The sequence below is a fragment of the Apium graveolens genome, chromosome 2, assembly GCF_009905375.1.
Source record: "Apium graveolens cultivar Ventura chromosome 2, ASM990537v1, whole genome shotgun sequence".
Lineage (NCBI taxonomy): Eukaryota > Viridiplantae > Streptophyta > Magnoliopsida > Apiales > Apiaceae > Apium > Apium graveolens.
This window is the reverse complement of record NC_133648.1, coordinates 177,638,275-177,782,453: the sequence shown is the minus strand read 5'-3', so window position 1 is coordinate 177,782,453 and position 144,179 is coordinate 177,638,275.

Below are 144,179 nucleotides of genomic sequence, written 5' to 3'. Positions count from 1 at the left end.
TTCTTTCATCACACAACAACAGATAGAAAAGATGAACAGGACCAAGCTCCCAATTCGCAAGCAGTTAGGAAACGTTCCGCAGTTTTCTGGAGGCGTTGATGCCGCAGTAGCTGAGGTAGGAATTACCAATAGGCTAGGCTTTCAATTTTTGGTGCTCCAGACTTATGTATCTATATGAATTGTAATAATGGCAAGAAAATGTAAATTTATTCAGAAACCCTTTCGAGGTATAACGATTTATAATTGTTGAATGAACTGACTTGTGTTATTTTTGGCATTTATCTCTGAGACTATAACTTGTGGTGTGTGTGTGTATATTGTGGGGTCACAGTACGCAGCAGTTAATTGTTTATTAAGATTAAGTGTTATTAAAGGAAATGGGACTCGTAACAACCCGGATCCCCAACCCCGGATTTGGGGGTGTTACAAATCCATAGAGCGCTTTATCCAGTAAGTAGACATGATCTCAATAATTTGGATCAATGAACCCTGGAGGTTGTTCAACATAAACTTCCTCTTCGAGTTCTCCATTTAAGAATGCACTCTTCACATCCATTTGGAACACCTTAAACTTCTTGTGAGTAACATAGGCAAGAAAGATCCTTATTGCTTCTAGCCTTGCAATTGGAGCAAATGTCTCATCATAATCAATGCCTTCTTGTTGTGAGTAACCCTTTGCAACCAGTCTTGCTTTGTTCCTTGTAACAATGCCTTCACTGTCAGTTTTGTTTTTGAACACCCACTTTGTGCCAACTACAGATCTGTTCTTTGGTCTTGGCACAAGTGTCCAGACTTTGTTCCTTTCAAATTCATTGAGCTCTTCTTGCATTGCTGTGACCCAGTCAGCATCTTGTAGAGCTTCTTAAACCTTTTCAGGTTCAGTTTGAGATAGAAAAGAATGGTAGAGACATTTATTTTGAGTGGATTTTCTTGTTCTTACACCACTGTCAGGGTTTCCAATGATTAAGTCAGGTGTGTGTGACTTAGAACATTTTCTAGTTGATGAAAGTTGACTCCTAGAAAAAGAACCTCCCCCTTGATCCATGAATTCTATGGTTTTCTTTGAGTAGTACCACTGTTGTTTCTTGATGCTCCCCCCTGAATCAGTGTCCCCATGGTTATCAATAGTTGAATCATCATAATTTGAGAAAGATGAGTCTGATGATCTTTCTTCTGATATTTCTTGAGTTGAATCACTTGCTGTAGTCTCTGGATTTGAGTCATGTTGCTCCCCCTCAACATATGCTTCAGTATCAAAAGAATTTCCATTATTCTGTGGAACCTCAGAGCTTTCAGTGATATCAGGACTTACTGTATCAGAGTCAGGTTTAAAAGTTCAGCGTAAGGTACTTCATTTTCAAATCTCAACTTGTCATGGTCATCTGCATCTTCTAGACCTGTTATCTTCTTGTCATCAAAAGATACATGAATAGATTCCATGACTATTCTTGTTCTCAGATTGTAAACTCTGAAGGCTTTTGTAGTCAACACATAACCAACAAATATTCCTTCATCAGTTTTCAGATCAAACTTGGTCAGCTACTCTGGATGAGTTTTGAGAACAAAATATTTACAACCAAATATATGAAAGTATTTCAAATTTATCTTCTTCCCTTTCACCATCTCAAACGGTGTCCTTCCATGCTTGTTGATCAACGTTGCATTTTATGTAAGGCAAGCAGTTTGCACATCCTCAGCCCAGAAGTAGGCCGGCAATCTTGCTTCTTCTAGCATGGTTATTGCAGCTTCCATCAGAGTTCTATTCTTCCTTTCAACAATTTCATTTTTTTGTGGAGTTCCAGGAGCAAAAAACTCTTGTTTTATCCCCTTGAGTTTGCAGAACTCTTCCATAGAGCTATTCTTGAATTTAGTTCCATTATAACTTCTGATGATCTTCACTTTGTATGTTGACCCTTTTTCCAGCCCCTCATATGATCAAGAAGAATGAATGGAGATTCATCATAGGTGTACAGAAAATATACCCATGTATATCTTGTATATTCATCAACAATCACAAGTGCATACCTCTTCTTGGCAATAGACATAACATTCATCGGACCAAATAGATCAACATGAAGTAGATGATATAGTTCAAGAATTGAGGATTCAGTTTTACTCTTAAAAGATGTCTTCCTTTGCTTGGATTTCTGGCATGAATCACATAAGCCATCAGGAGTAAACTCTGTATTGGGAAATCCTCTTACAATATCTTTCCTCACAAGTTCATTGATATTATTGAAGTTGAGGTGAGAAAGTCTTTTATGCCAGTTCCAGCTGTCTTCCACAGATGCTCTACTCAGTAGACAAACTTTCAAATTATCAAAACTTTTGGAGACCCTGGCTTCATATAAACTACCATGTCTCACACCAGTTAATTTGATCTTTCCATCAGACTTACTGAAAATTTCACAATGCTCCTTATAAAAACTGGCATGATAACCTCTGTCACAGATTTGACTCATACTGATCAGATAATGCTTGAGTCCTGCAACCAGAGCTTTATTTTCAATGATGACATTTCCAACTTTGATTTTTCCATATCCCAAGATTTTTCCTAAGTTTCCATCTCCAAAAGAAAGACTTGGGCCAGCCTTCTCTTCAAGTTCTGATAGCAGGGATTTATAACCAGTCATATGTCCTGAGCATCCACTGTCCAAGACTAGAGCATTCCTCTTATCACCCTGCAATCAGTAATTTGAATCAGTTAGTGTTTTTAAGGACCCAAACTTACTTGGATCCTTTGGCCTTTTTAATTTTGTTAACATATGCAGCAGAAGACTTCATATCAGAGTTTATGTTAACATTCTTAATATAAGTATTTATACATGCAGAAACATATTTTGCTTTAACTAAAGAGGGTTTCAGTTTATAAAAATCATAATACAAACCGTGACACTCTTTAAATGTATAAATTGAGTGCCAAACAATGCCACAATGAAAATTAGGATTCTATGGTTTATATCTAGTTATTCTAATCCTAAACTCTGATTTAGAAGGAACAACTTTTATCTCTTTATTCTTTCTGCAAGAATTAGCAAGATGATTAGTGCTACTATAATTTGAACAGGTCTTTCTAGGTTCATTAGGTGGGGTTACATAATTTCCATTCTTATTAACACCTACCTTGCCATTCCTATTTTTTCTAGACCTTTTCCTCTTGTCTTTCATGTGTAAATCCTTCAACTTTTGCTTAAGCTGCATCTGAGTCATTGAACCAATATTTACTGAGTTTGTGTGAACTTGTTTACTCTTTTCAATAATTAAGTTTGATCTTGGTGCTGAGGTAGTACCTTCCTCATAGATTGTTAGATATATTTGAGATGTCATGTCTAATATGTTTCATGTTTAGTTTTCAGATCTTAACAAATAGGAAATATCAGTACTTACTGGAATCAGTACTTACTGGAAGTCAGAACTTAAGGATATTAGGACTTAGATTATCAAAAGATAAATATCAGAAGATGAATATCAGAACTTAAGTACGGGAGGACTAACAGTAAAGGAAGGAAGCTGATTTACAGGAAAGAAGATCGAGACTAATACAAAAAAAAAGATATGCATGGAAAGAGTTAGAGGACTTAAAGACTTGTATAAGATATCTGATTGATATATTTTAGGAGACATAATTATATTCCATATCAATTAGAAGTTATCTTGTAACTGTGTACTATATAAACACAGACATAGGTTTACACTATATGTGTTATCATTATCGAGAAGATCATACATTATAACCTAGCAGCTCTCGTGAAATTTGTTCATCACTGAGAGAGAACAGTTCCATTGTAACAGAGTTTATTATATCGAATATATCTGTTTACTGTTACTTGTGTTCGAAATCAATTTGATTGTATTTTACACTGTATTCAACCCCCTTCTACAGTGTTGTGTGACCTAACAAGTGGTATCAGAACCTATCTGTTAATACACATACAGTAAAGATCCAAAACAATCATCTCTGAAGAAGCAGAAAATCCAACCAAGCCCGCCAAAACTGAAGAAACTTAAAAGACTCAAATCCACAGTCGATATGAGAATATTAGGGTTCCCATACTGAGACCTTCTGAGTACCCCATATGGAAAGTGAAGATGGCTATATTTCTGGAAGCTACAGATCCAGAATACCTTGACAGAATTAATGAAGGACCGCATAAGCCAACCAAGCTCTCTGTTGTAGTTGCAGATCAGCCAGCAAAGACCATACCAAAGGAGAAAAGTGAGTACACAGCTGAAGATATCTCATCCATTGCCAAGGATGCAAAGGTAAGGCATTTGTTGCATAGTTCCATTGATAATGTCATGTCAAACAGGGTAATTCATTGCAAGACTGCAAAGGAGATATGGGATACTTTGGAAACAAGATGCCAGGGAACTGATGCAATCAAGAGGAACAGGAGGACTATACTCACTCAAGAGTATAAGCACTTTGGCTCAAAAAGTGATGAGTCATTAACTGACTTATATGACAGGTTTGTCAAACTCTTGAATGATCTGTCACTAGTGGACAAGGAATACGATCTTGAAGATTCAAATCTAAAATTCCTTTTAGCTCTTCCTGAAAGTTGGGATTTAAAGGCTACTATTATAAGAGACAACTATGCGCTTGATGAAACTACTCTTGATGAAATTTTTGGTATGCTCAAGACTTATGAACTTGAGATGGATCAAAGAAGCAAGAGACAAGGGGGAAAGTCAAGGACAGTTGCTCTTAAGGCTGAGGAGGAATTCCCCAAAGTGGCTGTCTCAAAGAAAGGCAAAGGAAAAGCTCTCATCACGAAGTCTGATTCAGAATCATCAAGTTCTGATGATGATGATTCAGAAACTGAAAGTTTACCTGAAATAGATGCTGATGAAGAGATGATGAAATTGTGTGCTCTTATGGTGAAGGGTATCACAAAGATAGCCTACAGGAAATTCAGAAGGGAAAAGAAGTTTTTCAAGAAAGGTGGAAGTACTGATAAGAAAGTATGAAGGCAAAAGTGCAAAGTCTGACAGAGGAGACAACTCAAAAGTCAAATGCTACAATTATGGTGAAAGAGGCCACATATCTCCTGACTGCAAGAAAGGAAATGGTGACAAAGGAAAGGCACTTGTCACAAAGAAGAAAAGCTGGACAGACTCTTCAGATTCTGAAGATGAGGTGGATTATGCTTTAATGGCAAATGCTGATGGCATCCATGAAACTACTGAATTAAAGGTACCTCAAACAACTTATGCCTTTCATACTGATGATATTACTGAGTTGAGATTATATCTTAAAACCATGTTTATTAGCTACATAGATCAAACTTTAACATGTGAAAGATTAACTTCTGAAATCTTGCTTATAAGAAAATGAATGATTATTTAGAAAAAGAGCTAGTTATGTTCCATCAAACTCAGAAAGAGAGAGATGATGCTTTTTATGTTAGAGATGAATTGCTAAAATTGAATAAATCTCTCAAAACTGAGTTAGAAAAAGAAAAAGAGATTATCAGGACTTTGACTAACTCTGGAAGAACAACTCAGAATTTATTAAGTAGTGGAAACTAGAAAGAGGGCTTAGGTTATGGATATGATAAAAGTGAAAAAGGAACTGAACAAATTGAGCCAATTGTTGTTAAACAAACTGTTAAGCCAAAGTAAATCCTGTTAAATTTGTAGCTAAAACTGTAAAGTCTGATTCTGAAAATATGAAAGAGTCTAAGATAGAAGTTAAGGAGAAGTCAAATTCTGACAAATGAGAACAGGATAAACCAGCTGAAGTCAACATAGGCTTAATGACAAAGAAGCAGCTTAAGCATAAGCTGAAAGAAATAAGGAATGTCAACAAGGTTAAGGCACCTAGGAAAAATAGGAATGGAAAGGAAGGTGTGAATAAAAGCAATAATTATATGCCTGTTCATAATGCTCCTAGAAAGAAATGTTATAACTGTGAAAACTCTAACCATCTTGCTTCTTTTTGCAGGAAGAATAAGAATATAAACTCTTTACCTCCTAAGTCAGGAGTTAAGAGTCAGTCTGTTAGGTTTAAGCCACAAAATCCTTGTTTTCATTGTGGTATTTTATGGCATTCCATTTATACTTGTAAGGAATATCATAGTGGTATACTATGATTATTATCAAATAAAACCTTCTTTGAAGAAACTTGCTTTAATTCCTTCTTGTGTAAAGTCTGATATAAGTTCTGATAAACAGCATGTTAGCATAAAGTCTGATATTAAATCCGCTGCAAATGCTAACAAACTTAAAAAGGCCAAAGGATCCAAGCAAGTCTGGGTCCTTAAAACTAACCATTAGTGGTCTTTGTGATTGCAGGGCAACAGGAAAAACATCCTAGTACTGGATAATGGATGTTCAGGACATATGACAGGAAATAAAGCCCTGCTCTCAGACTTTGTGGATATGGCAACATGGGAAAAACTCTGGGATATGGAAATATTAATCTTGGGAATGTCATCATTGAATCAGTAGCTCTTGTCTCAGGAATTAAACACAATCTGCTGAGTGTGAGTCAAATCTCTGACAGAGGTTATCATATGGATTTCTTTGAAGAACACTATGAAGTTGCAAGTAATTCTACAGGCAAAGTGGTTATGAAAGGTTACAGGCATGGTAACATTTATGAAACCAGACTTTTAACAAGTTCTAATGGTTCTGCAATTTGTCTGATGAGTAGAGCATCAATTAAAGAAAGCTGGAATTGGCACAAAAGACTCTCTCATTTAAATTTCAACAACATAAATGAGCTTGTAAAGAAAGATCTTGTGAGAGGATTACCAAAATCAGTATTTGCTCCTGATGGCCTTTGTGATTCATGTCAAAAGGCAAAACAAAGAAAATCTTCTTTCAAGAGCAAAACTGAGTCATCAATTCTTGAGCCTTATCACCTACTGCATGTTGATCTATTTGGTCCAGTCAATGTCATGTCTATTGCAAAGAAGAAATATGCTATGGTTATAGTGGATAAGTTCACAAGGTACACCTGGGTGTACTTCTTGCACAAGAAGAATGAGACTGCATTTACTCTAACTGATCATGTCAGACAGCTAGATAAGTTGGTCAAAGATTCTGTTAAAATTATAAGAGGTGATAATGGCACTGAGTTCAAGAATTCAATCATGGAAGAGTTCTGCAAAGAGTATGGAATCAAACAGGAATTTTCTGCACCTGGAACTCCACAGCAAAATGGAGTTGTCGAAAGAAAGAACAGGACTCTCATTGAAGCTGCACGGACTATGCTTGATGAAGCAAAGCTGCCAACCTACTTTTGAGATAAAGCTGTGCAGACTGCTTGTTTTACACAGAATGCAACACTCATAAACAAGCATGGAAAAACACCATCTGAGATGGTGAAGAAAAAAAAGCCAAATATGAAATACTTTCATGTATTTGGATGTAAGTGTTTTGTTCTTAAGACTCATCCTGAGCAGCTGTCAAAATTTGATCTAAAAGTTGATGAAGAAATTTTTGTTGGATATCCACTTTCCACAAAAGCCTTCAGAGTCTACAATTTAAGAACAAGGGTTGTCATGGAATCTATCAATGTATCTTTTAATGATAAGAAGATTACTGGACTTGAAGATTTCAATGATCACAATCAGCTGAGATTTGAAAATGAAGACTTAAATTCTGATTCTGTAAATTCTGATGACTTAAACTCTGATCCTGTCAGTACTGATGTCATTGAATCTGTGGTAACAACTCCGAAGGAAAATGCACCTGTCCAGGGGGAGCAAGCGGAATATCCTACCACATCTCAAGACTCTAAAGAAGCATCAACACCTCATACGGGCTCTTCAAACTCTGATTCATCTAGTTCTGATGAGTTAAATTCTGATAATTCTGGAAGCTCTGATACTTCAAATCCTGAAGGATCCAAGTCAAATTCCGAAGTCTCAGAGAGCATAACTACAGGGGGAGCATCAAAAAATGCTGATGGAGACAGCATGGATCATGGGGGAGGATCCAGTTCTAGAAGTCAACATCAATATGCAAGGAAGTGGACCAAATCACATACACCTGACTTAATTATTGGAGATCCTGAAGCAGGTGTCAGAACTAGAACTGCAATATCAAATGAATGTCTCTATCATTCTTTTCTATCTCAGACTAAACCAAAAAAAGTGGAAGAAGCTCTTCAAGATGCTGATTGGGTGCAAGCAATGCAGGAAGAGTTAAATGAATTTGAAAGAAATAAAGTCTGGATCCTAGTGCCAAGACCAAAGAACAGATCAGTTGTTGGCACCAAATGGGTGCTAAGAAACAAAACTGACAGTGATGGCATAATTACAAGGAATAAAGCAAGGCTGGTTGCTAAAGGCTACTCTTAAGAGGAGGGTATTGATTATGATAAAACATTTGCACCAGTTGCTAGATTAGAATCCATAAGGATCTTTTTGGCTTATGCTGCTCACAAAAAGTTTAAAGTCTTTCAAATTGATGTGAAAAGTGCTTTTCTTAATGGAGGACTGGAAGAAGAGGTCTATGTTGAACAACCTCCAGGCTTTGCAGATTCAAAATTTCCAAATCATGTCTACAGGCTTGACAAAACACTTTATGGCCTTAAGCAAGCTCCTAGAGCATGGTATGAGACTTTAGCTCAAATCCTTCTAGAAAGTGGATTTCACAGAGGTACAATTGATAAAACACTGTTATACCTCAACCATGGAAAGGACTTACTTTTGGTACAGATATATGTTGATGATATCATATTTGGTTCTATGAATGCCAAACTCTGTGAGAGGTTTGCAAAGCTAATGCAGTCAAGATATCAAATAAGTATGATGGGAGAACTCAGCTATATTCTGGGCCTTTAAGTCAAGCAGAATGAAGAAGGTACTTTTATCTATCAATCCAAGTACACCAGAAATTTACTGAACAAATTTGGAATGCAAGATTGTTCAATAGCATTCACTCACATGGCCACTGCAACCAAGTTAGATAAAGATACTGGTTCGTCAGTAGATATTAATAACTATAGAGGTATGATTGGCTCTTTACTCTATTTAACTGCAAGTAGACCTGATATCATGTATGCTACCTGTCTTTGTGCAAGATTTCAGGTTGATCCAAGAGAACCTCACTTAATAGCTGTGAAAAGAATTTTCAAGTACCTTAAGGGTACAGCTGATCTGGGATTGTGGTATCTTAGAGAATCAGATTTTAAGCTAACAGGTTACTCAGATGCATATTTTGCAGGATGCAAAATAGACAGGAAAAGCACTAGTGGAAGCTGCCAATTTCTTGGAGGCAGATTGGTTTAACAAGAAATAGAAGTCAATTTCCACATCAACTGCAGAAGAAGAATATATTACTGCAGGAAGCTGTTGTGCACAGATTCTTTGGATGAAGAATCAGTTACTGGATTATGGGTTAGAATTTTCTAAGATCCCTATTTACTGTGATAATCAAAGTACTATTGCTATGACAGGTAATCCAGTTCAACACTCAATGACAAAGCACATCAGCATTAGGTACCATTTCATAAGGGAACATGTGATGGAAGGTACAGTGGAATTGCATTTTGTTCCAACAGATCAACAACTAGCAGATATCTTCACAAAACCACTATGTGAAGCTACTTTTACAAGACTAGTAAATGAACTTGGAATGGTTTCAGGTTCTTTCTCTAAATCTGCTTAGTTTTTGTTCTCATGCATCATACTTTATGAAAAGTGTTTACAGATTATTTTATTTTCATATAATCTGTGCTTAAATTGAAATTCATTAAATACTGATTATTATCTGATGTGGATCTTTAAACTCTGATAGTGTTTTGAATGTTCTGTGACTATTAAATCCAATGAGGATAACTGTGCTAGATGCTGACCTAGTAGTCTTTAACATACTAGATATCCCATGTTTGAATTAGTTGTTTATGTGGAAACTCATTAACACAAGCAAATTCTGATTTTGAGCTTAGTCAAGTTTACTTTGTGTATCTTATTACTAACTCACAAACTAGATTCTTGCTTCTTATCTGTCAGATTCTGATGTCAGTAAATCTTAAGAATGAACTAAATGCTGATAACCTCACTTAACCAAAAGAAAAGAGAAGAAAAGAAAATAAAAGTTAGGTACTCCTTTGAGATCTAGAGTAAATATGTGGAAGGGAGGACCCAAGTACATTGCTGGTATTAAGTAATATGTATTAGAAAAGCAAATAAATTTTCTTGGTGACTTTTCACATTCTCTGATTACTGGAGAAATACTATGACAACAGCATAAATTCTGATAAGCAGTCGTGACTCACTTACACTGAGAAGCCACTGTAAAAAGGAATTTCAAAAGATGCATAAAATGAGCACCAACAGTTGAGGTGGACTCTTGCATAAATTTGTTCTATAGTAGACTTCATGATTGATGACAGATTTTAAGCACTTTTCTGAGTTATGCCTTATTTCTAAGATGTCCTGAAGTTTATCAGACTTTAATCTTTATCTGATATTCTGATGAATGCATACACTTTCACTCCATATGAATGATGAAAATTACTGTGGTGATTAGTTTTTTTTGACAAACAGTTACGTGTCATTTGCATAAATTCTGAGGACAAGTTCTGATGGAAGTTATGATGATTAAACTCTGAAGAAAACAAGTCAGTATTTGTATGAAGAATCATAGAAAAAGATATTCACTTTTTGAGTTCAGAAGCCATATTCTGATGACTGTTAAAATCTGATATAAGTTAAGTTCTGATATTAAATCCTGATGGAATCCTTGATGCTTACGTGGTATTTTTCTTTACTTGACTTATTTGTGGTAAAAGCTGAAACAGTCATATTTAAATCAGAATATATTTGGGTAAGATAAAAATAGTCATAATTATTATGGTTTAGTGGTTAACGTGTTTGTCTTGACAAACTACATGTGCACAGTAATTGTTAATTATTTCCCGTGCCCATTAACTCCTGCTTTAACTTTTTATTGACTGTTATTATTACACATCGGTCTAGGGAGACGAGGCATCATTTTTTTTATTCTTAATCGTTAAACAGTCCTCGCATCCCTTGGTATTCCATTGGCTATTTAAACCGACTATTCATCCGAACTAAATCATCTTCCATTTTCTCACAAACTCACTCTCTCTTTTAATTCTCATCATTTTTCTTCTTCATAAACAATAATGGTTCATTTCAACTTGTTCATTAACTATGAAACTTTCAATATAGAGTTGAGTTGTGATGACTGGCATCAGGAGTGGCATGTCACCGCCATTCTTGAAGAGCTCTGGAACTCCGTTCCACAAGAGGTTCACACAAACCTCTTGTTCTTTTCGATGGACTACCACCTCCATCTTGATCAATTGGAAGAAGAAAGGAGAGAGACTCTCCGTCAGCAAGAACGGATCATTGTCTTGCAGTGCTCTTTGTCAGCAGCAGAAGGAACTAGTCGATAGGTTTTCTTAGACTAGGACTAAGGCTGTTGATGTTAAGCATCTTAGAATAGGACTATCTTGTAATTTTTACATGTAATCGATAAATTTCATGAAATGTACTCGTTTAATATATTAATGAAATTTCCTTTAATTGCAAGATTTAGTCTCTGTTTCTCAAATTATGTGACTGTGCATGTTTTAATTGCAATTTGTTAATCATTACTTCATCTATTTTGAACTATATCTTTTGATGAATGTTTTGATTACAATTATGGTCAATAATAAATTGTGATGTTTTGAGGAAAACATTTGAAGCACGGGTTCATGCATCAAAAACTGTGAAAGTTGGAGCTGAGAATGTTACTTCTCAGAAAGAAACTGCACCTCAAAGTTCTGATACTTTGAAGAAGAAATTTGTAAGTCCTGAAGCTGCTAAAGCAACTCCTTTATTAGCAAGGAGATTGAAGAAAATAAAGGCTAGGAGGTATTTGGCTAAGGCTCCATCAGAAGATACTGAAGAAGCTGAGGAAGGGGATCAGGAATCTCTGATCTCACAAGAACCAATTATCATTGAAGCCCTTCTAGCTCAAGCCAAAGACACTGCTACTGATACAGTTGTAACCCCTCCTGTCTCTCCTTTTAAAGCTACAGATGATGCTAAAGAACAAGCTAAAAATTCTGAAATAGATATTCATAATTTGAATATACCAAATATTCTTTATCTGGAAGCTCCATCTACAGAAGCTCATTAAACTCCAACTCATTTTCCAATTTTAAATGCTGAGATACCATCTACATCAATCACACCAGCTCTGGAGATAAATTCTGATATTCAGAATTTAAATGAAGCTGTTCCTGAATCTCCAGTTGCTTCAAACACTGTTGTGTTGTCAGAACATGATGAGTCTTCCTCAAGTTCTGAAGACAATGTTTCTGTTGAGACTCCACTTCCCATTCTGGGAAAGGAAGAATTGGTGAAGAAATTTGTTGAAAAAGAAGCACCTATTCCTTGGGAGGATACTCACAGAGGTGTGGAGTGGACCAAGAAGTGGAATGACACTGATTTCATTCCAAGTTCTAACATTCTGACAGAGCATATTGCTAAAGCTGATGAGTTGCTCACAAATGCTGATTTAAAGACACAACTCAAGATCACTGCTCTTTCTACCAAACATCTTCAAGGTCTACACTGTTCTACTCATGAGAAGGTTGATACACTCAAGGAACATGTTGATAAGCTAGATCTACAGCTTAAGCTTGACAAGAATAGATATATCAGACCTACTCTTGAGAAAATTAAAGCCATTGAGAAGATTCAAGAGAAGCAACATGCCCAAATTGATGAGGTCCTGGCTAACCAAGTTTCTCAGAAAGCTCAATTGGAAGAAATCCAATCTTCAGTTGAACTTCTTCTTTCTCTCTTACTTCCTGATGAAGCCAAAAAGGGGGAGAAGGTAGTTAAGTCCCAATGTTCACCTACTGAAATACTGAAGAAAAAGGATGATAAAAGTGATGACCAGGGAAACTCTGATAAGAGTAGAGGTCAAGGAAAAGTTCAAGGAAAATCTTCTACACAGAACAAGTCAAGTTATGATGCTATGAATGCTAAAAGTCTGAAGTCAAGTTCTGATAAACAAAGTTTGATGTCAAGTTCTGATATTCTGATTCAGTCAGGATCTAATGACTCTCAGAAGTTTTTACAAACTTTGAAGCTAAAGGGGAAGCAGACTACTGTTTATTACAAAAATCTTAAAATCCAGACACTTAATGAGGAGATAGCTAGAAGATTATTTCTGAAACAAAATCCAGGAATGGATTTGGAAACTCTCAAGGAGGAAGAAGCTAGATTTGCAGCTGAGAAGACAAATCTTAAGTCTAAAGCTTCTGATACAAAGAAACCTCCAAGGCCTAAGGAAAAAGGCATTGTGGTCAAGGAAAAGTCAAATTTCTGAGACTTCAAAGTCCAAGACTAGATCACAAACTGAGATTGATCCTAAGTCAAAAGGAAAAGAAAAGGTTTGTGAACCTTTAAAGATTAAGAAAAAGATAAGTTCTTCCATTCCATTCTATCAAACTACAGTGCATGGTGATGATTTGATAGAAGATGAAACTGTTCAAATTCTGAAGAGAAGAAAGATAATTGAAGAATCTAAAATAACCTCCGACACTGCTCAAGTTGTTCAGAATGAAGAACAACAAGCTACAGAAGAAACAACAAATTCTGATCAAGTTAATTTGGAAAAGATGACAATTGCTGACAAGAAGAAGCTGTTATGGAAGAAAGCTACTCCAGTTGAACCAAAATCCAATCTCTTGATGAATCAACTTGCAACATTTAGATTGAGATCCAAGCAACCTATAGATAAAGCTGGATTAGGTTCTGATGAATAGAAGATACAAACAGGAGTAGAAGTTATTCTAAGAGATCCTTTCATGTTGACAAACAAACCATATGAACAAATCAAACAAAAGCACCTTGACAAGGTGTTGTCTATTCAAATCGTGATAGATGCTCATGATAAGGAAAATCTAAAGGAGAAATTGATTTTATTTCTCTATGATGGATTAACTTACAGACTAGCTGATACTGATGTGCTAAAGAAGTCTGTTAGAGAACTTCAACATATTCACTATCTTCTGGAAGTAAAATCTAATGTTACAAGAAGATGGTCAGAATACATTTTGAAGGCTATAAGAGATCTATTTAGAATCTCTGGTACAAAGACTTCTCAGTATATACCAATATTTATTGAAGATGATGGAAGAGAAATTCCTATGCAGAAGAATTATGCTAAGGTGGAAGTTATTCTGAAAGGAAAATGCTTATGTTATAATGAAAACTCTTCACATCCTAGAGTTATCAGACTTGGTGATGGACTTGAAAGAACATCAATTCAAGCTCTCAGAATAGCCATTTATCAAATTGGTGATAGAAAAGATGAAGAACTGATGCAGGTCAAAGCACAGTTAGTTGAATTTCTGAGGAAAGCTGAAGACAAGCTGGTAAGAGATTTTGTTAAGAATCATTATGGATTCAGATTGTTCCAATAAAGTTGATAAAGCTAAAAGGACTATAAGTTATAGTTAATAGTCTTATTAAACTTTTATTGCATTTGAACTTAAATGTTTTTGACATCATCAAATCTATTAACATGTATATTTTGCACAATTTACAAGTTGGGGGAGATTGTTAAATATATTTGAGATGTCATGTCTAATATGTTTCATGTTTAGTTTTCAGATCTTAACAAACAGGAAATATCAGTACTTACTGGAATCAGTACTTACTGGAAGTCGGAACTTAAGGATATCAGGACTTAGATTATCAGAAGATAAATATCAGAAGATGGATATCAGAACTTAAGTACGGGAGGACTAACAGTAAAGGAAGGAAACTGATTTACAGGAAAGAAGATCGAGACTAATACAAAAAGAAGATATGCATGGAAAGAGTTAGAGGACTTAAATACTTGTATAAGATATCTGATTGATATATTTTAGGAGACAAAATTATATTCCATATAAATTAGAAGTTATCTTATAATTGTGTACTATATAAACACAGACATAGGTTTACACTATATGTGTTATCATTATCGAGAAGATCATACATTGTAACCTAGCAGCTCTCGTGAAATTTGTTCATCACTGAGAGAGAACAGTTCCATTGTAACAGAGTTTATTATATCGAATATATCTGTTTATTATTACTTGTGTTCGAAATTGATTTGATTGTATTATACACTGTATTCAACCCCCTTCTACAGTGTTGTGTGATCTAACATATATTGATTTAACATTATTAGCACTTGGATTAAATTTAATGGTCTTTATTTGAACCTTGTTCAATTTGACCCGACTATCAGTTTTTATTAGTTTTGTTTTCTCAATTTCTTCTCCATTTTTCTTATCAGAATTAGATCTAGCTGAATATCCTAATCCTGATCCCCAACAAACATTCTTTAAGATTTCCTGAGTTGTCTTTCCTGAGTAGTCCAAAGTTTAATGACTTCTCTCTCTTTAGCTAGCTCTTTTTCTAGATAAGCATGTTTTTCTAACAATTTTCTTTAACATAAACATCATTATCTCTTTCTTTTGAATTTCTAGCATGGAAAGCAATTCAGTTTCTAGGTAATCATTCATTTTCTTAAACACAGAGTTTTCACTCTTGATTCTATTATTCTCTAAGGTTTGATCCCTATAACTAACATGCAGAGTCTTAAGAAATAATCTTAATTCATAGATATCATCAGTATCAAATGCAAGAGTAGACCGAGGTACCTTTAATTCAGCATTATCGGTCTCATCATTAGCATTTTCCATGAGAGCATAATTGATCCCATCATCTGAGTCTGATGAATCATCCTAGTTTCTTTTCTTTGAGATCAAAGCTTGTTTCTTCTCAGCTCTGGTATTTGTGCAGTTAACTGCAAAGTGTCCAAGTCCATCACAGTTGTAACATCTCTCTTTTGACTTTTCAGGTTTTCCAGATTTAGCTTCCTTCCAATTAGTATCTCTTCTGTTGTTCCTCTTATCAGAGTTTGAGGAATTGGAACCTTCTTGAAAATCTTCTCCCTTTCTTGAAGTTTCTGTAGACCATCTTCTTGAAGCTTTTAACCAGTAGGGCAGCCATTTCATCCATATCTTCATTGTTGTTGTGATCACTATCAGTATATGATTCAGTATCAGGATTTAAGTCATCATCAGAATTTGACGATTCAGTATCTCACTTAGCAATTATGGCTTTCCCTTTGGAGTAGCTTTTCCTCCTAGCTTTCTCTTTTGGCTTCTCTTCAACTTTGAGTGCAACTGGTCTAGCTTTTGATCCTTTCCTCTTGCTCCTTTTCTCCATCTCTAGTTCATGAGTTTTCAGAACTCCATAGATCTCATCTAGAGGTGTGATGTCAAGTTGATGGTTATCCCTAATTGATGTGACTTTAAAGTCCCACTTTACAGGAAGAGCAAGTATGAACTTCAAGTTTGAGTCCTCCAAATCATATTCTTTATGGACAAGGGATAAGTCATTCAGCAACTTCTGAAATCTGTCATAGATCTCAGTTAGGGATTCATTGTCCCTCGAGTCAAAGTGCTCATATTCTTGAGTAAGTATTGTCCATATAATATCCGGGATGTATCGTGTAATTATTTTTGCTAATAAATAATTATTATATGTGTTCAGTATCTATTCTGTGAATTATTTGTTAAGTGTTAAATGTGTTTGGATGTTTAAAAATAATATTAATTGAGTATTTTAATTTTTATATGTCCAAAATAAAATATAGATAATTGTCATATCTTTCTATTTATTTTTATGATGATTTATGATTTTATAGGAATTATATGGATTTTATAAAATCTTTTTCCGAGTTTAAAAACTATTTTATACAATCGGGAACCAACCGACGTCATCCGTTTTTACGTTTTTATAAACCGAAACTCTTCCGAGAACTCCTTCCTAACCTAATTGTAATATTTCGAGCATTTTCCATGTTTTGACTTTTTCGATCCGGCGTACGGTTTGTCCTGCGCGGGTCCCGGCGCAACATTTTTGATATATTATTTGTTTCGGTAAATCGATAAAACTCGTATTTTTGATAAACGGGATCTTTTTACTAAACTATCATAATTATCACCTCGTAGTACGTGTAACCAGGCGCTGAGACCAAGACCGCAGTACAAATTGTACTGATTTGGATAATTATCCCGAAAACCGGTACCGTTTGGATCAGTTTTTATAAATAAACATACCATTTTATACCCGGAATGATTCAACGGGATACTAATTTTCCGTAATTATTAATAGCCTTTTACCGTATTTTATTCCATATCAAAATCATTTGTAGTCAGTTAAATATATAATTTTCTAGAGAAAAACCCTAAATTCATAAAACCTTCTGAGAATCAAACTACAATTTCAAGGTGTTATTGAAATCAGTTGGGAAAGTTGGAGTAACCAAATCGAAGGTCTCGAGGAGTACTATCAGATTCTGTGTTCCATATCACTGCAGAAATCAAGGTTTATTTTAGGAAAATTTATTTATTTTCGAATTATTTTTATTAAAAATATGATTTTTTGTTCGGATGATTGTTTGAATGATTTGATGATTGCATGTTGTAGAGCTTGTTTTCCTGATGATTTTCATATGTCATACGTCTGATTTGAAGTTCAATAACATGTTCAAAATTGAGTTTAATTTTCGAATTTTGAAATTAGGGTTTATAACCCTTATGAATTTTTTCAATTGAAATTTGGGGCTTTTTGATTTAGGGGTTATTAGCTGTTGATTTATAGTGGGTTGTGTTCCTTATGAAATTTGCAATCGATTGGTATATAGCTCGTTAACAAAGGATGTCTGAATCGAAGGGAGTTGTGTTTTGAAATTCCCGATGTTTCGCCGGAAACCGGCAAAGTTCTTGGCCATTTTCCGGTCAGGACAGGGGTTATTGTTGTGTTTTGATTGCATAAACATATTTCTGATATTGTGTAGAGTATATCTGGAGGTAATGGTGGTGGGAGGATGCCGGAGGCGAGTTCTCCGGCGAACCCCGACTGTTTTCCGGCGAGTGCTGGAAAATTATAGTTTAGTAGCTCAATTATTGGGGACGATGAAGTTTTGTCCCTGAAGTTTCCAGAGTTTGCAAATTTTGGATTCCTGTTTTAAAAATATTCAAAAATCATATTTCCTATTTATTTTTATTATAAAAATTCGTTTTTAATTTCTGAAAATTCCAAAAATTATTATTTTAATTCCAAAAATTATTTTTAATTCAAAAATAAATCTGAACTAATTAGTTAATTAATTTCAGTTAATTTTTAATTAATTAATTGGTCAATTAATTTGAAAATTAATTGATTAATTGATTTAATTAATTATTAATTGATTTTAATTAATTATTTAATTTGATTTGATTATTTAAAAATTCTGAAAAATAGTTTCGAGCTTTAAAATATTATTTTAAATTGTTTTCAAGGCTCGATAATTATTATTAACTTGTTTTGAAGCCAGATTGGGCCAACCGAACCCTGTTTATTACTCCGAAATTGATCCAACGACCCATTTTAATTCCGAAAAATGTTTTAAAAATCATTTTAAATACTCAAAAGCCTGTTTATGACCCGAGACTCCATTATAAATGATATATCATTGATTATTTGACGTGTTATGTGTTATATGTGACTTGTTGGTTAACCGTCGGTCTATATATTCGGTGTTTACTTGTTTATAATATAACTTTCGATCCGTTAATCGAATTTGGGTAAAACGAAGGGTAGATAGAAGTATATATCGAATAGAATCGTATGAGTTGAATATTGATAGATGCTTATGATATGTGAGCAGAAGAGGCAAGGCATAGGAAAGGGAAACAAATAGTCGAGGAGTAGAAAGTTGTGATTGAAAGCGAGTGCAGAATAATAAGCTAGTACCAGGCAAGTGTTCTGAACTTTCTCGAGATATATTGTAGTTGATTGATAGACCTGTTTTATATTGCAAGTGCTTTGATGCACTAAACCCAAAACCCTGATTCCAGTTATTGATCTTGAGCCGTAAACCTGATTCTTTCTAGATCATTGATTGTTGTACACCCAAATACGAACCTCAAATATACGACACTCCTCCACAAATACATACAAACTAAATATCAAACACTGAACCAGATTGCTTACACACTCAAACCATTTTATCTTATGCTTTGAAAGACCAAATCCTTGAAACCTTAAAACATTGATTCCTTTGTTATCCAATTCTTTCATTACCCAACAACCAAGCTTTGAAAATACCATATTGATCCTTATGAAGATTGAAACTATTTCATTATCGAACACCAAGTGTTGTTTATGATTCTGTTTATTGCTTTACATTATTTATTCTGTTATTATGTTAGAATTGGATTATTTTTTTAATAAAATTGTGGACCAGATTTGTGGTTAGACCATATAATGGTCAAGTTAGGCCAATGTGTGCCTTCGATCCAGTAGTTAGAGCAGTGATGTGTGCTTTGCTCGGGGTTAGTGCGTGACTGATCAGCAGCCTAACCTTGGTTTTTAAAATGAAAATATAATATCCAATTCTAAATCATAATCCATTGTTCACTTGACATCATAACCATTTTCACCTGATGATCATTATTCTCAGTTTTATCATTGTGACTTGCTGAGCTAGTTAGCTCATTTGTGCGATGTTGTTTATGTTCTTTTCCAGTTAAGAAGGAACCAGTTGGTACCGAGGATCCCCAGTCCAGCGCGAGAGCTAGGGGTTCAGGTTGATCGAGTTAAGCTAGTAGGCTTCTTTTGGGATAGTTTGAGTTTGTAAAAGATTGTAATAATGTTTAATACTCAGTTCTGAGTTTGAATAGTTGGGATTTGAACGATTTGTAATATAAGTGTGTTTGGCTTGTGTGCATACTTTAACCTGTTGCGGTCCGTGGTAGTTGGTAAGTAGGGTCACTGCATATTATTATTTTATTATTGTTATAAGCAGGTTATAAATAAGGTGTGTGTATGGACCCCAAACCTCTGACCCGGGTTTGGAGGGCGCCACAGGTTTGGTATCAGAGCTACAGGTTATAAGTCCCTGACACAAGCCTAGATTGACGGGAAAGAGTAGAGGGTTAGGATTAGAAGTAAGGAATAGAAAGATAGAACGTCGAGAGGTTGAGTGCTACGGTATAACGGCTACTAGTATGATTCACATCATGGTTCGAGATTCTTATATTGCGATATGATTTCAGATAGCAGCGATGGCCGACTCTTTCATCCCCATATCAGCTGATCACTCAGAGCCTTCAGTTGGAGGACCGTTTTCAGATCCACGTCCTGCTGTTCCACCAGTGTTGGCTATTCTACCTCCACCTGTGTTGCAGCCCGTACAATTGCATGCTATTCCACCCCAGGCATGAGACCACCTATCAGAGGACCCCCACCAGCTGATTCAGATTCCACTGGGCATTCAGTTGCGAGTGCCCCATTCCAGTCTACATTGCCCCCAGTTCCTTACTACCGGTATGAGTCTCTTCTATTGGAGCGTGATTCCTTGTTGGCCCAGATCCGAGAGTTACAGCATATCATTAGGACTACAGATGTTGATCGTGGTGTGAGGGAGCTTCGAGAGGAGATTCATGTGACACGGAGGGTTCTTGAGGCTAGGGTACATGGAGCTACACTACCTGGAAGAGGCCCTGATGCACTGATGGGATGGGCTACTGAGGTGATGGAGGACTTTGAGAGGCTAGGAGGACCAGAGTTTCCTTGGAGTTGATTCAGAGATTCAGAGATGGAGATGCTGAGCAGTGTTGTTATGGTTGTGTAGTATGTACAGTAGTGTGTAGTGTGTATCAGTAGACTTTTGGGTTGTATTTATAGACTAGCTATGCTGACTAGTGAGTAGGTTGTTGTACCCTTTTTTCTTTTACTTCTGAAGCATTTTTACGCTTGTACTACCCAAAACTTTTGATCTATATATACCGAAGATTTTACAGATAGCTCACATCGCTCCTTCTATAGATATTTGAAAGAAAAGAACTCTCCTTTCCACCCCAAGCTACCAGTACCTTTTCCTTTCCGGCATTATCATTTACTTTACTACACCTGTTTTACTTTACCTTATTTATTGCACCAGTTATACCCCTGTGATACCATGTACCCTATTCTCTTAACTGTTTATATTCTGTAAAGAAGCATGCAATTTACTTAGTTCAACTGTTAAAACTGTTTTCAAAAAGAGATAATTATGTTTTACAAAACTTTTCTTTTATGCAAAGAATTTGATTTAAAAGCTAAATAAGTTGTTTGATTCTTTACAGAAAATGCTTCCCAGAAGAAATACCCGCACCAATACCCAGAATGAAGAAACCAACAACAACAACAATAACAATAACAACCAAGATGATACAAACCAGAATGTAAACCCAGGACCCATAGACCCAGCAATAGCCCAGATTCTCCAAATCATGGCCCAACAAACAGTTCACCAGGCACAATAACAACAAAGACAGACCACTCCCCAAGTAACTTTTAAAACTTTTCAGGCAGTAAACCCACCAGAATTCAAGGGTTCCTGTGACGGCCTCAACCCCGGGGTCAGGAGTTGACGTCATCAACAATCACCATAACAAACATTATATTATCAATTTCGAGAAAGAATATAAATACGACCCCTTTTTCCAAGATCTTTTCCAGGTTTAAGTATGACTTAGGTTACAACTCAACTAATTACAAACAATCCTGACATTACTAACCTAACGCAGCAACTCAACAGACCACCCTTTGTCTAACACAACCATCTCAGTGGAGTCCGACACGAAAGGAACTGGAACTCTGCCCGACGATCATAGAAGAATCTCCTAGGCATCTGCAATACATATAAAATATTCTGCAAGGGTGAGCAATTGCTTGCTCAGCAGCACCACTATATGAATAACGAGTAAAACAGTTTAAAGTAAAGCAGTTTTAGGAACAAAATTCATAACTCGTTAGAAACATGTAAAATAGGTATAAAATGGATATCAAAACTAGCATGCTCTGTAAAAAAATAACATCAGTAATGTGCTGTGTATAAATACCAGAGTCAAATTTTAGCATGCTATCTTCATTTCCAAATCCACTAAATAAACCACTTGCTCCGTTATGGAGACCACAAAACCCAAATCAGATACGTAGTGGATATGTGAAGACAGCTGATCAGGCTATCAATATTGGACGGCTCCCACTGCCATCCTATATACCTGTTCCGGAACTCAGAGACTAGCTAGGTCTCTGACCTGCTGGACTAATCGGTTTTATAGTGCGCGCAACCGAATTAGCCTCTTACGCCACCTCAATAGGCCTACTCTGGCCTCAATATATCCCATATCTGACCGTTTTATCCAGTTTTCAAAACACTTGTACCTATCTCATTTTCAAAATCATTTATTTAACCAGCACACATATAAAATCCAGTTCGCAAATCATTCCCTTCGAGATAGGTACCTTTCGAAGTTACTTTTCCCCAAAACAATTTAAAAACAGTGATTTATAACTACGGGGGATACGTAACTTAAAACATTTCTGTTCCATTACGAGAATAAAACATTTAGTTATTTATATGCACTGAACCATAAAAGAATGGTCAGGGGTACTTGCCTTGCAGAGCGCTACAACTATCTCTGATTGACCTTGAACCGATTCAGGACACTCGGCTTTATCGCTTTACTATTTGACTATCCTGGATCCGACTTCAATGCTTAGCTCCTTCGATTGGGAAACTCGTTGCGCTCATCGACAGATAACTAGGTTATCTTAGTTCGATATCAATTCTTGAGTCCTTCGACTAGAATCTACAGAGCTGAAATAACCTACGTTAGACGACTAGGTATACTTGACATATCCTCGACACCAATTCTACCCAACGATATTCAAACCCGACTCGTAATTATATACATTATTACAATCCAATAACACATTCAACAGTCAGGGTTCACGTTCTCGATAAATCGGTTTGGTGTTCATTTTCAAAAAATACGTATACTCGTCATTTTTCGAAATTAGGGTTACTCGATTTTGACAGAACATTCATCACAACATATAATCAGGTTTCGCACAAGATATATGTATATACCTATTTATACTTGTTCGACGTTCCGATAATTACCGGGTACATCCCGTATTTTCGAATTTAATTTCCAAAAATTCGGGCAGCACCGCCTCTGTTTATCGGCCTACCCATCGAACAACTCGACGTCATATCACAACCAATCAATTCAGTCCAAACCAATCATAATCCAACAAATCACACAATCCAAATTTCACAATTTCTCAACCAATGATTTAAATTAATTAATTATTATTATTATTCGTATTTTATTTATTTATTTTAAAATATTAGGACTCAGATATCGATCATCACGGTCCATCGTCGACTCGCCTAGGCTCGTCATCGACGGCGGTAAAATTCACGTGTACCCGAACAATTTCGGGTTTCCAACATAAATTCTACCGATTAGTAAAAAATTTTGCACTAAAATAAGACGAATTTATTTCATTAAAATAATCAAATAGGTTCCTGCAAAAATTTAAGAAACCCGAATCAAAATTGCATAAAATCGAAACAGTAGGACAATGATCAAAAGAGTAATAGCAACACAACCACCATTCCAATTAAACTGTGCGTACATATATACACACGCCCCAACGCACAGGCCACCACGCCGGAATAAAGTCCGGCGGCGACCGGAAAGCAAATCAGAAAACACAGCCCATGATACAATCACAGACGCAGAAGCAACACACACAAGTACGCGTCACGCGCACGACACCAAACAACGCGCCACGACCCTCTGTACCTGAAAATAAGAAGGGCTGCGTCAGAAAAATAAAGGCGGTGACTACCAGGAAACAAAAGGCGGCAGAACCTCCGGAATCATTGAGAAGTAGAACAAGAGGATCGAGATGAGAGAATACCCCCCCTCCCTGAGACTCATTGTTTTTAATTAACAGGGGATAAGCTCATACATACTTATCTATTTTATATTTATTTTATTTATTTACTAATCCTTATCTCCCTCACTGCCACGTTGCTTTGTTTCCCCGAGATTAAACACGTGTCCCAAATTTCAGATAAAAGCCTTAATTTACTCGTGCTTCACAAAATAACGAACAAGTCTGCGGGTTAAAATTAACCCGAAAATTTAAGAAATCAGTTTTAAAATTTTTTAAAATCCCGAGACTAATGAAATAAAATTTTCATAATTTTTAAAGCATTTTTGAAACGCAACTCATACCCGCCTTTCACAATTAACGAACCGGGCTGCACTTAAAATAATTTCAGAAAATTACAAAAATAGTCTTAAAATGTTACGAATATCTTGTAGTTAATAAAAATATAAATTTCGTAATTTTAAACTAATTTCTGAAATGCAATTTATACCCGCTTTTATCAATTAAACGAATCGACGTGCGGGTGAAACTAACTCCGAAAATTCCCAAAATAATTTTAAAATTCTCAGAATATTCCAAACTTAAATAAATATGAGTTTCATAATTTTTGAAGAATTCGGGAATTAAATACAGATTTTACAACTAAATGCAATCAGAAAATCATACATGGCTAAATAATTGATGAAATATTGATTTATGAATTTTATAAAATCCCAAAAATAATTATTGTGATTATGAAATCATGAAAACAATTTTAGAGACAATCCACATAATTACACAAATAAACTTGTATTAAATCCACTTTTAAAAGTGAAAAGAATTCAATACAAGTCCGTAATTAATTACACGAACGACCCTAAGCCTCATAAATCACACATAAATAATAATCAAACAGCACATAGTGGTCAAAACCAATACGCATATTTTATTTATTTAATAATTTCTATAATTACACATTTAAATAATACAAAATGCATGAGTCCTTATATCCTTCCCCTCTTAAAAAGATTCTGTCCTCAGAATCTGACTTAACTAAATAAATGAGGATATTTGTCAAACTTATCTAACTCTAACTCTTAAATAGGCTCTTCTATTTAAGGATCTATTCAAACCATACTCATTATAGACATAAACCCATTACTAAGGACTCGCTCTTAACGATCTAGAATTCGGATTGATCGTTTCACGTAGAATAAATTTGGGTAAGAGCACATTGGCTTCTAATCAATGACTTGCTTTGCATCAGAAACATATCGCTCTAATATTGATATGCAAGACATATTATACATATATATTTATATATACAACTGCAGCAGCCACGTCAACTCATGGCAACTATACCTATATTTATCAATACCTCGAATGACTCACTGTATTGAGGATTCAACTTGTCCCTTCTGTTCAAACTTAACCAATCTCTTTTAGGGTAAAACTTTCATCTATACCCCGGTCCTCATTCTATCTATTCATATCGCTTCGATAAAAATCTGCTTTCTTTCTTTATCTATTCCGAGTTGTTTCAACTCTCTTCCGAACCAACTCTACTACACTCTTGAGGTACTGAGCTAATTCGGGATTTAGCAATATCTCTACTTCTACTTTTTCTCACTAGGGGGGAGGACTCACACTTATGTCCACACAACACTTCGCAAAGTAATACTCTCTTACTAACAGGGTAACTATTATCATAGAAAACTCAATCCATGGTAGGTGATTATCGCAGTTCATTTTTTTTTTAAACCCATCATATATACTCTCCACATATCTTTAAATTGTCTGAATCATCTTCTCACTTTGACCCTCTGTCTAAAGGTGATAAGTAATACTGATTTTCAATTTAATTTCCAACATCTGATCACTTCTTACCCATTTCCATCTGTTAAGGCTGGTTCATAATCTTATGTACTAACTTCTCATTACCTTCAGATACTCAACTTCAATTTCCACAGTTTACATTTCCTTTATTGATTTCTTGGCAATCTTAACCTCCTTTAATTATTTTTCTCTGCACGAGGCATAAACTACTACACTGACTTTACTTAGATGGTGGTTAGCGAAATACTCCAAATCTTTTGTTATCTTCAACCAAAAATTCATATTTTAAAACTTAACGTATAATGGTTTCCCTTCTAATCTTCGTAGGGAAATCCTTGGGCATTCTACACAGACATTCTTAATCCTTAGATAGCTGAGGATGTTATAAATAAATACAATTTACTTATCCAAGTACTCCGTATACACCTTGTTCCTTGATTACTTATAAATAACTACTGCACTTATTACTCCACATAATACCACCAGAGATTACAATGCTCATAACTCTTTCTGATCGCAACCTTTGACATGCCCTCAGGCTGTATCATAAGTCAATCCCATAGAAATCACATATTCCTTGAATTAGGTCACATAAGTAACCAATTCTTTATAGAGGTTACCTATTCTTATCTATCATTTTGTTAAACTCCCGATAATCAGTACACAATATCATAATTTCATTCCTCTTTCCAGCAACATCACTGGTGCACCCTCAGAGAACTATATCTGGTATGCTCACTTTCCTTGATAATAACCTTTTCCATTATCAAACTAATTATTTCATTCCACTGGCCTCCAGAGATAACAGGGCATTTATTTATTACCCAAAATTGCTCAAGCTTAAGTATTCTCTTCTTCGTATCTCTGCACATGGTTGATTTACCTTATATTCGCAGTTTATTGCCCCTTTTTCTTGCATGATTGGGAAGAACTTCTTATATTGCTTTTGCATCCAGAAACTTACCTTACTATTGGCTTCTATACACTTTACACTTCTCTTCTTCTCAAACCACTCATTACCATAATACAGGACAACCAACCCGATCCTAAAATTACACCGAACTCTTCTAGCTCGATGGGTGTCAGATCAGCTGCAATTACGTCCGAAATCTAAACGCTCGATCTATTGGTCCTTTTGAAAGTTTTATCTTTACCTGCGCTGAATGTTGGCCCTTGGGATGTAGTATCTTGAGTAATCGTTCTACAACTCCTTGCAATAAGCTCGACTTTTCCACACTTGTAACATTGCACACTCTTTTTACACGAACCACTATGTCTCATGTCATAGGACTTACAATCCACTCCTCACTCGACTGACTGGGCTGGAGTGGAAGCACTAAGGTAGCACTAGATCTAGCCTGAAATAAACTCTATCTCCGGAATTTCTTACTCATGTTCCGGCCAAGCCAATTCTCAAATCCTTAAATTGATTCTCCTTGGCTTGCTTTATCCTTAACACCTTTCGACTTACTTTTCCTATCACTTTCGTCCCTAACAATCAACTTCTGGTCACCTTCCATTACTAGGGCGACCTGAACCATAGAGGAGTATGTCTTTGGTTGCAATGCCACAACTCCTCTGCAAATTCCAGGCTTCAACCCTTGTTGGAACCTCCTTACTTTCTGAATCTCTATACTTACATACTTAGGAACTAATCATGCCAATTCTGTAAACTTGGCCTCAAATTCCAACACACTTCTTTTACCTTGTTCCAGTTCTAGAAACTCAATTTTCATTTGACTCCGCACACAATCTGGGAAATACCTTTCCAAAAACAACTCAGTAAACCTAGCCCATGGAACAGGGCCTTCTCCTTCTAACGCTCTGGTTGATTCCCACCAATAATTCACTTCATTTTTCAACAAATAACTTACATAATCGGTCTTATGGTTATCACTTACTTGCACGATGTTGAAAACTTCCTCCATTTATTTTAACCATGCTCCAGCAGTTACTGGATTAGGTTCACTTTTAAACTCAGGGAGGTTACATTCTGATAAGATTCGAAACAAACACTTGGGTTCACTCCTTGTTGTTGCTACTACAACAGTAGTTGCTGTTGCTGAACCTGTTGGATTAGCTGCAACTGTTGTTGCTGCTGCTTGCGCAACAAGTCTAGAATTTCATTTATAATTGGACCCTCTACAAAACTACTACTATTTTCTTTAGACTGGGTAACTTTCTTGGGTGGCATTTTCCTGGAATATATAAATGAATTTATTCAAAATATAGCAAAATGTTTAACAAAAGATATCACCGTTTAAACAGTGCACCTGTATCAGGAAAATGCTGCCCAATAAAATACCTAGGTCTTTAATACCGGGGCCCATTTACCAAAGAAATCTAGATTAATAGCACTAGCAATCACAGTAACAATGACAGTAGCAGAATCAACAACAGTTCAGGAAAACTAAAATACAAAGAAGCTAAATAACTTCGCATAATTCCACAACATAACAGCAACTGACTAACTTCCCGTCACTACTTAAATTCCACACCCCCCTTTGACATACTACAAGACTTGGCTGGCTATATCAACCATCAATTACACTGAACAAACTGATAGATCAAGTCAATTTAAGAAATGCTAAACTATTCCAGGCATCCCAGTCCAAATTTCAATCAACCTTTTCTCCAGGGATGGTCTCTTATCACCCCCAAGTGATTCATCAATCACTAAATTACTTTTCCTTCCCAAGGGACTTCTTATCTCCTACCACTAACCTATCTTCCACAGGGTTAACCTTTCTAGAACCACAACCTTCAATATCGAATCATGAATTCCCTATGTCATCTTTATTTGTAAAGTAACAACCAAACATAAAACTTCTATTTCCCCTGAGAGTCAACCTTTATTTCCATACAACAACCCAGACTGTCTAACTACAAAGGGCACTGGCACACTCATTTCCATGAAATATCAAATAAAATTTCAAAATTCAGGAGTCAATCATGGAAGAAATGTGAAGGAAAAAAAATGTGGATATGGTTGGGAGCAACCATACCAGTACATAAGATGGCCAGTCTTAGTACCACACAGTTCACAACACATAACTCGGTGGCGTCCCACCAGACCCTTTTGTCACATAGACAAATGGTCAATTCATATGCATTGTTTGCCCCAATCAACCGGAAAGTCATCGAGGAAAGAAACAACGTTTAAATAAGAAATTTACAAAAAGAAAGAAAAAAATTTGATTTGTAATGAGGTCAACAGAACCCTAAGTAGCTTACTTCGGGTTCACAACTTTCACAGGAAAAATAAGCACTTATGGAACAAGAAACAATTACTCTAGAAACAAATACATTTCAAGATTAAAATAGAAGGGTTCAAAGATACCAACTCCCGTTCTGATCCACATTCACTATAAACTTGGTCTTCATAACAACCACTGACTATTATCATATTCTCCGAACTCACCGGGGTCACACATTGGGGCCAATAACATTCCTTGACATAGAAAATGCGATATTTAGAAATAACATTGGCGTCTCTTCAGCTGTCACATCAAATGTCTGCTCAAAAGCTGAATTATCTCAATCAGACACTAACTCCCGAGAGGAAAACTAGAATTCTCTATCAAACGTTTCTAATAATACTTATGTGAAGGAATCGTACTCTAGGTTAGGGCAGTTCCAGTCAATCCTCAATAAACGTCAGGGTTACGCTTCTGAAACCCTTGACTAAACTCATAGACTCACTCCTCTGATTGAGTTGCTAACTTACATCTATATATAAACCTTCCTATACTCTTTTGACTCTACTTCTAACCTAAATCAGGGACTCAAACCTGTAGCTCTGATACCAACTGTGACGGCCTCAACCCCGGGGTCAGGAGTTGACGTCATCAACAATCACCATAACAAACATTATATTATCAATTCCGAGAAAGAATATAAATACGACCCCTTTTTCCAAGATCTTTTCCAGGTTTAAGTATGACTTAGGTCACAACTCAACTAATTACAAACAATCCTGACATTACTAACCTAACATAGCAACTCAACAGACCACCCTTGGTCTAACACAACCATCTCAGAGGAGTCCGACACGAAAGGAACTGGAACTCTGCCCGACGATCACAGAAGAATCTCCTAGGCATCTGTAATACATATAAAATATTCTGCAAGGGTGAGCAATTGCTTGCTCAGCAGCACCACTATATGAATAACGAGTAAAACAGTTTAAAGTAAAGCAGTTATAGAAACAGAATTCATAACTCGTTAGAAACATGTAAAATAGGTATAAACTGGATATCAAAACTAGCATGCTCTGTAAAACAATAACATCAGTAGTGTGCTGTGTATAAATACCATAGTCAAATTTTAGCATGTTATCTTCATTTCCAAATCCACTAGATAAACCACTTGCTCCGTTATAGAGACCACAAAACCCAAATCAGATACGTAGTGGATATGTGAAGACAGCTGATCAGGCTATCAACACTGGACGGCTCCCACTGCCATCCTATATACCTGTTCTGGAACTCAGAGACTAGCTAGGTCTCTGACCTGCTGGACTAATCGGTTTTATAGTGCGCGCAACCGAATTAGCCTCTTACGCCACCTCAATAGGCCTACTCTGGCCTCAATGTATCCCATATCTGACCTTTTTATCCAGTTTTTAAAACACTTGTACCTATCTCATTTTCAAAATCATTTATTTAACTAGCACACATATAAAATCCAGTTCGCAAATCATTCCCTTCGAGATAGGTACCTTTCGAAGTTACTTTTCCCCAAAACAATTTAAAAACAGTTATTTATAACTATAGGGGATACGTAACTTAAAATGTTTCTATTCCATTACGAGAATAAAACATTTAGTTATTTATATGCACTGAACCATAAAAGAATGGTCAGGGGTACTTGCCTTGTAGAGCGCTACAACTATCTCTGATTGACCTTGAACCGATTCGGGACACTCGGCTTTATCGCTTTACTATTTGACTATCCTGGATCCGACTTTAACGCTCAGGTCCTTCGATTGGGAACCTCGCTGCGCTCGTCGACAGATCACTAGGTTATCTTAGTTTGATATCAATTCTTGAGTCCTTCGACTGGAACCTACAGAGCCGAAATAACCTACGTTAGACGTCTAGGTATACTTGACATATCCTCGACACCAATTCTACCCAACGATATTCAAACCCGACTCGTAATTATATACATTATTACAATCCAATAACACATTCAACAGTCAGGGTTCACGTTCTCGATAAATCGGTTTGGTGTTCATTTTCAGAAAATACGTATACTCGTCATTTTTTGAAATTAGGGTTACTCGATTTTGACAGAACATTCATCACAACATACAATCAGGTTTCGCACAAGATATATGTATATACCTATTTATACTTGTTCGACGTTCTGATAATTACAGGGTACGTCCCATATTTTCAAATTTAATTTCAAAAAATTCGGGCAGCACCTCCTCTGTTTATCGACCTACCCGTCGAACAACTCGACGTCAAATCACAACCAATCAATTCAGTCCAAACCAATCATAATCCAACAAATCACACAATCCAAATTTCACAATTTCTCAACCACCGATTTAAATTAATTATTATTATTATTATTCATATTTTATTTATTTATTTTAAACTATCAGGACTCAGATATCGATCATCACGGTCCACCGTCGACTCGCCGAGGCTCATCGTCGACCGCGGTAAAATTCACGGGTACCCGAACAATTTCGGGTTTCCAACGTAAATTCTACCGATTAGTAAAAAAATTCTGCACTAAAATAAGACTAATTTATTTCATTAAAATAATCAAATAGGATCCTGCAAAAATTTAAGAAACCCGAATCAAAATTGCATAAAATTGAAACAGTAGGACAATGATCGAAAGAGTAATAGCAACATAACCACCATTCCAATTAAACTGTGCGTACATACATACACACGCCCCAACACACAGGCCACCACCCCGGAATAAAGTCCGGCGGCGACCGGGAAGCAAATCAGAAAACACAGCCCATGATACAATCACAGACGCAGAAGCAACACACACAAGTATGCGTCACGCGCACGACACCAAACAACGCGCCACGACCCTCTCTACCTGAAAATAAGAAGGGTGGCGTCGAAAAAATAAAGGCGGCGACTACCAGGCAAAAAAAGGCGGCAGAACCTCCGGAATCATTGAGAAGTAGAACAAGAGGATCGAGATGAAAAAAACCCCCCCTCCTTGAGACTCATTGTTTTTAATTAACAGGGGATAAGCTCATACATACTTATCGATTTTATATCTATTTAATTTATTTACTAATCCTTATCTCCCTCACTGCCACGTTGCTTTGTTTCCCCGAGATTAAACATGTGTCCCAAATTTCAGATAAAAGCCTTAATTTACCCGTGCTTCACAAAATAACGAACAAGTCTGCGGGTAAAAATTAACCCGAAAACTTAAGAAATCAGTTTTAAAATTTTTTAAAATCCCGAGACTAATGAAATAAAATTTTCATAATTTTTAAAGCATTTTTGAAACGCAACTCGTACCCGCCTTTCACAATTAACGAACCGGGCTGCACTTAAAATAATTTTAGAAAATTACAAAAATAGTCTTAAAATGTTACAAATATCCTGTAGTTAATAAAATATAAATTTTGTAATTTTAAACTAATTTCTGAAATGCAATTTATACCCGCTTTTATCAATTAAACGAATCGACGCGCGGGTGAAAATAACTCCGAAAATTCCCAAAATAATTTTAAAATTTTCAGAATATTCCAAACCTAAATAAATATGAGTTTCATAATTTTTGAAGAATTCGGGAACTAAATACAGATTTTACAACTAAATGCAATCAGAAAATCATACATGGCTAAATAATTGATGAAATAATGATTTATGAATTTTATAAAATCCCAAAAATAATTATTGTGATTATGAAATCCTGAAAACAATTTTAGAGACAATTCACATAATTACACAAATAAACTTGTATTAAATCCTCTTTTAAAAGTGAAAACAATTCAATACAAGTCCGTAATTAATTACACGAACGACCCTATGCCTCATAAATCACACATAAATAATAATCAAACAGCACATAGTGGTCAAAACCAATACACATATTTTATTTATTTAATAATTTCCATAATTAGACATTTAAATAATACAAAATGCACGAGTCATTATAGTTCCTTAGAGCCGATTGAAGCAAATGTTTGGTTAAAGGAGATAGAGAAGGCATTTGCCTTAGTGAAAGTAAAGGAAGAACAAAAGGTTGAGTTTGCAAGTTACTTTTTGAAGAATGAGGCCACATATTGGTGGGAGATGGTGAAGACGTTGGAAGGTACAAATGTTATTACTTGGGAGAGGTTTAAGGAATTGTTTTTAGAAAAGTATTTTCCTCAGTTTGTCCAGGATCAGATGGAGTTGATGTTTTTAGAGCTAAAACAAGGAAATATGTCGGTGGTAGATTATTAGAGTAAGTTAGAGGAATTATCAAGGTATGTGCCGTCGTATGTGGATACTGACAGGAAGAAGGCTAAGAGATTCCAACAAGGTTTGAAGCCATGGATCAGAGGGAAGGTAGCCATTTTTGAATTGGATACCTATGCAGGAGTTGTATAGAAGGCTATGATTGCAGAGACAGAGAGTGAGATGTCACAGAAGGAGAAAGAAAGCAAGAAAAGAAAATTTGAAGGGAATGAAGGTCAGTCACAACCAGGGAAGTTTCCAAATTTTAAGAAGGGCAAGTTTCAGCCAGGGAGAAATTTTAATTTCAAGAGACAAAATGCAGGCGACTGAGGTCAGGGCAACCGTCCAGTTAATGCGAATCAGCCAAATCAGTTGAGGTTAACTTTTCCAGATTGTCAGGTATGTGGAAAGAAGCATGGAGGAGTTTGTAACAAGTTGAATATGGTGTGTTTCAAGTGCAACCAGAAAGGGCACTATTCAAGGGAGTGCTTAAATCAGCCAGTAAAAGAACCAGCAAATAAGGATCAGCGTATCCGGTATCCAGCAGTGAAGGTTCCAACCATTGGATTTACGTGCTTTAAATATGGAAAGCCAGGACATATAGCAAGAGATTGCAAGACACCAGCCCCAGTCAGTAATACATTGAGGATTATGGGGTCTACCCCAGCAGTGAATGAGACTCCAAGGGCTAGAGTTTTTGATATGTCTGTGAAGGATGCTATCCAGGATACTGATCTCGTGGCAGGTACGCTTAATGTGAATTCTTTATATGCCAAAGTGTTAATAGATTCAGGAGCAACTCGATCATTTGTTTCACAAGATTTTGTTAGTAAGTTAAATTGTCCAGTTGAGTATTTAAATGAAATAATGATTGTGGACTTAGCAAATCAAGAACGTGTATCTGTTAATCAAGTTTGTGGGAATTATGAGATTGAGATTTATGGTAGTAAGTTTTGTGTAGATTTGATACCATTTAAGTTAAGAGAATTTGACATTATCTTAGGAATGGATTGGTTATCTAAGCACGATTCCCAGATAGATTGTCGAAATAAGAAGGTAATGGTGAAGACGCCAGACGAGAGGATAGTAACGTTCAAGGGCCAGAAGCAAGTAAAAAAGTTCTTAACGATGATTCAAGCCAAGAAGTTACTACGGCAAGGATGCGAGCATTTCGTGGCATATGTGATTGACAGAAGTCAAGAGCCAGCAAAACTTGAAGATATTCCAGTAGTGAATAAATTTCCAGATGTGTTTCCCGATGAGTTACCAGGACTTCCTCCAGACAGAGAAATTGAGTTTGCAATTGACTTAGCACCTGGAACAGAACCAGTATCCAAGGCCCCGTACAGAATAACGCCTGTTGAAATGAAAGAGCTAGCGAAGCAATTGCAAGAGTTATTAGAGAAAGGAGTAATCAGACGTAGTGTATCCCCGTGGGGTGCACCAGTTTTGTTCGTCAAAAAGAAGGACGGAAGCATGAGACTGTGCATCGACTATAGGGAGCTCAACAAGCTTACAATCAAGAACAAGTATCCGTTACCCAGAATTGACGATCTGTTTGACCAATTGAAAGGAGCCAAGTACTTCTCCAAGATTGATTTAAGATCGGGATATCATCAACTAAAGATCAAGCCAGAAGATATACCAAAGACATCTTTCAGAACAAGGTATGCACATTATGAATTTTTAGTGATGTCTTTTGGATTAACAAATGCCCCGACAGCGTTTATGGACCTGATGAATAGAATTTTCAAGGAATATTTGGATAAGTTCGTTATTGTGTTTATAGACGACGTTTTGATTTATTCACAAAAGGAAGAGGATCATGCGGAACATTTAAGAACAGCTTTGGAGATTTTAAGGAAAAAGAAGTTATATGCTAAATTCTCGAATTGTGAGTTTTGGCTACAGGAGGTTCAGTTCTTAGGACATATAGTCAGTAATGAAGGGATCAAAGTGGACCTAGCAAAGATTGAGGCCAATATAAATTGGGAAATACCGAGAACACCCACCGAAGTAAGAAGTTTCTTGGGATTAGCGGAATATTATTGTCAATTCGTTCAAAATTTTTCAAGGATTGTATAACCATTGACAAAGCTTACACGGAAAAATGAAAAGTTTATATGGAACGATAAATGCGAAGAAAGTTTTCAGGAATTGAAGCGAAGATTAATCACGGCACCTGTTTTGTCACTTCCAGACGATCAAGGGAATTTTGTAATTTATAGCGATGCTTCTCATAAATGACTGTGATGTTTTCTGATGCAGCACGATAAGGTGATTGCGTATGCGTCAAGGCAATTGAAACTACACGAACATAAATATCCTACTCATGATTTGGAGCTAGCAGCCATAGCTTTCGCTTTGAAAATTTGGAGACATTATCTGTATGGAGAAAAGTGCGAGATTTACACGGATCACAAAAGCTTGAAGTACATATTCACACAGAAAGAGCATAATATGAGGCAAAGGAGATGGTTATAATTGATCAAGGATTACGACTGCACGAATAATTATCATCCCGGTAAAGCAAACATTGTAGCAGATGCATTGAGTCGGAAGGAAAAGTTAAATGTGTTATCAGTACCCGAAGAGATATATAAAGAATTTCAGAAACTGGAATTGGAGATTAGAGTTTGCAAGCCTGATGAAGCAAAAGTGTATAGTATGACCTTCCAGCCGGAATTGTTAGAAAAGATAAAGAAGTGTCAGGAAGATGTAATGGATCAAGATATAAATCGTTTGGTAGGTGAAGAATTGTGCACGCAAAAGGACGATCAAGATATTCTTAGGTTTTCTTCTAGAATTTGGATTCCACCGGTGACGGAGCTGAAGAATGAAATTTTACAGGAAGCTCATAATTCAAGGTATTCAATCCATCCAGGGAGTACCAAGATGTACAGAGATTTAAAGGAGAATTATTGGTGTCCAGACATGAAGAGGGAAATTGCGGAATGGGTTAGCAGATATTATACAGGTCAGAGAGTTAAAGCAGAGCATCAGAGACCAAGTGGATTGCCACAACCATTGGAGATTCCAGAATGGAAGTGGGAACATATTGCCATGGATTTCATAGTTGGATTACCAAGGAAAAGGGCTAATCATGATGCCATTTGGGTTATAGTGGATAGACTTACCAAGTCAGCTCATTTTCTGCCTATAAATGAAAGATTTTTGCTCGACAAGTTAGTTCATATGTACCTGAAGGAAATTGTAGTTCGTCATGGAGTTCCTGTGTCTATTGTATCTGATCGAGATCCTAGATTTAATTCAAGATTTTGGAAGAGTTTTCAAGAATGTTTGGGAACGAGACTGAATATGAGTACGGCTTATCACCCACAGACGGACGGTCAGAGTGAAAGAACGATCCAAACAATTGAAGATATGTTACGTGTTTGTGCTATTGATTTCAAAGGGAGTTGGGACGAGCATTTACCTCTAGTAGAATTTGCTTACAACAACAGTTATCACGCCAGTATTGGGATGCCACCCTATGAAGCCCTTTATGGATGCAAATGCAGATCTCCAGTATATTGGGACGAAGTAGGAGAACGCAAAATACTTGGACCTGAATTAGTACAGCAGACAAAAGAAGTTGTTGGAGTTATCCAGAAGAGATTGATAGCTGCACAAGATCGTCAAAGGAAATATGCAGATCAATCAAGAAAAGACATGGAATTCGAAGAAGGGAATTTGGTATTACTGAAAGTATCACCGTGGAAGGGACTAACGAGGTTTGGAAAGAAAGGAAAGCTGAGCCCAAGATATGTCGGACCTTTTGAGATTCTAAGGCGCGTTGGCAAAGTAGCTTACGAGTTGGCGTTACCTCCACACATGGAGCATATTCACAATGTTTTTCACGTATCGATGCTTAAGAAATATAATCCAGACTCCAAGCATGTAATAGAATATGAGCCAATAGAGTTTCAGACAGATTTGTCACATGTAGAGAGTCCAATAGAGATTCTAGAGGAAAGAGAGAAAGTATTAAGAAATAAAGAGGTAAAGGTAGTAAGAGTATTGTGGAGAAACCCAAAGGTTGAAGCGTCAACCTGGGAGTTAGAAATTGATATGAGAGAAAAGTACCCTCATCTGTTTTCTTAGGAGATTTTGAGGATAGAATCCTTTTAAGGGGGGAAGGATGTAATATCCGGGATATATCGTGTAATTATTTTTGCTAATAAATAATTATTATATGTGTTCAGTCTCTATTCTATGAATTATTTGTTAAGTGTTAAATGTGTTTGGATGTTTAAAAATAATATTAATTGAGTATTTTTATTTTTATATGTCCAAAATAAAATATAGATAATTGTCATATCTTTCTATTTATTTTTATGTTGATTTATGATTTTATAGGAATTATATGAATTTTATAAAATCTTTTTCCGAGTATTTAAAAACTATTTTATACAATCGGGAACCTACCGACGTCATCCGTTTTTATATTTTTATAACCCGAAACTCTTCCCAGAACTCCTTCCTAACCTAATTGTAATATTCCGAGCATTTTCCATGTTTTGACTTTTTCGATCCGGCGTACGGTTTGTCCTGCGCGGGTCCCGGCGCAACATTTTTGATACATTATTTATTTCGGTAAATCGATAAAACTCGTATTTTCGATTAACGGGATCTTTTTATTAAACTATCATAATTATCACCTCGTAGTACGTGTAACCAGGCGCTGAGACCAAGACCGCAGTACAAATTGTACTGATTTGGACAATTATCCCGAAAACCGGTACCGTTTGGATCAGTTTTTATAAATAAACGTACCATTTTATACCCGGAATGATCCAACGGGATACTAATTTTCCGTAATTATAAATAACCTTTTACTGTATTTTATTCCGTATCAAAATCATTTGCAGTCAGTTAAATATATAGTTTTCCAGAGAAAAACCCTAAATTTATAAAACCTTCTGAGAATCAAACTACAATTTCAAGGTGTTATTGAAATCAGTTGGGAAAGTTGGAGTAACCAAATCGAAGGTCTCGAGGTGTACTATCATATTCTGTGTTCCATATCACTGCAGAAATCAAGGTTTATTTTCTGAAAATTTATTTATTTTCGAATTATTATTAAAAATATGAATGAATTTTTGTTCGGATGATTGTTTGAATGATTTGATGATTGCATGTTGTAGAGCTTGTTTTCCTGATGATTTTCATATGTCATACGTCTGATTTGGAGTTCAATAACATGTTCAAAATTTAGTTTAATTTTCGAATTTTGAAATTAGGGTTTATAACCCGTATGAATGTTTTCAATTGAAATTTGGGGCTTTTTGATTTAGGGGTTATTAGCTGTTGATTTATAGTGGGTTGTGTTCCTTATGAAATTTACAATCGATTGGTATATAGCTCGTTAACAGAGGATGTATAAATCGAAGGGAGTTGTGTTTTGAAATTCCCGATGTTTCGCCGGAAACCGACAAAGTTCTTGGCCATTTTCCGGCCAGGACAGGGGTTATTGTTGTGTTTTGATCGCATAAACAGATTTCTGATGTTGTGTAGAGCATATCTGGAGGTAATGGTGGTGGGAGGATGCCAGAGGCGAGTTCTCCGACGAACCCCGACTGTTTTCCGGCGAGGGCTGGAAAAATTACAGTTTAGTACCTCAATTATTGGGGACGATCAAGTTTAGTCCCTGAAGTTTCCGGAGTTTGCAAATTTTGGATTCCTGTTTTAAAAATATTCAAAAATCATATTTCCTATTTATTTTTATTATAAAAATTCATTTTTAATTTCTGAAAATTCCAAAAATTATTATTTTAATTCCAAAAATTATTTTTAATTCAAAAATAAATCTGAATTAATTAGTTAATTAATTTCAGTTAATTTTTAATTGATTAATTGGTCAATTAATTGATTAATTAATTTAATTAATTATTAATCGATTTCAATTAATTATTTAATTTGATTTAATTATTTACAAATGATTTAAAAATTCTGAAAAATAGTTTCGAGATTTAAAATATTATTTTAAATTGTTTTCAAGGCTCGATAATTATTATAAACTTGTTTTGAAGCCAGATTGGATCAAGCAAACCCTGTTTTTTACTCCGAAATTGATCCAACGACCCGTTTTAATTCCGAAAAATGTTTTAAAAATAATTTTAAATACCCGAAAGCCTGTTTATGACCCGAGACTCTATTATAAATGATATATCATTGATTATTTGACGTGTTATGTGCTATATGTGACTTGTTGGTTAACCGTCGGTCTATATATTCGGTGTTTACTTGTTTATAATATAACTTTCGATCCGTTAATCGGATTTGGGTAAAACGAAGGGTAGATAGAAGTATATGTCGAATAGAATCGTATGAGTTGAATATTGATAGATGCTTATGATATGTGAGCAGAAGAGGCAAGGTGTAGGAAAGGGAAACAGATAGTCGAGGAGTAGACATTTGTGATTGAAAGCGAGTGCAGAATAATAAGCTAGTACTAGGCAAGTGTTCTGAACTTTCTCGAGATATATTGTAGTTGATTGATAGACCTGTTTTATATTGCAAGTGCTTTGATGCACTGAACCCAAAACCCTGATTCCAGTTATTGATCTTGAGCCGTAAACCTGATTCTTTCTAGACCATTGATTGTTATACACCCAAATAAGAACCTCAAATATACGATACTCCTCCACAAATACATACAAACTAAATATCAAACACTGAACCAGATTGCTTACACACTCAAACCATTTTATCTTTTGCTTTGAAAGACCAAATCCTTGAAACCTTGAAACATTGATTCCTTTGTTATCAGATTCTTTCATTACCCAACACCCAAGCTTTGAAAATGCCATATTGATCCTTATGAAGATTGAAACCATTTCATTATCGAACACCCAATATTGTTTATGATTCTGTTTAGTGCTTTACATTATTTATTCTGTTATTATGTTAGAATTGGATTGTTTTTTTTATAAAATTGTGGAACAGATTCGTGGTCAGACCATATAATGGTCAAGTTAGGCCAATGTGTGCCTTGGATCCAGTAGTTAGAGCAGTGTTGTGTGCTTTGCTCGGGGTTAGTGCGTGACTGATCAGCAGCCTAACCTTGGTTTTTAAAATGAAAATATAATATCCAATTCTAAATCATAATCCATTGTTCACTTGACATCATAACCATTTTCACCTGATGATCATTATTCTCAGTTTTGTCATTGTGACTTGTCGATCTAGTTAGCTCATTTATGCGATGTTGTTTATGTTCTTTTCCAGTTAAAAAGGAACCAGTTGGTACCGAGGATCCCCAGTCCAGCACGAGAGCTAGGGGTTCAGGTTGATCGAGTTAAGCTAGTAGGCTTCTTTTGGATAGTTTGAGTTTGTAAAAGTTTGTAATAATGTTTAATACTCAGTTCTGAGTTTGAATAGTTGGGATTTGAATGATTTGTAATATAAGTGTGTTTGGCTTGTGTGCATACTTTAACCTGTTGCGGTCCGTGGTAGTTGGTAAGTAGGGTCACTGCATATTATTATTTTATTATTGTTATAAGCAGGTTATAAATAAGGTGTGTGTGTGGACCCCAAACTTCTGACCCGGGTTTGGAGGGTGCCACATTCATCCTGTTCTTCTTGATAGTAGTTGTACCTTGACACTTTACTTCTAAAACATCTATATCTTTTTTGTTGTTTTACATCCAATGACTCTATTGGACATAACACTATCAATACCGCCATGCAGGATATGTCTAACCTTAGCATCCTTCATGATAGATGAGATGTCTTCAGGAGTATAGTCTGTCCTGTCTTTTTTCTATCATCTTCTTTGGTTCTCCTGCAACTGAAACAACTACCTTCATTGGTGTGTGAAGACCATCATTGATCCTGTTCAGATATTCGGGATCTGTGGCTTCCAAACACATGGCCATCGTGACTTTCTATATTGGATATTCATGCACTTTCTGGATGGGCACCTTGATTGCTTCATACCTACTCATGTTGCTGCTTATCTGTGATGTGGCTGGGGGTTGTGGCTTCGGATACAGATTCTGTATTTCTTCTTCTCCTTTGTCCGACATGGTTAATTAATCTTCAGATCTTAAATTATTTGTACGTTAACAGCAAACTCCAATACCAATTGTTAGGCCCTTAATCAAATGTAGAGGGGATGAATATAGTTAATATAATCAGCTCGATAAAGCTTCAACAGAATCAACAATTTTTATATTAATCTTATCAAAACTTATTACACAAGTACTCTCTCGAAAGGATGAATAAATATACTTGAGAGCTGCTAAGTTATGTGAAAGATATAACAATATCGCAATGCATATAGCATGAACCTAATCTGTGCTTTATATAGAGCACAACTACCAATTTATAAGGATTCCTATTCTATTAACAACAAGGAAACCTATACTATTGCTTCTGAGATAAAGTCCTTCCCCGACTTGAAATTCATGTTTCCTTTTTCTCTTCAAAGATCAACTGATGTGATGAATACTGATTTCATTATCTGTTGACATCATCATCTGTCGATATCATTATCCGTCGAATATCAACATCCGTCGATGTCATCATCATTCATCGATGCTTGTAACCATCTGTCGATGCTTATCACCATCATCCTTCGATGCTAGTAATTACCATCTGTAGATTCTTCTGATAGTTTCTGTTTGATATCATCAATTGCTCCTAACAAGACATGTAACCAGACTTAACCTATGTGGAGCAACCAGTAAGAATTATGGATCAAAAGGAGCAAATACTTCGGAACAAGGTGATCAAGCTAGTCAGAGTTCTGTGGCAGAACCACAATGTGGAAGAATTGACTAGGGAACTAGAAATCGCAATGCTAAGGAAGGTATCCCCAATTGTTTTCTATCTGATTCTGGGACGGAATCTGGAGGGGAGACTGTAATAACCCCAATTTTCAGAATTTTTGTAATCCTAATGATAGTAACTTTTTTCTGATTATGCTGATTAACGAAAATTATCAGACCATACTATATAAGAGTTCTATTATGGAAGTTTTGAACTCATATTAGTATTCCGTGTTGTGCAAGACATGCCTGTACTATAACAAGACTAAGTCAAATTGATAACCCTAAATAAGTTGTATGATAATCTAAGTTTGCATTCTGTATTGTATCACTTTAGTCTGTAAAAGTGTAAATAGATTAGACTGGAATATTTTTCTGTAAACAGTCTCAAGCCTAAGAATAAAGTATGAAAGAAGATCATGAAGATCATGCCTCAGAGACAATGTGAAGAAGCTTGGAGTTGAATAAATCTATTTTTGGAAAAATATTCTAAGTCAAGAAATCTACAAGTCACATATTAAGTCTTAAAAAAAAGTCATTCGAGAACTCCAGAATGACTTATCGAGAAGTCAAGAAAATCTTATAGAGAAGTCTCAGAGATATCGACAAGCCAAATTGAAGACATGAATATTGGAGATATCGACAAGTCATTTCTTCACTAGAGAACTCTGAGATATCGATAAGTCAAAATATTACTAGAGATCTCTGAGATATCCATAAGTCAAAATATCACTAGAGATCTTTGAGATATCGACAAGTCATTTCTTCACTAGAGAACTTAGAGATATCGATAAGCCAAAATGAAGACATGAAGATTGGAGACCTCAACAAGCCTAATTCTCTTATAGAGAACTCAGAGACTTTGATAAGTCAAAACAACTATAGAGTAATAAGAGATCTCGATAAGCCATTATACTTATCGCGATATCGAGTTCTCTATATAACAAACTGGAGATCTCGATGTAAAACTCAAGTACAAAATGCAGATCAGTTAAATATCCAAGATTATCAATCAACAAACCAATCAATCACTGATTTGAAAAGTCTACAAAAAGCAGCTTGAAGAGTGCAAGATCAAAGGCCAAGATTAACTGACAAAGTAAAGTCACAGATATGCACGATTTGCAAAGATATACTAAGCCAGAAATAAAAAGTTTTAGTTAACTTAAAGTAGGGTTTAGTACATGTTATTGCGTGCTATGTAAAACTAGTGTTTACTGTTCAATAAAGTAAACATCGGATGCTTTGTTTTAGTTGTAACAAAAATAGATCTAGAAAAATCTTGTAACTCTCAAGAGAGAAGCTGAGTTCTTTATCAACAAAGAACACAGAAATTTATAGCAAGACATAATTGATTTTAATATAAAATTAAGTGAGTTTTGAAAGATAGTGTGTTCTTGTGCATGGTTTATTATTCCTGTTAAAACATATTATCTCTACAAGACAGATTACTTTGTTCACCATTCATAACATTTTAAAAAGATGAAAAATAACCTTAAACACATTCACTCCCCTGTGTTGTATTCATTACCCAACAAGGGCTATCAGAGAAAAATCTGAAAGCAAACAGATTAAAGAACTTGGAAGAATAAATATACAGAAGCTAAGCAGTATCAAAATTCCTACCTTTGACAGATCTAACTACACACTATGGAAAAAGAAAATGATGTTGTTCATCAGAATGGCCAATCCATTATACATTCAGATCATCAAGAATGGGCCTTTCACCCCCATGGTAAGGGTTGAGGAATCTACAGATGGAGACATGGTCATTTCAGTACATTATGCTCCTAAAGATCCTTCAGAATATACTGAACCTGAAAAAGAAAAAGTCTCTCTGGATAGTGGCTTGCAGCTGATCTTGATAGAGTCACTTGACAATATAATGTACAATAACATTGTCAACTGTGACATAGCCAAACAGATCTGGGAGAAAATAGAAATCTTATGTGAAGGAACAGAGGAAGTTAGGTCAAACCAAAGAAGGTTTCTGGTTTCTCAGTATGAGGGGTTTATGGCTAAATCAAAAGAAGGAATCACTGAAGTTTTTGAAAGGTTCAATAAATCGATAAATGACCTGCAACTACATGATAAATACTATGAAGGAGGTTAACCTAAAGTTCTTTCTAGCTCTTCCAGACCATCTTGAACAGAAAATATCAGCTATTAGAGAAGCAAGAGACCTAAGCAGAATGACTTTGGAAGTTCTATATGGAATCTTGAAAACTTATGAACTTGAAATGCTGCAAAGAAGGTCATTGAAGGTATACCATGGTCATGTTGTTGATGGTTCAAGTGCTTTGATTGTGAATGAAAGAGAAGAAAGTGAAGATGAGCAAGATGATCAAGTTCCAGTTGTTCAAGGTATGGAACAAAAGAACAAAGGACCTCATAAGCAAGTTGTGTTGGAGCTGGAGGAATATGAATATTACACCCTGGATGAGCTAGATGAATTGGATCAATCCATGGCTTACTTGGCTAGGAAATTTTCCAATATAAGAGTCAAGAAGCCAAGATTTTTCAAAAGAAAAGGACAATCTTCCAACAGCAACAATTGGAAACCAAAAGCTCAGTATAATTCAGCTAGCAAAGGTGGCTATAAAACAGGATATGTGGACAAATCAAAGATAAGGTGCTTCAATTATGATGAGTTGGGTCACTTTTCTACTGAATGCAGAAAGCCTAAAAAGGTGAAGAAGGATAAAGCTTACTTGGAACTGGAAGCAAAGTATGAAGCTCTCTTGAAGAAGCAGTCTGGAAAAGCTTATATTGTAGAAGGAAAGAGTTGGGATGACACTGATGTTGATGATGAGGATGAAAAAGTTTGAAACTATGCACTTATGGTTTTTGAGCATGGGGAAGCATCCACTTCAAAATGAAAGGTACCAACTCTAACCACTATTGATTTGAATACTAGTCAATATAAGGAGACCGTGGAAAAGATGAGTGTGGAAATGTTTCATATTCACACTAGCTTAGTAGCAGCTACTGAGGGAGTCAGTAGGCTAATAAAAGCTAATGAGAAGCTTGAGAGTGAAAAGCAAAAGATGGATCTACTGCTTGTGGAGCTTGAGTCAGTAAAGCAAGAAAATGAATATCTGAAAAATAAGCTGAAATGTGCAAGTGAGATTGAAGTTGTGTTAAGAGAAAAGATTGAGAAGAATGAGGTGAAATTAAAATCATTCAGGAATACATCTGAGTTAGTTGGTCAATACCATGAGATGAACAAACCATGTGCTAACATAGCTATTGGTCTTGATTATGATGCTTTGAATAGAAACAAGGAAGCTGTAGGTAATAAAGGAAAAGCAACAGAAAATGAAGATATCCCATCTATGCTGAGAAAGGTTGGTTCACCTATATTCAAAGAATGCGAAGTAGATTTCAGTGAAGAAGAGTTGGTCATAAAGTAAGAAATTGTTGATGAAGACAATAAGAAGAGAAATGTAGAAACAATTCCAACTCCCAAAGCTGATAAGAAGCCCATGGTCAACCAAGATTCCAAGACACCTTTCAAGGAAATAAAAACTGAAGATACAAGAAAGAAGAAGAATAGAAATAGAAAGATTGGGATAAACAAGAGCAATAATTTTTCTTATATTGCAGATGCTCCAAGAAAACAATGTAAAAAATGTGGCTATATTAATCATCTAAATCACCTTTGCAAAAAGGTTGTTAGTAAGCCAGGAGTGGGAGCATGCAAGTACAATGAAGCAAAAGCTGAAGATCCCTACTCATTCTGTGACAAGTTTGATTGCATACCTTGCAACATGAAAATAATGACAAGTTGCCACAAGCTGAGAGTTGATCTTAAGGAAATCAATATTAAATCTTCAGCTAAAAAGGACAATGCATGTCATTCAATAAACTCTAATCTTTTTGAATCATCAAACTCTACCTCTATCAAATCTGTTAACAAGAAGAAAGTGAAGGGTTTTTAGCACATAAACACAATGAAAACGTAAATTTAAATCTTAAAAAAAACGAAACTCTCCGCAGGATCCATGCGAAAAATAATATTTAATTCATAGTTCAGTATGTTTACCTTAAGAAGCTTTACGTTAATGGAAAGATGGAAGTCTTTATTAGCGATCCAAGAACGATGAACGGAAATCCCTAGCAGCTGCTCCTCAAATGTGAAGCACTCCACCGGTATCCACCAAGAGTACAATGTGACGGAGGAGGAAGAGGTTGAGAGAATTAGTTGCCTCCCTCTTGTTCTACTTCAGAATTAGGGTTAATTATTTGGGTTGAGGCAAATAGGGTTTATAATAGTATATTTATAGGCAAAATTTTCAGCTGAAATTTTCCATAAAATATTATTATTATTAACCCTTTAATTCATTATTCTTATTAACCAATTAACTAATAATTAAAACACCTTTTAATCATTAATCCCTTTTCTAAAAACTTTAGAAAAATAATTCTCTCACTTGATTTAATTTCCAAAATTAAATTCGTAATTAATAATATTAAGAATTAATTAAATATCATTTAATCAATTATTAAATCTGCTAATTAATTATTTATTTTACCAGCCATTATTAATTAATTCCTCCACCATTAAATCATTCTCTTTTATGGTGTGACCCTGTAGGTTCAATATTAAGCCAGTAGTATAAATAAATAATAATAAAACTATTTTATCATTATTTATATAAATTCTCTAATTCATTAAATATGATTAATTAATAAATTAATCATATTTATTCTACATCGTGAGGGATACTTCTCAGCATATCGCGACTATCCAGATAATATGAATTCACTGCTTAAAATACAAAAAACCTATTCAGTGAGTAGTTACCATACAATCAATTCCTTCTACCCTGCAATGTCACGATTATACCCTGCAATGTCATGATTAAATACAAGGCATGGAACTTGTGTCAAGCCTATCTTATTTAATCATTTGCTTTCACATTCACTATGCTTAGTTCTATTTAATGTAAATTAGAAACTCCTTTCTAATTTCATTCACTAGAAGGGGTGGATCCTTTATTGATCATACACTATCTTCGTGTACAAATTCCTATACCCAGTAGAGCCCTTATAATTATCCCTGGAGACTAAGAACTAAACCAAAGCATAGTTCAGTGTACACAAGATGACTATGATGACCTCAAGTCTAAGGATACTTGTACAACTATCACTATGTGAACAACTACTGACACGTGAGTGAACTCCATCAGTTGTTCAGCTGTGTGAGTCATGTTCAGTGAACTTATTCTATAATAAGCACCTACATACTAGCTATAGTGTCACCACACAAATGTCTATGAGAACAGATATCCTTCATAATGAAGCAAGCATAGTATGTACCGATCTTTGCGGATTACTAATTACCATTTAGTAATCCTATGACCAGGAAGTATTTAAGTTTAGAGTTATCATCTTTTAGGTCTCATTATTATGATCTCATCATAATCCATAAAAAGCTTTACTCTAAACTATGGTATATCTTATTTAAACATTTAAATAGATAAAGCCCGCAATAAAACCAAAACAAGTCTTTTATTAATATCAATGAAATCAAAACAGATTACATAAAAGTTATTCCTAAATCATCATACATGATGGGACTTAGGACACATCTCTTTCAATCTCCCACTTGTACTAAAGTCAATCACTCTGGTATCTAATACCCATCTTATCTTTATGACGATCAAAGTGACTTTGAGAAAGTGGCTTTGTGAGTAGGTCTGCTACGTTGTTATGTGTGTCAACTCTCTTGACATCTCCTCTTTCAATACAATACAAGAAATGTTACCGCGCTCCCACTAACCCTTTTGTAGACACATGGTTCATCTATGTTTTTGATAAAACCAAACTCTTTGATTGTCTCATCAAATTGGATGTTCCATCTACGAGAAGCTTGCTTTAAACCATATATGGTTCGCAGCAGCTTACACACTAGGTGTTCATTTCCCTTGGAAAGAAAACCCTCTGGTTGTGTCATATACACTTCCTCTTTAAGTTTCCCATTGAGGAAGGCCGTTTTCACGTCCATTTGCCAGATCTCATAGTCGTAGTAAGCAGCAATCGCAAGCAAAATCCGAATTGATTTTAACAGGGCTACAGGCAAAAAAGTTTCATCAAAGTCAATCCCTTGCCTTTGTCTGAATCCTTTTGCCACGAACCTGGCCTTATAGGTCTCCACCTACCCATCTGCTCCAATCTTTCTTTTGTATACCCACTTGCACCCAATAGGCTTAACACCCTCAGGCGCCTCAACCAGAGTCCATACTTGGTTGGTATACATAGATTCCATTTCGGATTTCATGGCACTATGCCATTTCTCTGAGTCAACACTACTCATAGCTTCATTATAGGTCACAGGGTCGTCATCATCAATGATTGACAACTCATTGTCATTCTCAATGACAAGGCCATAATACCTCTCAGGTTGGCGAGACACTCTCCCTGACCTACGAATGGGCTGTTCCACATAAGGTTGTTCAGTCTGAATAGGTGTTTCCACTTGATCCGTAGTAGTTTGTGCTTCTTGAACTTCATCAAGTTCAATTTTGCTCCCACTGTTTCCTTCAAGGAGAAACTGCTTTTCCAAGAAGGTAGCATGTCTGGAGACAAACACCCGATGATCGGTATAAAAGTAATACCCTAAAGTCTCTTTAGGATATCCCATAAAATTACATTTTACAGATCGAGATTCGAGCTTATCTGGGTCAACTTTCTTGACATAAGCTGGACATCCCCAAATCTTAACGTGTTTAAGACTCAGTTTCCTTTCTTTCCATATCTCATATGGAGTTTGAGGAACAGATTTGGAAGGCACCTTATTCAGTAAATATGCTGAGGTTTCCAATGCATAACCCTACAGGAATACTGGAAGATTCGCATAGCTCATCATGGACCGAACCATGTCTAACAAAGTTCGATTTCTCCTTTCAGATACCCCATTTAACTGTGGAGTATATGGAGGAGTCCACTGGGAGACTATACCATTTTCTTTGAGATAAGCTAGAAACTCTCCATTCAAGTATTCACCACCTCGATCTGATTGAAGAGTTATAATACTATGTTTGGTTTGTTTCTCCACTTCATACTTATATTCTTTGAACTTTTCAAAGGCTTCAGACTTGTGTTTCATCAAATACACATATATGAATCTAGATCGATCATCTATGAAAGCAATGAAGTGTGAAAATCCACCCATGGCTTGCGTAGACATTGGTCCACATACATCTGTGTGTACCAATCCTTGCAAATCTGCAGCCCTCTCTCCATGTCCACTAAATGGAGATTTGGTCATTTTACCCAATAGACAAGACTCGCATGTAGGATATGATTCAAAATCAAAGGGGTCAAGTAACCCTTCCTTATGCAATGTCCGCAGTCTATTTTCACTAATATGACCAAGTCCGCAGTGCCACGAGAAAGTGAGATTTTCATCATCCTTTTTTCTTTTATTAGTATGTTTAATTTGTAGTAAATTAGGCTCTACGTCACATACATACAGACCATTGTTTAAAATACCACTTCCATAAAGAACGTTATCTCTAAGAATTAAACATTTATTATTCTGAATAACAAACGAAAATCCAGCCAAGTCTAATATGGAATAGAAATAATATTCCTCACAATCGACGGAACAAAATAACAATTATTTAGAACAGTAGTCTTTCCCGCAGGCATATGTAAATGAAATTATCCTACAGCTTCAACAGCAACTCTTTCTCCATTTTCCATCTGTAGAATCACCTCCTCTTATTCAAGAGTCCTACTTCTCCTTAGTCCCTGCAACGAATTGCAAATATGAGAACAATAGGCGGTATCTAATACCCAAGTAGAAATTATACTTAGTGACATATTAACTTCGATCATGAACATACCTAAATCAGAAGCGGTAGTCTTACTACCCTTCTTCTTCTTCAATTCTGCAAGGTAAACCTTGCAGTTCCTCTTCCAGTGCCCCACCTTGTTACAGTGAAAGCAAACAGCTTTGCTCTTGGGGTCTTCAGCTTTTGGGGGAACCGGGTTTTTCTCACCTACTTTCTTCTTCTTGGAAGGGTTCTTCTTCCTTTTCTTAGGATTGGAACCTTCACCAATTAGAAGAATAGAACTCTTCTTGGGGGGAAATTTGATTCCGCAGTCTTCAACATGTTGTAGAGTTCAGGCAGGCTGACATCCAGCTTATTCATGTGAAAGTTCACAACAAACTATGAGAATGAACTCGGAAGTGATTGCAAGACCAAGTCTTGGCTCAGCTCCCCATCCATGGAAAAACCAAGTTGTCCAAGACGTTCAATCAAATTGATCATCTTAAGTACATGGTCATTCACAGATGATCCCTCAGACATCCTACAACCGAACAGTTACTTCGATATCTCATATCGAGCTGTCCTCCCTGCCACATCATACAACTCTTGTAGATGCATAAGGATAGTGTGAGCATCCATATGCTCATATTGCTTCTGTAGCTCAATGTTCATGGAAGCTAGCATGATGCATTGAGAAACATTTGCATCATTTATCCACTTACAATACACAACATGTTCATCATTATGTGCATCGCTAGCAGGTTCAGTAGGCTTAGGTGAGTCAAACACATATTCCAGCTTCTCAACCCTGAGAATAATTCTCAAGTTTCGAAGCCAGTCAGCAAAATTAGGACCAGTCAACTTGTGAGCATCTAGTATACTCCGGAGTGATAGTGCAGAAGACATAACGAATATGGTAAATCTGTAAATGATGAACACATAACAACACTTAGAAAATATTCAATTTCATTTCAAGACACTATATGAATCGGGTCTTTATTCATAAGTGGCTCCCAGTAGTTTATCTAATTTATACAACCCCTAAGTGAAAATTAAGCATTCATAATGCTAGTGGGAATAGGGATCCTACATTCCATCACACAACCTCGGCTATAGCACGAAACGCCATGTGATGTTCAATAGGCAGACAACTCTTGTCAATTACATCTTATGTTATTCCCTAATAAAATTTTAGCCTCTTGAATAATTGAGTCACGACTATAGCATGACAAACTCAAGTCTAACCCAAAATTTCATACAATTGAATCAGTCTCTAACGACCCACGGCTGTAGCACGTAACGACCTTTAGATTCTAATTCAATGTACACATCTCTATGTAATAGACAAGTATTTCTTATTTCGAAATCTAAGCCCTCGGCTGTAGCATGAAACGACAATGATTTAAAAATAAGAACCACTTTCTACCATGTTGGAAGGCTATGACCGACACAAGCCCGTTGTGTCATTGGCCAATTACTACTTGATATTATCTAATTTTAGAGGGATTATATTATGTTACAATCATAATCATATTATAAAGAGATTCTTCCTTTTAAATTAAATATTTCAAATCAATAATCGATAATCAGATGATTCCCAGATCGGGGGGAGCATTGTCAAGAGGCGTCACTTAATACCCCCTTCTTACAGATAGAAATCTGCTTTTGACAGAATCATCCTTTCTCACAATATTGAAAATTCATGTTTAATTATGTGTTTCATAAACACAAGAATCTCACGATTGTATTCATAATATTATTGTTAAGGCAAGAAACGATTCATATTCTAGATTTTCTAGAGCATGTCTTATATTGATTTAAGTTCACCTAAATCTATCATCGCATGGTAAACATAGGCATATATCTCATATATAAAATTAAATAAACAAGTAAATGTAAAGTGCAATAAAGTAAATGTGTTTGGTTATGGCCCCATCCTATGTGATCTTTACCAAGCTCATGATAAAGATCAAGGTCAATCTAATATGGTGATGGAAATAAATACAACTACTTATTACATAAGTCTTCTTCTTTGTTTAGACTTCTTGTATGCCTCGTCTTCTTCTTTGTATCACCTCCATTGGATAGCTTTCTTGAGTCTTCAATTACATTACATAGATTGAAAGTAAAACTAATCTAATGAACTTACAAGAATAACTCGAGTTACATTCGAGATTTATGATTACAAAGATTGATGACATGCAAGTCGTATTTAAAACCAAAACCAAAACCATTACACTAAGGTCGAAAGGCCATAACCATCCACCATGCTCATACAACACATAAAAGCATGTTAAAACACATAATCTGATATTAACATATCATATTATCCATGATCTAATCATAAAAAAAAATGACAAAAATCAGAAAAATCAGAATCAAATCAGAAAAACAAGAATCACTGTTTATGGGCAGTAAACGACGTCAAACGCCTTACAGACGAGTCGCTGATAGCTTTAGCTATCTATTTTGTTCAGACGCTCGTTTTCCTATGGAATAGGGTATTCGTTTGCGTAAATCGGACATCGGACCCAGATTTCAGCAAATCTGTAGCAGTCAATTCAGAATCCGTATCTAATATGATTCTCATAACTAGAACAAACATAAATCATGTATATATCAGTATATATACAGATTACATAATCATCTTATGATTACACAACTCACATGAATATCATATATTCAAAACCATACATATATAAGCATATTATATCAACATCAAATCATGGCGTATCACGTACATGCTCATATATCGAAAACAGTTAAACACATAAACGAATTAAAAACTTTTCGCAAGTAGATCTGATACCATTGAAGGGTTTTTAGCACATAAACGCAACGAAAACGTAAATTTAAATCTTAAAAAAAACGAAACCCTCCGCAGGATCCATGCGAAAAATAATATTTAATTCGTAGTTCAGTATGTTTACCTTAAGAAGCTTTACATTAATGGAAAGATGGAGGTCTTTAATAGCGATCCAAGAACGATGAATGGAAATCCCTAGCAGCTGTTCCTCAAGTGTGAAGCACTACACCGGTATCCACCAAGAGTACAATGTGATGGAGGAGGAAGAAGTTGAGAGAATTAGTTGCCTCCCTCTTGTTCTACTTTAGAATTAGGGTTAATTATTTGGGTTGAGGCAAATAGGGTTTATAATAGTATATTTATAGGCAAAATTTTCAGCTGAAATTTTCCATAAATTATTATTATTATTAACCCTTTAATTGATTATTCTTATTAACCAATTAACTAATAATTAAAACACCTTTTAATCATTAATCCCTTTTCTAAACACTTTAGAAAAATAATTCTCCCACTTGATTTAATTTCCAAAATTAAATTCTTAATTAATAATATTAAGAATTAATTAAATCTTATTTAATCAATTATTTAATTCTTGCTAATTAATTATTTATTTTACCAGCCATTATTAATTAATTCCTCCACCATTAAATTATTCTCTTTTATGGTGTGACCCTGTAGGTTCAATATTAAGCCGGTAGTAGAAATAAATAATAATAAAACTATTTTATCATTATTTATATAAATTCTCTAATTCATTAAATATGATTAATTAATAAATTAATCATATTTATTCTACATCGTGAGGGATACTTCTCAGCATATCGCGAATATCCGGACAATATGAATTCACTGCTTAGAATACCAAGAACCTATTCAGTGAGTAGTTACCGTACAATCAATTCCTTCTACCCTGCAATGTCATGATTAAATACAAGGCATGGAACTTGTGTCAAGCCTATCTTATTTAATCATTTGCTTTCCCATTCACTATGCTTAGTTTTATTTAATGTAAATTAGAAACTCCTTTCTAATTTCATTCATTCTGGCCAGAGATTCCTGAACTAGCATAGGTGGATCAGCATTGAACATTCTCTTCCTTCACTAGAAGGGGTAGATCCTTTATTGATCATACACTATCTTCGTGTACAAATTCCTATACCCAGTAGAGCCCTTATAATTGTCCCTGGAGACTAAGAACTAAACCAAAGCATAGTTCAGTGTACACAAGATGACTATGATGACCTCAAGTCTAAGGATACTTGTACAACTATCACTATGTGAACAACTGCTGACACGTGAGTGAACTCCATCAGTTGTTCAGCTGTGTGAGTCATGTTCAGTGAACTTATTCTATAATAAGCACCTACATACTAGCTATAGTGTCACCACACAAATGTCTATGAGAACAGACATCCTTCATAATGAAGCAAGCATAGTATGTACCGATCTTTGCGGATTACTAATTACCATTTAGTAATCCTAGGACCAGGAAGTATTTAAGTTTAGAGTTATCATCTTTTAGGTCTCATTATTATGATCTCATCATAATCCATAAAATGCTTTACTCTAAACTATGGTATATCTTATTTAAACATTTAAATAGATAAAGCCCGCAATAAAACCAAAACAAGTCTTTTATTAATATCAATGAAATCAAAACAGATTACATAAAAGTTATTCCTAAATCATCATACATGATGGGACTTAGGACACATCTCTTTCAATCTCCCACTTGTACTAAAGTCAATCACTCTGGTATCTAATACCCATCTTATCATCTTTTAGGTCTCATTATTATGATCTCATCATAATCCATAAAAAGCTTTACTCTAAACTATGGTATATCTTATTTAAACATTTAAATAGATAAAGCCTGTAATAAAACCAAAACAAGTCTTTTATTATCAATGAAATCCAAACAGATTACATAAAAGTTATTTCTAAATCATCATACATGATTGGACTTAGGACACATCTCTTTCAGAAAGTACCCAAAACTGCTTGGGTTTCAAAACACACTTAAACTCATTGTGTGCAGGGCAAAAAGAAGAAAGTCATATGAATCATAGACAATGGATGCTCAAGATATATGACAGGTGATATGGCCCTACTATCACAGTCTGAGGAGAAGGCTGGCCCATTAGTGACTTTCAGAGACAACAACAAAGGCTTCACAATGGGATATGGCAAATTGATTTCTGGAAATGTTGTCATTGATGATGTAGCACTGATAGCTGGTCTTGAAGTGAATCTACTCAGTGTCGGCCAATTTGCAGAAAAGGGTTTCAAGGTTTTATTTAACAAAGAAAAATGCACTTTTATTAGCAAGAAAACTGGTGAAGTTTCTCAGAAATAAGCAAGGAAAGGAAACTTATTTATTGCAGACTTGGACTCAGCAAATGAGGATGGAATTTCTTGCTTCTACACCAAGGCATCTGTAGAGCAAAGCAAGGTGTGGCAAAAGAAGCTATCTCACTTGAATTTTGAGGCAATCAATACTCTAGATAAAAAGGAGTTGGTGAGAGATATGCCTAATCCAGAATTTGCTCAAGATGAAGTATGTGATACTTGTCAAAAGGGAAAAATGAAGAGATCAAGTCACAAGAGTAAAATTATGAATTCTATAAGTGCACCTTTGTAACTTATTCATATAAATTTATTTGGACCAGTTAATGTCTAGTCAATTTCAATTAAAAGATATGCACTTGTGATGGTGGATGACTACTCAAGATATACATGGATAAAATTTATGCACACTAAAGATAAAACTCCACACATCATAATTGAGCACATCAAGAAGATTGAGAAGCAGGCTGAAGATCAGAATTGTGTGAAAAGATTGACGAGTGGTAATGGAACAGAATTCAGGAATATACCCTTAACTGAATTTTTCAAAGACAAGGGTATTGTTAAAGAATTATTAGCTCCTAGAACACTATTAGTTCACACAACACTATAGAAGGGGGTTGAATATAGTGTTTATACAATCAAATCGATTTTGAACACAAATATATAACAGTAATCAAGTATATTCAATAAACTCTGTTACAATAGAACAATTATTCTCTCTCAGTGATGAACAATATCACTAAGAGCTGCTAGGTTATAATGTATAATCTTTCTCGTGAATGATAACACATATAGTATAACCCTAAGCTGTGTTTATATAGTACACAGTTACAAGATATCTTCTAATTGACATGGAATATAATTTTGTCTCCTAAAATATATCAATCAGATATTATCTTCTACAAGTATTCTAGTCTTCTAACTCTTCATGCATATCTTCTATTGTTTTAGTCACGATCCTTTCCTGTTAATCAGCTGCTTTCCTTATCTAAAGTATCCGCACTTAAGTCCTGATATAAATCCTGACGGAATTAAGTTCTGATATAAGTCCTGACTTCAGTAAGTTCTGATTTCTGGTAAGTCCTGATATTAAGTTCTGAAAACTAAACACAACAGATTAGACATGACATCACAAATATATCTAACAATCTCCCCCAATTTGTAAATTAAGAAAAATATACAAGTTAATAGATTTGATGATGTCAAAAACATTTAAGTACAAATGCAATGAGAGTTTAATTAGACAACTAACTACAACTTACAGTCCTTTTAGCTTTTACCAAATTTACTGAGTCAATCTGAATCCAAAGTGATTCTTGACAAAGTTTGATATTAGCTTCTCTTCTGCATTCCTCAAGACTTGAGATAGTGTAGCTTTGACTTGCTTTAATTCTTCACCCTGACTTCCAATCTGGTAGATTGCAGTCCTAAGTACTGAGATATGATTTCTTTCCAAACCATCACCAAGTCTGATCACTCTCGGATGAGATGAGTCTTCATTATAGCATAGACATTTCTCTTTCAAAATGACTTCAAGTTTAGCATAATCCTTCTTCATTGGAATTTTACTTCCATCATCTTCAACTATATTTGGATTAAATTATGTAACCCTTGATCCAGAAATTCTTGCTTTATCCCTTATGGTCTTCATGATGAAATTTGACCATCTCCTAGTAATCTCAGACTTTATCTCCAAAAGATAATGAAAGAATTGAAGTTCTTTCAGAGATTTGTTCAGCATATCTGATTCTAACATTTGATATGTTCTTCCATCTTCAAGAAATGGAATCAGATTTTCTTTGACATTATACCTATCATGAGCATCCAGTACCACTTGAACAGATATAACCTTGTCAAGGTGTTTCTGTGTAACTTCTTCAAGAGGTTTGTCAGTAAATAATAATGGATCTCTAGTAAGTACTTCAACTCCTGTCTTGATTTTAACTTCTTCAGAACCTAATCCAGCTCTGTCTCTTGCTTCTCTGGCTTTCAATCCAACAGTCATGAAATCAGATAGCATCTGGCTTTTCTTAGGATCTGATGGATTAACATTCTTTCATAGGAGTTTTCTCTTATCAGTAATTGTCAATTTGTTCAAATCAACTTGAGCACTGTCAGAGGTTGATGTTTTAATGACTTGATCAGAATTTGCTATTTCTTCTGTAGCTTGTTGTTCTTCATTCTGAACAACTTGAGCTGTGTCAGAGGTTGTCTTAGATTCTTTAGTTATCTTCCTTCTTTTCTGAGTTTGAACAGTTTCATCTACTGCAGTAGCATCATCAAATACTTGAACCAGTTTGCATACAGGTTTCATCAAGATTTGAGGAATCTTCATCTCCTGTGGCTTTGTTGGTTCATCAATCTTTCCTTTCCCTTTATCCTTGGGATCAATTTCAATTTGTAATTTTGTCTTGTGCTTTAAAGCCCCAGAATTTGACCTTTCCTTGATCACAATCCCTTTTACCTTAGGCCTTGGAGGTTTCTTTGCATCAGAAGCTTTAGATTTTAGATTTGTCTTCTCAGCTGCAAATCTAGCTTCTTCCTCCTTTAAAGTCTCTAAATCCATTCCAGGATTATGCTTGAGAAATAGTCATCTAGAAATTTCTTCATCAAGTGTCTGAATTTTAGGATCTTTGTAGTAGATAGTAGTCTGCTTTCCCTTTAGCTTCAGAGTTTGTAAAAACTTCTGAGAGTATTTAGATCCTGACTGAATCAGGATATCAGAACTTGACATTAGAATTTTAGCATGCACAGACTTCTTATGTGTAAAAGATTTGCTAACATCAGAAATTACTTTCTGTGAAGATTTTCCTTGACCTTTTCCTTGACCTTGACTCTGACCTTTACTCTTATAAGAGTTTCCCTAGTCATCACCTTTATCATTCTTCTTCTTCAATATTTGACTAGTTGAGCATTTGGACTTAACTACCTTCTCCCCCTTTTTGGCATCATCTGGTAGTAGGAGAGAGAGAAGAATATCTACTGAAGATTAAATTTCATTCAGTTGAGCTTGTTGAGAGGCTTGATTCTGCAGGACCTCAGTCAGTTGGGCCTGTTGCTTTTCTTGAACCTTCTCAATAGCTTCAACTTTCTCATGAATAGGTCTGATAAACCTCTTTTTGTCTAGCTTGATCTCCATATCCGGCTTATCAGCTCTTTCCAGAAGTTTGTCAACTTTTTCATGAGTAATGGAGTGTTGACCTTGAAGGTTTTTAGTACTTAGAGCTGTGACTTTGAGTTGGTGCTTGAAATCAGAGTTTGTCAACAGTTCATCAGCTTTTGATATATGCTCTGTCAGAACTTTTGAGCTTGGAATGAAATCAGATTCATTCCACTTCTTGGTCCACTCAACTCCTCTGTGAGTTTCTTCCCAAGGAACAGGAGCATCTTTTTCATTAAATTTAAGCAATTCCTCCTTTCCAAGAATGGGAGCATGAACTGGAGCACTGTCTCCAGAACTTGCTAGAATCTCCTCATTTTTTGATAACACCAGAGTTTGTGTAACTGAAGGAGATTCTGTAGCAGCTTCATCTAAATTCTGATCTTCAGGTTCCAGATCCAGAATTGGTGTAGATGGTAACTCAGCCTGTAAGATTGGAGAAGTAACAGTAGATGGCTGAGCTGCAGTTGGAGCTTCCAGATAGAGAACAGTTGGAATGTTCATCCTGTGGATGTCAATTTCAGGACCTAATCCTGAATCTTCAACTGTTGTTTCTTTAATAGGAGAGACAGGAGGTGTGATCACTATGTCTGGAATAGTGTCTTTCGCTTGAGGAAGGGCTTCAATGACAATTGGTTCAGATGAGATCAGAGATTCCTGATCCCCTTCCTCAACTTCTTGAGTATTCTCAGAGTGAGGTTGTGCCAAATGCCAGCTTGCTCTCATTTTCTTTGATCTCCTGGATGGTGGAGAAACATGATCTGCATCAGAGTTTGCAGATCTTTTCCTTTTCTGAATTTCAGACCCTTCAGCTTCTATTTCCTTCCGAAAAATCACATTTTCAGCTTCAACTGTCACATGTTCCGATGCATGAACCTGGACTTGCTCCTCTTCTTCACCAGACTCATCCTTTAGTATCATCCTTCTTCTCCTTGGTGGAGATTTAGGAACATATTTTGCTTTTGAAGGTTTGGGTCTTGATGTTGTAGCAAATAGTTAGTGGTGAGAGGATTGTGCTGGTTTGAAATATGTTCTGATGGTAGGTTGTGGTTGTGAAATGGTTGGTTGTGTAGGTGCGGATGGAGGTTGAACTGGTGCTACATCAGGATATTATAGTATAGGTGTTTGGGTCAGAGTTTACTAAGACTTGTTTGACTGATTGAGGAATTTGGAGGGGTCTTAGTACAGTCTTCTTATTATCAGTAGATAATAAGTCAGTGAAAGCCCTTTTAGAAAGTTTAAATGGTGGAATTGACTCACTAAAAATATGAGGTGCATCAGAACAACAGAAACAGTATATAAGCTGACAGAATCTAGCAAAATAAACTGTGTTTCTATCTTCTGTCATCCTATCACCTATGAAACCTATCACAACACTGGCATAATCAAAATGAGTTTGATGAATTAGAGCATACCCAATTTATTGACTAAGGATTGGAATTGCATCAAAATTGGAGCATTTGTTGGCAAAAGCTCTGGTGATACAGTCAAAGAAGAAAATCCACTCCCTCCTGATGTGGGGTCTCTTCAAATGTCCCAGCTCTGCCAAAGGCTTTTCATAGCCTAGATTTGCCATCATTTGTTGGAGAGCTGGCTCCTCAACTGTTGAATTAAAAATACAATCTTCTGGCAGATGTAGAGCTTGGCGAACAGTAGACACAGTCACCACATGTTCATCCTCGCCTGTTGTAAAGATAATACTTGGGGACCCAGCTTGTCCACTATCATCATAAACACCTGACCTCCGAAATTCTAGTATTTGTGTTCCTGAAAGAGCCTGGGGTTGGGTCAGTGCATAGCCTATTTCACTTCGAGCAAGAAAGTCTTGGACGAAATAAAGTTCTGAAGGAGCCTCGTCCTTAGAAAGAATAGCCATGTAGTTATTAGGAACAAACTTGGCTCCATTAAAAATGATGTCCTTTGGTGCCATTACTGTAAAGAAATAATTGAGAAAATGGTGTGTATACAAGGTGTTTAATAAAATGCCTGTAAGAAAATAGCTTCAGAGAATGTTAGAGAGTGAGAGAGAATAAGAGAGATTAGAGAATAAGAAAAGTAGATAAAAGATTGTAGAATATTTTAACTCTCTTATATATACACCCATTAATTACAACGGTTATATTCTGAAGTAGAACTCACATTAGGCACCTGTCACGCAGTAAATAGTCAAAATAGTGGTTAGTGGGCACGGGAAATGTGCAGTAATTAATGCTCGCATGCTGTTTTTCAAAACAAACACGCAACCCATAAACCAAATGATTATCACTGTTTTATCTCACCTAATTGTTTTATGATAAATATGACCGTTACAGTAAATACCACAAATAAGTCAAGTAAATAAATAATGCCACGTAAGCATCAGAGTTTCCATCAGGATTTACATCAGAACTTGACTATTTCAGAATTTAACGGTCATCAGAACATGGCTTCTGTACTCAAAAAGTGAATGTATGTTTCTGTGATTCTTCATACAAATAGTGACTGGTTTCTTCAGAGTTTAATCGTCAGAACTTTCATCATAACTTTTCCTCAGAATTTATGCAAATAATACTTAACTAGTTGTTAAAAACAACTTAATCACCAGAGTAATTTTCATCATTCATATGGAGTGAGAGAGTGTGCATTTGCAAATGATCAGATAATGATTAAAGTCTGATAAACTTTAGTATATCTTAGAAATAAGGCATAACTAAGAAAAATGCTTAAAATCTGTCTTTAATTTTGAAGTCTACTATAGAATAAATTTATGGAAGAGTCCACATCAACTGTCTGTGCTCATTTTATGCATTTTCAACATTCTTTTTACAGTGGCTTCTCAGTGTAAATGAGTCACAACTGCTATTAGAATTTATGCTATTATCAGAGTATTTCTCCAGTAATCAGAGAATGTGAAAAGTCACCAAGAAAAAATTATTTGCTTTTCTAATGCATATAACTTAATACCAGCAATGCACTTGGGTCTTCCCTTTCACATATTTACTCTCGATCTCAAAAGAGTACCTGACTTCAATTTTCTTTTTTTTTCTTCAGATAAGTGAGGCTTATCAAGCATGTAGTTCATCCTTAAGATTTACTGACATCAGAATTTGACAGATAAGAAGCAAGAATCTAGTTTGTGACTTAGTAATTAGATACACAAAGTAAATTTGACTAAGCTCAAAATCAGAATTTGCTTGTGTTAATGAATTTCCATATAAACAACAAATTCAAACATGGGATAACAGTTTGTTAAAGACTACTAAGTCAGCATCTAACAATTAATCCTCATTGGAGTGAATAGTCATAGAACATTCAAAACACTATCAGAGTATATAGAATCACATCAGATAACAATCAGTATTTAATATATTACAGTTTAAGCACTTATTACATGGAGATAAGACAATCTATAAGCACTGATCATAAAGTCTGATGCATGAGAACAAAAACTAAGCAGATTTTGAGAAAGAACCTGAAACCATTCCAAGTTCATTTACCAGTCTTGTAAAAGTAGCTTCACATAGTGGTTTTGTGAAGATATCTGCTAGTTGTTGATCTGTTGGAACAAAATGCAATTCCACTATACCTTCCATCACATGTTCCCTTATGAAATGGTACCTAATGCTGATGTGCTTTGTCATTGAGTGTTGAACTGCATTACCTGTCATAGCAATAGTACTTTGATTGTCACCGTAAATAGGTATTTTAGAAAATTCTAACCCATAGTCCAGTAACTGATTCCTCATCCAAAGAATCTGTGCACAACAGCTTCCTGTAGCAATATATTCTGCTTCTGCAGTTGATATGGAGATTGATTTCTATTTCTTGCTAAACCAAGAAACCAATCTGCCTCCAAGAAATTGGCAGCTTCCACTAGTGCTTTTCCTGTCTATTTTGCATCCTGCAAAATCTGCATCTGAGTAACCTATTAGCTTAACATCTGATTCCCTAGGATACCACAATCCTAGATCATCTGTACCCTTGAGGTACTTGAAAATTCTTTTTACAGCTATTAGATGAGGTTCTCTTGGATCAGCCTAAAATCTTGTACAAAGACAGGTAGCATACATGATAACAGGTCTACTTGAAGTTAAATAGAGTAAAGAGCAAATCATACCTCTGTAGTTAGTAATATCTACTGATGCTCCAATATCTTTATCTAACTTGGTTGCAGTGGCCATGAGAGTGGATGCAGTTGAACAATCTTGCATTCCAAATTTCTTCAGTAAATTCCTGGTGTACTTGGATTGATTTATGAAAGTACCTTCTTTATTTTGCTTGACTTGAAGTCCGAGAAAATAGCTAAGTTCTCCCATCATACTCATTTGATATCTTGACTCTATTAGCTTTGCAAACCTTTAACAGAGTTTGGAATTTGTAGAACCAAAGATGATATCATCAACATATATATGTACCAAAAGTAAGTCCTTTCCATGGTTGAGGTAGAACAGAGTTTTATCAATTGTGAGCAGAATAAGCCAAGAAGATTCTTATGGCTTCAAATCTAGCAACTGGAGAAAATGTTTCATCATAGTCAATACCCTCCTGTTGAGAGTAACCTTTAGCAACCAGCCTTGCTTTATTTCTTGTAATTATGCCATCACTATCAGTTTTGTTTCTGAACACCCATTTTATGCCAACAATGGATCTGTTCTTTGGTCTTGGCACTAGGGTCCAGATCTTATTTCTTTCAAATTCATTTAACTCTTCCTACATTGCTTGCACCCAATCAGCATCTTGAAGAGCTTCATCCACTTTTTTTGGTTCAGTCTGAGATAGAAAGGAATGATAGAGACATTCATTTGATGTTGTTGTTCTAGTTCTGACACCTGCTTCAGGATCTCCAATTATTAAGTTAGGTGTGTGTGATTTAGTCCACTTCCTTGCAGACGGAAGTTGATCTCTGGAACTGGATTCTCCCCCATGATCCATTATGTCTCCATCAGCATTTTCTGATGCTCCCCCTGAAGTTATGTTTTATGAAATTTCAGAATTTGAGTTGGATCCTTCAGGAATTGAAGAATCAGAGTTTCCCGAATTATCAGAATTTGGCTCATCAGAACTTGATGAATCAGAACTTGAAGAACCAGTGACAGGTTCTGATGCTTCTTGAGAGTCTTGAGATGTGGTAGGATCATTAGCTTGCTCCCCCTGAACAGGTGCATTTTCTTTTGGAGTAGTTACCACAGTTTCAATGACATCAGGATTTAACCCGTCAGAACTTACAGGATCAGGATTTAGGTCATCAGAATTTACATAATCAAAATTTAAATCTTCATTTTCAAATCTCAGCTGATCATGATCATTGAAATCTTCAAGTCCAGTAATCTTTTTATCATCAAAAGATACATTGATAGATTCCATGACAACCCTTGTTGTAATAACTCGAATTTTTGAGACCTTGTAAAATGTTTAATGAATAGTAACCCCGACGGACGGGAAAAACTTTTGAGCCTACACTATGTAGTGCATGAGAAAATGAGTTTCGGATTTAATATTATGATTATGCGTACCAAATGAGTGTATGTAAACGCTATTAGTTTTCGAAGAACACGAACTTTGAAAAATGACCATATTTATGAATCATCGAGGATTACGGGAATCATAATATAATTACGAATATAAAACCCTACGTATTTATACCCAAGTATGATAATTCAAAACATAAGGAATAAATACAAAAGGAATTACATCACGGACCATTTATGAGGAAGTATTACGAAAACGTTTAAGCGACCGAGCGAACGCGTAAAAGATTAAATAAATGTAACGCACTAACTAACCATGGTAAAAAATTAACCATGGTTACGTTATCAAATAGTGAGCTAGAAATAGGATGATCAACCAAGGCTAATGAAATAGTAAGGTAAGGAAGCTAAGCAAGTGGCTTAGCTTGTAATCTACCACAAGCTAGTTAGATTTGTCCATGGATTTGGTAACAAGAATAAACCTAGGATTCTAAACTAGGAGAATATCAAATCAATATAAGATATCACCAACATAATTTCCTAGAAGCAACCAAGGAGCAAGCATAAAAACACTCCCTCTCTCTCTTTAAGCCCCATTCGGCCTTCTTCATCAAACCAAGGAATTCAAAATCAAAACCTCAAGTTCTAGCCATGGTTAAATCCTCCCATTAATTCTCAAGCTTCCTTACAACTAAACTAAGGTAAGATAAATCTTTGATCTCTTTTTATTAAGGTTTGATGGGTGAAATAAAATCAAGAATGTTGCTAATGAATAGTATGAATAGTAACTCTTCTCTGGTTTCTTGATTTCAATGGTGGTTTTAGGTTCCAAAAATCATACCAAGCGCTCCCAAGACTTTACCATCATCAAGAACATATCTCAAGCTTTCAAGAAAGGTAAAAATCTTTGACCCAACTTTATTTAAGATTCAATTTCAAGATCCTTTTAGTATGTAGTTGTAAACCTAGTTTTAGTGGTGATAGTGTTGAGATCTTGATGTTTAGTTAAGTAGATTAAAGATTGATTGTTGTTGCCTCAATAACATGATGTTCTTGAGAGGAGTTAGTGTGTTGATGATGATATGATGATTGTTGGTGGTAGTATAAAGATTTAAGGCATAAACGAAACTCCGATCGTAAACGTAATCTCGCTAAAACGAACAAAACGTAACTTTAAGTTTCTGCAGAATGTCCCGAAGATGTAAACTTTATTTTCTTGGAAATTAACCCTTTTTTATGATAGAAAATGTTATAAAGATTGATTAGGCGCTTGAATCGCTTGATTCCGATTTACGGATCAAAAGTTATGGTCGTTTTACTAAAAGTGATTTACGCGATAAAAACTGCTACGAATTACGAACTTTAAAAATATAAGGGATCAACTTAAGAAGGTTCATAAATCATGAAATTTTTACGTAGAGTAGAATATTGAGTTTCCTAACTTCCATATAAATTTTAAGTAAGAATAGTTATTTTTCAATTTTATAAAAATATCGGAGCCGAGACCGCGCGATTAGAAACCGTAGAATCCATAAGCGGAGCCGATGACGAAAATGAAAATGAACTTAATATACTTTGAAATAGGAATTGACCATGATGTAAATAAGGAATTAAAGGAATAATAAGGGTAATGTAAGTTGAGAGGGTGCATAATAATTAGCGCATGAGTGCGGGCAGCCGTAAATTAGAACGGGACCTACCAAAATGAATTTTGTTCATGATTATAGATTTCCGAGCGGAACCTAGAGCATCCTCCACCTCGAGATACCCAGCCAAGTTTACGAACCCAACTCCATTTACTGTTGTGTTATGAAAGGATTGTGTTAGGTCACACTTTCACTGTAGAGGGGGTGAATACAGTGTTTATTACAATCAAATCAAACTTCAAGAACTTATGTAACAAAAAACAAACTTTATTGAAACAATAAACTCTGTTACAATCTGGAACTGTTATCTCTCAGTGATGAACAAAATATCACGAGAGCTGCTAGAGTTACAGTAAATAATATTCTCGATAATGATAACACTTATAGTGTAAACCCTATGTCTGTGTTTATATATTACACAGTTACAAGATAATCGCTAATTGATATGGAATATAATTCTGCTTCCTAATATATATCAATCAGATATCTTTTCTTCCAAGTATTCCATTCTTTACGGAATTCCTTCTTCATGCATATCTCTTCTTATGTTTATCTTGATCTTCTTAACTTTAATCAGCTACTGTCCTTATCTGATCGTCCTTCAGCACTTAAGTTCTGATATCTATCTCCTGATGCTTATCTCCTGATAACATAAGTACCGATATCCCTTAAGTCCTGACGTCCAGTATAAGTACTGATCAGTTAAGTACTGATTTGTCCTGTTCAAATAAGATCTGAAATCTAAACATAAAACATATTAGCCATGACATTATCAAATATATCTAACAATCTCCCCCAACTTGTAAATTAGCAAAATATACAAGTTTAACAGATATTTGATGATGTCAAAAACATTAAGTACAAATGCATGAGAATTAGACAAGATAACTACAACTTACATTCCTTAAAGCTTTTACCAATTCAACTTCTGATAACAACTTTAGTCTGTATACACATCAGAATTTAAGCAGTTGTAGATCTTCGACTTGGCTTCATCATTTTCTGATCTCTCTGATGTCAGGAGTTGTTCTGAGATAATTCTTCAACAAACATTTCTCAACATATCTGAGTTCATCAATCATTCTCCGTTTGACATCTTTAAGCTCTGCAGTATCTTCACCAGTTTGAAATATTGCAGCTCTGAGATCATTAATCTTTGCTTTTCTCAACTCCTGATCTAGTCTTATGACATAAGCTTTGTCAGACTCTAGATTGAATTCAAGTCCCTTAATACCAAGATATGTTCTGATCTGTGCAGTATTAGGCTTCATATCAACAATATCACCATTGTGATTTATGTACTTTGGAACATATATGCTGTCAGACTTAACAGAATAAAGTCTTTTCTGTCTCTGAATCTGTTCTTTCAAATAGTTTGCAGCAGTCCCTGTCAATCTGTCATCCACTTGAAGTAAGAATAATACATGCTCCAATTCTTCAAAATACTTCAATGGAATGGCATTTTGTCTTATATGATATACCCTACCATCTGTCATGAAATACAACAAGATGTGTTCCTTCAAGTAGGTATGGTAAACCATTTGTACAGATTCCAGTTGATTCAATCTTTCAGGAGTTGCTCCAATACCTGGTTCACTCAAGGAAGTTGGATCATTGGTAGTGTTGTGTACTCTTCTTTCATCAGCACTTCCCAATCCAGTTTTATCTCTTGCTTCCTTTCCAGTAACTACTCTAGCTTCAAAACGACTTGCAGTAGTCTTCAAAGATTGAGTTTGTTTTGCCTTAGTGAATCCTGGTAGGAGTGTTTTTGATCTTCCTTCTGATATCAAGTTAACTTGAGCTGTGTCAGAGGTTACTTGCTTCTTTTGAATATCAGAACTTTTAATTTCTTGACTCTGAACAACTTGAGCCATGTCAGAGGTTATTTTAAGAACTTTTCTTGAAGTCAGAGCAAGATTATCTTTGTCATCAGTAATTTCTTCATCTTCAGGAGGTACATAAACTTTAACAGGTTCACCAACCTTTTTTTTACCCTTGGATCTTGGATCTATCTTTGGTTGTGATTTAGCAAATATTGCTTCAGTTTGTGCCTTTTCTTTAATCACAATACCTTTCAGTTTTGGAAGTGACTTTTTACCAGAAGCTTCAGATTTAGATGTGGCTTTCTTTGATTTAAGTCTAGCTTCTTCTTCCTTTAAACTTTCCAAGTCAATTCCTGGATTTTCTTGAAGAAATAACTGTCTTGACATTTCTTCATCAAGATCTAGAAGTTCATCAGAATTTATTCTTTTACCAGTATCAGAACTTATTCTCTTCTCAGTATCAGAACTTATCCTGTGACTTGCAATTTCAGCATTTCTTGATGAGAATCTTTTACCTTGACTATGACCTCCACCCATTCCAGAGTTTCCTTGGTCATCTTTTTCATCATCCTTTCCTTGCAGTGTCTTGTCATCCTTGCATTTGGACTTAATCACTTTCTCCCCCTTTTTGGCATCAGCAGGAAGTAGAAGAGAGATAAGCAATTCCACTGAAGATTGGATTTCAGTCAATTGTGATTGCTGAGAAGCTTGATTTTGCAGAATTTGATCAATCTGTGCTTGTTGACGATCTTGAGTCTTCTCAATAGAAGCAATCCTGTCAATAGAAGGTTGAAAGAACTTTTTCTTATCAAGTTTCCAAACTTGTTCCTGCTTGATAAAGTTCTCCTGAATCTTGTGTATTTCTGCATGAGTGGTTGAATGAAGACCTTGTAGATGTTTAGTACTCAATGCAGTGACATGAAGCTGAGTTTTGAAATCATCAGAATTTAACATTTCATCAGCTTTAGTCAAGTGCTCAGTAAGATGTAACGCAGATGGAATACATGAGACTGAGTTCCATTCCTTAGTCCACTCCTGTCCTGTAGGAGTTTCACTCCAAGGCACTGGTGGTTCCTCTATAACAAACTTCTTTACTAGTTCAGACTTAGAAAGAGGAATATGTCCTGAAGGACCTGCTACATCAGTATCTGCAGTTGGAGCAGCATCACCAGTATCTCCAGCATGTGCAGCATCAGAACTTATAGAATCAGTATCATCTGATATAATAGCAGTGTGAGTAGTAATGGAGGCGTCAGCATCCTCTAATTGCTGATCTGATGCTAAGTTCTGATCAACAGCCATATCCTGATGCTCACCTAAAGTCTGATCATCAGTGTCTAGATGCAGAGAAGGTGACTTAGATAATTTCGGAGTTTGAATAGCATCAGTAACAGGTGTTGGCAAAAGATTTGTTGTTGTTGGAGCTTCGAAGAAAATTACTCCAGGCACAACTAAGTGTTGATCAGCATTATCAGCACTTGTGCCTTGATTACCAAGAGACACAGATGGGAAATTAGCCTTGTCAGATACAGTTTCCTGAGATGGAGTGGATGGAGAAGAAGTAACTGGATCAAATTCTTTTTCTTGTGAGATCAGAGATTCCTGATCCCCTTCCTTAGCTGCTTCCTCCTCATCATCTGAAACTGGCCTTTGTGCCCTCTGTTTCTTGTATTTCTTATTTGATTTGGATTCTTTTGGAGTTTCAGGAACAGTCATTCGTCTAAGCCTTTTGAGAAGCTTAGAACCCCCAATATCAGAATCCTTCTGAGAAGTTGCTTTCTCAGCTTCATCTACCACATATTCTGAAGAAAGAATCTGTTCCTCAGAATCTGATTCATCTCTCAAAGTAATCCTCCTCTTCTTCTGAGGTGTTTGAGAAACAGTCTTTATTCTCTTTGGCTTAGAAGATGTAGGCTTCACATATGACTTGATATATGTTCTGAGAGATGGTTGAGAGGTTTGAGGTGGCTGAGTAGAGGTGGTAGGTGCTGATGAACCAGGTTCTGATGTTTAAACATCAGGATAAAGTGCAGTGTACTTCACAGGATCATAGGTGATTAAGGCTTGTTTGACAGATAAAGGTATTAAGAGGGGTCTTAACACAGCCTTTTTATTATCAGAAGATAATAAATCAGTAAAAGCTCTCTTAGCTATTCTGAAAGATGGAATTAGATCACCAAAATTTTGGGGCTGATTACAACAAAAACTATAAATAAGCTGACAAAATCTTGCAAAATATACAGTATTGCGATCTTCTGTCATCCTATCCCCAATAAAACCTAAGACTGCTCGTGCATAATCAAAATCAGTGTGATTTAGAAGTGCATACCCGATTTGTTGGCTGAATATGGGAATTGCATCAAAATTTGAACATTTGTTGGCGAAAGCTTTGGTAATGCAATCAAAGAAGAAACTCCATTCCCTCCTTATGAAAGATCTCTTCAACTGTCCAAGCTTGGTCAATGTTCCTTCATATCCCAGACTAACCATCATGTGTTGAAGAACTGAGTCATCAACAGTAGAATAAACACAGTCCTCAGGTAGCTGTAATGCCTGTCTAACCGTAGACAGAGTCACAACATACTCATTTTCCCCTGATGAAAATATTATACTTGGGGACCCTTGAGCACTACCATTGTCATATACTCCACTCCTCCAAATCTCCAGTACTTGAACTCGAGAAATGGATGTAGGCTCAGTTAGAGCAAACCCAATATCAGAACTAGTGAGAAGGTCCTGAATGAAATGAAGTTCAGAGGGTGCCTCTGTAGTGTTTAGTATCGCAGAGAAGTTATTAGGAACAAACTTTGCTCCATCAAAGAGAATGTCCTTGGGTGCCATTATGTTTGGAAAGAAATCGGTAACCTGTAATGTGTTTGAGAAAATGCCTCTTAAAAGAAAATCGTCAGTAGATGAGAGAGTTGAAAAGTAAAGAGAGAGATAAAATAGAAAGGTAAATAAAAGATTTGACAATCTTTGCTCTCTTTTACTTATACACAAAAAGTAACCGTTGAGGACACATGGCAGACATGCATTTAAAAGTAGTGGTAAATACCTTGACACCTGTTATACATAGAGAAGGCAAAAAGTAATGGGCACGGTAAATAAGGAATAATTACCACCCACTTGCAGTTTTTCAAGGAAAAACCGTTCCACTTACCTAGATTCCATTAATCAAGGTGAATCAGTTTTAATTTAAAATTGAAACTGTTCCCACTAATTCAAATATTTTACTCTGAAATATCAATATTCTGAAAAAAAAACTGTGTGTGAGAATGAGTAAAATCAATCAGTTAAGTAAGTACTGATAAAACATTATCAGAACTTAAAGTCAGACACAATTTATACGATCATCAGAATATTTATCAGGATTTATCAATGCGTATCAAAATTTCTCAGAGACAAGATCATAAGACAAAAAACAAATTCCATTAATATATCAAAATAATACATTGATGAAATTGAAATTACATCATAACTTTTACAATCTTGTCCTAAGCTTCTAAATCTAACATCAACAGCCTTAGTCCTAGCTAAGAAGCCTGACAAAGCTGAGGATGAAGAAGAACAGGAAGAAGACGAGATTAAGTCATCTTCCTCTTCCTATCTTCGACAAACAAGATAGCGAGTCGAATGATTCGCTCTTGCTGACGGATAGCTTCCCGCCTTTCCTCCTCCAATCGATCAAGATGAAGCTGGTAGTCCATCTCGAAGAACAGAAGTCGGTTCAGCACCGCCTGTGGGACAGAGCCCCATATCTCTTCAGGAATGGCAGTTACATGCCACTCCTGCTGCCAGTCGGCGCAGCTTAGCTCCATATGAAAATTTTGGTAATTCAAAAACATGTTGAATCGGACCATGATGTTTTTGAAAAAGAATATGAAGTTAAGATTGTGAGAAAAATTGATGGAAAGGCTAATGTGAAGTGGCTGTTTATATAGGCAAGAGAATGCCAGGAGACGCGAAGATATTTAATGCTGACAGATAGAGTTAAGTCTACCTCGTCTCCCTAGACTTGAAAAAGAATAACAGTCATTTGAAAAGGAATGTGCACATGTAACAAGAGTGAACTGTTCAAGGACGAGTGCCATTAGTCCTAACCATAGACTATTAATCTTCCACTTCAACATATTCTAAATTAATCTGAGACTGTTACCAAATTTTATTCACAGATAAGTCAAGTAAAGGGTTAGACTGAAAAATCAGAACTTAGACCTATACCAGAACTTAACAGTCATCAGAACATAATGTCTTAATTCGAACAAGGAATATCTATCTTAGTAAGTTTTCATACAAGTTCTGAGTTATAGTCTTCAGAACTTAATCATCAGAACATATAACTAGAACGTGTCCTCAGAATTTGTGCAAGGTGACACAGTAACTGTTTGTCTAAAAGAACATAGACCACCACAAAAATTTCATCATTCATATGGAGTGATTTGTGTGTGCATTAAGCTAAATAACTAATAAAGAGTAAAGTCTGATTTACTTCAGTACATCTTAGAAATAAGTCATAATTAAAATTTTGCTAAAGAGCTGTCATTATCCTGAAACCTACTGATAAATGAGTTCATGCAGGAGTCCACCTCAACTGTTTTGTGCTAATTTTATGCATCTTTTTAAATTCTATTTTACAGTGGCTTCTCAGTGTAAGTGAGTTACGACTGCTTATCAGAATTTATGCTATTATCAGAGTATTTCTCTAGTAATCATAGAGTGTGAAAAGTCACCAAGAAAATATTTTGCTTTTCTAATGCATATTTACTTAATACCAGCTATGCACTTGGGTCGTCCCATTCACATTTTTACTCTAGATCTCAAAGGAGTACCTGATATTATTCTTTGATTCTTTTTCTTCTTCTTTTGATAAGTGAGGTTTATCAGCACTTAGTACATTCAGCAGTTTTACTAGAATCAGAACTTAAACAGATGAGTAGCATTATTCTAATTTGGGACTTAGTAATAAGATGAATAAAGTAAACTAAACTAAGCTCAAGTATCAGAATTTGCTTGTGTCATAAGATTTCCACAGAAATAATTACTTCTTTCATGGGATCATTTGTTTATTGAAGACTAGTAGGTCAGTATCTAGCACAATTATCCTCATAGGTGTTATGGATAAAAAGCTAAGGTTATTACTTGCTGTATTTATTACTAAGATTCGGGAGCTCAAGGCCTTTAATGGCTGCTCTCGTGTTTCGTAGCTTAATTCTGCCTTTACGAGATGCCTACGTATCTCTGTGAGTTAGAGAATCAAGCCAAAAAACGTAGTTCTGATTTGTGGGGCGAGACCCCTTATATAGATGTTGGTGGTCCTTGAATTGGACTTGGTATAGGAGACTTGGTGGGCAAGTCTCATAATTAGAATGGACTTTGGAGTCCTAGATAGTAGGAAACTGATTCCTTATCCTTTTAGGTCCCCTTGAGGCTTATCTATAAGGATTTATATCCTTATCAGGACTCTTCTCAACAGCTGATTTTTCCCTTATTAATTAATTACGAAATTAATTAATAATCAGGGCTTTTGGGCCTTTTTTATTCGACCAGACCTGATCTGGTCCATCAGGCTTAACCTTTCTGGTCTGAATATCAAACACCTTCTTATTGGGTCCAGCAGCCCATTATCAGGATTTATTTATCCCTATCATTTGCCCCCCAACTTTTGGGAAACATTGATTATGTTTCGCAGAAGTTAAGTCTATTCATTCCCTTACAGGGTTTCGTTCTTGCGTAAAGTGTGGAGCGACCTACACGTTTACAACGAATTTTTCCTTTTAGGAATTATTTTGATTTCCAGGAATTTTTCCCTTATTTCCGGGATTTTTCCATAATTTCTGGATTTTTCCCTTAATTTCTGGGATTTATCTTTAATTTCTGGATTTTTCCCTTAATTTATGGATTTTTCCCTTAATTTCTGGGATTTATCCTTAATTTCTGGGATTTATCCTTAATTTCTGGATTTTTCCCTTAATTTCTGGGATTTATCCTTAATTTCTGGGATTTATCCTGGATTTATTCCTTATTTCTGAAAATATTAACATTTTTCAGAAACTATTTAAGGAATTTCCTTATTTTTTTGTAATTTTCCAGGATTTTTTCTTCCCTTTTTCTTCCTTTTTTCTCTCTCTCTTTTTTTTTTTTTTTAATACAATTTTCGACCAGGAATCCATTCGACCAGGATCCTGGTCGAATTAGCCCCTGCTGTGCCTTGGTCAAAGGATTTTCGAGGAGATTCCATTCGAGCAAGAATCCTGGTCGAATTTCGGCCAGGATTTCTCCCCCCTTTTTTTTTTTAAATATTTCGACCAGGAATTTTCGACCAGGAATTTTCGACCAGGAATTTTTTTTCAACTTCGGTTAAGATTTTCGGTCAGGATCTCCATTTTTTGACCGAATTAACCATCATCTCTTGCCTTGGTCGAAGCTATTTCGAGTTGGATCATTTCGACCAAGATTTTATCTTGTTCCCTGGTCGAAAGGATCAAGGAACAAGGTCGAACATTATTCTGGCATTTCGGTCAAAAAACAATCATTTTCGACCAAGATTTTTGGTCAGAATTAATTTCTTGACCGAATTAGCTTCTTTTATCAGCCCTGGTCGAGGGAAATTCGACCTCAGACCATTCGGCCAGGATTTCTCTGTGATTTCTATTGGAAAGGGTCAAGAATATATACATATTTTTTTTGTATATACTTGGATTTAAGCTCTTAATTCTGGGCTAAGACTTGGGCCCATTTTAACTGGGCCTATTTTCTTATTTGGCCTACCCTTTTTTCTGGGCTTCAATAGAAAAACCTTGGGCCCATTTTTCTTGATCCAACTAGGTTTTTGCAATTGGCCCATTGTTTTAACTGGGCTCCCTTTCCACTCTTTTTTCTTAAACATCATTTGGGCCTCAAACAGGGCTTTTTAAACACTTGGGCCCTTAACCGGGCTTGATTTTTTCTAAAATTAGGCCCTTTTCTGAGATGGGCTTTTATTTTCTAAGCCCAAATTCCAAATCCTTCTAGGGTTTTTCTGGATTCTTCCAGATTCTTCAAAAACTCAAGTTTTCTTCTGATTTTTGCTAGAATTCTCATGAATTTTCCAGGAACTTCCTGGATAATTCCAGAACCTTCTAAGTTTTGGGCCCAAATGGGCTTTTTTAAGGCCCATTATCCCCCTTCCTTGGCTATATAAAGGTGGGGTGAGAGTTTGATTTCTCCACACCTCTCATTTCACCTCTCTACTCATTCTACAACTTCTCCTCATCCTTCCTCCAACTTTCTAACCTTTCCTCTCTCAAATCCCCTCCTTTAGTTTTCCAACCTCTCCTTCAGGCTTTTTCTAGCTTACTAATGGCTGACAAGAATTCCGAGAGGGCGGCAAAGATAGCCTCGGCTTCAAAACGAGGTAAGGATATCGAGATCCGCTCTTCATATATGTCTTTAATTGATATGATTAACACTAGGGGGGATGAATATCCCTCCACTGCACATCTCGACTCTTTTAATCATTGTAATACTCTGCACAACATAGATTTCAATAAACTAAATGCTCGTTATAACGTCCTTCCTCCTCTTAGATTAGTTCCAGTCTCTGGTGGTGATCGTACTTGCCACTGGAGACCCGATACTCTTTTCATTTACACAGATGCCCTTAATGCTGGGCTTAGGTTTCCTTTTCACCCCTTTATTCCTCATCTTTTGGCTGATTTACAAATCAACCCGTGTCAGCTTCCTCCAAATGCCTGGAGGAACATTCTATGTTTTATGGTCTGCTGTCTTAGGGAGGGCTTTCCTCTCTCTGTAGCTGTTTTTAGGAAAGTCTTTCAGTGTTACAATAGTTCTTCCAGTATCTGCGGCTGGGTCTATGTCAAGCAAAGGCCCAAAAGCAAACATATCTTTAACAGTGCCTCTATTCCTGATAATAATCAAAATTGGAGGAATAGTTTCATCGGGTTACGTTGGGAGAATGGTGACTGGGGCACACTTTTTCGATCTTCCTTTGGGAAGGTCAGTGATGGTAGCCTCAAATCCATTCACTTAACTCCCGAAGAAACTATTATTTATAATGGGCTTACTCAGGATGACGGCACGACCACCAGCTGGACTCTCTTAGAGGAGTTTTCCCTGATTCATGTGGGACTATCCTCTGTTTCTCAACAGGGTATTTTTCTTCCCTTCTCAATTTTACTTCATTTCATGCATTATTAACTTCACTTATTTTGTCCTTTGCTTTGTTTCAGCTGCTAAGGAGATTAACGAGGACAATGTTCCTTTGGTTGAGGAAACAGCTAGGATGAAGAAAGCTCGGCTCGCAGGCCTAGACACCCGGGGAAAGGCCACGGAGCCTATCTTTTTGAAGAAGCAGAAAGAGCCTATAGGGGAGGCTTCAACTGAAGGAGCTGGGGGCCATAGTGCTCCTATTATTGCTGCTGCCCCTACTGCTGCTGCCACAGGAGCCTTCCAGCCTCTCTGGGGATTCCGCCGAGGGGACACCGTGGTTGGTTCCACGAAACATGCTTGGGATTGGTCCTACCATAGCGTGACTCCAAAGGACTTTACTGATGTGGTGGCCACCCCTGACCTTGAGAGGATTAAGCTCATGGGAGCCCAATCTCTGGCTTCGGTATGCCTTCTCTCTTTTAAATTTATCTTTCATTCTTGTAGCATTTTCTTGCCTTATACTTCGTTGGTTGCTTTGTTTCAGTCAAACGCCTATTTTCAAGGCGCCGTGAGGCAAGCCGAATCATGGAAGCGGGCTTCTGATAAGGCCGATAATGCCCTCAGGAGGCAACAAAAGAAGTATGCTACCCTGGAGAAGAAGCTCAAGCGCAAGGAGGAAGAACTCGGAGAGTCTAACGCCGAGCTGGTGGTACTTCGGGCGGAGAAGGATAAAGCTATAGACAACTATCTGGACTCGGAGGAGTTTGCCCAATCTAAGAGGATTAGGGATGATTCAGTCTTTCCCGAGTTTTTTAGGACTGGTTGGGACACGGCCCTTGGGACCGTGAACGAGGCTTGTCCTGATATTAACCCGGCGGACTATATCTGCCCTGATGATGAGGCTTTGCTACAGAGGTTTCGTACCCGAGTAGTTGTCTCAGACCATGTTCCTCAGGATCCACTCCTTCCTCCTCCCGAGTCTTCTTCCAGACCTGCTGAGGACGACAGCTCTTCCTCCTCCTCCGAGACGACAGAGACATCCAGCGAGAGTGGAGAGGACGAAGATATGGACGCCGAGGGTACTTCAGCTCCTTAGAGCTTTTTCAGCCCTGCGTGGCTTTTTTTATTTTCGAGACTTTATTTATCAAACTTTTGTAACATCTATCAGATCTATTTCATTTATCACCTTTTATGCTTGCATCCATGCATTTGATTTTTATTTGTTAGGCCACAAACATACTTTGAAGAACTTATGAATTTCATAAAATTGTCTGGGATTCGTCCCTTACACAAGTCTTAATAAATTTCGTAATAAAACTAAAACATATAAATCCTAAGCAAGCAAAGCTTCAAGGTGCTTTTCAACCTACTCGCCATCCTGACGAGTGAGAATCGTACTCCGACCATCTCACACGTAGTAAACCTTCAGGTTTTGTGCGTGCCAGGTTCTCGGGACTTCAAAACCATCCATAGTCTCCAGCTTGTAGGTTCCTCTACCCTGAACGCTCTTGACTCTATACGGCCCTTCCCAATTTGGGGCAAGCTTTCCTTTCTGTCCGACACCAGAAGCCTCTATTTTTCTCAAAACTAGGTCACCTTGTTTGAAAAACCTCTCTTTAACCCTTAGGTTGTAGTAGAATGAAGCCTTTTTCTGATATTCTACTATCTTTGCGTGTGCTTTATCTCGCACTTCATCGATTAAATCCAGGGCTAACTTCTGCCCTTCCTCATTTTCTTTTTCATCAAAAGCCTGAATCCTTGGAGAAGAATGTGATATCTCCACGGGAACTACTGCTTCCGCCCCATATGCCAACATGAAAGGAGTTGCATTTGTCGTGACTCTACAGGTAGTCCTATAGGCCCACAATATGGGAAGTATCTCATCCACCCAATTATTTCTTGACTTTCCGATCCTCTTCTTTAGTCCATCCAGGATTATCCGATTTGCTACCTCCGCTTGCCCATTGGCTTGCGGGTGAGCCACAGAGGTGAACCGTAACTCAATTTCATTTTCTTCGCAATACTTCTTGAATTCCTCGTTGTTGAATTGTGTTCCATTGTTAGTGACGAGGATACGGGGAATTCCATATCGGCACATAATGTTTTCCCACAGGAATTGTGCAACCTGCTTAGTTGTGATTTTGGCCAAAGGTTTGGCTTCGATCCACTTGGTGAAATAATCAATGGCTACAATCAGAAACTTCCTTTGTGATGTGGCCATAGGAAAAGGCCCTAGAATATCCATCCCCCACATAGCAAAGGGAATAGGTGAGTTGATAGAGGTCAGCATCTCGGGGGGTTGTCTGGCGACTGGTGCATGCTTCTGACAACGATCACACTTCTTTACATATTCTTTGGCATCAGCCATCATTTCTGGCCAATAGAAGCCTAAACGAGTTATCTTATGAGCCAAGGCCCTGCCCCCCAAGTGTTGCCCATAAATACCTCCATGCACTTCCTCAAGAGCTAAGCGTGCCTCATCGGGCCTGAGACATCTCAAGTAAGGAACCACGAAAGATCTTTTATATAGAATCCCATCTATCAAAGAGTACCTTAGTGCTCGAACAGTTAACTTCCGTGCCTCAATTGCATCGCTTGGCAACCAACCGGTCTGAATGTGAGTCTTGATGGGATCAATCCATGACGTCCCCAAGCCTACGGGAGCCACAAGCTTAACATCTATGCTTCGTGTCTTCAAAACACGGAAGTACACACTTCCTGAACTTTCTTCAATCTCAGATGAAGCAAACTTTGATAGCGCATCTGCTTTAGCATTTTCTTCCCTTGGAATGTGTTCAACATGGCATTCATTAAATTGGGTCATCACAGCCCTTACTAGGCGAACATACTTAGCCATCGTATCATCCCTTGCTTCAAATTCTCCCTTTACCTGGGATATGATCAACTTCGAGTCTCCACGGACCTTTAAGTTTTTGACTCTAAGTGTCCCAGCTAGACCAAGGCCAGCAATCAGGGCTTCATACTCTGCCTCATTGTTTGTGGTTGGGAAGTCTAGCTTCATGGCATACTCAATTAAGAATCCATCAGGGCTTTGCAAAACCAACCCTGCTCCACTGGAATTTGTTTTTGATGCTCCATCAAAATAGAGAACCCAATATTCTTTCTCCTTGTCCCCATTGTCGACTCCCTTGTCTTGAGGTGTGGTATCTTCCTGCCCCCGACTTCTTGGTTGGTTATGGTACATTCCACCACGAAGTCAGCTAGTGCCTGGGCTTTTATGGCCATACGTGGCTTATACTTGAGATCGAACTCTCCCAACTCTATTGCCCACTTAATCAGTCTCCCACTTGCCTTGGGACTGTGAATGATATTTCTCAGTGGCTGATTTGTTAGCACTTCAATTTAGTGAGCTTGAAAATAAGGACGCAGCTTTCTTGAAGCCATTACCAAGGCTAAAGTGAATTTCTCAATGGCTGAATAATTCAACTCAGCACCATGCAAAATTTTGCTGACATAGTATACGGGTTTCTGGACTTTCAGTTCCTCCTTAACCAACACCGCGCTCAAGGCGCTTTCTGAAACAGCCAAGTACAAGAATAAAACTTCACCCAGAACTGGCTTGGCCAACAACGGGGCCTGGCCCATATACTTCTTTAATTCTTCAAATGCCTTCTGATTTTCCTCACTCCATACAAAGTCTTTAATGTTCTTTAATGACTTGAAGAATGACAAGCACTTGTCTCTTGACTTGGAGATGAATCGTCCTAGCGCAGCAACCCTTCCTGTGAGTTTCTGAACATCCTTGACTGTTTTTGGGGGTTCCATGTCCAGGATTGCCTTTATTTTATCGGGGTTAGCCTCAATTCCCCTCTTTGAGACCATCAATCCCAAGAATTTTCCAGATCCTACTCCGAAAGCACACTTCGTGGGATTCAACATCATCTTGTGGTACCTCAGGACCTCAAAAGCTTCCCTCAAATGGGTTATATGATCAGTCTTTACTAGACTCTTGACTAGCATGTCATCAACATAGACTTCCATAGTCTTCCCAATAAGATCCTTAAAAATTTTATTCACCAACCTTTGATAGGTGGCTCCTGCATTCTTGAGACCAAACGCCATAACAAGATAACAATAAACACCAAAGTCAGTGATAAATGATACCTTTGGAATGTCATCCTTATGCATTTTGATCTGGTTGTATCCGCTAAACCCATCCATGAAACTCAGCATCTCATGTCCAGCGGTGGCATCAATCAAAGTATCAATTCTAGGCAGCGGAAAACAGTCTTTGGGGCATGCATCATTCAGATCGGTGAAGTCTATACACATCCTCCACTTTCCATTAGCCTTCTTCACCATTACAAGGTTTGCTAACCACTCCGGAAATTGAATCTCCTCAATGAAACCAGCCTCTAAGAGCTTTTCCACTTCCTGCTTTATAGCCTCTTGTCTTTCCGGGGCAAAATTTCTTTTCTTTTGTTTCACTGTCTTCCGGCTTGGATCCACGTTTAACTTGTGAGTAATTAACTCCGGGTCTATGCCTGGCATATCAGCTGCTGACCATGCAAACACATCACTATTTTCTTGCAAAAATTTCACTAACTTCCCTCTAAGGGGCTCCTCTAATGTAGCTCCAATGAAAGTCATCCTCTCAGGATTCTTGGGATCTAAAGGAACCGAAACCAATTCTTCTGCTGGCCTTCCTCTATTCTCATCATTTTCTCGAACATCCATATCTTCAATAGGAAGAACCTGCCCCCCGACTCCATCTGCCCTCAAAGAGGCCACATAACAGCTTCTAGCCATTTTTTGATCTCCTCTCTCTTCTCCAATCCCGTTTCGGGTGGGAAACTTCATGACTGAATGGTAGGAAGAGGGGACTGCCTTGAAGGCATGTATCCCTGTTCTCCCCATGATAGCATTATAAGTTGAACTAGCCTTTACCACCACAAAATCCAGCATCTGCGTTGCTTGCCTTGGCTCCGTACCTATGGTGGTTGGCAATTTAATTATCCCTTCCACAGGACATTCTACTCCAGCAAATCCATATATCGGCATGTCGGTTGGTGTCAACTGGGAGTCGTTATACCCCATCCTTAGAAAGGTGTCATGGAGCAAGATATCCACAGAAGCACCATTATCCACAAGGACCCTCTTAACCGGGCTATTTCCTATTATCGGCGTTATGACCAGCGGGTCGTCATGGGGAAACTTCACACCCTCTAGGTCGGAATCATCAAAAGCCAATGTTACTTCTGTCCTGGCCCTCTTCGGGGCTTCTCCAACAATATGCATAACCTCTCTAGTATATGCCTTTTTGGAATTTTTGGACAATCCAGCAGCAGTTGGACCTCCAAAGATCGTGTTTATCACAGGCCCTCGAGGTCTCGGCCCTCCATAAATGGTGTTTATAACTGGTCCTCTAGGTTGGGGATTCCGCCCCTGATCATCTTGGTCCCTCCTACGATCTTCAAAGTTCTTCCTTCCATTATTATTTCTATCTCCTCCATCTCCAGTATACTTGTTCAATCTTCCTTTTCGAATCAAAAACTCAATTTCATCTTTCAACTGCCTACACTCATCGGTGTCATGGCCAACATCTTTGTGAAACCTGCAATACTTGCCCTTATCTAGCTTGGCCGGATCCGCCTTCAAGGGCTTAGGCCAGCGAATATCTCTGTCTTTCTCAATCTCCATCAAAATCTGACTTCTGGGAGCATTCAGCTTAGCGTATTCAGTGAACTTTTGCCCAGGTCCTCCCTTCTTGGGGGTTGAATCAGGGTTTTGTTCAGTTCTAGGATATTTATCCTTAGCGATATACTCCAAATCAGTTTTTCGTTTCTTGCCTCCAGTGGGCTCATTACTTACTACGGTCTTCCTCATACTTTCTTCAACCTTGATATACTTCCCTGCCCTCTCTTGGAGCTGCAACATGCTCTCAGGGGGTCGTTTGGCCAAAGACATCTTGAAAAACTCATCCCTAGTTCCTTGTTGCAGTGCTATCATGGCTACCTTATCATCAAGGTCTGGGACTTTTAAAGCCTCCTTTGTAAAACGATTTAGGTAATCTCTTAAGGATTCTTTAGCTCCCTGCACAAGACTCATAAGAGATGCTAAACTTTTCTCATGGACTCTTCCACTGATGAATTGCTTAATAAAAGCCTGACTTAATTCTCTGAATGATCCAATAGAATTTGGGGGTAGGCGACTGTACCATCTTTGAGCCATACCCGACAGGGTTTGAGGGAAGGCCCGACATTTTATAGCATCATTCACGGGTTGCAGCAGCAGTGCATTAGAGAATGTCCTAACATGATTAGCGGGGTCTCCCGTGCCATCATAGGCTTTGATAGTGGGCATCTTGAATTTCCTTGAGATATGGGCATTCATTATCTCTTCTGTGAAGGGTGGAGTTGGATCATCAGGATCTCCAAGGGGAAGGAGATTGCTTGGATCAGTTCTTGGGACAGCAGCCCTTCTTCTTACCGGACCATCCAGGTCTATGATAGGAGGAGGATTTCTCCCCCTAGGAGGTATGTGGGGTCTGGTGGCTTGGTGAGCCTCCAAATCACGCCTCAACCTTTGGATTTCAGCCTCATGAGCCCTGATCTTTTCCTGCACTTCTTGGGGATTCGCCCCTGGGGTGCTTTGGGGGCGTTGCCTTCCATCGGCCATTGGCTCTTTTCCAGGACGCCTCCTTCTCGGGGCCACTTCATCATCCGAAGATTCGGAGTCTTTCTCAGTGTATGGACCAGAAAATTCCCGATCCTCAGGGATAGGATCCAAACCTCGTATATAGGGGGCGACCGCCCTCGTGCTTCGCTTCGCCCAGCATATCCGCTTCCTCCGACCTCAGGGTGAAGGGGCATCCCATAAGGGGGGTTAGTAGTAACAATAGTTGAATATTCATACCCGACGGGTCGAGAATTCACAGGTATATATATTTGTTGAACTTGAGGATTCGTACCTTGAATAATCGGGGGAGTTGTCCCTTGTGGCTGAGGATGAGTTGCCCCTGTCTGGGCTTCCCCCTGAGTAGATGCATAAGTTGAATGGGGAGGAACCTCCACGGTTGATGAAATCACCTGGGTCGTCCCTGATGGTGTTCCCTCCTCCAGAGTGCTGGTCGTTCTCCGTGTTCTCGCCATGGTTGTTGTTCCGTTTTTCCCACAGACGGCGCCAAATGTTATGGATAAAAAGCTAAGGTTATTACTTGCTGTATTTATTACTAAGATTCGGGAGCTCAAGGCCTTTAATGGCTGCTCTCGTGTTTCGTAGCTTAATTCTCCCTTTACGAGATGCCTACGTATCTCTGTGAGTTAGAGAATCAAGCCAAAAAACGTAGTTCTGATTTGTGGGGCGAGACCCCTTATATAGATGTTGGTGGTCCTTGAATTGGACTTGGTATAGGAGACTTAGTGGGCAAGTCTCATAATTAGAATGGACTTTGGAGTCCTAGATAGTAGGAAACTGATTCCTTATCCTTTTAGGTCCCCTTGAGGCTTATCTATAAGGATTTATATCCTTATCAGGACTCTTCTCAACAGCTGATTTTTCCCTTATTAATTAATTACGAAATTAATTAATAATCAGGGCTTTTGGGCCTTTTTTATTCGACCAGACCTGATCTGGTCCATCAGGCTTAACCTTTCTGGTCTGAATATCAAACACCTTCTTATTGGGTCCAGCAGCCCATTATCAGGATTTATTTATCCCTATCAATAGGATTGAATGATTACTTAAACAGATATATCACTTATTAGAGTTAAGAGATATATATCAGACAACAGTCAGTACTTAAAAACATTTATCAATTAAGCACATAATACACAAAGAGATTAATTCTGTAAATACTGATCATAAAGTCTGATAACATAGAACAAGTTTAAGCAGATTTAGAGAAAGAACCCGAAATCATTCCAAGTTCATTTACCAATCTTGTAAAGGTAGCTTCACACAGTGGTTTTGTGAAGATATCTGCTACTTGTTGATCTGTGGGAACAAAATGCAATTCCACTATACCTTCATCCACATGTTCCCTGATGAAGTGATACCTGATGCTGATGTGCTTTGTCATAGAGTGTTGAACTGGATTACCTGTCATAGCAATAGCACTTTGATTATCACAGTAAATAGGGACTTTGAAATATGTTAACCCATAATCCAGTAACTGATTCTTCATCCAAAGAATCTGTGCACAGCAGCTTCCTGCAGCAATATACTCTGCTTCTGCAGTTGATGTGGAAATTGACTTTTGTTTCTTGCTATACCAAGAAACCAATCTGCCTCCAAGAAATTGGCAGCTTCCACTTGTGCTTTTCCTGTCAATTTTGCAACCTGTAAAATCTGCATCTGAGTAACCTATTAATTTAAAATCTGATTCTCTAGGATACCATAATCCTAGATCAGCTGTTCCTTTAAGATACTTAAAGATTCTTTTTACAGCTGTTAAGTGAGGTTCTCTTGGATCTGCTTGAAATCTTGCACAAAGACAGGTAGCAAACATGATATCTGGTCTACTAGCAGTTAGATAGAGAAGTGAGCCAATCATACCTCTGTAATCAGTAATATCTACTGAATTACCAGTATCCTTATCCAGTTTTGTTGCAGTGGCCATGGGAGTGGATGCACTTGAACAGTCTTGCATTCCAAATTTCTTCAGCAAGTTTCTGGTGTACTTAGATTGACAAATAAAAGTGCCTTCTTCACTCTGCTTGACTTGAAGGCCCAGAAAATAACTAAGTTCTCCCATCATACTTATCTGATATCTTGAATGCATTAGTTTGGCAAACTTTTTGCAAAGTTTGTCATTTGGAGACCCAAAAATGATATCATCAACATAAATCTGGACCAAAAGTAAGTCCTTGCCATGGTTGAGATAGAACAGTGTTTTGTCAATAGTTCCTCTATTGAATCCACTTTCCAGAAGAAACTGAGCTAAAGTCTCATACCATGCTCTAGGAGCTTGCTTAAGTCCATAAAGTGCTTTATCAAGCCTGTAGACATAATCTGGATGTTTGGAATCTACAAAGCCTGGAGGTTGTTCAACATATACTTCCTCCTCCAATTCTCCATTGAGAAAAGCACTTTTCACATCCATTTGAAAGACAGTAAACTTTTTGTGAGCAGCATAAGCCATGAATATCCTTATGGCTTCTAACCTAGCAACTGGCGCAAATGTTTCATCATAGTCAATTCATTCCTGTTGAGAATATCCTTTTGCAACCAGCCTTGCCTTGTTCCTTATAATTATGCCATCACTATCAGTTTTATTTCTGAATACCCATTTTGTACCAACAACAGATCTATTCTTAGGTCTTGGCACTAAGGTCCAGACTTTGTTTCTTTCAAATTCATTCAACTCTTCCTGCATTGCTTGCACCCAATCAGCATCTTGAAGAGCTTCTTCCACTTTCTTTGGCTCAGACTGAGAGAGAAAAGAATTGTAAAGACATTCATTAGAAGTACCTGTTCTAGTTCTGACACCTGCATCAGGATTTCCAATTATCAAATCAGGTGTATGTGATTTTGTCCACTTCCTTGCAGATGGAAGGTTTTCTCTAGAACTGGATGCTCCCCCATGATTCATGCTGTCTTCGTTTTCATTTTCTGATGCTCCCCCTGAAACTATGCTCTCTGAGTTGGATTCTTCAGCATTTAGATTTTCAGCACTATCAGTACTTGGCTTATCAGAACGTGACGAATCAGAACTTGAAGAGCCAGATGTGTGTTCTGATGCTTCTTGAGATGTGATAATATCTTAAGTATGTTCCCCCTGCATTGGTGCATCTTCCTTTGACGTAGTCACCACAGTTTCAATAACATCAGAGTTTAATCCATCAGAGTTTACAGTATCAGGACTTAGACTGTCAGGACTTAAGGTATCAGAATATGAATCTTCATTTTCAAATCTCAGCTGATCATGATCAATGCAATCTTCAAGTCCAGTGATCTTCTTGTCATCAAAAGAGACATTGATAGATTCCATGACCACTTTTGTTCTCAAATTATAGACTCTGAAGGCTTTTGTGGAAAGTGGATATCCAACAAAGATTCCCTCATCAGCTTTTAGATCAAACTTGGATAGCTGTTCAGGATGAGTCTTGAGAACAAAACACTTACATCCAAATACATGAAAGTATTTCAGATTTGGCTTCTTGTTCTTCACCATCTCATATGGTGTTTTTCCATGCTTGTTAATGAGTGTTGCATTTTGAGTAAAACAAGCAGTCTGCACAGCTTCAGCCCAGAAATAGGTTGGAAGCTTTGCTTCTTCAAGCATTGTTCGTGCAACTTCAATGAGAGTTCTATTCTTCCTTTCAACAACTCCATTTTGCTGTGGAGTTCCAGGAGCAGAAAATTCCTGCTTTATTCCATGATTTTTGCAGAACTCTTCAATTATCAGATTCTTGAATTCAGTGCCATTATCACTCCTAAAAATTTTCACAGAATCTTTGATCAATTTATCCAGATGTTTGACATGATCAATCAGGATAGATGCAGTTTCACTTTTTGTGTGCAAGAAATACACCCATGTGTATCTGGTGAACTCATCTACTATGACAACGCATATTTCTTCTTTGCAATAGACATGACATTCACTGGACCAAATAGATCAACATGAAGTAGATAATAAGGCTCAAGAATTGATGATTCAGTCTTGCTCTTGAATGAAGCTTTTCTTTGTTTGGCCTTCTGACATGAGTCACAAAGACCATCAGGAGCAAACACTGATTTTGGCAGTCCTCTCACAAGATCTTTCTTGATCAGTTCATTTATCTTGTTGAAGTTTAAATGAGAGAGTTTCTTGTGCCAATTCCAGCTTTCTTCAATTGAGGCTCTACTCACTAAACAGATTGCAGAACCATCAGAACTTGTTGAAAGCTTAGCTTCATAAATGTTACCACGCCTGAATCCCTTCAGAACAACTTTTCCTTTAGATTTACTAACTATTTCACAATGTTCTGCAAAGAAATCAACATGATAACCTCTGTCACAGATTTGACTTATACTCAGTAAGTTGTGTTTAAGTCCTGAGACCAGAGCTACATCTTTAATGATGACATTCCCAAGATTGATATTGCCATATCCCAAAGTTTTTCCAATGTTGCCATCTCCATAAGAAACACTTGGGCCAGCTTTCTCCACAAAGTCTGATAGCAGGGCCTTATTTCCAGTCATATATCCTGAACATCCACTGTCCAGAACTAAAATATTTTTCCTGTTGCCCTACAATCAAAAAGACCACTAATTATTAGTTTTAAGGACCCAGACTTGCTTGGATCCTTTGGCCTTTTTAGGTTTGTTAACATTTGCAGCGGATTTAGCATCAGATTTTATGTTAACAGTTTTCTTATCAGAACTTATACTACCAGACTTTGAATCAGAACTTACACTAGAAGGAACAACAGAAACTTTCTTTAAAGAAGGTTTTATTTGATAATAATCATAGTACAAACTATGATATTCCTTACAAGTATAAATGGAATGCCATAAACTACCACAATGAAAACAAGGATTTTGTGGTTTGTATCTAACAGACTGACTCTTAACTCCTGATTTTGAAGATAAGGAGTTAATATTCTTATTCTTCCTGCAAAAAGAAGCCAGATGGTTAGAACTTCCACAGTTATGACATGCTTTCCTAGGAGCATCAGGAACAGATTTATAGTTATTGCTTTTATTCACACCTTCCTTTCCATTCCTGTTTTTCCTAGGTGATTTTACCTTGTTTGCATTCTTAACATCTTTCAGCTTATGCTTAAGCTGCTTCTTTGTCATTAAGCCTATGTTAACTTCAGCTGTCTTTTCCTGTTTTAGTTTGTCAGAAGCTAATTCCTTTTTAACTTCTGATTTCTAATTTTCAAATTTTTCAGTTACAAACTTAACAGGTTTTAACTTCGGCTTTTGCTTATCAACAGGCTTAATTTCTACAGTTCCTTTTTCATTTTTATTTTCTCCATAACCTAAGCCCTCTTTCCAGTTTCCACTGCTTAGCAAATTTTGAGTTGTTTTGCCAGAGTTAGTCCAAGTCCTAATAATCTCTCTCTCCTTTTCTAACTCAGTTTTTAGAGATTCATTCATTTTTAGCACTTCATCCCTAACATAAAAAGCATCATCTCTATCCTTCTGAGTTTGATTGAACATGACTAACTCTTTTTCTAAGAAATCATTTCTTTTCCTAAAAGCAAGATTTTCAGAAGTTAATCTTTCACATGTTAAAGTTTGATCTCTATAACTAACAAACATGGTTTTAAGATATCTTCTCAACTCATTAATATCATCAGTATGAAAAGCATAAGTAGTCTGAGGTACCTTTGTTTCAGCAGCTTCAGAACTGCTCTCAGAACTTGATTTATCAGCATTTGCCATCAATGCATAGTTCTCCTCACTTTCAGAGTCTGAGGTGTCTGTCCAGCTTTTCTGCTTTGTGACAAGAGCTTTGCCTTTGTCACTCTTGGTCTTCTTGCAATCAGGAGATATGTGGCCTTTCTCACCACAATTATAACATTTAACATTGGCGTAATCTCCTCTGTCAGACTTTCCTCCTCTTCCTTCAGATCTTCTGAAATTCTTCTTATCAGAACTTATGCCTTTCCTGGAAAACTTCTTTCCCTTCCTGAATTTCCTGTATACAATCTTTGTGATTCCTTTCACCATAAGAGCACACAGCTTCATCATCTCCTCATCAGCATCAGTTTCAGGCAAGCTTTCAGAATCTGAGTCATCATCACTCTCAGAACTTGATGACTCAGTATCAGACTTTATGAAAAGAGCTTTACCCTTGTCTCTCTTTGAGGAAGGTGCTTTGGAGGATTCCTCTTCAGCCTTGAGAGCAACTATCCTTGACTTTCCTCCTTTCCTCTTGCTTCTTTGTTCCATCTCAAGTTCATGAGTCTTGAGCATTCCATAGATTTCATCAAGAGTTGTTTCATCAAAATTGTAGTTGTCTCTTATTGTTGTTGCCTTCAAATCCCAGCATTCAGGAAGAGCTAACAGGAATTTTAGGTTGGTATCTTCAAGATCATACTCTTTATCAACCAATGACAAATCATTCAAAAGTTTGACAAATCTATCATATAAATCATTCAATGACTCATTAGATTTTGAGTCAAAATGTTCATACTCTTGAGTGAGTATTGTCTTCCTGTTCTTCTTAACTGTTTCAGTTCCTTGACACCTTGTCTCCAGTGCATCCCATATCTCCTTGGCAGTCTTGCAGTTGATTACCCTATTTGACATTACATTATCAATGGCACTATGCAGTAAGTGTCGTACCTTGGCATCCTTAGCAATAGATGCTATATCTTCGGCAGTGTAATCACTCTTTTCCTTTGGTACAGTCTTTGCTGCTTCACCTGCAACTACAACAGCGAGCTTGGTAGGTTTGTGAGGCCCTTCCTTGATTCTATCAAGATATTCTGGATCTGTTGCTTCCAGAAACATGGTCATCCTTACCTTCCATATGGGATATTCAGATGGTCTCAATATGGGAACTCTGATAGTCTCATATCGACTCTGAATTGATGTCTTTGATGATTCCTCAGTTTTGGTAGGCTTAGTTGGAGTTTCTGTGTCAGACATGATTGTGTTTGGATCTTTAACTGTATGTGTGTTAACAGAAGGCTCTGATACCACTTGTTAGGTCACACTTTCACTGTAGAGGGGGTGAATACAGTGTTTATTACAATCAAATCAAACTTCAAGAACTTATGTAACAGAAAACAAACTTTATTGAAACAATAAACTCTGTTACAATCTGGAACTGTTATCTCTCAGTGATGAACAAAATATCACGAGAGCTGCTAGAGTTACAGTAAATAATATTCTCGATAATGATAACACTTATAGTGTAAACCCTATGTCTGTGTTTATATATTACAAAGTTACAAGATAATCGCTAATTGATATGGAATATAATTCTGCTTCCTAATATATATATCAATCAGATATCTTTTCTTCCAAGTATTCTATTCTTTACGGAATTCCTTCTTCATGCATATCTCTTCTTATGTTTATCTTGATCTTCTTAACTTTAATCAGCTACTGTCCTTATCTGATCGTCCTTCAGCACTTAAGTTCTGATATCTATCTCCTGATGCTTATCTCCTGATAACATAAGTACCGATATCCCTTAAGTCCTGACGTCCAGTATAAGTACTGATCAGTTAAGTACTGATTTGTCCTGTTCAAATAAGATCTGAAATCTAAATATAAAACATATTAGCCATGACATTATCAAATATATCTAACAGATTGTTTTATTATCATTGCATAAATACCATGCTTGCCATGATACGTAGTAATTGAACTTTTCGCATAATGTAGTGATGTTGTACGATAAGTTTATATCGTAAAATATTTTAATTCTGCTTTAAGCATGACGCATGATTATAAGACCGAGAGTCGGTCGGGATTTTAATATGAAAACTCGGGAATCATTCTGGTGATATTATAGGACGATTACAAGTCCATAATAGTACGTTTTAAAGGGACTCAACGTCCACTTACGAAACATTAAAATACCTCGAATTTTTATTAAAACGATTTCCAAATGATCATATTCCCTCAACTATATTTTATTGTTCGAATAATAAATATTATATACCTATTCCTTTATTATGGGAGAAGTATACTCCAACGATTATTTATTTCAAACCCGATTAAATATTAAATATTATTAATTGCGTAGACATAAACTATGTTAGATATATTTGATATTGTCATGACTAATATGATTTATGTTTAGTTTTCAGATCTTACTTAAACAGGACAAATCAGTACTTACCTGAAATCAGCACTTATACTGAAGTCAGAACTTAAGTTATCAGTACTTAAGGTTCAGGAGATATTTATCAGAAAATAATATCAGGACTTAAAGGAAATATTCAGAAAAGGAAGGCAGCTGATTTACAGGAAGAGAAGATCTGGACAAACGTAAGAAGATATATGCATAAAGAAGGAATTCCGTGAAGAATTGAATACTTGGAAGAAAAGATATCTGATTGATATATTTTAGGATGCATAATTATATTCCATATCAATTAGCGATTATCTTGTAACTGTGTAGTATATAAACACAGACATAGGGTTTACACTATAAGTGTTATCATTATCGAGAAGATTATTCATTGTAACCCTAGCAGCTCTCGTGATATTTGTTCATCACTGAGAGAGGACAGTTCCATACTGTAATAGAGTTTATTGTTTTGAATAAAGTTTGTTTTCTGTTACTTGAGTTATTAGAGTTCGATTTGATTGTGCTATACACTGTATTCACCCCCCTCTACAGTGTGTGTAACCTAACAAGTGGTATCAGTGCCTATCTTTTAACACACAAACAGTTTAAGATCCAAAAACAATCATGTCTGAAGCAGAAACTCCAACCAAGCCCACCAAAACTGAAGAACCACCAAAGACACAAATCCATAGTCGATATGAGACTATTAGAGTTCCCATATTGAAACCGTCTGAATATCTCATATGGAAGGTGAGGATGAATATGTTTCTGGAAGCTATAGATCCAGGATATCTTGACAGAATCAAGGAAGGACCTCACAATCCAACAAAGCTCGTTGTTGCAGTTGCAGGTGAAGCATCAAAGTCTGTACTAAAGGAGAAGAGTGATTACACTGCTGAAGACATCGCTTTAATTGCTAAGGATGCGAAGGTACGACACTTACTGCATAGTGCCATTGATAATGTAATGTCAAACAGGTTAATAAACTGCAAGACTACAAAGGAGATATGGGATGCCTTGGAAACAAGATGTAAGGAAACTGATACGATTAAGAAGAACAGGAAGACAATACTCACTCAAGAGTATGAACACTTTGACTCAAAGGCTAATGAGTCATTGACTGATTTATATGATAGATTTGTCAAACTCTTGAATGATTTGTCACTGGTTGATAAGGAGTATGATCTTGAAGATTCAAACCTTAAATTCCTGTTGGCTCATCCTGAAAGCTGGGATTTGAAGGCAACAACAATAAGAGACAACTATAATCTTGATGAAACAACTCTTGATGAAATTTATGGGATGCTCGAGACTCATGAAGTTGAGATGGAACAAAGAAGCAAGAGGAAAGGAGGAAAGTCAAAGATAGTTGCTCTTAAGGCTGAAGAAGAATCCCCCAAGGCAGCCACCTCAAGGAAAGGCAAGGGTAAAGCGCTCTTCACAAAGTCTGTTACTGAGTCATCATGTTCTGATAGTGATGATGACTCAGAATCTGAAAACTTGCCTGAGACGGATGTTGATGAAGAGATGATGAAGCTGTGTGCTCTTATGGTGAAAGGAATCACGAAGATTACATACAGGAAGTTCGGGAAGGGAAAGAAGTTTTCCAAAAGGTGCAAGTTCTGATAAGAAGAATTTCAGAAAATCTGAGGGCAAAGGAGGAAAGTCTGACAGAGGAGATTATACAAATGTCAAATGCTACAACTGTGGTGAGAAAGGCCACATATCTCCTGATTGCAAGAAAGTGAAGAGTGACAAAGGCAAGGCTCTTGTCACAAAGAACAAAAGCTGGACAGACACCTCAGATTCTGAAAGTGAGGAGAATTATGCCTTGATGGAAAATGCTGATATGGCAAGTGCTGAAAGCAGTTCTGAAGCTGCTGAGTTAAAGGGCAACAGGAAAAATATCCTAGTTCTGGACAGTGGATGTTCAGGACATATGACTGGAAATAAAGCCTTGCTATCAGACTTTAAGGAGGAGGTTGTCCCAAGTGTTTCTTATGGAGATGGCAACATTGGAAAAACTTTGGGATATGGCAATATCAATCTTGGGAATGTCATCATTAAAGAAGTAGCTCTGGTCTCAGGACTTAAACATAATCTGCTGAGTGTTAGTAAAATCTGTGACATAGGTTATCATGAGGATTTCTTTGAAGAACACTGTGAAGTTATTAGTAAATCTACAGGCAAAGTTGTTCTGAAAGGATACAGGCATGGTAACATCTATGAAGCCAAGCTTTCAACAACACCTGATGGTTCTGCAATCTGTCTGATGAGTAGAGCATCAATTGAAGAAAGCTGGAATTGGCACAAGAAACTCTCTCATTTAAATTTCAACAATATAAATGAACTAGTCAAGAAAGATCTTGTGAGAGGACTGCCAAAGTCAGTATTTGCTCCTGATGGCCTTTGTGATTCTTGTCAGAAGGCTAAACAAAGGAAATCCTTATTCAAGAGCAAGACTGAATCATCAATTCTTGAGCCTTATCACCTACTACATGTTGATCTATTTGGTCCAGTAAATGTCATGTCTATTGCAAAGAAGAAATATGTTATGGTCATAGTGGACGAGTTCACCAGATACACATGGGTGTATTTCTTGCACACAAAAAGTGAAACTGCATCTCTCTTGATTGATCATGTCAAGTAACTGGATAAATTGGTCAAAGATTCAGTGAAGATAATAAGAAGTGATAATGGTACTGAGTTCAAGAATTTGATAATGGAAGAGTTCTTCAAAGACCATGGAATCAAGCATGAATTCTCTGCTCCTGGAACTCCACAGAAAAATGGAGTTGTTGAAAGAAAGAATAGAACTCTCATTGAAGTTGCACGTACAATGCTTGATGAAGCAAAGCTTCCAACCTATTTCTGGGCTGAATCTGTGCAGACTACTTGTTTTACTCAGAATGCAACACTCATTAACAAGCAAGGAAAGACACCATATGAGATGGTGAAGAAAAAGAAGCCAAATCTGAATTATTTTCATGTATTTGGATGCAAATGTTTTGTTCTTAAGACTCACCCTGAACAACTATCCAAATTTGATCTAAAAGCCGATGAAGGAATCTTTGTTGGATATCCACTTTCCACAAAAGCCTTCAGAGTCTATAACTTGAGAACAAGAGTGGTCATGGAATCTATCAATGTCTCTTTTGATGATAAGAACATTAATGGACTTGAAGATTTCAATGATCATGATCAGCTGAGATTTGAAAATGAAGACTTAAATTCTGATACTGAAAATCCTGACAGTCTAAATCCTGATACTGCAAACTCTGATGGATTAAACTTTGATGTTATTGAAACTGTGGTGACTACGCCAAAGGAAAACGCACCTATGCAGGGGGATCATACTCAAGATACAACCACATCTCAAGAAGCATCAGAACATACATCTGGCTCTTCAAGTTCTGATTCATCAAGTTCTGATAAGCCAAGTTCTGATAATTCTGAAAACTTAAATTTTGAAGAATCCAACTCAGAGAGCATAGTTTCAGGGGGAGCATCAGAAAATGTTGATGAAGATAGCATGGATCATGGGGGAGCATCCAGTTCTAGAGAAAACCTTCCATCTTCAAGGAAGTGGACTAAATCACATACACCTGACTTAATAATTGGAAATCCCGATGCAGGTGTCAGAACTAGAATAACTACTTCAAGTGAATGTCTTTACAATTCTTTTCTTTCTCAGACTGAACCAAAGAAAGTGGAAGAAGCTCTTCAAGATGCTGATTGGGTGCAAGCAATGCAGGAAGAGTTAAATGAATTTAAAAGAAACAAAGTCTGGACCCTAGTGCCAAGACCAAAGAACAGATCTGTTATTGGTACAAAGTGGGTATTCAGAAACAAAACTGATAGTGATGGCATAATTACAAGGAATAAGGCAAGGTTGGTTGCAAAAGGATATTCTCAACAGGAGGGAATTGATTATGATGAAACATTTGCACCAGTTGCTAGATTGGAAGCCATAAGGATATTTTTGGCTTATGCTGCTCACAAAAAGTTTACTGTCTTTCAAATGGATGTGAAGAGTGCTTTTCTCAATGGAGAATTGGAGGAGGAAGTATATGTTGAACAACATCCAGGCTTTGTAGATCCCAAATATCCTAATCATGTCTACAGGCTTGATAAAGCACTTTATGGCCTTAAGCAAGCTCCAAGAGCATTGTATGAGACTTTAGCTCAGTTTCTTCTGGAAAGTGGATTTAACAGAGGAACTATAGACAAAACACTGTTCTACCTCAACCATGGAAAAGACTTACTTTTGGTTCAGATATATGTTGATGATATCATCTTTGGTTCAGATATAGGATCTCCTAAAGGACAAGGTAGGGGTAGGATCCAAGTACTTCATGTATTGGATAGACTATTGGTACCGTAAGAGACGGTGCAACATATACCTAAGGACCTGCGAAGTGTGTGTATACCCGAAATGAGGACACATAGCCCGTATGCGGCAAAGGTGATAACCGGGATACGAAGGTGTCGTCCTTCTAATAGTAGAAAAGGTTACTTTTATCATAGTACGACTGATCATCGTATGCGGTGGCTCCAAAGAATGTCCTATTCTTCCAATTGGAATTGTGATACAATACCGTAACCCAAGCCTAGGTACTGGGTTTACTAATAAGGTATTCGTAGGTTAATAAATCCACTAAAGGATTGTTTTCGTAAAAGGTGTGTATCACCAAGGGCAACTATTTTCGAATAAAACGTAATTATCATATATGATGTTTTACGTAAGTTTATCATACAGTCAGTTTCATACTGTACATTATTATGCTGGGCATTATAGCTCACTCTTGCTTTCTTTTAAATGACACAACACAACAGTGAATCAAGATGCCTACCATTAGAACCACAGCCAGGAAACGGGTAGGAAATGGCCAGTTGTTCCGTAGATTGTTTGGTGTTGTACCGTAAGTAGTCCGAATAAGCTGGATTGGTTTTCAGTTGTTTTTAGTTCGGCTTATTTATAAGCATGACTTATGTAAGGTAATAAATAAGAAACGTATATTTGGCCGACGGACTAGCCTTACTTAAAGGTTATTCCCCGGTAAGACTTAATTACTTTTGGGTTGTAATAATTATCACTTTGCGGTTTAATCTACTCTAGTAATGAATGGTTCGTTTCCAAGACAATAACCTGTAAGTGTGTGTGTGATAAGTGTGGGGTCGTAAAGTGTGAGTATTTATATATTATGGTGTAAGGTATGTGGCCAGCTTTCTCCGTAAAGTCTGATAGCAGGGCTTTATTTCTAGTCATATATCCTGAACATCCACTGTCCAGAACTAGGATGTTTTTCCTGTTGCCCTGCAATCACAAAGACCATTATTGGTTAGTTTTAAGGACCCAGACTTGCTTGGATCCTTTGGCATTTTTAAGTTTGTTAGCATTTGCAGCGGATTTAGTTTCAGAGTTTATGCTAACATGCTGTTTATCAGATTTTATATCAGACTTTGCATCAGACTTTACACTAGATGGAATTATACTAACTTTCTTTAAAGAAGGTTTTATTTGATAAAAATCATAGTACAAACTATTATATTCTTTACAAGTATAAATGGAATGCCATAAACTACCACAATGAAAATAAGGATTTTATGGTTTAAACCTAACAGACAGACTCTTAACTCCTGATCTAGGAGGTAAAGAGTTTATATCTTTATTTTTCCTGCAAAAAGAAGCAAGATGGTTAGAGTTTCCACAGTTATAATATTGCTTTCTAGGAGCATTAGGAACAGGCATATAATTATTGCTTTTATTCACACCTTTCTTTCCATTCCTATTTTTCCTAGCTTCATTTCCCTTGTTCACATTTCTAATCTCTTTCAGCTTATGCTTAAGCTACTTCTTATTCATTAAACCTATGTTTACTGAAGCTGGTTTATCCCGTTTTAATTTGTCAGAAGTTGACTTTTCTTTGACTTTTGTTCTAGAATCTTTCATCTTTTCAGAATCAGACATTACAGTTTTTGCTACAAACTTAACAGGATTAACTTTAGGCTTTTCAGCTTTCTTGGTAAAGTTTGGTTTAGATGACACATTTTCCTTTTCTACTTTATCATCTTCATAACCTAAGCCCTCTTTCCAGTTTCCACTACTTAGTATATTCTGAGTTGTTCTGCCAGAGTTAGTCCAAGTTTTGATGATTTCTCTTTCCTTTTCTAATTCATATTTAAGTGATTTATTCAGTTTTAGCACTTCATCTCTAACATACAAAGCATCATCTCTTTCTTTCTGAGTTTGATGGAACATAACTAACTCTTTTTCTAAATAGTCATTTCTGTTTCTAATAGCAAGAATTTCATATGTTAATCTTTCATTTGTTAAAGTCTGATCTCTAAAACAAATGAAATGGTTTTAAGATATAATCTCAACTCAGTAATATCATAAGTATGAAAAGCAAAAGTTGTTTGAGGTACCTTCAATTCAGCAGTTTCTGCACTGCTATCAGCATTTACCATCAAGGCATAGTTCACCTCATCTTCAGAATCTGAAGTGTCTGTCCAACTTTTCTTCTTTGTGACAAGTGCCTTGCCTTTATCACTTTTTCCTTTCTTACAGTCAGGAGATATGTGGCTTCTTTTACCACAATTTTAGCATTTGACATTTGAGTTGTCTCCTCTATCAGACTTTCCTCCTTTTCCTTCAGACTTTCTGAATCCTTTCTTTTCAGAAATTCCACTTTTCCTGGAAACCTTCTTGTGCTTTCTGAATTTCCTGTAGGCTATCTTTGTGATACCATTCACCATAAGAGCACACAGTTGCATCATCTCTGCATCAACATCCACTTCAAATAAACTTTCAGTTCCTGAATCATCATCATCAGAATCTGATGATTCTGAATCAGACTTTATGATGAGAGTCTTTCTTTTGCCCTTCTATGAGACAACCACTTTAGGAGATTCCTCCTCAGCTTTAAGAGCAATTGTCCTTGACTTTATTCCATGCCTATTGTTCCTTTGATCCATCTCAAGTTCATGAGTCTTGAGCATACCATAAATTTCATCAAGAGTAGTTTCAGTAAGGTCATGGTTGTCTCTTATGGTAGTTGACTTCAAATCCCAATTTTCAGGATGAGCTAAAAGGAATTTTAGATTTGAATCTTCAAGATCATATTCCTTGTCCACCAGTGACAGATCATTCAAGAGTTTGGCAAACCTGTCATATAAATCAGTTAATGACTCATCAGCTTTTGAGTCAAAGTGCTCATACTCTTGAGTGATTATAGTCTTCATGTTTTTTTTGATTGCATCAGTTCCCTGGCAACTTGTTTCCAAAGCATCCCATATCTCCTTTGTAGTCTTGTATCCAATTACCCTGTTTGACATGACATTATCAATTGCACAATGCAGCAAATGCCTTACCCTTGCAACCTTGGCAATAGATGACATATCTTCAGGTGTGTATTCACCTTTCTCCTTTTGTATGGTCTTTGCTGGTTGATCAGAAACAGCAACAGAGAGCTTGGTAGGCTTATATGACCCTTCATTAATTCTATCATGGTATTCTGGATCTATAGCTTCCAGAAACATAGCCATCTTCACTTTCCATATGGGATACTCAAATGGTCTTAGTATGGGAACCCTAATAGTCTGATATCGACAGCGGGTTTGAGTGTTTTAAGTATCTTGAGTTTTGGTGGGCTTAGTTGGAGTTTGTGTTTCTTCAGACATGATTGATTGTTTGGATCTTACTGTATGTGTGTTAACAGAAAGGCTCTGATACCACTTGTTAGGTCACACAACACTATAGAAGGGGGTTGAATATAGTGTTTATACAATCAAATCGATTTCGAACACAAGTATGTAACAGTAATCAAGTATATTCAATAAACTCTGTTACAATAGAACATTTTTTTCAGTGATGAACAATATCACTAAGAGCTGCTAGGTTACAATGTATAATCTTTTTCATGAATGATAACACATATATTGTAAACCCTAAGTTGTGTTTATATAGTACACAGTTACAAGATATCTTCTAATTGACATGGAATATAATTTTGTCTCGTAAAATATATCAATCAGATATTATCTTCTACATGTCTTCTAGTCTTCTAACTTTTCATGCATATCTTCTATTGTTTTATTCACGATCCTTTCCTATTAATCAGCTGCTTTCCTTATCTGAAGTATCCGCACTTAAGTACTCATATAAATCCTGACGGCCTTAAGTTCTGATATAAGTCCTGACTTTAGTAAGTTCTAATTTCTAGTAACTCCTGATATTAAGTTCTGAAAACTAAATACAATAGACTAGACATGACATCATAAATATATCTAACAAACACCTCAGCAAAATGGGATAGTTGAGAGAAAGAATAGAACACTAGTAGAGGGTGCTAGAACAATACTGCAAGATGCAAAGTTGCCAACAAGTTTTGGGGAAGAAGCTTTGAACACTGCATGCTACACTCAAAATAGATATCTCATCAACAAGAATCTTGGCAAATCACCCTACTCAATCTTGTCTAAAAGAAAGCCTATGTGAAACATCTTCATGTGTTTGGAAGCAAGTGCTATGTGTTGAAGGACAACTCTGAATATGTGGGAAAATATGATTCCAAAGTTCTTGAGGTAATTTTTCTGGGATATTCATTGAAGAGAACTGTATACATAGACTATGTGATTGATCAAAAGAAAATCATGGAAAACACATATGTTACTTTTGATGATGACAAGTGCTCAGGCTTGGAATGCCTTGATGAAAATGAAGTTGAAGCCCTAAAGTTTGAAAATATCAATATTGATAGTGATTCTGATAATGAAGTTGAAGTCAACACAAATCACTGAATAGATGAAGAGTCAACTGAACAAGTGAATCATGTGAATGGAAGCTCATCTCATGGACCTGAATTTCATAGCACAAACTCAGGGGAGAAAGAGAGGAAGGTTCTACAAGTCGTGCAAATGATGAAGAAAATACAGAAAACTCAAGTCATCAAACTCACACCAGAAAGTGGGATAGAAGTCACACTAGAGAAGCAATTACTGGTGATTCAACTGCTGGAGTGAGGACTAGAAGTGCAACTGCTAATGAATGTCTTCATGCATATTTTCTATCACAAGTTAAGCCAAAGAAAACTGAGAAAGCCCTTCTTGATCCTGATTGGATATCTGCTATGCAAGAAGAGTTAAATCAGTTTGAAAGAAACAAAGTTTGGAAATTGGTTCCTGCACCAAAGAACAGAAGTATTATTAGAACAAAGTGGGTGTTCAGATACAAGATGGATGAAAATGGAATTGTCACCAGAAATAAAGCACGGTTGGTTGCAAAAGGCTACTCACAAGAGGATGGAATTGATTATGATGAAATTTTTGCTCCAGTTGCAAGACTTGAAGCAATAAGGATATTTCTTGCATTTGTTACACATTCAAACTTTAAGGTATATCAAATGGATGTGAAGAGTGCATTTCTTAATGGTGAGTTGAAAGAAGAGGTTTATATGCAACAGCTACTTGGCTTTGAAGATCCAGAATTTACAAATTTTGTATACAAGTTACTCAAGGCTCTCAATGGACTAAAACAAGCACCTAGAGCTTGGTATGACACACTGACAGAATTTTTAATTAAACATGGATTCACTAGAGGTACTATTGACAAGACTCCCTTCTACAAGAAGCATGGTGATGATATGATCATAGTTCAAATCTATGTGGATGATATTATCTTTGGTTCTACTAATGAAAAGTTTTGCCAAAGATTCTCTAAGCTTATGCAGAGTGAATATGAAATGAGTATGATGGGGGAATTAAGTTACTTTCTTGGACTTAAGTCAATCAAAGAAGTGAATGAATCTTCATCAGCCAAACTAAGTATGTCAAAGATTTATTGAAAAAGTTTGGTATGGTTGATTGTTCACCTTCATCTACACCTATGTCTACAGCTACAAAGTTGGATGAAGATAAAAGGGGCAAAAGTGTAGATATCTCAAGCTATAGAGGAATGATTGGATCTTTGTTGTACTTAACTGTAAGTAGACCAGACATCATATTTGCAACATGTCTGTGTGCAAGATTTCAAGCCAATCCAGAATAATCACATTTGACGGATGTGAAGAGAATTTTTGGATACTTGAAGGGTACTCCAAACTTGGGATTATGGTATCCTAAGGCAACTGGTTCTCAAGATGTTGGATACACAGATGCAGATTTTACTGGATGCAGGGTTGATAGGAAGAGCACTAGTGGAAGCTGTCAGTTTCTTGAACAAAGACTTGTATCTTGATATAGCAAAAACCAACAGTTTGTGTCAACTTCCACAGTTGAGGCTGAATACATAGCTGCTGGTAGTTGTGGTCAAGTACTTTGGATTAGAAATCAGCTAATGGACTATGGCCTAGTGTTACACAAAATTCTAATTATGTGTGATAATACTAGTGCTATATCAATTGTGGATAATCCAGTTAATCACTCTAGAAAAAAGCACATTGATGTACGGTACCATTTTATTAGTGAACATGCTACAAATGGTACCATTGAGCTCATTTTTTTCCAACAGAAAAATAATTAGCTGACATTTTCACTAAACCTTTGGATGAAGCAACTTTCACTAGACTTGTAGGTGAAATTGGTATGTTAAATACTTCATCCTAAGGCAAGAACTCAGCTAATATTTTACAGCAGATTAATTTCTAGTAAATCAAAATTAATTTGATTCAATTGGAAATTAACTAGAATATAAATTATAAATGTTTCAGAAGTCTCTGCATATTTATTTTTCAAAATTTAAATTTAGCTTGGAATATTTCAATTCTAAGAAAACTGTCTAAATGTTGATTTGCATTTTCAATATGCAAAAATTAGCACAAAGCAGAATCAAACTGATCAAGAGTATATAGAGAACTGAGTTCTTGATAAGTCTTATTAACTTATCGACAAGTCATTTTAAGACTTCTCGAGTGAATTCTCGACAAGTCAGTTTTCTGACTTCTCGAAGGACTTCTCGATAAGCTTCATTATGATTTATCGATAAGTCATTGTGGAGTTCTCTATAAGTGTTAACTCACAGAGTTATCTACACGTACAATTTTAGACTTATAAATAACTCAGAACTGAAATAATTTAATTCAATAAATTATTTTGGTAAATTATGTTTAGTAAATTTATTCTGATTTTATTTGGATTTATTCAAATAAAAATTGGAAACATTTCAGTTCATTTTGGACAAACTGAGTACTTGTTAGTCCCGAATTATCGTAGAAGGGGGGTTGAATACGATAATCACTAAATTAAAAATTCTTTCGAATCTTTAGCGGATTAAGATTTAGTGCTCGGTTAGTGGTTTCGTGTTCTTAAGAGGAATAATGTTTAGAACGATAAAAACAAGGAACACAAGATATTCAGGGAAATATATATTCGTATATAAATCCTCGAGGGTGTTGCTACACTCCGGTAAATAAATTAACCGGCTACAATCTAAGAATAATAATGTTCCTAGTTTCTACAAAGATTTACAAATCAAATCCTATATAATAATCTAGCTTTTGTTTGTCTAAGGATTTAATGACCGGGTAACGATTATAATGCCCCTATGAATATACAAGATTTAAATTGGGCATTATAACGTTACTCCGGTGAGAAGTTAAACGGATAAACAAAAAGCTTGAGCTTCTCTGTAAATCAATGCTGCCATTTTCACTTCTCTTTTTGGGAGAAAAGATGAACAGAAGAATGAATGGCTTCACATCTTCTTCTACAAAGTGTAGAATTTTATCCAATAAAATTGTGTGGCTGAGGAGAGACAACTCTGTGTGGTGACAACTTTATTTCTCTGTGGCGACCAGGAGTACAGGTTCTGTGGTGACAGGCTGATACAGCTCTTGATTTGTACCTTAGAATTATTTACTTCACTCCTCTGTGGTGACAAGAGGGTGAGGGAATTTCCTGTGGCGACAGCATGTGTGTTGCGACCATGTATAGCCACTACTCAAGTACATACATGTACTTAACAAAAACAAAGCAACACATTTGTTCAACTTTATTCCTTTCCTTCCTTTTTTGTTTTGCTTTTCATTTTTCCTTTTTCTTTTTATTTTGTTTTTCTTTTCTTTTTGTTTTTCCTTTTTCTATTTTCCCTTTTTTGTATTTCCTTTTTCTCCTTTTTTTATTTTTCTTTTTCTCTTTTTTTTTTCTTTTTTCTTTTTAAGTTTAAATTGTAACTAAATTTAATTTATAAAATAAACTTAAATATAACTTATATAAATAAACTAATTTAGATTTATAAAATAAACTTGTTTAAAGTTTATAAGATAAATCATTTTAAGTTTATTAAATAAATTATATTGAAGTCCACTAAATAAATTTATTTAATTTAACAATTAAACTTTAAGCTTCGCCAGTCCCCTGAGCTGTTTAGCTGTATACCCCGCGCACCTCTTCTCGTACTTTAACATATAAATGTTCAATCCAAGTACGTTCAACAACTTAAAAATTCCTCTATAAATAATACCCAGATTCCTTTCACGAGCTGTTGACGCATAGTGCAACTGGTCTGGTTCACAGACGACTAACCCCGATTCAGGTCTCCGTATTACAGCCTTGATTACATTGTTAAGCTTGCCTCAACTTTATTGCTTCAGACACTGACTGTCAATAAACAATTGTACTTTCATCGGAATCTTTTATGGTACTTTGGACAACGTCTTCATTAACCTCTATCTATACCTTCTCTTCAATTATTTAGATTCCTATGCTTCGAACACTGTTTATCTTCAATCAATGCCAATACACTGAAATCTTCTGGTAGCACTTGTATACTGAATCTTCAACATTTCTGAAACCCTGAAAGTCTTTAACCTTTGTTCTTCACTGAGGCATGATCATATTAATGAACTTCTTTCAGTGACATGTAAACAGACTTCAGGCCTTCTCTAATCTTCTGATTCTTTCTATTTGCCTTGTCTTCATTCTTTTTGATTTCTTGTGTAGACGTAGTATTATTAACCTGTCATGTTCTAGTGTTGTTATTGTGTTGAGTTATCATGTAACTGTTCATACAGTTACGCAGTCTCACCAACAGTACTTATTTGACATCTCAACAGGTCAGTTTTAGTTCTCTAAAAGAGTAAATTAAAATGACTTCTCGATATATAATTCTCTTTTCAAAATGACTTCTCGATAAGCAAATTCCAAATATTTATTTTTGAGTTCTCGATAAGTCATTTTCTTTTACTATAAATACTCAGACATCTCGACATACACATACTTACGCCTTCAAGAACTCTATGTGACCTAGAATTTTCAAATCAAAACCGATTTATCTCTCGTTTCGAACTCTTTCTCTTTAATTTTTCTTACCCACTAAACTTCATACTCTTCTCAATGGCAGCAAACATTATTGTACCCTTTATCCCAAAAGAAACTAACTTTCTTGCATTTTTGGATGCAAATCAAGCTCCTGAAGCTTTCAAAAGCTTTGTGAAATTTCTGTCTGATACATACGTTATGGGAGCTCTTACAGCTAATCTTGTACTCTACCTGGATGTATTAGGGGATTTCTGGAATATAGCAGTGACAAGAAAAGTGCGTGAGAATCAGGCAACACGAATAGTGATAAATTATACAATCAAGGGCCAACAGGTGGAGATCTCTGAGAATGATGTTAATATGGCTTTGGGCGTACCTACTGACAAGCTAGTGGAGGTTCCAACTCAGGATGAGCTTTATGAATTAATGGACTTCATCAATTACTCTGAAAAGATTAATCTGGCAAGCATGAACAAAAAGAACCTAAGGAGGGAATGGTCCTTTCTTTTTGATTCAGTGATAAGGGCTTTTGTGGCGCCCTCCAAACCCGGGTCAGAAGTTTGGGGTCCACACACACATCTTATTTATACCCTACTTATAACAATAATATAGATAATAATAATATGCAGTGACCCTATTTACCAACTACCATGGATCGCAACAGGTTAAAGTATGCACACAAGCCATACATCTACTTATATTACATACCGTTCAAATCCCAACTATTCCAAACTCAAAATTGAGTATTAAACATTATTACAAACTTTTACAGACTTAAATTATCCCAAAAGAAGCCTACTAGCTCAGCTCAATCAACCTGAACCCCTAGCTCTCGCGCTGGACTGGGGATCCGCGGTACCAACTGGTTCCTTCTTAACTGGAAAAAAACAGAAACAATATCGCACAAATGAGCTAACTAGCTCAGCAAGTCACAATGACAAAACTGAGAATAATGATCATCAAGTGAACATGATTATGATATCAAATGAACAATGGATTATGATTTAGAATTGGATACTATACTTTTATTTTAAAAACCAAGGTTAGGCTGCTGATCAGTCACGCACTAACCCCGAGCAAAGCACACAGCACTGCTCTAACTACTGGATCCAAGGCACACATTAGCCTAACTTGACCATTATATGGTCTGACCATGAATCTGGTCCACAATTTTATAAAAACAATCCAATTCTAACATAATAACAGAATAAGCAATAATAAACAATAACCAGAATCATTAACAACAATGGGTGTTTAACAATAAAGGGTTTCAACCCTTGTAAGGATCAGTAAGGTAATTTCAAAGCTTGGATGCTGGGCAATAAAAGAATTGGATAACAAAGGAATCAACGTTTCAGGGTTTCAAAGATTTAGGCTTTTAAAGCATAAAATACAATGGTTTGAAGGTGTAATCAATTTGGTTCAGTGCTTAATATTTATTTTGTATGTATTTGTGGAGAAGTATCGTATACTTGAGGTTCGTGTTTGGGGTATACAACAATCAATAGTCTAGAAAGAATAAGGTTACGGCTCAAGATCAATAACTGGAATCAAGGTTTAGGGTTCAGTGCTTCAAAGCACTTGCAATATAAAAAAGGAATATCAATCATGACAATATCTCGAGAAAGTTCAGAACACTTTCCTGGTATTAGTTTACTATCCTGCACTCGCTTCCAGTCACAATCGTCTTATTCCTCAACTACCTATTTCCCTTTCCTACTTCTTGCCTCTTCTGTTTACATATCATAAGCATCTATCAATAATCAACTTAAACAATTCTATTCAACACATACTTCTATCTACCCTTTGTTTCACCTAAATCCGATTAACGGATTGAAAGTTATGCAATACTCAAGTAAACGCCGGATATATAAACTGATAGTCAATCAACAAGTCACGTATAACACATAATATATCACGTAATCAATGACATATCATTTATAAAAAGTCTCGGGTCATAAATTGGCTTTCTGGTATTTAAAATGATTTTTAAAACATTTTTCGAATTAAAACGGGTCATTGGATCAATTTCGGGTTAATAAACAGGGTCCGATTGGCCAATTCTGGCTTCGAAACAAAATTATAATAATTATCGAGCCTTGGAAATAATTTGGAATAATATTTTAAAGCTCGAAACTATTTTTCAGAATTTTTAAATCATTTTTAAATAATTAAATAATTAATTAAAATCAATTAATAATTAATTAAATCAATTAATCAATTAATTTTTGAATTGATTGACCAATTAATCAATTAAAAATTAACTAAAATTAATTAATTGATTAATTCAGATTTATTTTTGAATTAAAAATAATTTTCGGAATTAAAATAATAATTTTTAGAATATTCAGAAATTAAAAATGAATTTTTATAAAAAAAAATAAATAGGAAATATGATTTTTAAATAATTTTAAAACAGGAATCCTAAATTTGCAAAGTCTGGAAATTTCAGGGACCTAACTGTATCGTTCCCAAAAGTGCAGGTACCAAATTGTAATTTTTACATCCCCGTCGCCGGAAAATATAGGGGTGGTCGGAGAACACGTTCCCGGCGTCCTCACCCCACCAACACCTCCAGATCACATCTATATTTCACCAGGAACTCAACCATACCAACAAATCATTCTAATCATCCCTGAGTTGGCCGGAATTTGGCCGTGAAGTTTGCCAGTTTCCGGCGAACTTCGGAAAATTTCAAAAGACAACTCCCTTCTCTACAGACCTCGGTGATTCATGAAACTTATACGACTAGAATGCAAATTTCACAGAGAATACAATCCACTATACCACAACATCAATCTATTCCAGAATAAGAAATCCCCAAATTTCAATTAAGAACATTCATACGGGTTATAAACCCTAATTTTGAAATTCGAAAATCAAACTCAAATTTGAACATGTTATTAAACTCCAAATCAAACGTATAATATATCAAAATCACCAGGAAAACAAGCTCAACAACATGCAATCATCAAATCATATAAACAATCATCCGAACAAAAATTCATATTTTTAATAAATTTAATTCAAAAATAAATAAAATTATAGAAAATAAACCTTGATTTCTGCAGTAAAACGAAGCTCAGAATCTGGTAGAACACTTCAAATCCTTCATTTTGGTTACTCAAGCTTTGAAAACAGAGATTGGTAACGCCTTCGTTTTGCTGTTTGATTCTTAGAACAGTTTATGTAATTAGGGTTTTTCTCTGAAAATTATAAAATTAACTATCTGCAAATGATTTTGATACGAAATAAAATACGGTAAAAGGCTATTTATATTTACAGAAAATTAGTATCCCGTTGGATCATTCCGGATATAAAACGGTACGTTTATTTATTAAAACTGATCCAAACGGTATCGGTTTTCGGGATAATTATCCAAACCAGTACAATTTGTAGTGCGGTCTTGGTCTCAGCGCCTGGTTACACGTATTACGAAGTGATAATTGGGATAGTTTAATAAAAAAACTCCCGTTTATCGAAAATGCGGGTGTTATTGATTTACCGAAACGAATATTGTATCGAAAATGTTGTGCAGGGACCCGCACAGAACAAACCGTACGCCGGATCGAAAAAGTCAAAACATGGAATATGCTCGGAATATTACAATTAGGTTAGGAAGGAGTTCTCGGACGAGTTTCGGGTTCTAAAAACGTAACAACGGGTGACGTCGGTTGGTTCCCGTTTTTATAAAATAGATTTTAATTACCCGGAAAAAAGATTTTAGAAATTTCATATGATTCTTATAAATCCATAAATCAACATAAAAATAATTAGGAAGGTATGACAATTATCTATATTTTATTTTGGATATATAAAAATTAAAATACTCAATTAATATTATTTTTGAATATCCAAGTACAGGTAACACTTAACAATTAATTCACAGAACAGATAATGAACACAGATAATAATTATTTAATTAGCAAAAATAATTACACGATATATCCCGGATATTACATCCTTCCCCCCTAAAAGGATTCTGTCATCAGAATCTCCTAAGAAAACAAATGAGGATACTTTTCTCTCATATCACTTTCTAACTCCCAAGTTGACTCTTCAACCTTTGGGTTTCTCCACAATAATCTTACTAACTTTTACACTTTATTTCTCAATACTTTCTCTCTCTCCTCTAGAATCTCTATCGGACTCTCTACATATGATAAATCTTCCTGAAGCTCTATTGGCTCATATTCTATTACATGCTTGGAGTCTGGATTATATTTCTTAAGCATTGATACGCGAAAAACATTATGAATGTGCTCCATGTGCGGTGGTAACGCTAACTCGTAAGCTACTTTGCCAACGCGCTTTAGGATCTCAAAAGGTCCGACATATCTTGGGCTTAGCTTCCCTTTCTTTCCAAACCTCGTTAGTCCTTTCCATGGTGATACTTTCAGTAATACCAAGCTTCCTTCTTCAAATTCCATGTCTTTTCTTGACCGATCTGCATATTTCCTCTGACGATCTTGTGCGGCTATCAATCTCTTCTGGATAATTTCAACAATTTCCTTTGTCTGCTATACCAGTTCAGGTCCAAGTAGTTTGCGTTCTCCTACTTCGTCCCAATATATTGGAGATCTACATTTGCATCCATAAAGGGCTTCATAGGGTGGCATCCCAATGCTGGCATGATAACTATTGTTGTAAGCAAATTCTACCAAAGGTAAATGTTCGTCCCAACTTCCTTTAAAATCAATAGCACAAATACGCAACATGTCCTCGATTGTCTGGATTGTTCTTTCACTTTGGCCATCCGTCTGGGGGTGATAGGCCGTACTCATATTCAGTCTTGTTCCCAAACATTCTTGAAAACTCTTCCAAAATCTTGAATTAAACCTTGGGTCTCGATCAGATACAATAGACACAGGAACTCCATGACAAACTACAATTTCCTTCAAGTACATATGGACCAACTTGTCGAGCGAAAATCTTTCATTTATAGGCAGAAAATGAGCTGACTTGGTAAGTCTCCCCTATAACCCAAATGGCATCATGATTAGCCCTTGTCCTTGGTAATCCAACTATGAAATCCATGGCAATATGTTCTCACTTCCATTTTGGAATCTCCAATGGCTGTAATAATCCACTTGGTCTCTGATGCTCTGCTTTAACTCTCTGACATGTATAACATTTGCTAATCCATTCCGTAATTTCCCTCTTCATGTCTGGTCACCAATAATTCTTCTTTAAATCTCTGTACATTTTGGTACTCCCTGGATGGATGGAATACCTCGAACTATGTGCCTCTTGTAAAATTTCATTCTTTAACTCCGTCACTGGTGGAATCCAAATTCTAGATGAAAACCTCAGAATACCTTGATCATCCTTTTGCGTACATAATTCTTCCCCTACTAAACGATTTAAATCTTGATCCATTACATCTTCCTAACATTTCTTTATTTTCTCCAATAACTCCGGTTGGAAAGTCATACTGTATACTTTCGCTTCCTCAGGCTTGCAAACTCTAATTTCCAATTCTAATTTTTGAAATTCCTTATATATATCTTCAGGTACTGATAACACATTTAACCTTTCCTTCCGACTCAATACGTCAGCTACAACGTTTGCTTTACCGGGATGATAATTAATCGAGAAGTCGTAATCCTTGATTAATTCTAACCATCTCCTTTGCCTCATATTAAGTTCCTTCTGTGTAAATATGTACTTTAAGCTTTTGTGATCCGTGAAAATCTCGCACTTTTCTCCATACAGATAATGTCTCCAAATCTTTAAAGCGAAAACTATGGATGCTAGCTCCAAATCATGAGTAGGATACTTCTGTTCGTGTGGTTTCAATTGCCTTGACGCATACGCAATCACCTTATCGTGCTGCATTAGAACACATCCTAATCCTTTGTGAGAAGCATCGCTATAAATTACAAAATTCCCTTGATCGTCTGGAAGTGACAAAACAGGTGTCATGATTAATCTTCGCTTCAACTCCTAAAAACTCTCTTCGCACTTGTCGTTCCATATAAACTTTTCATTCTTCCGTGTAAGCTTTGTCAATGGTGTTGCAATCCTTGAGAAATTCTGAACGATTCGTCAATAATATCCTGCCAATCCCAAGAAACTTCTTACCTCAGTGGGTGTTCTCGGTCTCTCCCAATTCGTAATTGCCTCGATCTTTGTCGGGTCCACTTTGATTCCTTCGTTACTGTAACACCCCCAAATCCGGGGTCGGGGATCCGGGTCGTCACGAGTTCCATTTCCCTTAATAACACCCAATCTTAATAAACAATCAACTACTCTGTACTGTGACCCCATATTAAACACACACACCACAAGTTATAGTCTCAGAGATGAATATCCGAAAATAACACGAGTCATTTTATTCCAAAATTCTATGCCATTACACCTTAAAAGGGTTTCTGAATAGATTTACATTTCTTTGCCATTATTACAATTAATAAAGATACAAAAGTCTGGTACATCAAAAGTTGAAATCCTAGCCTATTGGTAGTTCCTACCTCAGCTACAGCGACATCAACGCCTATAGGAAACTGCGGAACGTTTCATATCCGCTCGCGAATTGGGAGCTTGGTCCTGTTCATCTTTTTTATCTGTTGTTGTGTGATGAAAGAAAAAAGCAAGGGTGAGCAACAAGCCCACCAAAATAATATGTATAATGATTAACAATATATGAGCATTCTCATAGTACTCATGAAAGTCTTGGTCAAGAAGAAATGAACCAAGCTGATATCTTAACGCGACCAAGTCGTAAAATATTCAGTATATATACATATATACTTTTCACAATCTTTGAAATCCTCTGACATGTATAATATACACAGAGTTCCAGTTTATAACTGTATAAAAATATCGTTGCAAGGTGATCTCATATATCCAACCTTGTCTCAACATTTTTCTGAAAATCTTTGTCATGCATAAGATAATCATTAACTAGATATAAGTTTAAAAGATGAAGTTACAAGATACTCCAATATACTTATATCTTTTCCGAATACTACTTAAACTACCACCATTCAAGTTATAATTAGTTTCAAAAGTTCATCACACTGATGAGACTACAAGATAAGAGTTGAATAGATTCAATCTTTGAAATATCATTATAAATAATGAAGTTATGAGATACTTCATTAAGTCCTGATATATATATACACACCTATATATATATACATTTCATACACTCCTTGAAAACCTCTGTTATGAAAATTATAAACAGAGTTGCAATATCCAATGAATTTGGAAAGGAGAAAACCTTGGCATAAACCTGATATCTTGCTGATCAGGCAAAGATACCAAAAAGTAACCTTTTCTACTAGTAGATGGATGAATCCCCCACCGGTCATCACCCTGGCCTCATTAGGACCTTGTGCTGGACCGCCACCCGACCTCTTACGCGTTGATGGACTGCCACCCAGCCACTTACACTTTGATAGACCGTACCCCGGCCTGTCGCTTATGCCGACTCAATTAGATGGGCTTACTTCCCGAACGTTGGGTAAGTAATCAATTCATTTGTCAAAACAACAACCTCGTTGTGAATATAAAATACACCACAGAGCCGGATCCCTCAGGTTTTGAGCGAGTATTTAAATCCCCTTCGAAAGGAGGATCTTAAATATAAAAATGAGTTTTGGGATCCGCCCTAACTTTTAAAAATCATTTTGAAGACTCGAAAACATTTTTAAGAATGTTTGGAGTACTGCTGATTTATTAAAATAAATCAGTCCCGATATATTAGAAATCTGAATATTATTATTTAAATAATATTTTCATAAAGATAATCCTTATAAAAATAATCGAAGTAGAAGTTTTAAAACTTATACTTGAAATGAATAATAATTAACCAAAGATATACTGATACGAAAGTACGATCTTTATTTGAATAATCGAAAATAAGTTTAATTATCGAAACATTATTCTTTATTAAAATAAAGAATATTATTAAATAATAAGCGGAGTCATAATACCTCGAATGAATATTATAAATAATATTCATTAAATAAAATAAACGGAGTCATACATCCTCAAATGAATATCCAATTAATAATCATTAAATATAATAAACAGAGTCATAAGTCCTCGAATGAATATTCAAATAATATTCATTAAATAAAATAAAGTTATCGAATAAACCTTATTCGATCAATAGTTTTGAAAACTATATCCATATATATATAAATATATATATATAATATACTCGGGAGCATCGACTCCCGGTTTAGAAAATGTCCGCCCTTGGGTCCCCTATACTAAGGGTATACGCAACTACTGCTTATCTCTAGCATAGGTATTATGCAACTAATAAGCATTTGAACCAACAAATATATAAATCAAGAATACGAAACAGGCATGCATATATAACATATCACATGCTCCAATATATCACAAGAATTTGCTAATAACAAATATGCATTTATCACAAGATCATGCATATACACATATACATCACAACAACAGTTTATACGGGTAGAAAACTTGCCTGAGCGACTGGGGGTTACAAATGGCTCGGGACGAGTCTGGTAACCTATAAACAACATGTGAGTTGGAATTAAACTAAACTCACTTGTAAATCTATACTTTAACCAAATTAGACTTTAACGCTCGCTTTGCGCTTACTGATTCTCTTAAGTCACTCGAGTACCCTCGGCTCCATCATTTTTAATAATTTAACCATTACGAGTTTTAAGGCGATTCCTTCGCGAGTGTCTTACCAACTGCCTATTACACTTTACATAAATGTTTCATACTCCAATTAGTCCTTTAAGGTCTTTATCCTATGTTTCAAAGTAAGGCGAGGGGTAATGGTTCGTTCGCGAAACGTCGTTACTTAAAATGGCCGTTTCTCCTAAACCGTACATCGGAATCAAACGAACCACATATCAAAACGAAGCTCGTAACATGAACTATCTAAACATGGCAATGGTCAAAACCTAGCAGGGAGTTCTCGGGTCCTAATGTTATGAACAAAAGCAGTCTAAAGTAAATCGGACATTACGACGGCTATGTTTACACGATTTCCCAAATTTATACCATTCCAAAACAATCACCAATCAACTTCAATCCATTCATACAACCAAAGTCCATCCATATCACACTACAACAGCCCCCAAAACCTCAAGTTCTCCAATTTATGTTATTCTCACTCATGAATTTAAAACTATACTTAAGTCCTTTACTAATCAACAAGTTTCAACATTCAATTCACTACAACTCCAACCCAAACTCTAAACCTACAAGCATTAAGCTACTCTTTTACCATAACAACCAAAATCATCCTAATATAGAAAGTAAAGCTAGGGTTTGGAGATGATATACCTTCCTTGAAGTGATGTGAGTAGCTAGGAAGCCTTAAGAAGCCTTGAGATGTTTTAGGGATGCTTGGATCTTAAAGGAAAAACAAGAAAAATCAAGTTAAAAATCTTGAAATCACTATTCATTATCTTCTTCATTGATTTCTTGGAGAAGATTGTGAATGATTTGGAGGCTTAAACTCATAGGATATCTATATCTATGCATAAGGAGTACTAGATAATTAACTTACCAATTAAGGAAGCTTGGAACTTGAATGTTGAAAATTTTTCTTCTTGAAATGGAGAAAAGCCGAGAGCAAATGTGGGATAAATGAAATGATTTTGTGTTTTTGATTTGTTTAGCTTAGCTTGGTTGTTTTTGTTTTGTTTTTTTGGTTAATTACATTTCTAACCTTGAACTTTGTGTGGTTTTAAATCAACCACACCTCCTTCCCCTTATGTCATGCTTATGTCATGCTTATGATGTCATCATCCCTTACTTGCCCTCTTCTTATTGGTTGGATGACCTCATCATCCCTAACCTCCTTGATTAACTTCCTAATTGTTTGCCTAATGACCGCTGATCTGTTATACGGTTCGCTTAACTTTCGTTCTCGTTTCTCGTTTGAGGGATCATACCCGGGATCTTATTACCTGGGTTTCCTTAACCTTTCTCAATACATTATAATCCTTTTATGATCCTCTCTTATAATCCTTTATTTTAAATTATTTTTATCCTGTTACCTTATACTCAATTCTTTCCGTATCTAGTGGATTTCTGGGAAAAATCAAAGTGTTCGGATTTGGATTCTGACGATCTTTACATACACTTATATCCCATATAAAGTACTAATAAGATCTCAGAAGATCAATAAAAGAACCCCTACATAGTGTGGCCTGAAAAGTTTTCTCATTCAGTATAATCAGCAAAACACTATTCATAAGGGTTACAAAAAATTCAAAATTTTGGGGTTATTACAGTTACTGACTATGTGTCCTAAGAACTGAACTTCCTGTAGCCAAAACTCACACTTCAAAAATTTAGCATATAACTTCTTTTTCCTTAAAATTTCCAAAGTTGTCCTCAAATGTTATGCATGATGCTCTTTCTTTTTTGAATAAATTAAAATATCATCTATAAACACAATAACAGACTTATCCAAATACTCCTTGAAAATTCTGTTCATCAGGTCCATAAACGTTGTCGGTGCATTGGTCAATCCAAAAGACATCACTAAAAATTCATAATGTCCATACCTTGTTCTAAAAGTTGTCTTTGGTATATCTTCTGGATTGATCTTCAGTTGATGATATCCTGATCTTAAATCAATTTTAGAGAAATACTTGGCTCCCTTTAACTGATCAAACAAATCGTCAATTCTGGGTAACGGATACTTGTTCTTGACTGTAAGCTTATTAAGTTCTCTATAGTCGATGCACAGTCTCATGCTTCCATTTTTCTTCTTGACAAATAATACTGGGGCTCCCCACGGAGATACACTGGGTCTGATTACTCCTTTTTCTAACAACTCCTGCAACTGCTTCGCTAGCTCTTTCATCTCAACAGGCGTCATTCTGTACGGGGCCTTGGATACTGGTTCTGTTCCCGGTGCTAAGTCGATCGCAAATTCAATTTCTCTATCTGGAGGAAGTCCTGGTAAATCATCGGGAAACACGTCTGGAAATTCATTCACAACTGGAATATCTTCAAGTTTTATTGGTTCTTGACTTCTGTCAATCACATATGCCACGAAATGCTCACATCCTTGTCGTAGTAACTTCTTGGCTTGAATCATCGTTAAGAACTTCTTTACTTGTTTTTGACCCTTGAACGTTACTATTCTTTTGTCTGGCGTTTTCACCATTACCTTCTTATTTCGACAATCTATCTGCGCATCATGCTTAGATAACCAATCCATCCCTATTATAACGTCAAATTCTCCTAACTTAAATGGTATCAAATCTACACAAAATTTATTACCAGAGATCTCAATCTCACAATTCCCACAAACTTGGTTAACAGATACACGTTCTTGATTTGCTAATTCCACAGTCATTATTTCATTTAAACATTCAACTGGACAATTTAACTTACTAACAAAATCTTGTGAAATAAATGATCTAGTTGCTCCCGAATCTATTAACACTTTGGCACATAAATAATTCACATTAAGCGTACCTGCCACGACATCCGTATCCTGGATCGCATCCTTCACCGACATGTCAAAAACTCTAGCCCTTGGAGTCTCATTCACTGTTGGGATAGATCCCATAATCCTCAATGCATTACTGACTGGGGCTGGTGTCTTGCAATCCCTGGCCATATGTCCTGGCTTTCCATATTTAAAGCACGTAAATCCAATGGCTGGAACCTTTACTGCTGGATTCCGGATAGACTGATTCTTACTTGCTGGCTGATTTCGGCACTCCCTCGAATAGTGCCCTTTCTGGTTACATTTAAAACATACCACATTCAACTTGTTACAAACTCATCCATGCTTCTTTCCACATACTTGACAATCTGGAAAAGTTAATCTCAACTGATTTGGCTGATTTGTATTAACTGGACGGTTACTCTGGCCTCCGTCTCCTACATTCTGTTTCCTGAAATTAAAATTTTTCCCTGGCTGAAACTTGCCTTTCTTAAAATTTGGAAACTTCCCTGGTTGTGACTGACCCTCACTTCCCTCAACTTTCCTTTTCTTGCTTTCCTTTTCCTTCTGGAACATCTCACTCTCTGTCTCTGCAATCATAGCCTTCTGTACTACTCCTGCATAGGTATCCAATTCAAAAATGGCTACCTTCCCTCTGATCCATGGTTTCAAACCTTGCTGAAATCTTTTAGCTTTCTTCCTGTCAGTATCCATATATGACGGTACATACCTTGACAATTCCTCAAACTTACCCTCATAATCTGTTACCGACATGTTTCCTTGCTTTAATTCTAAAAACTTTAGCTCCATTTGATCCTGAACAAACTGAGGAAAATACTTTTCTAAAAACAATTCCTTAAACCTTTCCCAAGTAATAACATCTTCACCTTCCAATGTCTTCACCATTTCCCACCAATAGGTGGCCTCATTCTTCAGATCGTAACTTGCAAACTCTACCTTCTGTTCTTCCTTTACTTTCACTAAGGCAAATGCCTTCTCTATTTCCTTTAACCAAATATTCACTTCAATTGGCTCTAAAGAACCCTTGAATTCTAGTGGGTTTACTGCCTGAAAAGTTTTAAAAGTTACCTGGGAATTGGTCTGTCTTTGTTGTTGTTGTGCCAGGTGAACTGTTTGTTGAGCCAAGATTTGTAGAATCTGGGCTATTGCTGGGTCCATGGGTCTTGGGTTCACATTTGGATTTGTATCATCTTGGTTGTTATTGTTGTTGGTTTCTTCATTCTGGGTGTTGGTGCGGGTATTTCTTCTAGGAGGCATTTTCTGTAAAGAATCAATCAACTTATTTAGCTTTTGTATCAATCTTTTGCATAAAAGAACGGTTTTGCAAAACAGAAATATCTTTTTTTTGAAAATAGTTGTAACTAAGTAAATTGCATGCTTCTTTACAGAATATAAACAGTTATGGAAAACAGGGTACATGGTATCACAGGGGTATAACTGGTGCAATAAATAAGGTATGGTAACACAGGTGCAATAAAGTAAATGACAGTAATGGAAAGGAAAAAGGTGCTGATATATATAGATCAAAAGTTTTAGGTAGTACAAACGTAAAGACGCTTCGAAAGTAAAAGCAAAAAGGGTACAACAACCTACTCACTAGTCAGCATAGCCAGTCTATAAATACAACTCAAAAGTCTACTGATACACACTACACACTACTGTACATATTACATAACCATAACAATACTGCTCAGCATCTCCATCTCTAAATCTCTAACTCAGCTCCAAGGAAACTCTGGTCCTGCCAGCCTCTCAAAGTCCTCCATCACCTCAGTAGCCCAACCCATCAGTGCATTACGGCCTCTGCCAGGTAGTGTAGCTCCATGTAGCCTAGCCTCCGGAACCCTCCGTGTCACATAAATCTCCTCTCGAAGCTCCCTCACACCACGATCAACATCTATAGTCCTGATAACATGTTGTAGCTCTCTAATCTGGGCCAACAAGGTATCACGCTCTAATAGAAGAGCCTCATACCGGTAATAAGGAACTGGGGGAAATGTAGACTGGAATGGGGCACTCGCAACTAAATACCCAGTGGAATCTGAATCTGCAGGTGGGGGTCCTCTGACAGGTGGCCTCATGCCTGGGGGTGGAATAGCCTACAGTGGTACGGGCTGCAACACAGGTGGAGGTAGTATAACCAACACTGGTGGAATAACAGGACATGGATCCGAAGACGGCACTCCAACTGAAGGCTCTGAGTGATCAGCTGATACGGGAATAAAAGAGTCGGCCATCGCTGCTATCTGAAATCATATCGCAATATAAGAATCTCGAACCATAACGCGAATTACACTAATACCTGATATACCGAAGCACTCAACCTCTCAACGTTCTATCTTTTTATTCCTTACTTCTAATCCTAACCCTCTACCCATTCCCGTCAACCTAGGCTTGTGTCAGTGACTTATAACCTGTAGCTCTGATACCAAACCTGTGGCGCCCTCCAAACCCGGGTCAGAAGTTTGGGGTCCACACACACACCTTATTTATAACATGCTTATAACAATAATAAAGATAATAATAATATGCAGTGACCCTATTTACTAACTACCACGGATCGCAACAGGTTAAAGTATGAACACAAGCCACACATCTACTTATATTACATACCGTTCAAATCCCAACTATTCCAAACTCAAAACTGAGTATTAAACATTATTACAAACTTTTACAGACTTAAATTATCCCAAAAGAAGCCTACTAGCTCAGCTCAATCAACCTGAACCCCTAGCTCTCGCGCTGGACTGGGGATCCGCGGTACCAACTGGTTCCTTCTTAACTGGAAAAAAACAGAAACAATATCGCACAAATGAGCTAACTAGCTCAGCAAGTCACAATGACAAAACTGATAATAATGATCATCAAGTGAACATGATTATGATATCAAATGAACAATGGATTATGATTTAGAATTGGATACTATACTTTTATTTTAAAAACCAAGGTTAGGTTGCTGATTAGTCACGCACTAACCCCGAGCAATGGACACAGCACTGCTCTAACTACTGGATCCAAGGCACACATTGGCCTAACTTGACCATTATATGCTCTGACCACGAATCTGGTCCACAATTTTATAAAAACAATCCAATTCTAACATAATAAAAGAATAAGCAATAATAAACAATAACCAGAATCATTAACAACAATGGGTGTTTAACAATGAAAGGGTTTCAACCCTTGTAAGGATCAATAAGGTAATTTCAAAGCTTGGATACTGGGTAATGAAAGAATTGGATAACAAAGGAATCAACGTTTCAGGGTTTCAAAGATTTAGGGTTTCAAAGATTTAGGCTTTTAAAGCATAAAATACAATGGTTTGAAGGTGTAATCAATTTGGTTCAGTGCTTAATATTTAGTTTGTATGTATTTGTGGAGAAGTATCGTATACTTGAGGTTCGTGTTTGGGGTATACAACAATCAATAGTCTAGAAAGAATCAGGTTACGGCTCAAGATCAATAACTGGAATCAAGGTTTAGGGTTCAGTGCTTCAAAGCACTTGTAATATAAAACAGGAATATCAATCACGACAATATCTCGAGAAAGTTCAGAACACTTGCCTGGTATTAGTTTACTATCCTGCACTCGCTTCCAGTCACAATCGTCTTATTCCTCAACTACCTGTTTCCATTTCCTACGTCTTGTCTCTTCTGTTCACATATCATAAGCATCTATCAATAATCAACTTAAACAATTCTATTCAACACATACTTCTATCTACCCTTCGTTTCACCTAAATCCGATTAATGGATTGAAAGTTATGTAATAATCAAGTAAACGCCGGATATATAAACTGATAGTCAATCAACAAGTCACGTATAACACATAATATATCACGTAATCAATGACATATCGTTTATAAAGAAGTCTCGGGTCATAAATAGGCTTTCTGGTATTTAAAATGATTTTTAAAACATTTTTCGAATTAAAACGGGTCATTGGATCAATTTCGGGTTAATAAACAGGGTTGGATTGGCCAATTCTGACTTTGAAACAATTTTATAATAATTATCGAGCCTTGGAAATAATTTAGAATAATATTTTAAAGCTCGAAACTATTTTTCAGAATTTTTAAATCATTTTTAAATTATTAAATCTAATTAAATAATTAATTAAAATCAATTAATAATTAATTAAATCAATTAATCAATTAATTTTCGAATTAATTGACCAATTAATCAATTAAAAATTAACTGAAATTAATTAATTGATTAATTCAGATTTATTTTTGAATTAAAAATAATTTTCAGAATTAAAATAATAGTTTTTAGAATTTTCAGAAATTAAAAATGAATTTTTATAATAAAAATAAATAGGAAATATGATTTTTAAATATTTTTAAAACAGGAATCCTAAATTTGCAAAGTCTGGAAACTTCAGGGACCTAACTGTATCGTTCCCAAAAGTCTAGGTACCAGACTGTAATTTTACATCCCCGTCGCCGGAAAATACAGGGGTGGCCGGAGAACACGTTCCCAGCGTCCTCACCCCACCAACACCTCCAGATCACATCTATATTTCACCAGGAACTCAACCATACCAACAAATCATTCTAATCATCCCTGAGTTGGCCGGAATTTGACCTTGAAGTTTGCCAGTTTCCGGCGAACTTCGGAAAATTTCAAAAGACAACTCCCTTCTCTACAGACCTCGGTGATTCATGAAACTTATACGACTAGATTGCAAATTTCACAGAGAATACAATCCACTATACCACAACATCAATCTATTCCAGAATAAGAAATCCCCAAATTTCAATTAAGAACATTCATACGGGTTATAAACCCTAATTTTGAAATTCGAAAATCAAACTCAAATTTGAACATGTTATTAAACTCCAAATCAGACGTATAATATATCAAAATCACCAGGAAAACAAGCTCTACAACATGCAATCATCAAATCATATAAACAATCATCCAAACAAAAATTCATATTTTTAATAAATTTAATCCGAAAATAAATAAAATTATAGAAAATAAACCTTGATTTCTACAGTAAAACGAAGCTCATAATCTGGTAGAACACTTCAAATCCTTCGTTCTGGTAAAAGGCTATTTATATTTACAGAAAATTAGTATCCCGTTGGATCATTCCGGATATAAAATAGTACGTTTATTTATAAAAACTGATCCAAACGGTATCAGTTTTCGGGATAATTATCCAAACCAGTACAATTTGTATTGCGGTCTTGGTCTCAGCGCCTGGTTACACGTATTACGAAGTGATAATTGGGATAGTTTAATAAAAAGCTCCCGTTTATCGAAAATACGGGTGTTATTGATTTACCGAAACAAATATTGTATCGAAAATGTTGCGCCGGTACCCGCGCAGAACAAACCGTACGCCGGATCGAAAAAGTCGAAACATGGAATATGCTCGGAATATTACAATTGGGTTAGGAAGGAGTTCTCGGAAGAGTTTCGGGTTCCAAAAACGTAACAACGGGTGACGTCGGTTGGTTCCCGTTTTTATAAAATAGATTTTAATTACCCGGAAAAAGATTTTAGAAATTTCATATGATTCTTATAAATCCATAAATCAACATAAAAATAATTAGGAAGGTATGACAATTATCTATATTTTATTTTGGACATATAAAAATTAAAATACTCAATTAATATTATTTTTGAATATCCAAGTACAGGTAACACTTAACAATTAATTCACAGAATAGATAATGAACACAGATAATAATTATTTAATTAGCAAAAATAATTACACGATATATCCCGAATATTACAGCTTTCACTTGCAGAAAGTCAGGGTTTGACAACATTTCCAGTGTTGTCCAGAAGCTGGTCTACTTAATGGCTCACAACAAACAAATAAATGTAGGACATTACATCTTGTGTAACATTCGGGAAATATCGTCTAATTATTTTTATCAATAAATAATTATTATATGAGTATTATGTGATTTTTGGTGAATTATCTGATGATTGGTGTTGATATTTGGATGTTTATATATGATAAAATGTGAGCATGTTAATTTTATGATGCCCAGAATAAAATATAGATAATTGTGATATTCTTCTTGTAATTTTTGGAGTGTTATATGAATTTATAATGATTTATGAATTTTATTAATTATTTTTTGAATAATTACGAAACTATTTTATAAAGCCGGGAATCGTCCAACTTCAACCGTTTTAACGTTTTTACAACCCGAAACTCTTTCGAAAACTCCTTCCTAACCTAATCTGGTAATTCCGGACATTTTCCGTCTTTTAACTTTTTCGATTCGGATTACGGTTTGACCCGTGTGCGGCCCAGCGCAAAATTTTTGATATGATAATCATTACAATAAATCAAAAAAACCCGTATTCGCAAAAGAAGGGATAGTATTACATTATTTTCGTATAAAGTATTTTATAAAAAGCCCGGTTTGGACAATTATCCAATATGGGTATCAAATCGGATCATTTTTGCAGTTACTTAGCGGCTAAGTAACTAATTTATCGATCCAATACGATCCAACACGAACCAATATTTCATAAATATAAATAGCCCTTTTCTTATTTTTGTATTCGTATAATCATAACAATTCAGTAGAAACTGATAAAATACAGAGAAAACCCTAAAAACAACGCGTTCTTGAAAATCAAACTCGCAAATGAAGGCGTTATCGAACTCCGATTTGGGCGTGTAAGTAGTCGAATCGAAGCTTGTAAAAAGTACTTTCAGAATCTATGATCAATTTTACTACAGATTTAGCAAGTATTAAATTATTAAATTTTAAAAATTCGAAATTATATGATTTAAAATATGAATTTTTGCAGACGTGATTATTTGATTGTTTTGATGATTCCATGTTGTAGAGCATGTTTTTCTGGTCAAGTTCATATATTATACTTTAAAAATAGAGTTCAGTAGCATATAGTAATTGAGGTTTGATTATCAGAAAATTCGAAATTAGGGTTCTTGGTGTTCTTGAGTTGAAATTTGGGGCTTCTTGATTGAGGAATATTTGGATTGTTTGGATGATAGATATAGCATTAGTTGTTCATTTGTAGTCGATTTATATGATTTTTGTTGATGTTGTAGTTCGGAAAGTGCTAGGCCGAGTACTTGGTTTTTATAGTTTTTGTTTTTTGAACTTCTGAGTTTATTCTTGAGGATATGGTGTTTTAATTATTGTAAATAGATTATACAGACTAGACCCTTTAATTTCATGTATAATTTTGCGTATTTGGTCCAAGTTTGATCGGGTTTGTTCTTTGGCCGGAAGTGAGGTCGTCGGTTTCCATGGCTTTTTGGCCGGAAATCGCTACCCATGGCTCCTCCACAGTGGTCATTTCCGGGTCTGAGTAGCTGGACCAATTTGCAATCAATTGGTATCGAAAATACGGGAAAAATTAAAGTTTTGGGGGTTGGCTGATAATGGCCGGAAAACCAGGTTCACCGGCGTCGGAAAAACCCGCCGGAAAGTCTGGAAATAGCCAGACCCGGTCGGAGTTCATCCCGACCCGATGACCCGAGTCTCGACCCGATTTCCCTTAACCCCAACCCGGTTTTGATTTTCATTTGCCCAATTCCAAAAATCAAAATGTGTTACTGCCTTTGTTTATTCAAAATTCAATTTTAAAATTAAAAAATTATTTTTAAATTCCATAATTATTTTAGTTAATTATTTTGAATAATTAAATAAATTATTTTAAATTCCAGAAAATTATTATTATTATTATTTTCAAAAAAATCTAAATTTGATTTAATTATTTATAATTTATTTTAATTAATATGGATTTAATTGATTGATTAATATATTTAATGAGTTAATTTATCTATAAATAGTTAAATAAAATATAATTATTTATAAATATGTCAAATAATGATTTAAAAATCATTTTGAGCTTTTAAAATTCTATAGAGGTAATGAAAATTCAATGAATATTATTATTAATTGAATTATTCTTATTTTATTTATAATAATCAATTGTTCATCCGTTTAATACGAAACGAACGCTTCTAGAATCAGAAAAATATTATGCTTCTATTAAAAATGACCTAAATTCTTTTGTATCAAAAGGGTGTTTATTTATGAATCATTTTGAGTCGGTTATCGATCGATAAAATACTCTTTCTGACCCAATTTCAATTCTAAATGTATCGAGACCTATCTTTTGACGATTCAACTTATGTGCTACATGAATTATGTGATTATGTGTTATATGAATAGTATAATTACATGCCTTATATGTACGTGTTATGTGAATTATGAGTCCACATTTCTATTAAACTTTATATGATTAAAGGCGATCTTTATCCATTTTTATCGGGCGGGTAGACGATAAGGATAAGCGTATAGACTAGACAATTATATATTGTCAGTTAATTGAATTGTATCTTTTATGATAGATACACATAGGGCGAGGCATTCAAAGCCCTTCGGAGATTATAAAAGTAAAGCCTGATTACGTGTAGCAATGAAATGAATGGATTCAGAATAGAGATAAACCTGAAATGGTGAATGATAAGAAATCTCAAGTGGTCTGTCAATGGAAATGCAGACACATCAGGACTGAGTGATATGGCAGATAGTTGAGGATCAAAGGGTTATCAATTGAGGCAAGTATTCCTAAACTTTCTTCTAAAATACTGCAAATATTCCTTCATTCCTATTCTAAGTACAGAATAGTTAAATGTTTTTATATTTCGCTGCAATTACTCTTATTTATGCAAGTGCCTTTTGATCTTGTTCCTTGATTATCGATTGATCTCTTGAGCAAATACCCATTCTTTTGGGTTATTTGCCAACCCTGAATTGGGATGTTTTGAAATCAAAATGATCTGACATCAAAATAATCCACGGATTGGATGGTTACAATGAGGGCCAGGAATGAGCTGGACCCTAAGGGCCAGAGATGGCTGGACCCTTGATTATTAGGCCATAGTTTCCTAGGTACCCCATATGTTGGTGGATCTATGCAGTTGGGTATAGATCCGCACTATATCCTGACTGATCAGCAGGTTATAGTACATATGTTGGTTTCTAGTGTCTAGTCTAATTTATTGTTGATCACCATTAACGACATTCCTTCTTGAAAAGTTTATGATTAAAAAATCAAACAAAGATTTGTTTCAAAGAGATGAATCAGTGAAATGTTCATTGTTCTTTTACAGAAAAAGGTGATTTATGATTAAAGGCCAATGAGGGCCGATGTTTTAGTCGCTCAACTGTTTTAAATAAATAAAGATGTTTTGAAATTATTCAAAAAATCGTTTCCAGGAGTTTCTTTGATCTAAAATCGGGAAACCATTTATGATACTTGCTGGGCATTTTTGGCTCACTCTTGCTTTGTGAAATCCCATTTCTTTCAGTATCAAATAAGGGCAAAAGTGAATAGCTTTCAATAGACTGCAAAAGTGAAGAGACTCCAGCTGAAGGGGATTTGGAGGTGTCAGAGGGATCAATACGAGGAAATTAGTAAAGAGGTAATGGAATTGTCTTTTAGTTATTATAATTTTAGAAGCTTAGATTCTTGTTTCATACCATAACCTGTAAGCGATCCAGATTAATGAGGGGTTATCTGTATATTTGTTTTAATATACAGGTTTATATTATTTAAAGTTGTTTAGTTACACCCAATCCTGACCCCAGATTTGGGGGTGTTACAGTTGGCATCAGAGCCATAAGTTATTGGTCCCTAAAATAAGAATAGGTGGAAGTAGGATAGGATTGACAAGTCATATAAGATAAGGAAGACCCTAAGTATATTCATTTTGAGTTTGAGTTGAGTGTGAATTAAGATTAGCGGATCTGATATGGATTAGTAAGATAGGATATTGTTAAGATAAGTGAAAGGCGAGTATATTGACAATATAGATATATTGAGTTCCCAGATCCTAAGGTTGCGAAGAGTCGACAGCTCACAAAGAATGGGTAAATTACCCTGCTTTTATGTTGTTTTAAAGAAAAAGGAGATTGATTAGCGTGAGAACTTCGTATAAGTAAAGATAGATGAGTTTCAGGATGATCCAACTTAGAATTATATAGTAGGACAAGCTTCAGACTAGAAGTAACGAGTTGATTGAAGCTAACGAAGAGCCAACGTCGCAAGTGTAAAGACACCACTGTTGTAATAACTCGAATTTTTGAGAATTTGTAAAAACATTTAATGAATAATAACCCTGACAGACGGGGAAAACTTTTTAGCCCACACTATGTTGTGCATGAGAAAATGAGTTTCTAAGTTGATATTATGATTATACGTACCAAATGAGTGTATGTAAACGCTATTAGTTTTCGAAGAAAATGAACTTTGAAAAATGACCATATTTACGAATCATCGAGGATTACGGGAATCACAATATAATTACAAATTTAAAACCCCATGGATTTATATCCAAAGACGATACTTCAAAACATAAAGAACAAATACGAAAGGATTTACGCCGCGAACCGTTAACGAAAAATTATTACGAAAATGTTTAAACGACCGAACAAACGCGTAAATAATTAAATAAATGTATCGCACTAACTAACCATGGTATAAAAGTAACCATGGTTACTTTATCAAATAGTAAGCTAGGGATATATGAATGATCATCCAAGCCTAAGAATAGTGAGCTAAAACCTAAAAAGCAAACTAGGTTAACTTGTAACCTAGGAATTCTAGCAAGATTATTCAAAGATATGGCCAACCTATACTAGTTTAGATTATATTCTAATAGATATACAATCAAATACAAGAATTATTTAAAGAAGCAAGCAAGAAGCAAACACAAAATTCTCTCCCTCTCTCTAAACTCTCCATTCGGCATCATCAAAAAGAAAGAAGAAATCATTTTCAAAACACCAAGCTCTAGCCATGAAAAAATTCCCCCATTAATTCTCAAGCTTCATACCTCCTAAACTAAGTTAATATAAATCTTTAAGCTCATTTTATCAAGGTTTGATGGGTGAAATAAATTCAAGAAAGATTACAGTGAATAGTATGAATAGTAATTTTCCTTTGGTTTCTTGATTTTAATGGCTGTTTTAGGTTCCAAAAACCCTACCAAGCACTCCCAAGAATTCACAATCATCAATAACCCAGCTCAAGCTCTCAAGAAAGGTATAAATCTTTGAGCCATCCTTACTTAAGATTTAAGTTTAAGAATCTTGAAGAACATAGTTATAAACCTAGTTTTGGTGAATGTATTGTTGTAATCTTGATGTTTAGTTAAGTAGATTTAAGGTTGATGGTTGTTGCCTCAAGAACATGATATTATTGAGAGGAGTTATTGAGGTGATGATGATATGATGATTGTTGGTGGTAGTATAAAGATTTAAGGCATAAACAAAACTCGGATCGTAACCGTAATCTCGCTAAAATGAACAAAACGTAATATTAAGTTTCTACAGAAAGTCCCGAAGATGTAAACTATAGTTTCTTGAAAAATAACACTTGATTATGATAGAAAATGGTATAAGGATTTTTAGGCGCTTAAATCGCTTGATTCCGATTTACTGATCAAAAGTTATGGCTGTTTTACTAAAAGTGATTTACGCGACAAAAACTGCTACAAATTACGAACTTTAAAAATAAAAAGGATCAAATTAAAAATGTTCATAAATCATGAAATATTTACAGAGAGTATTAAATGGAGTTCATTAACTGCCATAAAAATTTCAAGTGAAAATAATGATTTTGCAATTTTATAAAAATATCGGAGTCGAGACCGCGTGATTAGAAAACCGTAGAATCCATAAGCGGAGCCAACAATGAAAATGAAAACGGACTTAAGATACTTCAAAAAAGGAAGCGACCGTAATGAGAATAAGGAATTAAAGAAATATTAAGGGTAATATAAGTTTACAGGGTGCATAATAAGTAGCATATGAGTGCGAGTCGCCGTAAATTAGAACGAGACCTAACAAAACGATTTGTGTTTATGGTTATAGATTTCCGAGCGGAACCTAGAGCATCTTCCACCTCGAGATACGCAGGCAAGTTTACAAACAAATATTCAATTAACCCCTTGAATTCGGATCGTTTACAGGTTATGGTATGAAAAAAGAATCTAACCCTTTACAACTCACAATAACTAAAATACAAATGTAAATACCTTTGAACTAATGCTCTTGTCACATTCTTCTAACACCTTCAACCTCTCATAACGGAAATTTCTCTAACTTCTGTTGTCTATCACAGCTATTCACTTTTATCCTTATCTGTGTCTGACAGAAATAAGAATTTACAAAGCAAGAGTGAGCCAAAAATGCCCAACAAGTATATAATTTGAGTTTCAAGCATTAATATCAAAAGAAAACTTCCGGACAAAATCTTAAAACAATTTTAAACAATTCCTTTTATTTGAGTGTGTTGAGCGAGTAAACGTTGGCTGTCACCAGCCTTCGACTATAAATCTAAAAGCAACAAGCGATTCCCAGATTCGTCTCCTGAATCAGGGTTTTGTCCGGTTTTGGAATCATAAAACCTTTCGAGAGAGAGTGTCGTTAATGGCGATCAACAACAAATTAGGTTGGACACTAGTTCGCATCTATATTCTGCTGATCAGTCAGAATATAATGCAGATCTATATCTCCATATATAGATCCAGTCGGGTGCCAGGCACTATGGCCTATCTCGAGGCACCAGTTATAACCCGGTCCTCAGGATTAAGACACACTTAATCCTCAAAATATCATCATTATCCAGCCCATGGAGTATTTTGATGTCAAATCATTTTGAATTCAAAACATCCCAACTCAGGGTTCGCAAATAACCCGAAAGAATGGGTATTTGCTTAAGAGAGCAATCGAATCATATGAACAAGAATAAAAGGAACATGCATAATCAGAGTAATTGCAGCGAAATATAAATCATTTAACTATTCTGAACTTAGAATAGGAATGAATAAATATTTGCAGTGAATACTTGCAGTATTTAAAAGAAAGTTCGGGAATACTTGCAGTATTTAAAAGAAAAATCCAGAATACTTGCCTCGATAAGCGTTAACCACTATTATCGGTCGACTTTCGTATTGCCTTGAGCGTTTGGCTTCATCGTCAAACCACTATCCTATTCTGGATACAATCCCAACATTCAGACCCTTCAATTGGAACTTCGTTGATCTCAACATCTAATCACTAGATCATTCCTAGTCCGATGTCACGTCTCGGGTCTTCCGTTTAAAACCTACAGGGTTGAAATACCCTAATTTAGATATCTGCTTGAGCTTAACATCAACTTGCTATCATATTCTACCCATACGATTTCATAACTGAATTCATATTTATATGTATTATCGAAATACACATAGCAATTATGGTTCACATCTTCGAAACTCGGTTCGGTATTTAATTCCGAAAAATATGTATATTTGTCGTTTTGAAAGATAGGGTAATCGATTATTCACGAAATATCTTGTCTCGTCACGTAAATAGGTTTCGTAAAGTTCAAGTATATCCTCGTTCGACGTTTCCGACAATTAGAGGTTACGTTCCCGTATTTTCGGAATTAATTTTTTTTCGAAAATCGGGCAGCGTCTCCTTTATTTATCGGCCTACCCGTCGAAACAATTCGACGTCAATCACAACACAAACGCAACACCAAGCAATCCACAATCCAATTACCAATCCCAACCACCGATATGAATTCAATTATTATTTACTATTATTCGTATCTTATTTTTCATTTTATTTTGAAATTAATTTCACGAACTAATTTTATTTCATTTATAAACGTAGGACTCAGATAATAATCATCATCGCCCACCGTCGGCTCGCCGAGGCTCATCACCGACGGCGGTAAAATTCGTCGGTGCCCGATAAATTCGGGTTTCCATACGAATTCCACCGATTAATTATTAATAATTTTCCGCACGAAATATTTATTTTTATTTCACGAATTCCAATCAAATAAATCCTGCAGAAAAATGGATTAAAATTAATAAAAATCATAACCCAGCAAGAAGCACGCGCAAACACGCGCCCCCCATTCAGAAAACAACCGGAAAACAGCACAACCGAAACAAACAGCAGCAACCGGAGAAAGAAGCCGGAAGTTATAAACGGAAAAGAACGCAGATGAAAACACAGCTACACGCGCATACGCGGAGCTCGAAACTCCGGTCGCATCGCCGGAAGAAGACCGATGGCAACCGGAAAAATGAGCGGCGTATACACACGCTTCGCACACACACATACAAGCACTTATATATACGGATATATATATACACTCGTATAAGGCCAATCAGCAAAAAGGGGCAGCCGGAAAAAGCTCACCGGAGAACGGCGGCAACAGGGGCAAAAGAAAGAGAGAAAACCGAGAAGGGAGGAGAGAGAGGAAGAGAGCAGAGGGAGAGACACGACCGAGAGATTGAGAGATTGACAGAGAGGAGCGAGGAAGAAAGGCGGTGGGGGTGGTTGTGTGTTTTTATCCCCTTTTTATTATTTTATATATATTTTTTTCTTTTCTTGCTTCACCACACGCCCCAATTTGACCGCAAGCCTGAGTTTTAACGATAAAATTTCGAAGATAAAAGCAAATAAAAATAAAAAGAATTGTTTCGAAACATAATTAAAGTTCTCGGAATAGTAAAAAAAACTGATAAACTAATTTTTTCCAAATTGTTAAATCATTTCTGGAAAGCGCACCAATCCGCATTTTATAATTACAAATACTCGTACGGGGAAATAAAAGCCAGAAAATTACCGGAAATTTTTTGAAATTCTCGAAATATTAAAAATTTAATAGAATAAAATTTTCATGATTTTTTTGAAATATTCTGGAATTAAATATTGATTTTACAATTAAATGCAATTCATAAAATCATTTGAAAATAAATAATTAATAAAATATGAATTTCTAAATTTTATAAACTCCCAAAAATAATAAATAAAATTATAAAATAACAAAAATGATTTTTGGAGCAATTTTAGCATTTATGAGAATAAATATTCAATAAAATCATTTTAAAATGAATTAAATTCATACAGTCCAATAATTAATCATAAAACTAATCTTCGCGTCCAACAAATCACAAACAATTAATAATACAGCAATATATCGCTAACAAAACCATTACATATTTTATTTAATATTTCGATAATTACATTTATAGACTGAATCCGAAAATAGGTTACTTAGCCGCTAAGTAAGTAAAAAGATGATACGATTTTAATACCAAATTTGGATAATTATCAAAACAGAGCTTCCTATAAAATACTTTGTACGAAATTAAGGTAATAATGTCTCGCCTTTTGAGAATATGGACTTTTATCGATATATAAAATGATTTGTGTATCAGAAATTTCACACCGGGACTCGTACAGGTCAAACCGTACCCCGGATCGAAAAAGTCAAAACACGGAAAGTGTTCAGAATTATCAGATTAGGTTAGGAAGGAGTTTTCGGAAGAGTTTCGGTTTGTAAAAACGCAAAAACGGTTGAGTGGGATAATTTCTGATTCTAAAAGTAATTTTATAATTATGTAAAATTAATCATTATTAATTCTACAAATCCTTATAACATCATATAATACTCCAAAAATTACAAGAAAAATACCAAAATTATCTAGATTTAATTCTGGATAATTGGAAATTAAAATATCTCAATTTTATCAGAAATAAACATCCAAATATTAATATTAATCATCAAATAATTCACCAAAATTCCCAGAAAAATCACATAATAATTATTTATTGATAAAAATAATTACATAATATTTTTCAGGTGTTACATCCTTACCCCTTAAAAGGATTATGTCCTCAGGATCATGCTAAGGAACAGACCATGATATTTTCAAAGTATCTTTCTTATAATTTCTTAGTTCTCATCACCTTAATCACAACTCAACGGTCTTTTACCGTCATCAAATCTATCAGTTGCTCATGCAACCCTTAACTCAATCTCTACTTCATACATTTGGAGCTAAATTAATCTTCGTAGTCATACACACATGAATGTCTTATGAACTCGTTACACCTGTGACAACGAGACCAACTCATTCATAATCATTCTATTTACCTCATTATTTCAAAGGGCTAGCTTAATTTACACTAACCTTCTTTTCTTTCTAATTCTAATAGTTCGTGTTCATGAAATTTCTATTTTCACTAACTGTTCTACTTTACGTTTCAGGCCTCTTTCTCTTCGATTAGCCTGACCCATGATCGTTTTCCAATCGTATTCGAGAATCTTTAATCGATCTCTTGCATTTTATATTCGTCTGCACCCGATATGCCGAGCTCACGGCATCTGATGCTTCGGAACTTTCTAAATCTATTGAAAAACTAAAAACGAAAATCTCGGCATTTGCATCTAACTCACCACTTTGTAGCATACTTCTATTTCTTTTCAACCACTATCAAGTAGATTCATTGAGCGAGAATCTCTTACTATCTGAAAGGAAATATTAATTTGGAACGGAATGAATCATAACTTTATTCAAAATCCGATCTCGTGGTACTAATACTCATTTTGTTGTCATATCAAATTAGATATAAATACGAACTTTGATGCTCATAACGTCCCATACTGAAGTCAACATCAATCATTTGTATCGATACCACCTTTGATATCCAACAACAAAGTAAGTATCAGCATAACCCAAAAGATGGATCAAATCCTATTCTTTAATTCTGAACTTTTCAAATTCCTTCACTTATTCTCCATTGATCCTAATGATATTCACTTTTTCTTTTCTACTCAAGACATCTGTCCTTAAATGACCCTATTCTGTTTGGTAGTTAATCACACACTGGAGCTCAATTATAACCAGAATTCATATCTTTGAAGCTGAGACTGCAGTTGCTATTTTTTAACTCTTCGCAAGCATATCTTCAGAAGTTTAACTTGGTATTCCTTAATCCTTGAATTAGCAAGGATGTTATCAATAAATACAATCACATTCTCCAAATACTCCTGGTACATTATGTTCATTTAATTTCCAGCCTTACAATTTCTAATAATCGATGTGTAACTTCATACCTCCATTCTTCTTTTTCTCATGATCACTTTTGTGCACAGCGCAAAACACTCTTTATTTCATTATTCTTTCATTCCACATTTCTGTAGTTTTCCTTCACTCATTATTTCATCCCTACTGAATTATACAATACAGGGCTTTTAACAACAGCTTGACTCTGTGCAGTAACCAATGAGAAATTCTTACCTCATTCCCCGAGGTAACCTTGGCAAATCATTCGCTCGACCCTCAGGGACTTTATTTTAATTTTACAGAATTCCGTCATGAGATTCATTGTAACGTTCTTCTCTAGCAGTTCGCCATCAATACCTTTGTTTAATCATTCCCATTTATACGCATTCCTTGAATGAAATTCCCATCTTCAATTATCGGCATTTCACTTCATTCTCCAATCAGTTCTGGCACAACTGACGTTCATAACTTGTATATCCTCTGGATTATTTTATAAAATTTCCTTATCATCCTTTTGATTCCACTTCTTTTCTTCATTATTTCTCCATTCTCATTATTCATTATCTCTTTTAAACATAACGAATTTCTTTTTCTTAGTAATATTAATTTGTTTACTATTGGATAGGTCATTTCTGGAGTTCACACTAGAATGAAGTCTTTTATTTATAATATTTAAATTCTTACTAACAGAATTATCGAATTTCATCGGTAGCTATTATCTTAGCCTTGCTTACTCATCACGAATCGCGTATTTGACTTTTCCTCACTGGTCAACATCTCTTTTCCCTGAGTTTACATGCAGACTTCATCCGTCTCTATCTTACATCGAATAATTGTATTTGGGAGTTTCCCAGTACTTCACAGCAACTTTTATTCAATCATAATTTGATAAAGATGTACATTCACGTCCCTCATGGATTATTATTATAGATGGTAACATTTCTTTGCCTTATTTTGGATCTTTAGTTCTTCCAAACGTTCTCTCCACCAATTTACAGTAGCTTCCATTAACTCATCATCCGATATGGGTATACATCCAAGTCCTTCTTGGAATGCTATTACAGATAATATAATCCCTTTGCTTTATCTCGTACCTTCAGTTCTTGAAAATATTCTTCTCACTAGCATGAACCAATAACTTGTTGTTCCTTTTGTCTATTGAAAAGGCGTATTCATCTAGATAAAATCTAGCACAGGCTTGCAGCAACATTACACTACTTTTACTACTTTCCACTTCTGCTGATGCCATTACTTCCTCCAAATTGCTAATTGCTTTGATTTTGGATCTGAAAATCATGTTAGAGTTTGACTCAATCTAATTGGAATCGACCTCCATTTAACTAACCATTAGTTGGTAAAGTTAGTCAATTAACTCTTTTAATTGATCAATTAAACCAAGTGAAGACTAGCTAACTGGAATCAAAGACCAATTACATAAAGTTGGTTTGATTATAGCATTCTTTCTCAAGAACCGAAATCGCAATCATTTGGACAACTGATGAAAACGACAATATACTTCTTTATTCTTGAATGTAGGGTAATTTCTGAAAATTTGGGCAACACTTCCCTACACCATTGACTACTCGTCGGACTCAAACCGATACCATCAATCAACCAAATCATCCACCCACTTCCATCAACCAAAATAATCAATTTTTCCTTAATTCCCCTGTGATCAGCATCTAACTAGCATAGCATATATCTTTTTTTTTAATTGGGATTGGGTCTGAAACCCACAATGATTAATATAACCATACATTTCTCAATTCTTTCAGAATATTACGAATTGTCATTAATGAATTTATCTCATTGTTTTTCAAGGATTTTATTTCGCGATTCCTTTAACTTATTTCTTGTCATTACCAATTGTGTACAATTACTTTTAGGAATTATGCTGCATCCTTCCACCAATCACAACAATCATCTATCTTGGATGATACACATTCAATTTCATTAACTAATATGTTTATCCTTTAATAACCACACACGGTTTTCATTACTATCGTCGCAATCTGGTAGAAACTTAATCATTATATCGTTAGTTCTTAAAAGGTTTCACCATCAAATCACCATTTCTTCATCTCCACTTATGGTTCCGCATGAAGCTTTCGTCACTGACCTGGGTATGAGCATTGAATTCACCATAACGTATTTACTCAATTTGGAGAACCTCACAGTTCCTTGAAGAACACGTTCGAAATTTGATTGCAATTAAGATTCCTTCTATCTTGAATCTTCATGATAAATATCTTCCCGTGATGAAGGGATGCTTCACGTCTTAATCGCCCGTCTGAGGCATCGTTCAGAATTTCCTTGATCTTTGATCGTCGTCCCGATACTCGTTTGCTCCGTCTGACGCACACAACTTTGCATCCTTTTTTGTAACTAATCTAATTATTACGGTTCACTAACGATTCCTTTCTCATTGAAATTTTCCAATTCGAAGTGCATCGCGTTAACGTAATCTATCATACTGATAAGATCCTCATAACACGAACAACTGTCAGATTTGATGTCTTTGCCATGACCGCATTGTCGGTGTATCCATTCTTCCTGGCTCGCAAATGTCCCCCATTTATCGGCTTGTAATCATATTTTCCTTCGACACGTAATTCTACCTGTCACACGGGACTATTCTATTTCTTTTGTAATCGTCAGAGTACAGACTCGATACAAGAGGAGAGTTTGTGAATATGATTTGGATTGAAAACTGAATAGGGAATAACAATGCCACAAACGATTGGGAGAATTTGTAAATTAGAAAATTGAAGGAAGAAAAATAAGTGAACAATGAGACAACCATATTCGTACTCAAGATGGCCAGTCTTTAATACTATATGGCATACAGGACATGATTAGGTGGCATCCCACCCGAATCTTCGTCATTTCGACAAAGCGTCATATCACAACACTGTTGTCTTAATCGGGAATCAAGGATTTGAGAAAAGAAACAATTCAGAGGGAATACATGAATTTTTCTTTCATTTTCGCCTCATATAATTTATCAACAGAAGAAGCTCATACGTATTCAAGAATCAAGAAAAACATATACTACCATATTAGAAGAAAGGATTTCAGTGTTGATCACCTTCCATGCTCCGCCTACATCTGCCTTCAGGATCGTTCGAATACAGGTTTACGATTTAAGTTACATCATTGTGTCAAAATGATGCCTGGAAATGCCTTCACACCAAATACTTCAATAATTTGATCTTATTCGCGTCGTTCTGAAATTTAAAATCATTGTTTTAGATTTCATCTATGTCGCGTAATATACCCATCGATCACGCAACGCCTCAATTTCGTCGATAGAAATACGATTCTTTCCCAATCATCTGGAAGATTCTGCCATTTCCTTCAATCATCCTCCGTCCATTCGAATCACGAATCTCGTTAAATTTTAATAATTTCATGGATTAGGTAAATAATATTTTATCATGTTGATTCAATTATTGATATTATTAAACCAAATTTACCTTCGTCTTTTACGGAAAACTTTAAAAATTTCCTTTCTGCTAATAGGTTTCCTTAGTTCTCCGAACTAACAACACTGAGTCTAATTCCATTCTTCTTTTTAGATCATTTTTTTTGTTTATAATAACAAGAACATAAATAGTAATTTGACAACCAATTTGTAAAACTCATTTCATGCAAAAATCTTCTGAAAGTTGATTAAGAAAATCTCTTCCGAAATCTCATTTTAAAGTTTTGCAAATCAAATATTTGGTCGTCATTACTATATAAGTTACTTGCTATTTTCTTGATTTACCAATGAAATGTCTAATTAAAAGAATGCCCATATAAGGGTCTCTCCACTTTGGTACCTCTTCCACATTTCCTTGGATTCTGCTCGCGCTTATTAGTCGCCGAAACTTCATTTACCATCGTAAATCATTTTATTCGCAATTCTACCACAACGCTGACATTTAGTACTATTTTTGACATTCTTGTCGTCATCCTTGACGTTATGCTCGCAACCACGCATGTGATTCGATGTTCCGTCTGTAGATAAGCGCGCACCTTCTTGCTAGTCTTACCTATACCTAGTAAGGTAGATATCCTTCCTCGCGTAGCTCCCGATAAGTGATAAGAATCTTCTCGCAACGGTGGTGCCTTCAAAATGTGCAACGTTAGTTCTTCATCAGCTTCCATCAACTGGTTGCCTTCAACGTGAAACTCGTCCTAATACTTAAGTCAACTCGTACAAAAACTCACCTAGCATCTCTTTCACAAGTGCTCACAAAATCAATCGCATTTTCTTCAAAACCACATGAAAAGTAGGGTAACATACCCAGTCTCCGTCAATTCCTCATTATTGTATAATCTGAAAACTCAATATACCTATAATGTTGTGATATTCGCCTTACACTTTCTTAACGATCCTATCTTAGCAACTCCATCTCGGATCTATTATCCCTAATTCGCACTCAACTCAATTTATCCTGAGTCTACCTAGGGTCTTTCCTATCTTGTACGACCTATCATTCCTATCTTACTCTCACATATTCTTATTTCAGTGACCAATAACCTGCAGCTATGATGCCAACTTGTAACAACCCAAAACCGGGGTCAAGATTTGGTGTCACGAAATGATCTTTACATAAAATAAATAAATATGCAATTAACCCCTTGAATCCGGATCGTTTACAGGTTGTGGTATGAAACAAGAATCTAACCCTTTACAACTCACAATAACTAAAATACAAATGTAAATACCTTTGAACTAATGCTCTTGTCACATTCTTCTAACACCTTCAACCTCTCGCAACGGAAATTTCTCTAACTTCTGTTGTCTATCACAGCTATTCACTTTTATCCTCATCTGTGTCTGGCAGAAATAAGAATTTACAAAGCAAGAGTGAGCCAAAAATGCCCAGCAAGTATATAATTTGAGTTTCAAGCATTAATATCAAAAGAAAACTTCCGGACAAAATCTTAAAACAATTTTAAACAATTCTTTTTATTTGAGTGTGTTGAGCGAGTAAACGTTAGCTGTCACCAGCCTTCGACTATAAATCTAAAAGCAACAAGCGATTCCCAGATTCTTCTCCTGGATCAGGGTTTTGTCCGGTTTTGGAATCATAAAACCTTTCGAGAGAGAGTGCCGTTAATGGCGATCAACAACAAATTAGACTGGAAACTAGTTCGCATTTATATTATGCTGATCAGTCAAAATATAATGCAAATCTATATCTCCATATATAGATCCAGTCGGGTCCCCAGACACTACGGCCTATCTCGAGGCACCAGTCATAACCCGGTCCTCAGGATTAAGACACACTTAATCCCCAAAATATCATCATTATCCAGCCCATGGAGTATTTTGATGTCACATCATTTTGAATTCAAAACATCCCAACTCAGGGTTTGCAAATAACCTGAAAGAATGGGTATTTGCTTAAGAGAGCAATCGAATCATAGGAACAAGAATAAAAAGAACATGCATAATCAGAGTAATTGCAGCGAAATGTAAATCATTTAACTATTCTGAACTTAGAATAGGAATGAATAAATATTTGCAGTGAATACTTGCAGTATTTAAAAGAAAGTTCGGGAATACTTGCAGTATTTAAAAGAAAAATCAAGAATACTTGCCTCGATAAGCGTTAACTACTATTATCGATCGACTTTCGTATTGCCTTGAGCGTTTGGCTTCATCGTCAAACCACTATCATAGTTTGGATACAATCCCAACATTCAGACCCTTCAATTGGAAGTTCGCTGATCTCAACGTCTAATCACTAGATCATTCCTAGTCCGATGTCACGTCTCAGGTCTTCCGTTTAAATCCTACAGGGTTGAAATACCCTAATTTAGATATCTGCTTGAGCTTAACATCAACTCGCTATCCTATTCTACCCAAACGATTTCATAACCAAATTCATATTTATATGTATTATCGAAATACACATAGCAATTATGGTTCACATCTTCGAAACTCGGTTCGGTTTTTAATTCCGGAAAATATGTATATTTGTCGTTTTGAAAGATAGGGTAATCGATTATTCACGAAATATCTTGTCTCGTCACGTAAATAGGTTTCGTAAAGTTCAAGTATATCCTCGTTCGACGTTTCCGACAATTACAGGTTACGTTCCCTTATTTTCGGAATTAATTTTTTTTCGAAAATCGGGCAGCGTCTCTTTATTTATCGGCCTACCCGTTGAAACAATTCGACGTCAATCACAACACAAACGCAACACCAAGCAATCCACAATCCAATTACCATTCCCAACCACCGATATATGAATTCAATTATTATTTACTGTTATTTGTATCTTATTTTTCATTTTATTTTGAAATTAATTTCATGAACTAATTTTATTTCATTTATAAACGTAGGACTCAGATAATAATCATCATCGCCCACCGTCGGCTCGCCGAGGCTCATCGCCGACGGCGGTAAAATTCGTCGGTGCCCGATAAATTCGGGTTTCCATACGAATTCCACCGATTAATTATTAATAATTTTCCGCATAAAATATTTATTTTTATTTCACCAATTCCAATCAAATAAATCCTGCAGAAAAATGGATTAAAATTAATAAAAATCGTAACCCAGCAAGAAGCACGCGCAAACACGCGCCCCCCAATCGGAAAACAACCGGAAAACAACACAACTGAAAAAACTAGTAGCGACCGGGGAAAGAAGCCGGAAGTTAGAAATGGAAAAGAACACGGATGAAAACACAGCTACACGCACATACGCGGAGCTCAAAACTCCGGCCGCCTCGCCGGAAGAAGACCGGCGGCAACCGGAAAAAGGAGCGGCGTACACACACGCTTCGCACACACACATACAAGCACATATATATACAGATATATATATATATACACTCGCATAAGACCAATCAGCAAAAAGGGGCAGCCGGAAAAAGCTTACCGGAGAACGGCGGCAACAGGGGCAAAAGAATAAGAGAAAACCGAGAAGGGAGGAGAGAGAGGAAGAGAGCAGAGGGAGAGAAACGACCGAGAGAGATTGAGAGATTGACAGAGAGGAGCGAGGAAGAAAGGCGGTGGGGCTGACTGTGTGTTTTTATCCCCTTTTTATTATTTTATATTTTTTTTTCTTTTCTTGCTTCACCACACGCCCCAATTTGACCGCAAGCCTGAGTTTTAACTATAAAATTTCCAAGATAAAAGCAAATAAAAATAAAAAGAATTGTTTCGAAACATAATTAAAGTTCTCGGAATTGTAAAAAAAACTGATAAACTAATTTTTTCCAAATTGTTAAATCATTTCTGGAAAGCGCACCAATCCGCATTTTATAATTACAAATACTCGTACGGGGAAATAAAAGCCAGAAAATTACCGAAATTTTTTTGAAATTCTCGAAATATTTAAAAGTTAATAGAATAATATATTCATGATTTTTTTGAAATATTCTGGAATTAAATATTGATTTTACAATTAAATACAATTCAAAAAATCATTTGAAAAAAAAAGAATTAATAATATATGAATTTCTAAATTTTATAAACTCCCAAAAATAATAAATAAAATTATAAAACAACAAAAATGATTTTAGGATCAATTTTAGCATTTATGAGAATAAATATTCAATAAAATCATTTTAAAATGAATTAAATTCATACAGTCAAATAATTAATCATAAAATTAATCTTCGCTTCCAACAAATCACAAAAAATTAATAATACAGCAATACATCGCTAACAGAACCATTACATATTTTATTTAATATTTCGATAATTACATTTATAGACCGGATCCGAAAATAGGTTACTTAGCCGCTAAGTAACTAAGACGATACGATTTTAATACCAAATTTGGATAATTATCAAAACAGAGCTTCCTATAAAATACTTTGTACGAAATTAAGTAATAATGTTTCGCCTTTTGAGAATATGGACTTTTATCGATATATAAAATGATTTGCGTATCGGAAATTTCACACCGGGACTCGTACAGGTCAAACCGTACCCCGGATCGAAAAAGTCGAAACACGGAAGGTGTTCAGAATTATCAGATTAGGTTAGGAAGGAGTTTTTGGAAGAGTTTCGGTTTATAAAAATGCAAAAACGGTTGAAGTGGGATGGTTTCTCATTCTAAAAGTAATTTTATAATTATGTAAAATTAATCATTATTAATTCTATAAATCCTTATAACATCATATAATACTCCAAAAATTACCAGAAAAATACCAAAATTATCTAGATTTAATTCTAGATAATTGGAAATTAAATATCTCAATTTTATCAGAAATAAACATCCAAATATTAGTATCAATCATCAAATAATTCACCAAAAAATCACATAATAATTATTTATTGATAAAAATAATTACATACTATTTTTCAGGCGTTACAACTGTTGTGTTGTGAAAGGATTGTTTTATCGTCATTGCATAAATGCCATTTTTGCCATGATACTAAGTAATTGAGTTTCGCATAATGTAGCGATGTTGTACGTTACGTATATGTCGTAAAATGTTTAACGCCACCACGAGCGTGACGTATAATTATAAGACCGAGAGTCGGTCGGGATTTTAAAATAAAAACTCGGGAATTATTCCGGTGATATTTATAGGACGATTAAAGTCCATATTAGTTACGTTTTAAAGGACTCAACGTCCACTTACGAAACATTAAATACCTCGAACTTTTAACGATTTCCAAAGATCGTATTCCCTCAACTATATTTTATTGTTCGAATAAAATATATTAATTAACTATTTATTTATTATAGGAGAAGTATTCTCCAAATATTATTTATTTCAAAACCCGATTAAATATTAAAGATTATTAAATAATCTTTTAAAGTATAACTATTCGAGGTTTAACTATTTAACAATTAATAATTAATAATTATTCATTTATTTTATGATTTATTTATGATTTAAAAATCATAAAACCTGATTTAAAATACTTTCTGATTTTCCGAAAAATCATTCGAATAATTTCAGATCGTTGGAGAATATTATCTCGAATTATTTTAAATATTTTGAATATAGTTTAAAAAGAAACTCCCCCTTATTTAATTATCTGTTGACAACGGTTAACTCACATCCTTAGTACTTCCTCTGAAAATTTCGGTAGTACGTATATATATACGCTAATAAATCAAATCGTTTCTATCAACAAGCAAAATGCTTGGGGGAACTTCGATGTGGTTCGAGTTCTTGAGGTATGATAGAATTCTTTTAAAGGACTAGGGAGGGGTAGACTCTAGTACTATGTGTGCTAGGGAGACTACCAAAGGTACCACAAGCGAAGGTACTCTGTGTACTCAGGAACTTGTGAAGTATGTGTATACCCAAAATAGGACACGTAGCCCGAATACGGCAGGGGTGATAACCGGGATACGAAGGTGTCGTCCTTCAACTTGTAGAAAAGGTTACTATTTCCCGTATTACGACTGATCATCATAAGCGGCGGCTCCAATGAACATCCTATTCTTCCAACTGGAATTGTGATGCAATACCGTAACCCAAGCTTAGTGATGGGTTTACCATTAAGGTATTCGCAGGATAATAAATCCACTAAAGAATTATTTTCATAAGAAGGTGTGTATCACCAAGGAAAACTATTTTTGAATAAATTATATTTATTATATATGATGTTTTACTTGAGTTTATCATACAGTCATTTAATACTATACATTTTTATGCCGGGCATTATAGCTCACACTTGTTTTCTTAAATTGACACAATACAACAGTGAATCAAGATGCCTATCATGAAACTCACTGCCAGGAAATGGGTAGGAAACGACCAGCTGTTCCGTAGGATGTTTGGTGTTGTACCACAGGTAGACCGAATAAGCTGGATTGGTTTTCAGTTATTTTTAGTCCGGCTTATTTACAAGTATAACTTATGTAAGATAATGAATAAGAAACAAATATTTGGCCGACGGACTAGCCTTAAAGGTTATTTCCCCGATAAGACTTAATTACTTTTGGGTTGTAATAATTATCACTTTGTGGATTGGTTTACTCTAGTAATGAATGGTTCGTTTCCAAGACAATAACCTATAAGTGTGTGTGTGTGTGTATGTGATAAGTGTGGGGTCATAAAGTGTGAGTAGTTATATATTGTGATGTGAGGTATGTCGTATATAGTATTCAAGATGGCGTGGCCTCCTAGATCCTTGACCCCGGATTTTTGGGCGCCACAGAAATGGTATCAGAGCCTTAGGTTATCAAATCTTGGAAACGAAAGGATATAAGATATATAGACATAAGAATAATAAATAATCAATTAGAGCTCAATTCGAGTTCGTCGTCAGGCTACATGGGTAGTCTTGGAAGTTTTACCCTCAAGGGAATTTCGACTCGAAGTTAGTAACACCTTGCCTATTATGTCAGGAACCCGTGGAGCCTATGGGGGAGGTTGACCCTGTTGATGATGTTATGACCCCTGAGCGTGACCCTACTCCCGAGCCGGAGAACCCACCTATTGATGACTCAGATGATGACCCAACTGAGGATGCCCCGGAGGAGGAGACTGACCTTCTTGTCCCCATAGTTGATGACATTGAGATGCTCCAGGGAGATGACTCGGATGATGACCCTACACCACACCCATGGATGCAGAGTCATTTGCCCTATACCGATGATGACGAGGAGGATGGGATGGATGCACAGACCTACGAGGCTTATGATATATCTTCTAGAGACCCAGACTCACCTTTACCACCCCCGGCGCCATACATGTAGCTGTACACGACTGGATAGTGGCTCAGCTTAACACTGAGCTCACCGCGGCATCTGCCCGCATTGTAGAGCTACGACAGGAGTGACAGCTGAGAGAGCCATCTGGCTAGGATATCCAGGGGACTTCAGAGCTGCTTCCCCGGCCATAGCCCGTAGGGAGATGGATGGGATCGAGCTCCGTACCCGGGTTCAGATGAGGATGACGGCGGTGGGGGGATATATCCCGGTAGTTGACGCAGAGCTGATGTTGGCAGGAGCGATGAGGAGGGTGTGAGACCTCACGCGCAACGACAGTGACTGAGGGACGAGTGACTACTTATGGACCTTGGAGAGGGCTGGGTGACTTATCACCAATTTTGATAGGATAGCTAGTAGTAGATAGCGTTCCTAGCCCTTCAGGGTACACGGTTTATGTATTTGCATGAAGTATTCAGGACAAGTAGCGATGTATTATAATCAGGTCATGTATGAACTTGGATAGTTGTTTTATCCCCAAGATATAATTGGGAGACCCTATGGTATATATATCTAGCAGTTATTAAGAAATTGATTTCCATATTATTGCACTTGATTAAAACATGCTAGATAATAAATAACATGCTTACCTATGAATAAATTAATCCAATTATAAAATTTTGCAACTATATTGACAAATTTTCATTATCAGAACGATGCCACCCCGTAGAGGAGGAACCAGGGCACAGCCCGCAGAATTTGTTAACCAACAACGGAATGGACCTGACCCCGTAGTGAATAAAGAAAGTGAAGAAGACCTAGACAATAATGAGTATGATGAGGAAGACTATGTAGAAGAAGAGGTTGAGGATACCCGACATTAAAACCCAGAAATTAAGAGACTTTGTAAAAACGTTTAATGAACAGTAACTCTGATAGACCGGGAAAACTTTTTAGCCCACACTATGTTGTGCATGAGAAAATGAGTTTCGAAGTTGATATTATGATTATATGTACCAAATGAGAAAATGATTTTATATATATACGCTAATAAAACAAAATGTTTCTATTAACAAGCAAAATGCTTGGGGGAACTTCGATGTGGTTCGAGTTCTCGAGGTATGATAGAATTCTTTTAAAGGACAAGGGAGGGGTAGACTCTAGTACTATGTGTGCTAGGGAGACTACCAAAGGTACCGTAAGCGAAGGTACTCTATATACTCAGGAACTTGTGAAGTATGTGTATACCCAAAATAGGACACGTAGCCCGAATGCGGCAATGGTGATAACCGGGATACGAAGGTGTCATCCTTCTACTAGTAGAAAAGGTTACTATTTCCCCTATTACGACTGATCATCATAAGCGGGCTCCAATGAATGTCCTATTCTTCCAACTGGAATTGTGATGCAATACCATAACCCGAGCTTAGTGCTAGGTTTACCATTAAGGTATTCGCAGGATAATAAATCCACTAAAGAATTATTTTCAAAAGAAGGTGTGTATCACCAAGGAAAACTATTTTTGAATAAAACATGTTTATCATATATGACGTTTTACTTGAGTTTATCATACAGTCATTTCATACTGTACATTTTTATGCTGGGCATTATAGCTGACACTTGTTTTCTTAAATTGACACAACACAACAGTGAATCAAGATGCCTATCATGAAACTCACAGCCAGGAAACGGGTAGGAAATGGCCAGCTGTTCCGTAGGATGTTTGGTGTTGTACCACAGGTAGACCGAATAAGCTGGATTGGTTTTCAGTTGTTTTTAGTCCGGCTTATTTACAAGTATGACTTATGTAAGATAATGAATAAGAAACAAATATTTGGCTGACGGACTAGCCTTACTTAAAGGTTATTTCCTCGGTAAGACTTAATTACTTTTGGGTTGTAATAATTATCACTTTGTGGATTAATTTACTCTAGTAATGAATGGTTCGTTTCCAAGATAATAACCTATAAGTGTGTGTGTGTGTGTGTGATAAGTGTGGGGTCATAAAGTGTGAGTATTTATATATTGTGATGTAAGGTATGTGGTATATAGTATTCAAGATGACGTGGCCTTCTAGATCCTTGATCCTGGATTTTGGGGCGCCACAACTGTGGCGAGAAGCTTATTATCACTTTTCGGGCGCTGCACAATGAATGACATCTTTCATATTAGATATATTTAAGAATGCAAGAAATACGACCCTATCTACGAACAGAACATCAAATAGTTACAGTTAACTATGACATTTAGGTCAATGATGGGAACGTCAAAAAAATACTAGATGTTAGCATTGTGGAAAGATTTACGTATGAACTAGTATAAAAC